Source organism: Chelonia mydas, chromosome 6 (genome assembly GCF_015237465.2).
Source record: "Chelonia mydas isolate rCheMyd1 chromosome 6, rCheMyd1.pri.v2, whole genome shotgun sequence".
In the NCBI taxonomy this organism is placed as follows: Eukaryota; Metazoa; Chordata; order Testudines; family Cheloniidae; genus Chelonia; species Chelonia mydas.
The window spans coordinates 30,615,401-30,759,579 of record NC_051246.2 but is presented as its reverse complement, the minus strand read 5'-3'; the positions used below and the strand labels follow the sequence as shown (position 1 = coordinate 30,759,579).

Here is a 144,179-nt window from a genome sequence, read left to right as displayed (position 1 = left end):
TTGAAAATAACAAATACACCTTATCCACATTCTCCTGAATATGCAAACAGGCTTTGTATTGCATTCTGATGGCCACAGGCCTGGGCTCTATTTACCTAGTGGCTGAAGCGAATTCTGGAGTCAATACCCTCCCAATAAACTGAAAACATTTTACCTCAGTTTGCAGGGACTAAGCGTGAGGAGATCAGTTGATCCAGCTGCCACATTTGTAGGTGGGAAGGAAGGTGATTAGTCAGAGATGACTAGATGACCAGGAGTCAAGGCAAGGGACTTTATAGATCAAAGTCAAAATCCTGAGTTTATTTTACATCTGATTCCCATTGAGGGTCCACAACAATATGGTACTAAATTGTATCTTTCAGAGTAACAGCTGTGTTAGTCTGTATTCACAAAAAGAAAAGGAGTACTTGTGGCACCTTAGAGACTAACCAATTTATTTGAGCTTACTGCTCAAATAAATTGGTTAGTCTCTAAGGTGCCACAAGTACTCCTTTTCTAAATTGTATCTGTAACTCTCCTTCCTTCTGACATAAAAGCATTAAATATTAAAAATATTTAATAGAACATGCAATTAATCGAATGCACCACCGTACACAAAGGGGCCCCAAAAGATGGCAAACAATGACCAAATCAGGGTGAAGATGGTCAGAAACAGAAATGCTGCACTAATTAGCAAAGAACATCCCTAGCACACATGCACAAGGTGAAAAAATTCCAAAGACAGAGCTTCCAGAAGGCCAGACCATACTCCAGAGCATGGAGCAGCAGTACCAGCCAATCAGGGTGTTGCCAATTTTTTATTATTATTATTATTATTTTTTTACAGTCACATTTATTTTAAAATATATTTGCATCCTTGGCATTGCCACACCCTGGTTGTTAGTGCAAGCACCAGCCAGCTGCTTAGTACATATGGATGTGGTAGACTGTATGTAAAGCTAAATAAAGAGAAATCTTACCATCAACTGGATTTCAGATTTCTTTATTTATATACTGATCCTGGAATTTACCTCCTAAGAGGAGCTGAGCGCCCTCAACTCCCATTGTCTTGGCTAGAAATGTGGGCACTCACTCCTGGGCAGGATCGGAATCTATACAACTTGTTTTCTTTACATTTGTTCTTTTTCTCTTAGGAGTCAGATGTTCTATTTCCCTTGGGGAACAGTCACACTCATGTTATTAAGCAAGATTTATCATGGCTTGCAAAGCAACATGGCTACATTGAACTTGTTCAGTGGGATCTGGATAAAGGCACAGGGGACTGGGATTCAATGACCTCTGAGTTCTAGTACTAGATGTACCACTGACTCACTGTATATCCCTGAGGAAGCAGCAACGGTTCTGTGCCTCAGTTTCCCCGTCAGAAAACCAAGGGCAACAAGAATACTTAATTATCTAGAAGGGTGGGGAGAGAGTTACTTAATATTGTGAAATGCCTTGAAGAATGTAAGTGTAACCTTGGGCAAGACATCTTGCCTCATTGTGCATCTGTTTCCCTCTTACCCATTGTCTTATTGAGATTTTAAGCTCTTTGAGGTGGAGTCTTTCTTTTGCTATATATTTGTACAGTGCCTAGCACAGTGCCACCTTGATCTCAGTTGGGGCTTCTAGGCCCTACAGTAAACAAAAAATGATAGGTGCCAAGTATCAGTATCCTAGTACCTGTGATGCAAGCTCAGCTAGCTAGTACCTGTCACCTGCTTACAGTTTGTTACTGTTTTCAGCTGTGCTGCATGATGAGCCTGAACCAGCAGACTGTTTCATATAGGACACCATCAATCGTGCCTCACCTCAAGCTCCCTGCTCTGTCCAGTGCCGTTTTCCTCGTTTGAAGGCTGCCGCCAGGTTAAATGACGGGATTGTACACAATATCCAGAGCCATACAGACAGATCTGTGCCTCATCCTAATGAAAAGTAGGGGGGAGGCTGTAAAAAACACCCCTTTGTTGAGATGGGCCAAAACCACCACTCCTAGACCTAAGCTGCCCCAAACTCTGGGCACAGCTGGCTGGGGATCCACATCTGAACTCTGTGGCTAACCTCTAGGTTTACAATGGGCAGAACCAGATCTCTAACTCCAAACCCCTGCCTCCCCCAGGCCATTGGGAGAGTTCAGACCCCATGGCCTGCCCACCTCAAACCCATACTGATAGTTTATATCATACAGCAGCTAATTAACTTAAAGCCAATGTGTCTCTGTGTAGACTAGCACAAAACCTCATCTCTAATTATTTACATAAAGCAACACTAGGTAGAGGCAGCAGAAAACCAAGGGGGCTTGACCAGTAAGCAGAAGGCTTGCTTACTATCTCCTTGTCTGGCTGGTTCTCACGCGAAGACAGCAGAGCTACTGAAGAGATAGGGAAACCTTCCCCTTGAAAATGGCTCCATTTCGACTCGAGGCACTTTTTTTTGCCAAGAATATATGTGCTAGGATTGATATTTAGCTACCCCCCCCCCCCTTTTTTTTTTTTTTTGGTTAGTTCCTTAAGGCAGGGACTGCCTGCGTTCTATGCTCACACAGAGCCTAGTACAATGGGGTCCTAGTCCATGTTTAGGATCCTTACGCACTAACAGTCCAAATAAATAATAAGTGACCTTTGCATACTGTTTCCCCAGAGCAGAGCCTTTAACTATACCTTAAAAAGGTTCTGTTACCTGATGAAGAACCAGCCAGCCTACTTCTCCCAGCTTGATGTTGAAAGAGCCTGGCTCTGTGAAACAATCAGCCGCTCCCTGACTATTACTGCTGCTAGGGCTGAGCCAGCTCAGCTGCAGCACTTTTAAAGCACCTCAGGTGTGGCACTGAGCTCTGGAAATGAGGCCAGGATAACACAGGTCCTACAATGATTTAGTTCTGTAACTATATCTCTGATAAAGAGAACACTTTGATCAGATATGGATAAAAGCTATGGAGAAGTTACTGATTATCTCTATCTTGTCTCTCATTTATTTTTGTATCAGACTTGGCCACCTGCCCGGTGTCATGAAAAAGGGTTTATAAATCCTATAATCATCTTCACTATCTTTTAAATGCTAATTTCTAGGTGATTGTTACCACTGGCACTAATATTCTGCACCACAGGGAACAAATATTAGAACCATTGCATGCACTGTGCCCAAAATGGCCTAAGTGGATTGTTAATCTCTTTGCGGGACTCAGTGCACTGCCTCCCACTATAGATATATATATATTTTTTAAAACACTGTGATTTCATTAACCAATCTAAGTTATTAACCAATCAGGATGCTTTTACTATATTAACCAATTGCAGTTGATAAAAATACTTGGTCAGTCATTTTGCTGTGAGAATAATCTATAAAAACTAAATATTTCCCCATCATACTGTTTAAATATGACTAGTACAATAGTAAATGGAACGATGAATTCACACAACTGTGGCTCTTTTGGGTACCCCTGATCACTAATCTGGCTCCTCACCCACTGAGGCCTGAGTATCACTCTGGTAGAGATAAGGGCAAGCTTGAGTCCCGGCAGGTGAACGTGTAGTGCTGGGGAAAGGCAGCACCCTGCCAGCCTCTCCTCCCAGTCCCAGGGCTGCTGTTCTGAAGCAGCCAGCAGCAAAATCCTGTGGCCTCTTGGTGGGGACTGTGAACAATCCAGCCCCATGGCTGCACTGGGCAGGGGGCCACAGTACCTCCCCGCCAGGTGGCTTGCGCCACCCGTGAAGAGCCAGAGCCGTTCCCAGAATAAAGACTTCCTTGGGTCAGTGCTGGAGCCACCCCGACGCCGCACAGTGCAGGGAGGAGCTGAAGCCCTTGAGCGAGTTGTACTCAGGGGGGTTTGCCCAAAATTATGGGGTTTAAGCATTTTTCTACTCTGCCGATCTGTAAATTTTGATTACTATTGATGGAAATATTTGTTTGTCGGTTTGTGTGTGTTGTGAAATAAATGTTTACCAACATTTACCAATAACCTTTCACTACTTTTACATTTATCATCTAATCTTTCACTACTGAAGCAGTGGCAGGGATCTGCAGTATTCCTCTGGTATCACTGTAGAATCAACCTTACTATCATTTATGGAAAGTCTTACTTCTTGAAATCTTCAGGGTTCTTAATTTCAAGACACTAGTTAGTAAAGGGGTAATACGAATATTTAGCTCCTGTAGCAGGTTTAGGACTAAGACCTAAAAGCAGATTTTTTTCATTAGGCTCGCACTGAAAGTCAGGTGCCAAACTCCCTAGGCTTCTTTGAAATCCTAGCCTAAATGAGTTGGCCAAAGTCACTCAGCAGATCAGAAAGTGCCCTGTCACTACATAAGGCTGCCTCCCCATCTCTTATCTGTCTGTATGCTCCACACTTATCCTCTGGTATCTGTACAGAAACAAAGACTATGGAGAACAGCATGAAAAAGGGATATTTTGGATAAAGCTCACTACTCAGGACTCAGTAGAGTTCTACATAATGGCTAATGCCTGCATGGATAATTTTATTCTCCTCGTAAAGTAAGGCAAGTCCAGGGCTTTTGCTCAGCTCTAATTACGCAGTGGTGCATTAAACCTAAAATAATTAAAATTGTGATTTAGGAAGCCATTGTTAGCAATATAGTTTTAGCTATGTAGCATCATAATAATATGACAACACCTCGCTTAAGTAGAACTTTTCAGCCATAGAGCTCATGGCACTCTCCAACTGAGGTATGCATCATTAGCCTCGTACTACAGAGGGGGAAACTGAAGTGAAGTGACTTGCTTAAGCTTATCCAGCAGGCCAGTGGCCAAGGCAGGAACAGAATCTAGGTCTCCTGAGTCCCACTTCAGTGCTCTATCCTCTAGGGCACACTGCACCAGTGAACAAATCCTCCATGACTGTATAATTGGGAAGCACATAGAACTTTTTTGGTGGGGGAAAAGTCAACGTACTTAGAAGTTTTGAGTATTGAAGCGTGTAAACTAGGAAATAAAAATAATTCGTAACCAGCTGGAGAGCCTGTTAGGCCATCCCAATAAACACCTATGGCGATATAATGAAAAGTTCCCCCAGAAGGTGTAGGATTTTCAGATTTTGTCAGTTATGTATAAAATCACCACTTATATTTCAGTTACATTTCCCTGATGTTTATTTTTTTACCTTAGTAAGATTTCAAAATGTGTGGAAATTTCCAGAAATGAGAATTGCATCAGCTAACCCCACCCAATGACAATGCAAACCCCCTCCCTCCCCCCAAAACAGTGTTAAGACTTCAGCCAGCACCTCCTTCTAATAAGTAGCAAGAGCTCTAGGTCTTTGTAATTCCAGTTAGCTCTGCCCCAAGGATATTTGCATGTGTGGGAACAGATAAAGAGCGAGACAAAATTGTGAAGATTATTTATTTTGGTAAATCAGTTGGGTGCATAGAAATCTGTTAGTGCAAGCTAAGAGGGGATCCATTTTTGAGCCTTCGGTTCTCTATAGGTTAGTACAAACCTTTGAAGTGGGAATACTACAGACGACTGAAGAGCACAGGGACATGTATAAACATGATTATTTTATGCACTGTACAATGTATTTCACCCTGCTACATATGTAACAATCACTAAAGTTCTCGCTCAACCATACTTTGTTATTTCTGGTTTTGGGAACACAGGACTGGAAGGGACATTTTGGGACATCAAGTCCACTCCCTGCCGTCGCATAATCAACTGAATGCCGTCGCATAATCAACTGAATGACAATAAAAGACACACCTCAATCCTTTTTATCTGATTTCACTCAGTCCATTTTAGGGTCTGGTCTAGTCTAATCAACTTAAGGTATGTCTAAAGCACCTAGCAGCATGGCATCTAAGTGCCAATCCTGAACCCCTTGATTATAATAATTAGCAATTTTACAGGTTTACATGTTTGAACTATTTTATCACTGTTAATTAGCTAATACTCAGAATATCACTATGAGGGGGTAGTTAAATATTATCATTTTACAGATGGAAAAACTGAGGCAGAAAGATGAAGGGACTCATCCCAGGGTGCAGAGCAAATTAATGGGTAAACCAGGATTTAGATTAATAGATTCCTAGGCCAGAAGGGACCACTGTGATCATCTCATTTGGATCTCCTGTATCACACAGGCCACGGAACTTCTTCGAAATAATTCCTAGAAAAGATCTTTTAGAAAACCATTCCCATTTGAACTCAGAACATCCTGATGCTCAGTCCCCCGATCTTTTCTTCAGAACACACTGCCTGCTTCTGCAGACAAAACCCAATGGAGTTCATTGGGAGTGCAGCCTGAGCAAGAACTTCAGAATTGAACCCCAAAAATGACCCCGTGCATGTTGTAGCTTCATGTCTTCTCATCTTCGGAGTGGTCAGTATCAGCTTTGAGTTGGTTTTCCAGAGAAAAAGGACACATGCAACTGACAAGAGACACCAAGATTGAACAATACTTTAAACCCTACAGCAAAGTATCAAAATGGAGATAAAACCTCTTAATGCTGTAGATTTTTCCCCCCCAGAATATTGGAAACATCTGATGTGATGGATAATCTAAACCCATGTTCTTCCATATGGTAGTGAGCCTTAGTTTACAATTAAAGCTACCTCATATCACTCAGCTGAAAAAAAAAAAAAAATCCAGACTGAAGAGAATGTGGTATAGGTAATTTCTGTTACTTAATCAGGGCCTAATTCTATGTCCATCGAAATAAATGGAAAGACTCCCATTGTTTTCAGTGGGCACTGGATGTGCTCCTAGCCCAGGGTTGGGCAAACTACGGCCTGGGGGCAACATCCGACCCTTCAGACATTTTAATCTGGCCCTCGAGCTCCTGCCAACCGGGAGCGGGGCTGGGGTCTGGCCCCGCTCTGCGCAGCTCCCAGAAGCAGCGGCAGCATGTCCCCCCTCTGGCTCCTATGCGTAGGGGCAGCCAGGGGGTTCCACACTGCCCCCACCCCAAGAGCCACCCCCGCAGCTCCCATTGGCCAGGGACCATGGCCATTGGGAGCTACAGGGACGGCACCTGCCAACGGGGCAGCATGCCGAGCCACCTGGCTGCATCTCTGAATGGGAGCCGGAAGGGGGACATGCTGCTGTTTCCGGGAGCTGCTTGAGGTAAGCACTGCCTGGAGCCTGCACCCCTGATGCCCTCCCACCCCCCAAACCCTTTGGTCCCAGCCTGGAGCACCCTCCTTCACCCCCAACCCCACCCCAGAGCCCATATCCCCAGCTGGAGCCCTCCCCCCCACAACCCAACTCCCCAATTTCATGAGCATTCATGGCCCACCATACAATTTCCATACCCAGATGTGGCCCTCAGGCCAAAAAGTTTGCCCACTCCTGTCCTAGCCTAACAATTTCAGCTGCCCCATTTTTATTTTAACTCAAGGGGGTGATTTTTGAAGCCTGTGAAAATGGAGAGAGAAGGCCAGTCATGTTATAGAGAGGACAAGATTCCCCACAGAGATTTGAAGGATTTGAAAACATTTTAGTAACTTTATATATACACACCTCACCCATTGCCATTGCAATGGAGGCAGTAGCTAGGCAGGTAAGGTATGGGGGCTGGGAGGGGAAATGCAGGCCTACATCCGCATAAGCAAAGTCAGCCATTTAAAAGGAGGACTAAAAGAGATTTGGTCTCCTGTCCTTGGAAGGGAGAAGGGGAGAGAGACTATCCAAGTGCAGGAACAGTGCCCTTCATCAGCATATTCCATGCTGCTTGCATTGGCATGGGCCTCCTTTGGTTAAATCTCTGAGACAGAAAATCAACGTCAGTCATGCCTGAAGATTTCTCTCCTCTCGCGTGTGCCTCGGCCCCACAATACACACAAGAAAAATGTTGGCATTTGCCATCCTATTTTCCACCAAATAATTCGGGTGAATTAAATGCAAACATCATAAAACCAGACAGGTTTCAACATGTCAGGGTGCTCAATCTGCTGTATCGCCACCTTGGGATTGTCTAGACTAGGATAAAAACAATATATATTTTAAAACATGTTAGCTCACCTACGTTAATTAAACTCCAGTGCAGACAGGGCAAGTTGTTTTTTAACCTGTGTTGGCTGGTTGAGGTGAACCCTAGAAGGAGTTATTAGCAATAGAGATGATTTTGGTCTTTGTGGCAAACACAGATTCCATGCAGATGCACAGAGCTGATATCACTGCAATGGAGGCCCCGTGATACACTGGAAACTATGCCTGTTTTTAATTTTGCTTGGCTTACAGGATGAAAAGTGTACAAATAAGAACCTTTTCTCTTTTGGGAGCCTGGAGTTCACCTCAGCCCATTAAAGTGTTAAACAACAGCTTGCCCTCTCTGCTCTAGAGTTTTAAAATCATATAACCAAAGGGTTTTTTAAAAATACCCCTTTTAGCTTAGTGTCGACAGGCCCCTTGTCCTACTGCCAAAAACTTCAACAGTGTATATGAGAAAAAATATTCTTTCCTGACCAACTCTCCTCCAGATGATCATTTTGTACCCTGAAGCATGATGTTTAACTACCTGTATGTTTTAGACCCTGGTGTCTGGCACCCAACTCCATTTTGGTATGTGAAAAAATGCCAAGTCAGCAATGAGCTACTCAGATGAATACAAAGTTGTTGAAAGTGAGGATTCAGGGAAGCGTAACTAAACTTCCTGACCCCTCCTTCCAAGTCTTTTGCTCAGGATGTTCTGTGAACCAGGAATAATGTAAAATGACAGCACTGGAGTAAGTCACTTTGTTTTTTCTACATTCATTCCACAGCAGATTTACTCCTTCCTTCACCAGCGCTTCCCCTTCCACATCTGCCACAATTATTGCAATTCCTTTCCTCCCCCAGGCCACATGTCACAAGCACCTGCCAATCCTGATGCAGCAGCACCGCACAAAGCATGTCTAGTGTTACAGCCTGCAGGTTTTAGTATCTAATCTGACAGCTGTATTTAGAAAGCGAATGGACAATATTTAGTTGCTCTTCTGTCTCTGGATTTCACAATGGTGCAGGCAATACTCTTTCCTCCAATAGTGTATGTTTGTGATCTTTTTCCTCACCTGTGATTTTTCTCTAAGGCTCTATTACCATTCACAGCCATACCAGTTTGGGCTGCACTTCTCATCAGCTCTCGAGAGCAGGACTAGGCCATGTCAGCAGCTGCACGAGGATCTTAAAGGAACCCCTTATTTGAGGAAATGTTGTTGGTGAGCGTAAAAGCCATGATGGGTGGTTCCTCCACCGACAGTACAGAATTTAGGAGAAGAGCATGAGTTTTGCTTAGAACAAGGTAAACTTGAATCTATAGAGACTGGCAGACTGCCACAGTCAGGAACAGTTGAGAGTTACGCTTAAAGAGAATGCAGATGCTGCACATATGGGGAGAAATTAAAATAGCAGTACAGCTTCTCTTAATTTGTGAAACTAACTGCAGCAACCAAAGAGGCAAACCACATGAAGTGAAATTATGAAGTGGGATTCAATGGCATCACTATCAAAAGTGGGACGATGTGGTTAGGAAATGTGTTAGCTACCACTTGTGAGCATGCTTTTAACACCTGGTTTAAACAGAGACATCATTTAAAAACACTATCTGGTGGTGGGGCCAACCATTGAGCCAGTAATCACACATTTTTAAAGGTGTTAAGTCTGTCTATATTAGGTGCTAGCAACACACATTTTAAACAGCACTTAATACCTGCTAGCTAACGTGTCTTAAAAAATATATTTTTCCTAGTCTAGACAAGGAAAATGTATATCCTGGCCTCACACAGCTTAATGAAAAAGGGAGGGTCCGGGAAGGTATGAGAAAGTGGTCTTTTCTCCAGAATGCTAATTAATCACTGACATTAAATAGCTATTCACAAAAACAGACAAATTCCCCTTCCCATCTCAATTACTCAGGTTTCAGGCTTCTGTGATAGCCTAATTTCACTAATTCTTCAATTATCATAGATCTTTCCAAGGGCAGCCAAGGCCTACATTTCAATGCTTAAAAAAAAAAAATCCAAAAGTCAACCTAAAAATCCTTCCAAGTCTCCTTATTCCTCATATAGAAACCCTCCACCCCCTTATGCAAGGGACCTTTAACGTGGTCGGCGATAACGTTTGTAAATATTCCGTGCCTCAGTTTCCCCAACTGTAAAATGGGGCTCAGGCGCCTCACTTAGCTCCCAGGTAATCTTTAAAAACCAACTCCCCTGCACGGCACGTCCTGACCTCTGCATCGAGCCAAGGCCCCTTCGCAAACAGCCTGGTTTCCACGCAAGGCTGCAGAGAGCCCGCAGCTGCCTGAGCAAACGGCGCCGGGGTTCCCTCATCCCCACACGCCTCGGCGGGACCCTGCACCCGGCTAGGGTCCCCTCCTGCCGCATCAGCGCGCGCTGCCCCCAGGCGGCCCCGCACGCGCTGCGTCCGTGCAGACTCGCCCGCCGAGCCAGGGCCGGCCCAGCCCCCGCGCCCACCGTGCAGGCGGGCACGTCCCCACTCGGGCTCTGGCCCAGCGCGCTCCGCCCTGCCGGCCGCACGTCAGCCGCGGAGCCCTATTTATATCCCCCGCCCCTCCCCCCGGCCGCGGCACTGCAGTGGCGGCGGGGCGCGGGCCGGAGCAGCGGGAGGGCCGTGCAGTCTTTGCGAGTCCAGCTCCCAGGTAAGCCGCAGGCGGGAGTGCGGCGCTGCAGTATCTCCCAGCCCGGCCGCTTGGAGCAAGGGCAGCTCTGTGCACAGACGCTGCTAGAGCCCGGGGGGGCCGCTAGGATGGATGGGGGGGGGTGTTAGTTGCATAATCCGCCGAGTCACTTGTATTTATTTATTTTTTTGGGGGGGGGGAAATTATTTAAACCTGTGGCTCGTCGGTTGGGTTTGAGGGAGGGGTAGGAGGGCTCTGTGCTGCGATCCCTGGCCACACGGGGGGTGCGGGTTACATAAGCCCCTGGGTCACTGTTTTGTGCGGGAGCGCTGGCTGGGTTCTGCTTCTGTGCTCCCTGCGCTGTGGGTGTGGGGTACACAGAAGGGCTACGTAGCCTCTAGTAACTGAATTGCTTTTAGGGACAGATGAGTTACAGGGATCGGATCCCTGGGCCACTGTAACTCTGGGGGGGATGGAAGGGTTAGTTATACAACCCCTGCGCACTGGGAGGGTTATGACAGCCCTAGGTAACAGTACTTTGGGGGACGTGGTGGTGATTCTGGCTGCAGTCTCTGGGTCACAGATTTTGCAGGTGGACTGGGGCAGTAGGCACCGTGGCTACGTGCGGTGTGTTCTGAGTTCTTCCCCAAGCTGCAACATCCGCTTTAATCATCGATTGAGTCACTGCTGAGGAGCTGTTACATGCAATTATCCTTTTACTGTTGCTGACCTTGGAGCCCAGTCAGGGTGCTTCCTTGCTGTGTGATGGGCAAGCCCCTGGGGATGATGAGGGTGCCGCACTCAGATTGCAGGCTCCTGTTTAGCTGATCCCCCTTTACAGGGGTTGCTTAGGGTCGCTGGGCTGCAAAGGACCTGATCCTGTCTGAATTGGGTGGAGGGGAGAATCTTGCGGTTGCTGGTGGCTTGGCTGCTTAGCGTGGAGGGTTGCAACGTGTGCAGTGAACTTTGTTACTTCTCTCCCGATTACTGCACCCAGACACACCCGAGCACTTTCCCTTGGGCAACACGGCATGATGAATTCTGGGGGGTGAAGGCGGGGCTAGCCTGTGGCTGGAGAGGGGAAGTGAAATTCGTGTCCAGAGTGGGAGTTAGCTTGGCTGGCCCCTGCAGTTCTTCCTGGCACAGGGCATAGGAGGCGACTGGGCAGATTGGGCATGCGAATGAAAAGAGGGTGACTCTTGCATGGGGTAGCAGACCCTGACCCCTAGTCAGGCAGAGTCAGAACTCAGCTGCCCCTTTAACACACTGTGAGGACTAATCTTCCGCTAGCCCCTTTGGCTGGAGCAGGACTGAGCACACAGAGGAGCTGAAACAGCACTGAGCTGCTTGAGGTGGTGCTTGGGCTGATCTTCCCTAGATGAAACCAGGGAGCCCCCACCTTGATCAAGCAAAACTTGCTGCAGGCAATAACACTGCAAGGGCTTGTAGGGAGCAGCCAGGGGGTGGGTGGATGGTGGTGTGTGCCTACTCCTAAAATGTCAGAGACGTGTCCAACCTCTGAGCCTGTGCTGGGTGAATTCGGGGACTCCCGCCATCCCTAGGTCTGCCTCTGCTCATGAAGCTGAGCATGGCAAAGGGCTCTAACAGCCTTGGCTGGCATTCCAGTTATTGCCCCTTGGCAGCGGTGTGGAACCCAGCCCCAGCCATTTGCATTTGGGTCTGGCAAGACATTAGGGTTGGCAAGCTGACAGCCCCTGGTCTGTGTTGGATTCCAGCTACGATACAACATCCCACTGTGTTAATCTGATGCTCTGTGAGGAAGAAGTACAGCTACGCAAACATGACACAGTGCAGGGGAAAAAATAGCCCAATTAATATTTGTGGTCCCATTTGTTTTAACAAACTTTGTGAAAAACAAAACAAAATCCCAACCAACTAGTGTGTTTTGGGTCCGTATCTGCTGTCTTAGATAGCTATTTAATTTGATCAGTGAGGAATGGAGCCAATGCTGTTAGTGAAGTCTGAGTCATGGGAGTCCTAGGTTAGTTCTCTAGAGGTGGGCATTTTTATAAATTACCAGTGCTTTCTTACTACATGGCATTGCTTTCTGTAATTTTTTTTAAACCTTATGGTGATAGTGCATATTTAGGAGCTAAAAGTAGAGCTAACTTAGAATTAATGATTTTCCTCATCCTTAAGGAGACCCTTTGTAAAGCAAAAGTCATAAAACACAACATAGGCACAGAGTCACATATTAAATAGATGCAATCAAGTATTGATTTCACCTGACAATGGATCTATGCAGTAGCTTTCATGCTGTGTACAGATGCTTGATTCTTCATGACTATCCCTGAGCTCTAACTCCTTGGGGGGAATAATATCCCACAAACGTATATTTTACAGTTGATATACTTCTATTAGCCCTTGATCCAAACAGGATGTATCATTTCCTGTCTAAATTTTATCTCATGGAGGACTTGGCACATGTGGATATGCTTTAGAGCAGCAGTTCCCAATCTTTACTGGTTCACGTACCACCTTTTAAAAAATGTGTTGGACAAATCTGGCCTGTGGAGAACATGTGAGTATCTCATGTTATACAGTGCTCTGGGAAGCAGAAATGTTCCATGTCAAAGCCCGTGACTCTGGTCTCTTTGCTAGGGGCGATACATAGGAAAACTGATGTTAACTTGTCTTGTACTGCATAGAGGCCCTGGTGAGGGGCCTTTCATGCCAGACCCTGTACCACATGAACTAAAGACAGCCTGGCAGAGCTTACACTTATCATTTATCCAATATGCCATAACTGTAACCTACTTTACAGACAGAGGAGAGGGTGTGACCCTGCTGCTTGGGAGATGCAATGTGATAGGAAGATGAAGTGACTCCTAGTCCCTGTGTATATTTCCTACTCTAAAACACTTAAGTGATGGAGTCTGCTGTTGGCTTAAAAGAAAGCCCCCCCCCCCGCCCCCCCCCAGAGCTTTACCTCTGTCCCTAGATTTCATTGGGCAAAACCTGTCCCACAGGCATAACACAGCAAGTCCTATTCTCCCCCCTCCCCCCTGGCCACATCTGGGCAGCTATTTTTACTCACTCCCCTGGCTGCACTGAACTTGGCTAAGGGGGCAAATGGCAACAGTGGCTCTCCTGGGACTTAGATCCCGAAGAGGAAGGCTGTTGGGCCACAGGGTGCCATTTCTTGAGTCTGCTGGCTGGGTGGTTCCTCGCTCCCACTGGTAACTGCAGACTGCCTCTATTAGAAGAGCAGCAGGAGTCTACCACACGGTTGGAGTAACTGGGAGCTGGAGTCAGTCCTTGCATCAACACCAGCAAGATTGGATGGGGTCTGAATGAGGGGAAAAAACACTAAGGTGACTCCAGGCTGGAGTCTGAAGACCAGGACTCCCCACTGGGGTGCCTTCCTCCACAAAGACCAGTTATATTGACACCCAGTGGAAGGGGAGAATTTCCGGTGCCAGTCTGTACATACTTAGAACCAGTGAAGTGCCTTCCACTTCCCAGGGGTGGTCAGGATTTTCTTTCCTGCTTTTTCTTCCCCTTGGTGGGAAAGAAGCAGTTTATTTTGAAATGTATGTAAGTGCCTCTGAAAGGGGCCAGAATCAGCCCCTAGCTACTGAATCCCTTCATCCACAGGACCAACAGAGCAGTAGCAGTGCAAACTTGCACCTCTCAGTGCTGACCCTGAGGGACATGCTGGAGCAGGGGGTTCATTGTTCTGGCCTATTCTCTGTCCTGTCTTTGAGGAACGATAGTGGCTTTGTACAGCTCTTCAAAAGAAGCGGCACGTGTCTCACAAATACCCATGAATAAACCTGGGGGAGGGGAACAGTTTCAGAAGTTTGTAGGTCACTTAAATGCTTTTGGAAAGGTTACCCTATATGTTACTGCTTATGTCAGTGGAATTTGAAATTGTGTCCTAAGCCTCTCCTCGATTGACTTCCCACATCCCAGCCAAAGATATCCCCCATAGCCTTAAACTACTAGCAATCTGCCAGATTGGATTAAAAGTAATGATAAACATTAAGGCTGTTTCCCAGTGGGAATGTCTGACGCTTAAATAAAGGAACCAGCCCCCTAAGCTGTGGCTCAAATTAAGTAATATTTTAAAGACTTCCCCACCAAACTACTGACCATCTTTGTCAATCAGATGACATACATGGACCATATAGTACCAGATACCTAACGAGCAGGTATGTGACTGAAGAACTAGATACATTACTAATGGCATATTTAAAACTATGCTCATGAATATTCATGTTGCCTTACCAGACCCTCACTCCTATCTTCCTTGTGATGTAACATGCAGCTGAAATAGTTGTGAATGCAGAACCCATAGGAGAAATTATTCTGCTGGCACAGCCAGAGATGCAGTGTACTCCTCTTGTAAGAATATTCCACCCGGGGGGGAAAAGTTAACTGGCTCATTAATGGAAATTCCTCAAATGCACCTTAAAACTAATTAACAAGAGAATTTAGGGAATCTGGTCACCCACTCCCACTTACATGGCTGGGAAGTCTGAAGTGAACTTGACGAGGTCTTTTCTGCCCGTATCCTAGAACTTAAGATACAGAAAGGCCCTAGTAAGTCATTTAGGCTAGGTCTACACTACAGCAGCTGCACCGATGCAAGTGTGCCATTGTAGCACTCTAAGCTGCTGGGAGAGAGCTCTCCTGTCGGCTTAACTCCTGCCTTTGCGAGCAGCAGTAGCTGCGGCCACAGGAGAAGCTCTCCCACTGACTTAAGCGCCGGCGTGGGCAGCGTTAGGTTGTATACTTGCCTCACTCAGGGGTGCAGATCATTCACACCCAAGTGATGTAAGTTACACCAAAGTAACTTGTAGCGTAGACGTAGCCTGAGTCTAGCTCTAGTACTAGGCCTGATCTACACTAGACAATTAGGTCAGCATGACTACATTGCTCATGGGTGGGGAAAAATCCACGAGTGGCATAGTTAAGATCTCTTCTGTCAACCTAGCTACTGCCTTGTGGGGAGGTGGATTAGCTATGCCCCCCCCCCCCATCTGCATAGGTAGTGGCTACATGGACCTGCTATTGCTGCACAGCTGTAGGAATTTAAGCGAAGATAAGCCCCTTGCTGTTGGTGCAGTAGAATACCCTTTGCCAGACAGTGCTGTACTCTGAAACCCAGAGAAGTGGCTTTATTTAACTAAAAAATTCTCGGACCGTAATGCAAAGCCTTCTGTGCTAATATTGAAACATGTTACTAGAGCGCTACACCAACTATAATCATTGCCCATAACACCTTATTGGGGGGCAAATTATAATCGGCTTGCTTAGTATATTTAAATCAATTTCTAGGTATTAGTGACCCACAGGTTCTCAACCAGAATGTACACTTTGGGCCTGTCTCCTGCAAGCAGCATCGCCAGCTGTCTTCGTTATGTGGTCACTCCTAACTTTCTTGCTTGTGCTACATCTAGTAACAGGGTCCATGATTGTAGCCACATTGAGTTTGCTTCAAAGCGACAGTAATAACTCGGATGTTCGGAGAAATTACATGACACTTCCGTTCTTTTCAGCACTACAAGATGTCTGTTAAGGAACTTCTCATTCAAAACGTTCACAAAGAGGAGCACAGTCATGCTCACAACAAGATCACTGTGGTTGGGGTTGGCGCAGTCGGCATGGCTTGTGCAATCAGCATCCTGATGAAGGTGAGTGTCAAGGTTTACCCATCCTCCATCTGGAGCCAAAGAAAGCTATGGAGAATAGCTAGAACCATTGATTTATCTGGCTGTTCTTGCACCTTGTAAATGCCAGTTTTACCCTGTATGCCAGATGGAATATAGGTATTCACTTCATATCTTTGCTATACATGAGCTAACAAATAACATGTACTATTAGAATGTTTCCCCAACAATTGCCAGCTTTCTGACTTTCATGTACAGAACCCCATATATCTTATCTGATCTACGTGGGACAGGAGCCAGATCGGATAACGAAAAAAATATGATAATATGGAGAATGGGAAAGTGAGGCTGCAGTGCCGTCTAGTGGCCACAAGAGAGATCACCTGCTTCTGGACCTGTGTGTGTGCTGGTTGTTTGGTTAATACCGAGCCAGATAATGGAAGGTCTGATAAATGGGGTTCTTCTGTAACTATCCACCCTGGGCAGATAACTAAAATAGTTACAGAATAAAATATATCTGGATTCCAAACCTTTATTTGTACTGCTAGAATGCCTAAAGTGGTTTCCTTTTAAGCAAGGAGAAAACTGAGCTGTTGAATTGTTTATTCCACTGTGTACTAGAAGTAATTCCATCTTAGATATGAGAAATGCTGGATTGAACATAAATGTGTGTATTGCACAGAGTATGCAATGTCACTTCTAGAAAGTAATCTTTTCCTGGAGCTTTTGGGTGTGGAAGACCGTGGTCTGTTCTAAATGTGAACTGCGTTCTCCACACTGAAATACCAAACTATGTATTGATCATACCACAGATTACACAATGCTTGCTTTTCATTATTATAATATAGTCATGGTTTATAAACCACTAGCTGTTGGATTATGCTTCATAAGCCATTTGTCTTGTTCAGGTTAACATGCATGGAACTGTGTGCACTCCACAGTCTAGTGATGCTGTGTGAGGTGCAGTACAGATAGGAAAATTACTGCAAATGTCAATACTTTTTTTTCCCCCCCTAAAAGCTAGCACCTTGATAGAAGTTCCAGCTAACTAAAATATTTGGCTTAGAATGACCATTTTCTGATCCTGACCAGCAACAGTTGGCTAACTACACTTAATTTATGCTGTTGCCATCTTTCTAAAGGCTGACTTCACAGATTACAGTGAAACATTTTAATTCAGAAATCCAGCACACTGACTTGGTCTCTAATTGTGCTTCTGGCCTCCTGTAGGATTTGGCGGATGAACTTGCCCTTGTTGATGTCATAGAGGACAAGCTGAGAGGAGAGATGCTGGATCTCCAGCACGGCAGTCTCTTCCTTAGAACACCAAAAATTGTCTCTGGCAAAGGTTAGTGTGTGGTGGTGGTTTTTTAATAAATATAGTTTCTAAATGGAGACCATCACTTCAGATACACATTTATTTGAGCATAAGCTTTCATGAGCTACAGCTCACTTCATTGGATACACCGTTGCTCATCCAAGTGTTACACTTGATTTTTAGTCCTAGTATTGAACAGCAGGTGTTAATCTGTCTCTGTTCATATAGAACAGGAGAATGGCCATACTGGGTCGTGCCAGCTGCTTTAGAGGGAATGAACAGAACAGGGCAACTTCAAGTGATCCGTTGTCTCCCCCAGTCCCAGTTTCTGGCGGCTGAAGGCTTAGGCATACCCAGAGCATGGGGTAGTATCCCTGACCATCTCGGCTAATAGCCTCTGACTGACCCATTGTCTGTGAACTTATCTAGTTTGTTGTGTGTTTTTGTTTTTTTAAACCTAATTATATTTTGGCCTTCAACATCACACAACGCAGAGTCAACCTCTGGAACCCATTTTCATGAAGTACTTCCTTATATATGTTAACTTGCTGCTTATTAATTATATCAGGTGACCCCTTAGTGTTTGTCATGTGAAGTGGATAAACAACACTTCCCTATTCACTTTCTGTACACTGTAATGCTGCCTGTACTGACTCCAGTGTGAGTACCGACCTCAGGGCAGACTGTTAGGAAACAGGGCACAAACACCAAATTGGTTGGTGAAATCTAAGTATAGAACTCACAACCAAGTGTAAACTCCTCCAGCACCAGAACAGCCTAAACATGGAGTCTCGGTCCCCTTGGGTTCTCCAATCTATTTTCCCATCCAGGTGAGCAAGGTCCCTTACACCAAGAATCACAGCAATATTCAGGTTACTCCTGGTATCAAAAGCCCAGTAACTTACCCCAGGTCAGTTGTACCTTAGATCTGACACCAAAGACTATGCCTGTAGCCAATCCTAAAATAAACAGTATAAAGTCCTTTTAAATAGGAAAAGGAAACTGAGTTATTTACAAAGCTAAAGCACATTGTAACTCATCTATGTCTATCTTAAGTTTCAAAAGGTGATAGAATAGTCTGATAAGCAAGCTCTGTATGTCCTTGAGAGCTAACCCAGGCTAAGCAGATGGGGATTTCTTGCTTATGCCTAGAAAACCCATGTCCATTTTCAGGGACAATGCAAGCAGTGTAGAGATCCTTAGTTCCTTTTGTTTAGGGTTTTTGTCCTCAACCTTGTTCTGTGCTACAAGCTTAATGGGAGGAGTTCACTTGCATGGCTCATCTTCTGGGGGGAGAGCAGAACAAGAAATCTCTCTTCTCCTCTTGTTGAGAGTATGTAGGTGCCTTAGAGGCTCACAATACAACCACTCCAATATTACCTTACAATATGGACTACATATCTTTAAAGTAAGCTACTTGCTGCATGCATTCTCAATCCTTTAATAAAAGCTAAACAAACATATTCTTGTAATTCTAATACCTATTGTAACCACACTGGTGAGCCAGATTGACAAATGCATAGCTGGAATCAGTATTCTGTTGACATGGGGACCTTGACACAAGTTAACACCTGGTCTGTCAGCATCTCACACACCAGTCATACTTTTATAAACCTCTCCTATCCCCCTGCCCTTAGTTGTCTCTCTTCTTAGCTGAACAGTCCATCTTCTTAATTTCTCCTCATAGGGAAGTTGTTCCATATCACCGATCAATTTGTTGCCCTTAGCTGTAGCTTCTCTGGGGAAAAAATAAAAAATGGTTCATAGCTGCCAGATTAGAATTTGTAACTTCTCATTACAGCTCGTGGAGGTGAGCACTCCTGTGTTCTAGAATTACCTGTATGATCCTCCTAGATCACTTTACTCTGCAGCTGGCTAATCACCAGCATGAGGTGTGTTCTTGTCTACCACTCCTATTGGCTATCAACAGCTCAGGCCATGCCAGTTTAAATTCCACAGTGAAATTATAGCAAGTGTTAGTGCATAGTTTACTTATTTCTCTGCCAAGGAGTAACTCCTTCATCCATAGGCAGTCCCTATCAGAACAGAGGCTTTTTTTTTTTTTTTTTAAATTGTAAGACATGTCACCCCAGGCTTACAGTAGCCAGAAAAGCATACACCACCACTACCTATACCTCAGCTATTGTCCAGATTGGCTTCTCTCTAGGGCTACCATCAGTAGCCGTGCACCCAGTATTTCCTTAAACAAAACACACATTCCATGAAAGGTAACACTTGGGGCTTTCTTCTCCCTCCTTCCATTGTTGGAGTCTCCTGTTGTAGCTGACATTAGTCTTTCAGTGAGTGCTCTCAGGTGAACGTAACCCAATTAAGGGATCTGCAGATATAGCTGCATGGCAGGCAGATTTGGCCATGTGTTTTTTGCCACAGCGTGCTTTCTTCACTCACGCTTCTTTGGCAGCTTCTCATGTGTTAGGGTTGACTTGAAGAGCTTTCAGATGAGCTTTGGTAGTGCCTTTAATTTTTTTGTTGGCCTCCCAGTGTACATGCTCCCATTTTCAACTGTCCATAAAACATGGCTGAGAGGAGTTGTGTGTCATCCATATGGATGAGGTGACCTGCCAAGCACAGTTGTACATGTATTATCAGGGATTCAACGCTAGTCATGCAGCACTGGTCCAGGACCTTGTTTGGTATCTTTCTGCCCACTTGATGTTACATGGGAGACAGACAGCGCATGTGAAAATGCTCTAGTTTCTTCAGGTGTCTGTTACAGAGTGTCCACGTTTCATAGCTGTAGATAAGAGTGCTTAACACCGTCCACACTCAAAGAGCTAGTCCTATCATACTCATTTAGCCCCCATTACTATAGTATCAGAGAAACTTGTGCAGCAACAAAATGAAGCTGATGGAATTTTCTCTGTGTAGCAGAGAACAACTGACTAGCAGGAGAGCACTGTATCCACTAACTACTGCCTCTCGGCACTTTCAGACAGTGAGCTCTAACTTGAGGATGGTAGGAACTCTAGGCTTGTTCTGAGCTATCTGTGGAAAGAATTAATGTTTGACACTTTCTTTGTAGACTACAGTGTGACCGCACACTCCAAGCTGGTTATCATCACAGCTGGCGCGCGCCAGCAAGAAGGAGAGAGTCGTCTTAACTTGGTCCAGCGCAATGTAAACATCTTCAAATTCATCATTCCCAACATTGTCAAGTACAGCCCTGACTGCAAGCTGCTCGTCGTATCAAATCCAGGTCAGGCTTGTTAGGACTGCTTAATAAAGCCCTCATCGTTCCCTGGTTCTTATGGAATAGGGAAGCATGTTTCAGAGAGGGGAAAACTAACCTAGTTTAATGGGCTAGGGATTTGAGGTAACACTTGTCTCAAGTTCCCAGTTCAGAACTGAATTTAGGAAGAGCATGATGCAGTCACCTCCCTTCTTCCCCCCGCAAAATAAAAAAAAAAAAAAATTTTCACATTGCCTATTTGAGAATTAAGCGTCACCCTCCAGTTTAAACTTACCTGTAACTACTTCTGTAAAGCTCTTGAAGCAGGACTGTGTGTAACGGAGGCTGCCATGTCTTATAGATAGTGTAATTTAAACCTCTGCCATGCAGCTAAAAAGGTGGCTTTGCTAAGAGGCAACTAGATATTTATTGGGAAGGTGTGTATCAATTCTGTGCTCGATTCAGCATATTTAGTAAAAATCTTCTCCGCTTACAGATAAAACCCTCACAAGAATCAGTTGAAATAAACTGTCTTTGTCAAACAAGGCATTAGAATTTTTCATTGATTAAAGACTCAGTCCTTTTATTGTATTAATAGTTGATATTTTGACCTACGTGGCCTGGAAAATCAGCGGCTTTCCTAAACACCGTGTTATTGGTAGCGGCTGCAATCTGGATTCTGCCCGTTTCCGCTACCTCATGGGAGAAAGACTGGGTATCCATTCTCTAAGCTGCCATGGGTGGATAATTGGAGAGCATGGAGATTCTAGTGGTACGTATGAAGCCCTATTTATCTTCAGTGTTTGTGATTTTTTAAAAAAAAAACCAGAATAAGGCTAATGTACTAGGAGCTCAAGACTAAAACTCTACCAGGGTCCCAGGAAACACCAATATTCAATCTTTTGCAAAGAATTGCTCATTAGGACCTTAACATGAGGCAAGTTAAGAGAACAAGCATTGCCTTCCTTAACTTAGCTGTGGCATGTAGTAACAGTAGATGATCTATATTTGACTTAACCTGTTCTGTTACAAAAGGTCATTACTGTAACCCAAGGAGGGCCAAAATCTGCAGATTAAATTCTCCCGAGAACTCTCCAGTAGGGAGCTGAAGGAGTGGGAGGGTGAAGCTCTTCCTTGCAAGGGACTCTTGAAAAACGCTGTTGTCATCAGACCGGCACTAGACAAGATTTTTAATTTTAGTCACTCAGTCTTAATGCTTTTTTTTTTTTTTTTTTTTTGGCCTCTCTCTCCAAACTTATTTGGAGGAACTGAATTGCAGGCCTAGGCCAGGAGTACCTAGGAGTGTTGTTTTTGTTCAACACACCTTCAAGTGATTGTTGAAACAGCATTGTCTGGGAAGGGGAGACTTCAAAATTGCTTTCCCTTCTCACCTCCCCAGCCCCTCATGAAACTATCTAAATAGTCCCTTATTGACAATTCATTTCTTGACCAATAAAAAACCCAAACTGACCACCTTTTAACCTTGAGATGCCAAATAAAGAAACCGGCTCAGACACTCAAACAGGACTAGGTTCACAAGACTTATTTTAATCCTGTAAGAGATACAAACATTTAAAAAAAAAAATTTAGTGTTACATTCAGACATCGAAACCACAATGGCATTTGTATGGCAACAGATTCACTCTACCAGGTGTTACGCTAATTGTCAGTATATATTTGGGTGGAGTGAAATTAGGATTTGTCTGGTGGATGGATAACTGCTCTACTGTGAAGTAACTCGTTAATTTTGTGTATTTATCTTAGTACCTGTCTGGAGTGGGGTTAATGTTGCTGGTGTCTCCCTGAAGGCTCTGCACCCAGACCTAGGAACTGATAAAGACAAAGAGCACTGGAAAGAAGTCCACAAACAGGTGGTGGACAGGTAAAGAGCAATTTTACACTAGAACAAGTTGCTTTACCCTTAAATGGCACAGACCTATATAGTGCATAATGTCAAATGGAGCAGATATGTTGTCTCTAACCGGCTGTGCTCAGTTATGGTATTGTAAGTATCTGCTGCAGTATCAGCAGAACAGAAACAAGATGCAGAAGTGGTACAACTTAAAATAGGGATGCCTTGGTAGCTAACATTCTCCAGTCTAATGGAGAAAACATGTTGTTAATTTCTGGTGAGCTGCAATCTTGTATGCCAAGAACTCTTACATAGATGGGCATAATAATGCACCTCTAATTTTTTTTCGGTGCAGAGAACCCAATACTTTAAATCTGGTTAATAGGTACCTTTGTGCTTGACTGTTAAACAGACTGGGTGGAATTTTCAGAAGTGCTTAATCCTGTAGAAGGGCACAAGTCCTGCTGAAGGTCAGTGGGACTGGTGCCACTGAGTTAGGTGATTTTTGGAAATCATACCCATTGTTTTAAGATTTCATAATCCAAGTTATAACAAACTTCAGTTTAACCATTTTGCTTTTAGAAAATGTAAAGCAGGTTCTTTACCTTTGCAGTGCCTATGAGGTGATCAAGTTGAAGGGATACACATCATGGGCTATTGGTCTCTCTGTGGCAGATCTAGCTGAAACTATTATGAAGAACCTAAAGAGGGTTCACCCAATTTCTACTATGGTTAAGGTAAGCAGCAGCTTGTTAAAGCAGAGAAACGTCCACCATTCTTGTGTTAAGAGGTAAACTAATTTACAGTTGTAAATATTAATATCCAGAGCTGCCTAATTTCCTGTGAAATTTGGCTAACAATTTAGACCACTGGCTTAAAGGAAGTGGTGACATGATGGGCTAATACTTGAAAATAAAGTAAACCAAGGTTGTAAAAGAACCATGTAATATCCTTCTATTTCCTTTTCAGGGCATGTATGGAATACATGATGATGTCTTCCTAAGTGTTCCTTGTGTGTTGGGATATGGTGGCATTACGGATGTAGTAAAGATGACTCTGAAGAGTGAGGAGGAAGAAAAGCTAAGGAAGAGTGCAGATACACTTTGGGGAATCCAGAAGGAACTGCAGTTTTAATTCTTATGTCCTAGAACTTCACTTCACTATACAACAGTATAGTGGATTTGTCTGTTGCACTTTTCAAGTAGGTCATGTCCTTTGATGTAGGTACAGACTAGAAACATGTAAAGCTAAAATCTATGAACAACTCAGTTTCCTGAAATTAGAGTAGGAAACTATTCCTAGTCACCAAAACCTGTATTTGTAGCCAGAGGTGGATCACAACCTAGTAATTTACGGTTAAGTGGTGTAAAGTAGATCTAGCACTCCTTGTAAAACAGCACTGCCTAGCAAAATCCTCTGCCTTTTTCTCAGTTTAATGTCAGTTCAGAAGAATATAATTGGTTTCACAACTGTGTAATAAATGTAGAGACCAAAGTATTTCTTGTATTACAAAAAGGATGGGGGCAAACCAACGCTGACCAACTTTCTCTGACTGATAGATTAAAGATCTCAACTTGTTGCAGGTCCAAATGTATTTTCCTAACTGCTTTGGAATCTCTGTGCATACCTTTTCCGGAGAACTTAATTGTTGTGTACGATACTGGAATAGCTGTAAATCTGGTTCCTAAAAATGTAAACCAGGACTGCTGTATACAACAAGTAAAGGCCACTGCAAGCATTCAACTGTACCAGCCCTAACACCAAATAAACCATGAACTGCTACTTCTGTTTCCTTGTCTAATTTTACCTTTAGGCCTCAAACATGGCTTTTGGAAAGGGGATGGATCACGTGACATTGCTCTGTTCAGAGTTGTCCCTTTGAAGCATGGCACTGGCCACTTTCAGAGGCAGGACACTAGGCTAGACTGAAGTCAGCCTGATGCAGAGAGGAGTACAGCTCCACAAAAGCTTGATATTTAAATCCAGATTCTCAATATGAACCAGTCCTCTCTACTATTCCTATAGCCCCCTTATCTCAAACCTCAGTAAAAAAAAAAAAGAGACCCCCCCCCTTTAAATATTAAAAAGCTAACTCATTAGTTATTACACAAAAATCCCAGTAAATAGATGAGAGCAGAGACTACAGGGGCTTAGTACTCTTGAATAACATGTCTTCTATATTTTGACACGTAAAACATGGATTTACAAGCTTAACTTTTGGCACTTGAGGCTAAGCTTAATCGCAAAGATACACTTCAAAAAGTTGACCTAAATAAACCAAGGCAAACTACATGCCAAAGAAAAACAAGGATTTTTTTCCTTACCTGTAAAATGGAATTGAGAGTAACTCAGCAATCTGTGCTAATGGGATCCATCCTCCTCTCTCCACAGGTGGTTAACAGGCAAATGAATCAGAACTAAGGTATACCATAATAGGAGTCTCTGCTGCTAGTGCATACATGAAAGCAGGCTAACAGCTTCCCTAAAATCTAATGCACTAACAGAAGCAGTTAACAAACCATACAGAACACAATAAGAGTGGGGGAATGGATTACTGTAGATACACACTGAAAACCTTGGGGGGGGGGAGGAGGGAAATCACCTTTTTGTAGGGAATATCTCCAAGTACTCTACTAATAAGGGCCCTAAATTGTAGTAGTGAGCTGACTTAAGGAGGAAGGAAGATACATCTTGACTTTGAGGAAAAAATAAATTGGATTGAGTTACAGCCCTCTGTAATTTAAAGAAATAGACCACAAGTGCAGGATCCTTTTTGTCCCACTCTAAGTCCAGAAAGAAAGTAGGGAGGGATACACAGCTCCTGATTAATGTGAAAGCTGGGCATGTTTCTCAGGACCAGTTAGTTGGAGGAAAAATAATTACTGGAGATTTGGAAGGGGGGGGGGGGAAACAAAACCGTTTCTTGTACTCATCTGACAGAGTAAAAAAATTGAACCAAAACTGCCATCTTGAATGAAAGGAAAACCTAAAGGAATAGTGGCCATACATCCAGCTCTAGAATAAGCGGCTCATGTCATCTGCATTAAAACTCCTCAGAGGTGTCTTCAGAGTCAGACTCCAACAAGGATGAGGAAATTTCCCTTCAGACTCTTTTGGGAGATATACATGGATTTCTTTGGCCTCTTATGGGAGGAAGGTCATTGCATTTAGCATGAAAATGGGGCAGTTTGCATACGGAAGTGTGAATGCTGCTTGTTTTGGGCCCTTTACAGTATTTGACTTCTGCACTTCATCTTGAAGGGGAAAAGGACATGAAAATTTGGTTTCCATGAAGGATTTGTTGAGGTAGCCCACACCAGCCCTAATCTAAGGAAGCAAATGACATCAAGTTGCTGAGGAGATGGTGGTAATTAGTCACCTGGGAAAAGAGCAGGATCCATTAGTGTGGATTATAGAAAGCAATTTGCAGCATAAACAATTTGTTAAGGAAATGGAAGCTTGAAACAAATCTATGAGGTGATTACAAGTAAAAGTGTTATACACCTCAGCATAATTAAGGTCAACATTTCCTATTTTGTCTAGCTGTTTTTACAAATTGCAATACTACCAGTGGGTGATATTTGCTTGTAATATCTAAATAGAATGGGGGAAAAAATCACCACCGTTTTTGCTATGGTCACCCTGCAAGAAATCACATTTCCTGGGTGACACGATCTAGCACAGAAGACAAGCCTTTACTTTGGGCACCCTGCTTTCATTAGTTTATAATAAACTTAAAAATGACATAACAGCCATACTTAAAGCAACTGTGTTTATTCTTCCTAGTTCTGGACGCTGAAGAAAAGATGTTTCCAGGTCTCAGCAATCTATTAATGATATGTATGTTTGTTAGTTAAATAAAAAGTTGCACAAACTAGGAAGACGTATCTGTTTGCAAAGGAAGTATATTCTAAACAAAAACATAGGAAGAAAAAAATTATGCAATAAGTTTTATTTAGCATTAATCCACCAACACAAAAAAGGTTACAGGGAATAGAAAGTGCATTAATAAAAGCTAGTCTTTACCAAAAAGAAAAAGAAAATATATTATTGATTCAAAATATCTTACACTTGAATGATGTAATAACTTATTCTGGGCACCTACTGATTAAAAGAGAGTGACTGTTTCTTAAGGAGCCCTACTTCCCAGTTAAAGTCAGAGAGGTCAGTACAGATCACTGAGTCCAGCAGTTTTTCTTGCCTTCTGCATTAGTGCTCTCAGCTGGAATTGCTTGCGCGACAGAAGACGTACATGCTGGGGAAAGAGAAGATACAATTTAGTATGGTCTTCATTACAATCTGAGATTATCTGCGATCCAAAATTTTAATACTTTGCATAATCTGAGTCAAATGTGATGTTTATTTCTGGAAATGGATATTTACACTGTCAGGACCAAATCCTGATTTAAGTAAACACAGAGTAAGTACCTCAAGATATGTCCCAAAGTAAAATACTTTACACTTTCTGCAAACTGCAACACATAGTTCACAGCACTTTCTCTGCTAAGAAATAGCAATCAAATTCAAAAAAGTATCATTCACTATGGTTTATTTTTAGTGAATTAAGTATCTGGTAAAAACATTTAATTTTATGGAGCGTATAACAAATTAAATTGAATTGCTGTAGATTACTATTGTGCCGCCAAGAGAGACAACGATACTGGTTGGAAGCTGGGGTGAAGACCACATTGGTGAATGCAACAGCCAAGCTGCTTAAGGACCAGATGGTAAGCCATTATCTGGCCTCTCCATGCATGGGATGCTAAAGCTGAACCCCAGATTTGAAGGCTCACCCCAAATTGGAATGTCAGTGAACTTCCATCATTAGAAAAAAGAACCGATAGTACTGATTGCCTAGGTGCAGACTACTAGACTTTTGAGTCCTTTAGGCATTGTATTTGAGAAATATAAAAGGAGTGAGTATTAACTAAGATGGGCACACAACAATGAGCTTTAAAAGTTAAATAGTTTTTTTGAATCAGTTTAATTTTAAGCATTTTTAATACTTTGTTTCAAAGTCGCTGTGGATTTATTCACCTGCAAAATACAGGTGGGGTATCTTTTAGCCCACTGCATGGCATTTTTTATCCTGATCCTTAATTAAACATTTAGCCTATCAACCTCTCTTGAAATGATTTGACCTATAAGTGAAGTTAAGACAAGACTACAATCAGCATCCCCAAACCCTTTGCTTTTCCTTCCTGGACCCCAAGACAGTCATTAAGTGGGTTGGCAAAATGTCTGGTTGCTCAGTTAACTGGTCAAAATCAAGTCACTCAATATCTGCTATATGCTTCCCATCTAATTTGAAGGATTTCGTATGCACAGGGCCAAAAGATGTTTGAAATACTTGTGAATCATCATTCCAAAAAGTATGGATAAATATTTCCACACTACCTGTTTGGTTATAAATGAAAACAGACTCATAGGGATGAGGCCTTTTATTGCACTAGCCATTAAAAAAAAATCTATACTACCATTCCATGTTGGAGATAAGTTTTTTAAAGTGAATCTATGTGGTGTTTGCTACCTTTTTATGGAATGTAAAGCTGGTCAGATTTAAGTTACAATTCCTGTTTCTAAGTTGAGTGAAAGCTTAAAGGCATACCAATTTAGTGTGCCTTTACACCACTGGAAAGCAGAGAGATACTAAAAAAGAGAAGTGACTTCAGTAAACTATTTCCTAGACACCGGCCTCCCCAAGTATGCAACTGGCTCCGCATAGGTGGACCCCTGCATCCTTCACAACTTCACCCCACCCTTCCTAACTTAATAACTTTCTGTGACATACATCACTGCCTTTGCTCTGCCAATGACCCACGCCCTCACTGCCCGCCTGTCAGCTTCTCTTGTAAAAAGCCTCCAGGCTTTCTCCCACATGCACCTTGTCTTCCTGCAAATGCCTCCCTTAAGAGACACCTTTGCTGTAATGCCTATAAAACCCAGCCTGATAACCACAGCTAAACAGGTGACAAGCTGCGACTGTCCTCTTCCCCTTCTTTCCCTTTTCTATACCCACCTATAAAAATAGATCACTGCCACATTTAGCTAATAAGCTGTGTCAAATCTTCACCATACTCATAAATAAACAAATCCATAGGCAAGCAGTGGTAATGAGCGGATTCTCTTTTATAGAAGTGGCTTCTGTGTATCTTTTTGTCTGTCCATACATACGGTTTGCTTGCCTCAGAATCAGACAACCTGCAATAGCCAACTGAAGTCAATGCCTAAAACAGTGTTTTTCATTCTGTCCTCTTACTCATCTTTCAGTATCTGGCTATGTCTTGATCCAAAGCCACTCAAGCATTTGAAACTCTGCTTGGAATAGAAAAATCTGATGTAAGGAAGAAAAAGATGAACATGGTGGAGCATTAGGCTATGGGAAATGAGTTGGTGGTCTGCGTTCATTTCTGTATCTACACTACCACAAACTTAGTTAGCTGTTTCAGCAAAGCCACCAAGGATAGAATGAGGGTAGAGACTGACTAACTGCTCACCTTTACACTTAGTTTCTCCACAATCAGGGTGAAGGTACAGTGATAAAGCAAGGTGGGCACACTGCCCTGCCACCATTACACCTGGCCTAGTAACACAGGACTTTCGTCTACAATGCTGTTAACTAGGGACTTTTCACAACCACGGACATTCCTTTTATTAACTGAAGTTCTCTTTTTAAAAAATGCAGACATTTTTAAACCTACTGGTTCCCGTTTGGCAAAAAAACCAACAACCCAGCAACACAATCTTGGGACAGACACACAGGAATTTTCAGTGCCAAAACGTTAGTCAAATACGTAACTTTCAATGCACATTCAAAAGTGTCTTGCGAAACCTACCTTTAGAAAGACATCTAGGTCAATAACCCCACGTCTCAATGCTTCTCCCAAGTAAAAGATGGTGTCTTCAATGGCATTTTCCTCTGCATATAAGTTCAGGATCTGTTTGTAAAGTGGTGCTGTTGGAATGATAACTTCATCTATGTCATTATTTTCGGACTGATTTTCCATTTTCTCCAGTGCAGAACTAAGTTCTTCATCTTTCTTCTTCAGAAGTTCAATGTTCTTATCGACTTCAGCCTAAAAAAAATATTTAAAATACTTGCTCTGTTGAAGTTCTTGAGATCCAGATGACCTCTTAAATTTTACTTTGATATGCATTTGACTAGATAAAATAATTCTGAGAACTCTAGTTGGCTCTCAGTTTCTTTGCTCACTTGTATCAGGGTTTTACTATGCTAAATTCTACCACCACATAGACTCTAGATATTTCCTCTAATGTAAAACTGAATGCTATTTTAAAATGTATAAATAGGAATAAGAGTGAGGTACTTATTTTATACTATTCTGGCTATGATTATGCCATGATTGATTTGCCAGTTCTCTGGCTGGTTCCCACTATCTATCACAGAGGTGGCTAACATTTCAGTGTTGTACATACTGTATCACATTTGTGACTGCCTATGGTCTCCTTTGGGATGAAAAGTGATATATAAATGAAAAATTATGGAAGACCTGATAGCAACCCCCTAGTTAAGACTGTGTTTGATTCGTACTTAAACATGACAGAAATTCCTCCATTTTGCCCTTTAATGATTGAATTTAGTTTAAAATTTTTGTACAATAATCCTTCAGAGGACAACTGAATTTTTCATATACTTTTTAAAGTTAATATATTAACTATTACAAAGAAAACACTGAAAAATGCTCCTTCCTTTCTGTAATTTTGTCCTGCTTTCCTCACTTTTTCTTAGGTCCCTCTAGTTAAAGAAGCAAAATCCCCACAAGTTTCAAAATAGGGATTACACATATATCTGGATAATATCTTGGACATAAGATACTTTTGATCTTGTAAAGTTAACCCACAATAATAGTTATCCCCCTTCATTCAAGACAACCTACCGTTAAGTTTTGCCAAGATTAGCCTATAATTGTCCAGTTCTAACAGCTACTCCCATTCTCCAGTGCTGCAAGGCTGTCTTGCAGACTCATTGGCTCTGGCTCAACACAGAGACCCTGTGGAGCCAGATGGCAAGCAGGGGTTTGGGAAGGTGATGGCTCCAGGGGAAGAGATGTAGTTCAGAAGCCATGAGAGGATGAGCAAAAATGTGGGAGGCCAGAGTGAGTGCTGCGTATGGAGGCATAATGAGATATTAGCAAGTTCTGATGACTAGTTTAACAGGGATCTGTGGGCATGAGGGATGGAAGAGGCGTTTTGTTGTGGGGGATGGGGGCCCTTGGCTTGAGGGTCCAGGGCTATGCAGGGAGACTGAGGTAGGGATGGAGTCCAGTGCCTCTATGCCATGGCACTGGAGACTGAAGTGCTCCCCAGCGCTGTTGCCCCAGTGCACCAAAGAGCTGACACAGTGGCAAGGATTGGGAATGGACTGTTTCTGTGCTGAGGCACTGGCACACGAATGGCTCCTTTTGGTGCTGCTGCCCAGCTTCCTGCTATACCAAGGCAGCAGTACCAAGAGAAGCCTCTGATGTGCACAAGTCTCAATGCAGGGCCCTGTCCCCCACCAGACAGCTCTAATCCCCTCCCCTCCTGAAACTCCTGTTCAATCTCCCGCAGTGCACCAGGGATGAGCACCACAGACAGTTGAAGGAAGGTGAGCAGCCACACACAGTGAGGGGCATAGCGTGAGTGAGGTTCAGAGCACAGGAACAGCCATACTGGGTCAGACCAAGGGTCCATCTAGCCCAGTAGCCTGTCTTCCGACAGCAGCCAATGCCAGGTGCTTCAAAGGGAGTGAACAGAACAGGCAACTGAGTGATCCATCCCCTGTTGTGCACTCCCAGCTTCTGGCAGTCAAAGACTAGGCACACACAGAGCATGTGGTTGCATATCTGACCATCTTGGCGAACAGCCATCGATGGACCTATCCTTCATGAACTTACTGAATTCTTCTTTGATCCCACTTGTACTTTTGGCCTTCACAACATCACTGGCAATGAGTTCCACAGTTGACTGTGCATTGTGTGAAGAAATACTTCCTTTTGTTTGTTTTAAACTTGCTGCCTATTTGTTTCATTGGGTGGCCCCTGCTTCTTGTGTTATGTGAAGGAGTAAATAACACTTCCTTACTCACTTTCTCCACACCAGCCATGATTTTATAGACTCCCCTTAGTTCTCACTTTTCCAAGCAGTGAAGTCCCAGGTTTTTTAATCTTTCCTCACACAGAAGCTGTCCCATACTCCTAATCATTTTTGTTGCCCATCTCTGTACCTTTTCCAATTCTAACGTATCTTTTTGAGATGGGGCAACCAGAACGATATGCAGTATTTCAGGTGTGGGTGTACCATGGATTTTTATAGTGGCATTATGATATTTTTCTGTCTTTTCTATCCTTTTCCTAATGGTTCTTAACACTGTTAGCTTTTTTGACTGCTGCCATACATTGAGTGGATGTTTTCAGAGAACTATCCACAATGACTCCATGAGCTCTTTCTTGCATGGTAACAGCTAATTTAGATTCCATTATTTTGTATGTATAGTTGGGATTATATGTTCCAATGCACATTACTTTGCATTTATTAACATTGAACGTGATCTGCCATTTTATTGCCCAGTCACCCAGTTTTGTGAAATCCCTTTGTAACTCTTCACAGTCGGCTTTGGACTTAACTATCTGGAAAAATTTTGTCTCATCTAAAATTTTGCCACCTCACTGTGTACCCCTTTTTCCATATCATTTATGTGGGGGAAGAGAGGGGACATAGGATCAGAGAGATGGAGGCAGAAAGTTATACACATCCCTACATCAGCATCATCTTCAGGAGTATATATCCTTCAATAAAATGTATTACAGTTTCCCTACTGCTAAATAAAATGATAAAGTGGATATTCTGGACAGTGAGTTGAATAGTCTTAACTCCATTTCCATCCACTTTCCTTGCTCGCGCGCTCTCTCTCACACACACACCCCTCAACTAAAAAAAGGGGACACATTTTAAAACTGACATACTGGAAGCCTGGGAATCTCCATTATACTCAAAACAGACTGTACACATACACGGTTCACTTCACTACTGAAAATCAAGACATATGGCATTGCTTTCTCAATCAGCTTACCACTTCGTGGTCTAAGCGAGTTACCATCTCTTCCAGCTTTTGGTGACCTTTTTTCAGGTCCTCTTCTGTCCGCTTCAAGGCATTGAGCTCAGCTTGTGCACGATCCATTTCCTCTTTCATCCGCCATCTCAGTTTATCACTCACTGCTGAAATGAGAGACGCTCGAATGGTATCCTCGCTGATGGTACCATCTCTGCTGGGACCTGCAGAATAGAATTCACAGGCACAAAATTATCTCTCACTCTTTTGGATAGCTTTGTTACAGGGCCATTTGACAGAAAGTGGTTAAATCCCTGCACCTAGCTTTAAGAATATAAGATAGGAACATAAAATGAATTTTTCCGTGTTAGTTAATTTTCAGAAGCAATGCAGAGGCCACAATGAAATGCAGAAAACCATACATGAACTAAATTTAAAGGTGTATCCATGCACTCAGCACACATTAAAATCTGACCGTGCTTTCAACCCTAATTTTAAAAAGGGGCTGCCCATCTCATCACCAAGAAGTGCAGTTGAGATCCACAGTTAGTTTCAGTCTCTAACAGAAGGCTGAATTTATGGCAAACTCCAGAGGAGCTTAGTATAAAAGATAACATTCAAATATGTAACTATTATGATTGTTTAACAGCTGGCCTATGAATGTAAATTGGTCTTCAGATACTCTGTAGTTTGAAACTTTCTACCAACAAGGATGGATAAACCTAGTAAACAGCCAGAAGTAAATGGATACACCCCACATGTGATATTTTAAACTTAATTCTGAACAACACAGCAGATGCTTTTCTATCGGAATATAACCTTTGATTGGTGCTTTCAACACTGAAATAAGGGGGAAAGACTGAATGAGCAATAACAGAATCACATCCAAGACAAATGCTGGTTTATTTTTGATACCTCAAATTATACACAGATCATTTCTTGAAACCTTTACGATTCTGTATCAGTACTTTTAAATTTCCTATATCTGATTACATAGTAGATTCTCATCTCATTCGAATATAAATCCAAATGTAACATTTCATTTATGCACAAAAATGTTCCCAATTGAAAAGTCTCTTTCCTTATAGGTAGGTAAAAAGCAGTCCTTAAAACATTATAGTCACAAACTCCCAAAGTGCTTTCTAATCTGCAATTTTCCCCATTGTCTTCATGCAGATTAGACGGTCTTGCACATGTCCTTTTGATTTAACATGAAATCTTTATACATACAAATTCTCACACTTGATTTAACTCAAACATTATTTCCATTAACACTACTAAAAATGTTGTTTTCTTAAATATTTGTATGCCTTTAGCACCAATTATTCATGTCACACTAACATCAAAACCAACAAAAATTAGTAATAGCACTTTAGTATGAAAATTGTATTTTACCTTAAACATCAACTCAAAGTGCCCCACAGCTTTCATACGCAGCCATCCATCCTTTTTCTTTCTCCCTTGATCTTTAAAATTAAAACTCTTCTTTTTGAATTACAATCTTTTCCTGGTTACTAGTCTTTTTTTTTCTCTTTAAGATGATCTGTGTATGAGTAACCTATCTGGGTGACAGAGAGCATCCATAAAAGACATCATGACATTGGTGTGATTGGTCCATTCCCAAATTCGGCTGTTTTTATAATCTCCGGTCCACTGAACAACAAAGTAAACTGTTGTAAATTTCTGGCTACTCTTCCTAAAGTCTCTGGGGCTGCTTTGTTCTATCAGTTGCTGTTTTATTCACTGGTTAGGGTACCCAGTTCCACAATGTCCCTTTGGAACACAGTCTCTGGTCCAAGCCTCTCCTTCGAGTTTCCTCAGATTTCACTTTCTGGTTTCGTCATCTCTTGTGAGGACATGACTATTTATTTTCTGTAGTGATATATTCATTTTTCAGGAGTTTTGCATCCCACCTTCCATATTTCTTTACTTGTTCTAGTGGCTAAATCTGACTAAAGGCAGGTGCACACAAGCTTCTTTACTTCAAAACTTGACTGTCAGGTACTGATTCATTCTTTCTCCTCCAGATGATGGAAAAGTCCAGTATCACTCTTAGACTTGTTTAAGTTTCCTGTTCACTACTGAAGCGAATTTCTTACGAAGTTAAAATTAACAGTCCAACATAACATTCGCTATGTTCACAGCTCCTCTGCCAAGAGTCTCTCCTCTTCTCTCTAAAAACGTATAGCTGAGCACATTTAAGGAAGATTGGGTAACTACCAACCAGAGTATTCCCTCTGCATAATGAACTACATGTCAGTTAAAACTCTGATCGATTCTTAACACGCACTGGCATATACACACTTTTCACAAAAGTCTGCACAGCACTGAGTTTTAAAAGTTTTCACAGTTCATTTTGTTGATCACTCAAGTATACATCTGAACCAAACTTCCCAAACATTGGCTATATTTAGTTTTTCAAATGTCTTAAAAGAAAGCTCTTGAAAATGAAAAAAACTTAATAAAGCAATAATGATTGAGACAGTGTGTTTCTTTGGGATTACTGACCAATTGGGAGAGAAGCTGAGGCACATTTTAACCCATTGATCTTAGAGGTCAATCTCTAGGAAATGCCCTGCATTCACATCATTGCTGTTATTTTATTTGTATTCTTTTCATTAACAATGTTTGTAAACTTAAGCACAAACATATCACAAAAGAGAAAAGCAAAAGCATAACTATATACAATTGTTTGGATTTGAATATAGTGCAAGACAAAAGTTTGTATGTTGCCCCTTCATATTCACCCCAAGCAAAAAGATCAGAACTATTTAAAGTAAATTCTAGAAAGCTACAAAGGGATAGTGAGAGTCAAAACAACATCAAGCAGGAACAAGATCCATAGCCTATGGGATATAAAATAAGCAGTAGCCTTTCATAAACTATTAAGTTACTCAGACATACAGAAGAAGAGGTACAATAGTTGCCTATTTACATAATGTAAAAAGGATTAAATCTTTCCATAAAATGTGAATATATAGCTTGAAGTTTATACTGTATTCATTCAAAAGTTGCTATAATCGGAAAAGGATGAAAACAACTGGGCCTGGGATGTTACCTTTCTAACTGCAGGCAACAAATGTAAGATATTGCATTAATGCTAGGACCCAAGATTAGACTATTGTTTTCTGTTATTACTGAATACAATTTGTGTGTGGGAGGAGGGGAATTGTCCAAGATTTCCTTTACACCCTACAGAAATGTTGAGCATATGATGTACTTGCATTGTGCAACTGCCTTTCCAGACAATTAATGCTTAGTACGTGTTCCAGATTGTAGGAAAGCTTCCAGTCATCTTAATTAAAAATATAGCTGATTAAAAAAGCCTGTGTTAATTCAGGATTTTGTTATTTAATAATCTCATGGAAGGACTGCTGCTCAGTCATAAGAAAAATTCATTTTCCAACTTCAGAAGACTCTACGAAAATGGGAAATGCAAAATGTCAGTAGATCTTAGATGAGCGTATTTTGCAAACAACAACTCCCAAAATCCTCAAAATCAAAAAACATCATATGAAGCACAACTGTACTTTTCAGAGTTTCCTCTCATTTAAGTAACAAAAATGAGATGTTGACTGGCCTATCTTGTGTATTTGCAAACAAACATATATGTGAACCTAGAAACATGGCATTTGCTGAGGACTAATTACTGGATGGGGTTAAGGGCCTAAAGTTTTCTCTGAGGTCCTACTCTTCCCAATTGATTTCATGATTATTACCATCATTCAGCCAAAAATGCGGGGGGGAAAGCCTTGCGTCACAGAGGATGCATTTTTAGTTACAACTCTCCTTTGAAAAACAGCAATTCTTAATTAACTGTTGTATATCAGGAGTAATGTTAATCTTATATTTCAGTAGACTAAGAGTATGTAGCAGTGTTATAATAAGAAGTAACCATTCAGGGTCACACTAGGTATCTAACATTAGGCATTTACTTATAATAAAATTACTTAATATCTAGGGAAAGTTTTCAGAAGTTTTTCTCCTGGCTAAATTATTTTATCTGGCTTTAGCGGATAACCACATTTGCTTTATTCACCCATTTAGAGCGATAAAGTTAGCCAACTGTAAGAAGATTCTGTATAAGTGAATTATACAATTAACTTCTATTGTAATTCAGTTAAAGCGGCCTAATTAATCTGGGCAAACAAAAGAATATGGCTAGCTGCAGCTTGGCTGCAGTTACTCTAACTCAGGGGTGGCCAACCTGTAGCTCCAGAGTCACATGCGGCTCTTCAGAAGTTAATATGCGACTCCTTGCATAGGCACCGACTCCGCGGCTGAAGCTACAGGCGCCAACTTTCCAATGTGCCAGGGAGTGCTCACTGCTCAACCCCTGGCTCTGCCACAGCCCTGCTCCCACTCCACCCCTTCCCGTCCTCTCCCTTGAGCCTGCCGTGCCCTCACTCCTCCCCCTCCCGAGCCTCCTGCACGCCACAAAACAGCTGATCGGAAGGTGCAGCGAGGGAGGGAGAGGCACTGATTGGCAGGAGGGACTGGGAACAGGGGGAAGCTGATGGGGGGCTACTGACGTATTACTGTGGCTCTTTGGCAATGTACTTCGGTAAATTCCAGCTCCTTCTCAGGCTCAGGTTGGCCACCCCTGCTCTAACTCATAGGTTTCACCTGGTACATAAAATGTAAGAAACATTTATAGACTCCTACAGATTACTGGGTAAGTACACTCAATTAGATCCAAAACCAATTTCCATATACTCTGCAAAAAGGTTAGATGGTATTACGTAAAAGATATTTTCCTTTGTAACAAACTTGTAAGTGCTATGTAATAATCATGATAATTAACTTGGGATGAATAATCAACGTTGTTATTATTAAACAATATAAAATGAGATTACCACAGTAAAGTGGTTACTAGGTATGTGTGACCTGTAATTTACAGTTACTAAGCAAATACTATTTTCACATGGGATTCAATACTAGCAAGTGCGAGAGAAAAAAAGTAAACAATCATGTAAATCAACTCTCTGCCAAGATTTTCTTAGTCACTTTCTTTGAACGTAACATTAAATGCATTAGCCTTTAGGTGGATTAATACAATTTTTTCTGCAGATCACACTTTCAGAGCAAGTAGCTATATGTCCTCCGCTAGACTAATTACTGTACATATTAAAAAGATAAAGTAAACCTTTCAATTTGTTGCAGAAAAATGTTGCATGTATACAATGCAGAAAACTTCAGTCTCTCCAATTTCATGTTGATATCCCTGCACTGAAAAAGTAATCATTCCAGTCTCCATTACAAATCACTTTAACTGTTATCTATTAAAGAATAATACACAGCTTTGCAATTTCTCTTATACTTCTGGTTTACACGTAATTACTTTGAGATACACTAAATCTCAACTGCAGCAACAGGAATCACTGTAGTAACCTGCGTGACCGGACTGTGCAACCTTTATATTGCTGAACTTTGTATAGTTTTGAAGCCCTGTTGCTGCAAGGGAAACTTCAGAAAAGAGAAAACACCCAAGAAAGCCATTTACACAGGGATAAAGTCAAGTTGTCGAAATACAGACGTTGTCATAACATCACGCATATCATACTCTCAGTGTATAGCCAAACCAAAATCTCTCAAAATTACGCAAATCACAAAGCGGAAAGAGTTTTATGAATTAGGCTAATTCCCTCAAGAGTCACATACCTCTAAAGACTAAAACTGAGAATATGTTTGGGAAAAAAAGTTATATCTTCAAGATCACTTCCTTTACTTTTTCACTACGGGCCTCTTGACTGATGACTGTATATCCTTTCAGATTCAGTCAAGGGATTCCCATATCATCTGAAATTCATCTCAGGATAGCAGTGCAAGGCACATACCTCTCCCTCCTCAGCATTCCCTGCCCTACTGGCCAAAGTGAGCTAAAGTAACTAAGACCTAAAATTAAGCCTACTTTTCCAACACAGTGGTCCAGAGGGGAAAACACTCTTCTGAACCCACAAACCGTAAGAAAAACAATTAAATCTAGAGTAAATCAAACTATAAGAAAAATATTAGTAATTTTAATTTGGGGTTAGTGCATATCAAGTTACACCAAAGAAGTTACTGGATTAGCCAACTATAAAATAATTCTTAAATAAGTAAAAGGTGAACAGACTGCAAAAATTTCCATACTAAAATGTCTCAGAAAATTTCTTCCTAATTAAGTGTGCAACACTTTCAATCCTGAATACTCTGTTGTACAGTAACTGCCCCACTCAGTATTTCCTTACAGACATTTATTTTGAAAGGCAGAAGTGAAGAGAACATGCGTTCTCTGTGGATGGGCCTAAACTCTGGAATTCATTCTCAACTGTTCTGACAGAGCCAAGATTGCTGACCTTGAAGGCACACAGCAAAGCCCATCTCAAGTTTCAGGCTTTTGCCTAAGGAGAGGGTAGATACATCTGTGGTAGTTTCTTTGAAATTTGATCTATTTTGTATAAATAGTAATTTTTAAAAATTAAATGTGTGATTGTAGTCATGTAATTAAATACATTTTGGGAATCAAAACATAAAAAGTATAACAGAGAGAGGACTGGGAGAACAAAGAATGCCTGAACTGAAAGGAAAGGAACTGACCCACTATAACATTTCCAGGTGTTTGAGGAAGAACTGGAGTCCAGGATCCTGGACCTACACTGGCAGCACAAAACAGCCACAATGCCATCTAAATGGATTGGTGAAGGATTCTTCCAACATATATATTGGTACGTATATTGGAGAAGGATTCTCCCAACATCCCCCACTGACGTGGAGTCACTGTGGAGTGTCCAACGCCACACATCCCCAGCCTCTGCTGCAGTAGGTGTGGGTTAGGGAAAAGGGGGAGTAGCCAGGGTATATCTACGCCCCAGAGATCCCCAGCTGCCAGAATAACTGATTAGGGTCACAAGCAGCTAAGACATAAATTAGAGCAGTCTTAAGGCTGCTCTAATGTATAAGAGGGAATAGCCTGGTCCCTGACTGACCTCAGGTTCAGAGGAGTTGTAAAGGTGACATAAAACCAACTTTATCCCCAAGCTGTAACGATGGCTAAGTGCATCCTCTTGATTAACACATTAAATTAATCAAAATGTTCCAAACAAAGTTTTACAAGCAACTAAATGGGCTTTCTCTCATACCAGTTTCTAATCTTGACTCTTTCTCAGAAGCCTAAGCCCCCCATACAAAAACATCCAATTCTTCCAGTCAAGAATGCCATTATACTTTATGCAAATCAGCATGCAGGTTGTGTGGCAAAAGGAGCACGATACAATTATCTGATCTACTTTATGAGCAAATCCTTTTTCTAAATAATCAGTCTTTGAACTAGTACTTTGCGCTGAACCTTTTAAAATCAGTACACTCAAACCTTTCTTTCATTTGTCAGCATCTCAGACATAATAAAATCATCAAGGTAGTGCACATCTTTGTTGCGCAACAGAACAGATCTGTTTCTGAACACATCATGGGTTCAGACTTATTTATTTTTAAAATAGTTGGGTTTTTATAGCATTGTTTTACTTGAAACTGTTTTGGCTATCTTCTCTGAGATAGCCTACGACAGTACCAGAAGAAAGTATAAAAGCAGAAAATAGACCACATAATCACAAGCTAATAGTCAATGGGCCGATACTTCAAGCAAAGACTTCTGCTATCAACCATGTACTCCAGATAACACAAGAACCGGAAAGACTGACCAGATGCAAGATCAAATCTAATCTGAGATTTTGAACTCTGAAATCAAGAGCATCAGAAAATACTCTAAGATGGGTATATGCAGATATTATTTACATCAGGAATCAAATATATTTTTCACATTGGATTTTGCAGTGCTATAAAGCTGTCTATGTTAACTCCAAATAAGAAGAGACCTGTGTTTAGACCAGCATTGATCTCTACAGCGTCTGTGTCTTAAAGTTACAGATTAATATCCAGAATGTTGCAGGTAAAGGCAATGCCACAAGTAATGGGCCAAGAACACTTACTCTGCACCACACTGAATATACCTTGGCCAAGAATTCAGTGTATCGCTTACCTTTTTGATGCACAAAGGAGTTTTATAAGAGAATAACTATAAAAGAAAGAGTCCTCTTCTGGGATGCATATATTATTTAAACTTTTCCAAAAGGTTAAGACTGAGCTGCTATATCTGAAAATAATAAAGATCTACTCTAAAAATGATATGAACTATTAAAATTTAAGCCAACAGAAGTTGGAAGGCTGTTACTACAGACTCTAGCCTTAACAGTGTATGTATTAGCTATGCTTTAAATCAGTATTTGCATCTTTGTGCCTGTGTTAGCTAGATTCATTTGGTTTATGACAATACATTTTCCATAACTATACTCTAGCACACTTACTTTGAACTTTCTGGTTTTTCTAGTAAAAAGAATGCTATTTTAAAGCAGAAATTACAAGTACTCTGATGTTACTGATCAGTAAATTTCTGGGGGCGTAAATCAAGTTTACCTAAATTATTAGGTATTGGAAATTGTTTGTTTTTAGAATGTTTCCCAAGGGTTACTCCATGAAAGTCTACATGGAATTTAGGAGCTCTTCATTAGTCTATGTTGGGCTTAGAAACTATACATTAGGCCTCTGCTTGTCCCCCATTCTACTGCTATCCCTGCTCCCACAGATCTTAGAAGCTATATTCCAAAGCCCATGGCTCTCCCCTCATCCTTTCCTTTCTCCTGCTCCCAACACAAAGGCTTCTCCCATCCAGTTATTTCAAAGCCTGAAGCCACCCAACTGAAACAAGGATAATAGTAAAAAAAAAAAAAAACCAACTCATGCAATACCTATATTATCAACTCACCAAACTCTGCTAAATGAGCCAAAGGTACACACCCTCATCCAGGTCAACAGAATAAAGATGAATCAGGTGTTTTTAAGCCAAGTCATTTTTAGTCACAACAAGCAACAAACGAGAATGTAGAAAACTTTTCAAGAAATAAAAACTTCTCTTCAATGAGTTACCTTATCTACCCCATAAATACTAGAAAGACGTACGGCATATTGTGATAAATCTGTTTTACAATCCCACACGTTCAGAAAGTCGTTTAAAACTACTGAAAAACGTACCTTAAAAATCTATCATCAATATTTCTGATCATTAATTTTTCATGATAGAAAAATTATAACAAAGCAATGCCAGCTTTATATTTTTCACCAAGTAGTAATGGACTCATTTAGCATGTGTTGCATGTTAATGGTTCTATGCAGGAGATGCAGCACAAAGTTCTAAACCTAATGGCACCTATTCAGAGCCAGTAGGCATTACTGTTTTATTTTATATATAAAACTTATACAAGCTTCTTGTACAATTCATCTATTAATAGACTAAATACCCCTCGTGTAGAAGCTGATTTATAGATTAAAAAGATGATGTTGTCTGGTTCATAAAAATGTATATACAGTACATTTCATTTAGGTGTCATTTCTAGCTCATGTCACTCAGGCACTTTACTGGTCAATAAAGACATCTACAATATTTTGTTAAAAGTTGTAAACACCTATCACATGTGGCAATGAAAGTATGTGAAACGGCACATAAACCAAAAGCAATTTCTCAAGGATGCTTCAATGCTGAGGAGACAGGACTAGCACTTTCTACAGGAACACCATAGAGGGGAACCAAACCCTTTAATTTACAGTAACTGAATATAAATCTTATTATTTACTGAAGTAATGAGTTATATACATTGTTTTATTATATTGCAAAGATTTTACCATCACTTTTATATGAAATTATTTGTGAGGTAAGGGATGGGCAGAAGGGGAAAAGAGAAAGCAGTGGGTTATGGTAGCCAGGAGAGGTTTAAACATTCTTAGCCCTGTAAAGTTTCCCAAAGGAACAAGAGAGTATACTCACTACCAGACAACTGTAATTATGAGAAGAAGTGAATTGTAACCATCCAGACATTCAGATCATGAATGTGAGAGTTCACAAGATTCTAGTCACTCCTTTTAAATATAATATACATTTATAAAGCAAAACCAAAGTCAATGATCAATACTAGCTGTTTTCTGAAAATCCCTTATTTAGGACACTTTTGTACAAGACATTTTAATAATAAGCCAGGAGGGAAATATTAGGGAAGACATCTTAATCTTAAAAATGGAAATTCAGATGACAAAAAACGTTAATGAAACAGGAAATGGTGGATTTCTACTAACTCCTTGCACATGTAAGGTTTCATTTTGAAACAATCTCAATGTGGCTCCTTACAGAGCATGAACCCTTAGCATTTTCTGTCACTTCCATAATTAGCCCAGCTTTGGGAAGATTTTTATGGCACATAGCCATTAATCCCTAGGAGCACTCAGACACTTAACCTTTACTACGCAGAGTCTGGTTTCACAAGTGACCTTACAGCAACTTCAGACCCGTAACAGAATCAGAAGGATAATGAATGGGACAAGACTGAAAAAAACTGCTTTGAAGAAACTGAAATTAAGCTCACTAATCAAAAAGCCTATTTAAATGTCACAGTATAACAAATAAAATGCTGTACACTTGATCCCTAATGACATACTGCGTGTTATGCTTATAAGTGTGACCTAACAGGACATTTTAATAGTCCTTCATCTATACAAGCCACAACACTGTAGCAGCAAGAAACAAACATTTTTATGTAAAAAATTAAGATCCGCAGTTGAGAAGAATACCAGTTCCTTCCTAAAAATGACTTGGGACTACTTACTTGAGAGGCCGCCTCTGTTCCCCTGCCATTTGGCACAACTGTCCCCTCCAGCCTGTGAGAATGTGCTGAGTTGAGTGCTGCTTTGGATGATATCCCAGCCAAGAGGGGGAAACAGGATGAGTTTAGCAGGGAGGAGCAGGCTACGCTCCCTGCCCTGGCAGCTGTGTTCCAAACAGAGCTGCAGCCTGATCCCTCCTTAGAGAAGGTGAGGGCTGTTGTGGCCAGTCCAAGTTCTGAAAGCCCTCTTATCTGAGGAATGCAGGGAGAGATTCCCATGGAATAAGCAACTCCTTTACAGGGAATGGTTTCCCCCAGGGGAGACAGAGACTTGGAGTACCAGGAGACAGTTAGTGGTGTCCCAGAAGTATCATCTTAAGACGTTAAACTTCTCCGATGACATCCCTTTTTCAGGACATGGGGAGATCCAGCACACAAAACACAGGCTGTTGCATAATTTTTACTGGCCTAGAGTTTTTGAGACAGTCAAAGAATACTCAAAACATGTGATTCCTACCAGAAGTGTAAAAAGCTCAAGAAAGTGTAAAGCAGTCAAGAGGCCACTACGATAATAGAGGAACCTTTTTTGAGGCTGGACCATGGATACTGTGGGACCCCGTAGTAAGATTGACACCATCAGCTCAGGACTAAACAAAGACTGTGAATGGCTAGCCAACTACAAAAGCAGTTTCTCCTCCTTTAGTGGGCACACCTTAATTGCTAGAAGAGGGCCTCATCCCCCCTGATTGAATTAACCTCGTTATCCCTAGCCTGATTCTTGCTTGCATATTTATACCTGCCTCTGGAAATTTCCACTACATGCATCCGACGAAGTGGGTATTACCCACAAAAGCTTATGCTCCAATACGTCAGTTAGTTAGTTAGGACTCTTTGCCGCTTTTCCAGACTGGAAAGAAATTCGTACTAGGGGTGATAGATTATGCTACTTGCTATCCTGCAGGACTGCAACTCTGTCCTCCGTAGAGGCAGGCACAGATGCTGATGCTCTCTTGTCAATTTTCAGCAAGATGGGCTTCCCCCCCAGCAAGTTCCTCAGGGGCTCATTTTCATATCAACCCTTCACAAGGGCTTACGGGAGAAACATGGGGTCAGACACTTGTGGGCCTCTGCATATCACCCTCAAGCCAAAGGACTGGTGGAAAGATTTAATAGGACACTTAAAATGATGCTGGAAACTTTTGTAGAACAGCAGTCGCATGATTGGGACAAGTGTTTACTGTATCTACTGTCTGCCTATAGAGAAATTCACTAAGAAACCAGTTTTCCCCTTTTGCATTGCTCTTTGGAAGGAGGGTGTGGAACCCTAGAACCAAGTGAGGGATGAGTGGGAGCTTAAGACCTCTCCTGAGGGGGAAGCAGTAGAGTATATATTGTCCTTCAGGGAAAGGCTCACAGAACTCCTGGATTTTGCTTAGGAGAACCTAGTTAAAGCCTGAGAGAGAGACTGTTTGGTATGACCACAAGGCACAGGCCAGGTCACATGGAACAGGGAATAAAGTTATGGCACTCATTCCAAAGTGGCAGAATAAACTCCAAGCTGCCTGGGAGGGGCCCTTTAAAATCATCAAGCAGCTCAGTGAGATAAATCATGTTGTCAAGCTGGTTTAAGGCAGGATGCATGCAAGTGATCTGACAGCTCAAAAAATCCTACCTCATGAAATGGTGATGCATGTACATCTACAAGTAACCAATGTAAGTAGTTGTCAGTTTATGCATAATCAAACATGCAATAAATCAAGCAAGCATAACATTATTCCCATCTCTACTGGCATGAAACAGGCAGATTAACTGTGTATCTACTCAAATTTAACTATAGTGGAGCTGGCACTCCACTATAAAACAGATGCTACGTAGAGAGTCTGAAAACAGAGCCTTAAAATGAAGTGCTTTTCCAGCCATAACTATAATGCAGTTAGTACACTGCAGTGAAGAGCAAAAATCAAGTGTGATTACTTTGAAGAGCAATGTGAACTAAACTTTTGAACCCTGCCAAGAAATATGATAAGATAAAGGGGAGGGCTCAAGGAACCTTTCCTGCCGTGGCAAATCTTGCACAAGTATCAGGGCAATCTCAGTTCCCATGCTTGGGGAAGCTAAGGGATTGTTCCTTCCCTGCACCCTTGAGAGTGCTTATGGCTCCAGAGAAGGTGGAAGTCAATGCAACACCCCCTCTTTGCCATGTACTCCAATGGGGAACTTCCCCTTCCTCCCATTTATGCTTATCCCCAAGTAGAAAAAAACATTGTTTCATTCGGGAGGGCCATGTGGGCCACAGGCTGGGAGAGGAAAACTGGTCATATCATCCTGTTGGATAGTACACCCTCTGCACTCCTCCCTCTCTGCACCAAGAAGAAACTCTGCATGCCTGAGGCACAATCCCTTCCTAAGCTCTCCCTAGGATGGGACAGCAATGCACTCTCCCCTGCTAGGGTTTGTGGCTAAATGCCAGAATCTAGCTAGAAGGATGCTGTTATGAAGAAACTATTTGATCACCCTTGGATAGAAACATCTCCCAAGCAACAAAGGCTAATGCAAATCAAATGCAAAATTGCAAATACATGTTCAGCATGTACATGTCAGCAAATTTCCAATGACTATCTTCTAGCCCCAGATCAGCTTCAAGGGTACAAATTTACGCAAAGAATATATCAGAAAACAGATACACTTGTTGAGACAACTACGCATTTTCATTAACATGAACAGAAAACTCAGACCACCTATTTTTGATAAAACCAACGAAAATAAGAACAGATGCTAAAGAACCTAATCCCAACAATCAATATATTTGCACCATCTTTTGAGATATTGTCTCCGTTGATTAGATAAAAGGATTACTTACCTACAGACCAGAACAGGAACTCCAACAGAATTCTGCAAACTAAAACAGACCCCGCAGAAGATGTTTACATGCGCCGTGTGCATACAAGCACTCACAGGCAAACTTGAGCAAAAACACCCAACAAGACAATGGTTTCTGCAAACCAATCTCAGTAACTCCAAGAATACCACCAAATGGAGAGAATACGAAAGAAATCTTGACAACATACATTCGCCACTGCTATCGCTTAACAGCAAACAACAACATTTACACAATTAATGCTATGCACCTTAAGTACTACATTTTGACCAAAGGTTGAAAGATATAAACCAACAGATACTCAACCGCAGTGATTACTAAATACTGTCTGCCTTAACAAGATCTATAGCAACAAAGTCATACTCAGTCACAAATACGTGTTGATCAGGCTGAACTATTTGTATTATGACCTATTGCCTTTTTTTTTTTTTTAACGTCTTAACTGAGGTATTTAACTTTGATGTGCATTTAAACTTTTTGAAATATACAGACTAAGTTAGAAACTGTTATGAAAGTATTTTTAGTATGTTTTAGTACCGAGTAACATTTCAACAGGCTGGAGTTAATAGCCACAAAGGCACTTTATCTCAAAAACGAATTTGTAAACTCACATCCTTCCATGTCATGTGTTCATTAAAACACCACAAGATCACTAAAAAGTAAAGGCTACAACTTTATTTGTAAAACACAATCACCAAGTTATACAAATTAAATGCATTAATCATCAACATCGTTCAACATCAAAAAGGTATAAATATGACTGTAGACCTCGCCAGAGTGTAGGTAACTTCCATCGGGGAACATTCTATTCCAAGTGTAGGGTGCAACACGTACCCATGCCATATGTGGCGGAAGTGCTTCTAAGTCCTTGATATGTACGTATTGAGCAGAACCTTTCCCAGTGTGTGAGGGAGTCAGCCCCAGTTCCTCTAAAGGCTACAAATTTTCCCTGTACAGCAGGGAAACCTTCAGAGGTATTCAAGAACAGAGATTAATACTCAAATAAATCTTTTCCAATATCCCTACTGCAAGCTTCACCAAACTAACTTTTAGCCTGCACAGTGTCCTATATTCTATTACTTTTGCCTTAGAGTCCTGTATACAGACTTTGGTGTTTTCTACTAAACTGTGGCTTCCTTATTCCTCCTCCAAAAAGGTTGGCAAGGCTGGGAATTTGAGTAATGTAAGACCAGAATAGTAGAGAATAAACACTCCTCCACTCCTAGTACTCACCTCTCCCCTGCCTCTGACAAGTGTCCTTTTGCAGGCAATTCCCTGCATAACCAGTATGTTTCTGGATGAAGACTTGATTAAAGAGAAAATGGGGAGAAGGGGCACCTGGTAAGGTTAAAGCAATTCCTTTCTCAAGTCCTGTCATAAAGGGATTTCCAAATGCAAATTGCTGCATCAAGGAGCTATCAAAATACTGACAGGAGTCTTCATTTAAGAAAATAAAATGGGTTCCTTGACCAAAACTACTTTAAATACAAATTAACAAATGTTATGTAACACATATCTGAGACAGGAGAGAAGATGGAGATTTTTGAAATATTAAAATTCTTTTCTACAAAATTTAATTTTTTAAATCTTAACTATATGGAATAATATATTTGCTAATACGTTTCACAATATTTTGTTTTGTAGTAGCTCAGCACTCCCAACTAACAAAATTAAATTTTAGTGCTGGTTGGCTATATGCAAAAAATAAATTGTAAACCAGGCCCAAAGCTTTTTCCCTACAACAAACATATAAATATACTGCAACAATTACTGGAAGGAAAATGCTGCAGTTTTCTACATGATCGCTAAATTAAAGAGACACTGTCAAGCAGTTTATAGCAATTTCAAGACAGAAAAAACCTGAGTTTCAAGTGAATCAGTCAGGCAGTTTCAAAGAAAAAGAAAATACACAATATAAGAAAGTTTTAAACGGCTTCAATTCTGAAGAAGCAAAATAAAAGCAAGAATGTTTCTTACTGTTCTGGAGCATCAGACACTTTTGCCAGGGCTACACTGCAAACATCAAAGATATTGGGCGCAAGCACAAAATTGTTAATTTTATGCTTTTTTAGAAAGAGGAAAACTGCTGGAAAGATGGAAAAGGACAAAACTGGTAAGAAAAGAATCTGTTTTCAACCATCTTTAAAAGAACCAAAAATACTATACTTTAACAAATTCAAGTCTATAAAAATAGTTGGTTATTTTAAAAGGACATTATGTCAAGAGTCTATACCTTCACAGCAACAAGACTGAACTTCTACAGTAACTGTCATCTGAACTGTCAAATGCCCCTCTGAGGTAATTATTATGTATTTTACAGACAGGTAAACAGAGGCATGGAGAAGTTAACTGACTTATTTCCATAATAAAATAGTGGCAGAACTAGGAATAGAACCCAGAAGTCTCAACTCACAGTGTCCTGCTCTGTCAGACAACCTACCTTCCGATTTTACATTTTTTTAAAGTTGCATATTGTGTCAGAAAATGTCATCATGAATATGTCCCTACAGTTCGTATTACTGTATCTCTAATAATGAAATGCTTCAAAAAGTTCACTTATTATACCTTAGCTCCTATCACAAAGCTACCTACTACTGAATGATTTTGCACACAGAAGATAGTGTATTAAAAAAAGGGGTAAAAACTATTTGGCAGTGTCCCTTTAAACAAATTACATAAATTAATCATATGAAGCTCAAAATAAAGTGTTAAATAGACCTTGCAGAACAACAAAGTTTAGCGTCTGGGAATAACATTTCATTTTAATAGTGGGGTAACAAATATTATGTGCCACAAACACTATTATCAAACTTCGAAATGTATTCAGCAACCAGTACTGTTTCTCCCACATGAGCGATGGCAACTCCAAACACTACCAAAGTATCCCCATATCATTGGGAATCCTCCTATAGTGTATTCCCTACCCCTGGTGAGGTTCCTACGTCAAAACATGGCCAATAACGTCAAACTTCCTCCAAAGTCATATCAAAGTCTCCAAAACACTCAGTAAATCCAGGTTGAAGACATCAGTACCACTTTGAGATAAGAGAACACCATCTAGATGGAATAAACCCGGAGACTCTGGTACAAGGGAATCGTGTCGGATCACACACCCTCCAATAAACTTCATAAAGTTGCCAATTTCCCTATTGACTTTTTTTCTGTTCTTATCCATGAATCTATAGGTCTCTTCTTGGTTCCATGCCTTTCGGGGCACAATGTTTGACCAGACCAGAATGACATTCTTGAATGTGTGCTTGATAAATCCTAAATCTTTCTTAATTCGGATTATAAGATCCACAAATTTTGTTGTCCCCAGATCATTTCCTCCCAGGTGTATCACCAGCACATCAGGATCTGGCAGACGCCTTCGTGCATGAAACAGAGTGGGTATTAACTGATCCCACATCATGCCGCTCTTTCCTATCCAGTGCAATTTGGCATCCTCCACTCGAATGCCCAGCTGTGGACCAAAGCTTCTTACGAGTGCCCGTTTTTCTGCCCAGAAAACATACGAATGACCACAAATCCATACCTGCTTCTGCTTTCTTCTGGCATCTGCTATTAAGAGAACACAAACAAATATTAATGCTTTCGTCTGGACTCCACCTTTATAAATTGTATGTGGCCTAACAGCCCCTCAACTCCCTTAAACGTGGCTCACTCTGCCATACTCCATACTTTGGAAAAGCCAAGACCACAAGTGAGGCACATGCATAAATCCTAAATGTGTCATATTTAACCATAATCTGGGAGACCAAGTCTTCTTCCAGTATCTGTTTAGACAAACGTGTCCCCTCACGTACATGAAGAAAAATTTACCTTCCTTCAGACGTCTTTGCTGGTAATTAGTGCCTGTACTGGATATAAAAATCTACAGAAGGCAATCCATGTTCATGTCCCTTTGGAATGGTCCCACAATGGCAAATATATATTCTTTATCTCCTATCGTGATGAAGGTCCTGAAATACACTAGGTCAGAGGTTCTCAAACTGTGCTCCGTGGACCACCAGTGGTCCGCAAGCTCCATTCAGGTGGTCCGTGGATAGTTCCCTCTAAGATGCGCGCCTGGGTGGCCGCACATGAAAGAATGAAGGGCCACCCACCTAATTAGTGGAGCCGTGCAGGCATGGCTCCACTAATTAGGTGCCTGGACCCTGGAGAAGACGCACATGTAAGGTGAGGTGGTGGCCTTGAAGGGGACTAAGGGGTAGGTAGGAGGGGGCAGTGGGATGAGAAGAGGGGGTGGTGGGGGAATTTGAGATGTGCAGGGCTGCGGCAGCCAGAGAAAGAGGCGACTTTCCCCAGCTCCAGGGCTGCGGCTGCTGGGGAGAAATGGCCCTCCTTCCCATCCCAAGCTTGGGGGCTGCTGCGGCGGGGGGAGAGAGGGCACATCCACTGCATTAGAAAAGTAAAACTACGGAGATGAAAATATGAGTTGTGAGCTTTTATTTGTAGAACAAAAAAAGTTAATAATTAAGTTTTTTTTAATATAGCACTTTTATCCAAAGTGCTTTACAATAGTTAGTTAATGGTACAAACAACATTTGGAAAGATCATTAAGTGGTCCGCCGAGACCCTCAGCAATTTTCAAGTGGTCTGAGAAAAAAAAAAAGTTTGAGAACCACTGCACTAGGTCTTGCCAGAGCTTGAGAACTTCACAGACTTACTCAACCCCAAAACACCCTCCACCCCAACCATCAGAATAAATGCTAGCTTCATTGTTATTTTGGGAATACTGTTGCAAACCTTCCCCACAACTAACAGGGGGCCCAAAACAACAGATGTAAGGAGACCACTCCTATTAGACGGCTGTCTTTTTCATGCAACTCATCCCCTCTTGCTAATCTAGGAGACTAATATCAAATACTGGAAGTCACCCAGCTTTTCAAAGAATAGTAGTCCAGACCGCTGAGGAAGTACAAACATATAAGCATAAGAGCCAGCCTCCTGGGTACTGCTGCTCAAAAGGTTCAGTGCAAGAAAAGACGATCAAATAGCCCGTGCATTAAATCCCATGCCGACTTGTACATATCAACCCAACTCCCATCTCTCTCTTCATTCATTTGGCTGGTGGACTGCATTACCTTCAGTTGCCACATCATCCCATAGTTTTTGAGTCTCCTGGTAACCAAAGTGAGTGCTTTTGGTGCTGCCAATACAGTCTGGCATTTAAAGCGGCAATTGCTATAGCCACTTCAGAGGCCAGCAATACTGCAACAAGGACGTAGATTGGCATATCGTGCCTTCGGAAAGAGATACAGTTTGAGCCCTCCATTTAAATGAAATATGCCCCCCTCCTCCCAGGATAGCACTGCTGATTCTCAAAAAGTAGGACTCAAAAACACCACAGTCCCAATCCTTCACCATGACCCATATAGTTCCCAAAACAAAGTGAAGACCACAAAGGATTTTACAGTGCAAACAAATATACATCTTGTGTTGCAAGAAAATAAAGTCAACTGCTTACCCTGAGTTGTCAGATTAGATTTACATTTTCCTCAGGCACCTCATTCAAACCAGTTTCAAGATATAATTTTGTTTGCCCAATACATAATTACTATACAAGGGATATAATAAAAGATACTGCATTTCTAAATAAGAAAGAGCACATACACACTTAAAACTTGTTTGTGTTTTCTTGTTTTTACTTATGGTACTTATTTTGCAGGAGACAAAGGCTGTAAACATATTACAAGTGATTGCTACTTCACACACAACATTTGGAAGGAACTGCTATCAAACTAGAGTTATAGCTCTGTATCTCTACTTACGAGATGGTTCTCTTGGATCAAATCAAATGAATCCAATAGATAACTAAAATAAGGGCAACAGTTTTTTAAAACAAACAACAAATACACAGAGCAGTGCACGTGCAATAAAAATGTCACAATTTATCAAATGGGGAAAGAAAAATGTAGGGTGGCTATATGCATTGTGCTTCAGAAAGTCCACAAATCAGAGACTATGGATAGAAGGAAGACAATTTACCAAGTTCCTGACTGGAGGAAACAAAACACAATGGATATTTTTCAATACATGTTAAATGGTATCTCTGCTTAAAAGTTCAGGTTTTAACTACCATACAAGTACAATGCAATTTATGTCTGCTTCATAAAGGTGATATTCCCCCCCCCCCCCCGGTCTACTTACGTCTGGAACCTTCGCTTTCTCTAGAACTCAGAAAGAGAGATACTTTCAAAGTTACTCACCAACAGTAGTCACAGGAGGCTGAGAAGTGTAGTGCTGACCACTTGTTGTCGCTGGAAATGGACCACCAGGTGGATAAGGGTAGCCCGCGTAGCCACTTGGTAAAGAAAGTTATATTAACGTTACGCAAGAATTTGCAGAACATCCACGTACATCAACTTTACATTAAGTTTTCCAGTGCTAAACTTTTGATTCCAAAACTTTTTACAAAGTTATCATACTAAAAGAAAGAGCAAGTTTCCTTTTCAAATATAATAAGCCACTTTTACAAGTAAAGGTAATAAACTGCTTCAAACTACAGGCCAGTAAAGACTTTACTTTCTTCTTCTTCTTCACAGGATACGCGACTAATACAGCTTAAAGATGTTTTTCACAATTTCTTGTATAATTTAAAATGATATCATTATACTTGTGTCTCTGACAAGTTATTTGCTGGTCATATGTTCTGAATGTTTCAAGTTTCCTTCAATTTGATTAATTTATTTTACCATCCTGAAGAACCACTTGGAACCATAAATATTTAAAGAGAAAGTATTTACATACTAAATTGTATTAGAGTTTTGATTGGCACAATGATAGTAAGTAACTGTTGTACAGCTGTTAAACTAACTTTTTATTTTTTTTTTGTTGTGTAAAAAGCAAGTGTTAAAAGTTCATTTATCATCATGTAATAAAAATATTAGAGTAAGGTAAAAAGTCTTCTGTCACAGTACCATTAAGAATTTTTGTGGAAGGAGAGGGAGACAATAAATACACAGATATTAACAACAAATTCATTCATCAAGGCAGGTGACAGTTTGGGCAGATGACATTTAATCTGTCTTCATTTATCCTCAAAATTGAAACTATCATCATAGGAAGTGTAAATCTTATGCACTAACTGCCAGGATTAGGCCTTACTGATCTGTACCTATCACTTACTTGTAGTAAATAGTCTTTTAATTATAATTTAAAAAATAGTATTAGAGACTATTTCCCCAAAATATGATAATTTATGGCTGTTGACCAAGAGGGATTTTTAAAACTGAGTAATAAATGAAAACTTAATAAAAAGAGGCACAAAAGATCTTCATGATGATGTATTACACGAGGAATTTAGCACATTTATTTTTTGAGACTGTATTATCTTTTAGGTCTTTTTAACATGCATGAAGCGCTCACGGGAGAAGAGCATTGTATCAGTCAGAAAAATAAATGCAAGTCTGCCAGAAGTAGTGACAGGTCTGCCGCTCCTCCTAACAAGACACTACTCTCCGAAGCACAATTTTGTTCATACAGCAATTCTATACTAGACGAGCATAGCAATAATAAAAATAACCACGGATTCCAGCCCAAACAGATGCAAGATAAATGACTGCATGGCATACTTACCAAAAGGTTTACATTCAGTGCCACCCCATGCTCCAAAAGGGAGTGAATGAAAGCCCTTTGAAGTCAAAGTGAGTCTCAAATTTACTTCAGTGGGCTTTGGATCATACCCAAAGTGCAGATTTTATATCAATACAATAAACTATTTCCTAATCCCTGCATTTAATTTAAATATTTAAATATTTTAAAATGTATTGCGTAACAATGAATAATTAACAAAAAGAAAGTTCCATTCTGTGACAGTTTGGGATACAGAAAGCACAACCCTGCATATGAAATTATAAGAAAAGCACGAGACTTTCAAAATTGTAAGGCTAGACTGTTAATTGTTTATAAAATATTTAAGTATTAGATTACGAATTTCAAACAATAAAATGGACTTTACAACAACTATGAAAGCCTCCTGTCTGTGTCATACCCTCATAATACTGAAATGCATTTACTGGGTCAAACTTGACTTTCTACATTAAGTTTATTAACACCAGCACCATTCTCAATTTGGGACATATAGAAACACTGACATATTTCTTACAATGAATTTTTAAAACTATTTTAACACATACATTAACTAGCTTAATATTTACTCTTTGGGTTAACAGAAGTAATCACTTCAATTTTCTTTTAAAATTCAGTAACCAAATCCCTCTGGTATCAAGTTTACTTATACTGGGCAGCAACATAACAAGAAAAAGGCACCATAAGATAGCCAGAGACCTCTGACAGCAGAACTTTTAGAGTATAGATTATGACAAAGGTGACGTTAAATAGACTTACTTGAAAATTGGAATTTGACTGGTTACCACATATTCAGAAGACTGAATTGATGTGTAAACTATTTTTTCCTCCAACACTTACGAGTCATTAAAACATTACAGATATTTCTTATTTGGAACCATGTTATTCATGGCTCATTTTGATTTTATATTGTTTGTGGATTGAGGGGAAGGGGAAGAGAACAAGGGGTGTTCTATATTTGCCTAGAAGAAAGGTTTAAACAAAAAATGATTTCTTACTTCAGCAGTCAATTGCATGAATTGAAATTGGACAATACCTTTAAAAAGAAATAGGGGGACCTACCCCATAAAAACTGATCTTTTATATAGTGTAACAAGAGGAGCAATAATCCAGCAAGGAACACTTTACAGTAAGCAAATTTTTCTAACCAAAATCCAACAATTGTATATTGGCATCAATTAGCACTAAAGGGCTTAGCCCTATTCAAACTTTCCCTCTGCTATTGACAAGAATTGAATCCTCGATTTTTGAATAATTCACTACCATAATAATTTAAAAATAAATCCAAGAACTCAACCTCCATCAAAAGAAGATACAAACGGGGTGTGAGATTCTCAGAAGCAGCAATATCACAGCAGATCCTCTTCAGTGACTGGATTTAAACCATAACTTACCTTGGGTTAGGAGGGTGTCCTGGTGGATAGGGAGAGATTCCACTTGGCATGCCTGGCATGTAGGATGCTAAACAAAATAACAATTTTGTACAGTTTTACTTTTCAAGATTTTGTTAAATGAGGTAGACATATTTATGCTATGATGAAAGATATTTCAATACACTGTTCATCCATGAACACAGTACAATGCCAGAATCAAATGTCAGTAACAAAGAAAAAAATGTGACAGTTTTTTTTTATGTTTATTCAACATTTATAGATCATGGCTTAAAACAATTCATTGAAAAAAGCCAGAAAATTTTATGCAAATTCATTATTTAATAAAACAAAGCCTGGCCAGGTTATCTAGTGGCAATGCAACCTACTGTTGGGGGGAACCCTCTCAGAATCAGCAGGGGCTGGGAGGCCTGAAAACACAGTCTCACATACCACTCTGGCAATTTCCTTTAGCTGATGTTCAAAGCTGTGGTGGCAGAATCTAGAGGCAGTCATATACAACTCTCCTCAGTCAATGAAACCTGAGGAACCATTTTTCTTTCCATCGTTTAGTCATACTTTGATTTAATACTAACCAGGTAAATACTCATCCCTGTGCTTTTTTGCTTATACAAAACTCCAACACTGCAAATTAGGATATAAACCAATTTAAGTACATTCTTATACTGTATTTGTTTAAAAAAATCATTAACTCATTTCTACAAGTCTACTTATAATATGAGCTATTATACGGATGATAAAGAGTTTGTGCCTTCAGATGGTCTCCAGACAGGCTCCCTCGAGTAATTATATTCATACAATTAGGCATTAAGATACCCAAATACACTTTTCTCTTTAAATTAGGGATGATCTTGCACCACTACTATTTTAATTCTGCAGACACCTCTTTAGTACTGAGAAAACCTTCAGCACAGAATTATTCTGTAGCCTTTGCTACTATCATAAAGTCTGTCAGCCACCATTTCCATTATAAATCCCTATTTTCAAATTCATCCAACTATGCCATAAAGAAATTGAAAAACACTGCATAAGGTGTGTCATTTGTTTTCACCTCATTTCACCAAGTGGGAATCAACAGTGGTCTAAGGAAAATGATGTTATGCTTCCGAGATGAGTTATGAAAATTTGTAGTCTGTTATTTGTACTCATATTTCACTAGTGACAAACAGATAACATAATAGATAAAAATGTCTATTTTAGTTCCAACCTGTTCATTTTAGCTATGCTTAGTACTTTCCTTTCCTAATAATCATTACATGATTGCAAGTTAAGCAACTATTTATGTTATGAAATGATGCACTTCTCACTGTTTGTTCCTGAGAACGTTCAGAATCATTGCACTAAATAGCTTACTACTAAATAACACAAGATTAGAAGTGTATTGCCAACCTAAACGTTTTGAAATTGTCCATTTTCAAAAACTCTGGTGCTGAAACAGCACCTCTCAAATAACATGTCCAGATTTTTAAAAAGTTTTATGAAGTTTCTCACAGTCCCCTGGTGAGAAACTGACTGGCTGCCCCAGTGAAACAGATGATAACAAAGTGGCTGTTAAAAGCACACAAAAAACAAACCTGAAAAATACATTTTGCTAATTTATTAAATTATAGTAGCCTGAGGTATTATTTGCAAATATAACAGGTACAAAGTTTTCAGCGAAATTTGACTTTCAAGTTACCAATTGCCCCTTTAAGCATAGTACAGTTCGTACTCCTCAGTAACTCTACACTTGCACTGACACCTACTGTTAAAAATTAAAATAGTTCATGCTGTTTGCCGAGTTATTGAACATTTTTACTACATGTCAGAGTAATGCTGCCAACTGACCTAGGAGAAATCCAATCTCTCAGCTAAAAAAACCTCAAAACTTTTGCAGAAGGAAGGATGGGAAGGGGGTGTAGGGAATGACTGATTTATGCCATCTTGAAGGCAGATTTCTAATTCTTAACAGATTTAGCAGTGTCTGATTTAAGGCATGGAGAAACAGGAAAGAAGTAAATATATTGTATTCTCGACTCTTATCTCAAATACCTTTAGTGAAGTTTTATATTTATGCAAAAATCAGAACTGAATGTGTTACATTTTGCATTTTTGGAGTATTTTTACCATTGATAAAGTCTATTCTTGTCGAAGTCAGACACTATGAATACAACAAAACATTAAAAATATGCTCTTGAATCAACATAGCTTCACTTATTCACACTTGAGAACGCATCTTTAACTGTGTGTTAAAATATCTATTGTCAAGTTACATTTAAGAGAAACATTCTGTTTTTAACTGCATCGGGGGATGTCCTACTGAAGCTAAATCATAAACTCAGACCTGCATTGTTGCTAAGTTGTGAAGCTGAGGAAAGATTCAGAGCAAGAGATACAGTTGGGATGGAATGAGATAAAGAACAGAGAAATCAGTTCATTAATTCATCTAATTTCATTAATATCTTCCCTGCTACTTGTGTCTGATCTGGAACAGACGTACCCACAGAAGAGAAACTGCCAAGGAATTCAGGTCCCCCAAATGCAGTATTTTCAAGGAGTCTCCTAATCTTAGTAGTGCTACTATAACTCTCACTTCAAGCTAGGGGAGCTCATCTATACATTCACATTCCTTCATTAAGTTGATGGCACAAAGGGATAATTTCCAGTATGACTTTCTGTCAGTTGCACGGGAGTTGTACATGCAACTGGTGATAAGATAATTAGGCCCCTTGCAATTAGAATGACAATATGAATAACTTTAATGTCCTATGATAATTGTCTCCACAGGGGTGGAGCTCAGCAATGACCTGTGCTACCTAGATCCTATCTAAACATGAAAACTTAATTCCCGAAATTCAAATGTTGGAAAACCAAGAAATGCAGAATGAGAGTTTGGGGAATTAATCTCTTGCACCCAGGAAGGGTATAAGCAGCACAAAACACTACGGAGTGCCTGCAACCTTATGTTAACAAAAGTTTATACATTTTAATTTTTCAGACGATGGTGCCAATGAGGGAAAGGTAGTCTAAGTGGGATGGCAAGGGGAAAAGGACGTTACCGGATGCATGAGTGGCAAAGTGAAGGCCAAGCACATGAGGGCAGGTCTGTGAAAAGGCACCCTTCCTCCATTAAACAATCTCAAAATACTGCCCCAACAACATACTCCCAACTGCTCCCCTTTCATGCCCCTACCACAGGCCTTTTACAGCAGCAGTCCAACAACAATGGAGACTATGATCTCTGCTGATTTGAACCTTGTCAGAAAGAGGGAGAAGCTGATTCAGGGTTGCAGCTTCTAGCTCCAATCCTAAACCGGCAGTGTCAGTCTCTTCCTTTCTCCTGTAGCAGGCAGCAGGTAGGGGGCAGATGATGGGAAATGGCAAGGAGTGGAGCACAGCAGAGCAGCAGATGAAGCTGGTCCAGTAGAAGTTTGGTCCCTGAAGCAGCTGCCCTTTCTGGTGAAGATCATGGTCTTTGAGAGAGTGGATGCTTTGCAGGCAGATACTGTTAACCTTAAAATACTTATATGACCCCATTATCATAGTATCCTGAGTGCCTGACAGTCTTTAAGGTATTTATCTTAGCACCACCCTTGTGAAGTAAGGAACTGCTATTATCCTCACATTAGAGATGGGACACAGGCAGAGAGAGACTAAGTGACTTGCTCAAGGTCACACAGGAAGTCTGACAGAGCAGGGAGACCTGGGTTCAATTTCCAAGCTAATGTCCTAGCCACTGTAACATCCCCTCTCTCTAATAACACCAACCAGCTGCTGGAGAAGAACACTTTTCCTAGGGCATGGTGAGGAGGGAATTGGGTTTCCTTTGAGCAGGCTGGGACAGGGAAGGCATTTAGAGCAAGGCTAATTGCCACATTGGGCTATCCTGAAATGCTGTCACTACCCCCACCCCATCTGTAATGCTCCTATTGTATTCCCTCTGCACTAGAAATGTCCTTCCCCAGTTATGTTCACAGCAAGCCTGGTCCCACAAACCAGGAATATGACCTGTTAAACTGCAGATGGTTTGTTGGTTGGGGCAGCTGCAAGCGGAAGGGACCTGATCACTGTACTTCCTCCTGGCAGTGCTTCAACTACCAGTTCCCCAGTTAGGTGTGGAGGGGAGCTGGTTCCTTAGAGGCTGTGAGGAATGTAGCTCCATGCTTTCTTTGCTTATCTGACAATAGTCCAAGCGGGTGAACTCCCTGGTTGACCAACTAAGAGTCCCAGTCTGGTGAACCAGAAGGTTCTTCACACAAGGGCCCACCGCAGAGGACCTGCAAGCAAGCAACCATAGAGGCTGGTGGAGTAATGGAGATTGATGGTAGAGACAGACCCCATACCCTAACAATAATCTCTCCCAGATCACCTGCACATCCCTTTCCTCCTCTGGTCACACAAAGTTCTGCACAACCTCCCTACAGCCCACTACATCAGACCTATGAACATGATCATCCTTCTGACACAATGTAACAAAACACTTGAGAAAGCCTTTTTTTTTTTTTTTTGTATAGACAATGCTTAAGGTAAGAGCTTAAAAGGAGGTTGCAAAAGGAAAAAAAAATTGGTATGTGAAAGGAAAAGAACTCAAAATTGAAGAGGAAAATCAATAGTCTAAAAACCTACAAGGCAATTCTGAATTTGATTAACCAATGATTAAGAAGCCAACAAATAGAGAAAGGACACAGGTACTGTTGTCCTGGATCCTGGAGAAAAAGATTTTAGAAAAATTCTAACAAAAAGAATTTCAATTTTCAAGACATAAAATGAGTAAGGCACAAATAAGATTATCAGAGGAAGTCAGTATAAGGTAAGAATGAATTCTGGCAATGTCTAGGGATGGCAATAAGCAGTCAAACTTAATAGTTTAATATGATAATACATTTCCTTCTATTAAAATATTATGAGAGCCAAAAGCCAAATGGTATTATGGCATAATTCAAAAAGCTACAAGTACTACAGAAACTGGGCCATCAGTTTTCAACACTATAGAGTATAATAAATCATTTGTCAAAATATTGCACAGGGCAGCCAAAACGCTTGATAATGAATTGAAGATACTGTAAAATGTGTGTGTGCACATCACTTACTATTTGGTGGTCCTGTTGCTTGGTATGGTTGGAAGGATGTTGAAATGGTAGGCCGAGAAAAGACTGGAGGTTCCTCTCCGAACACCACGATCATAATTTGAATCAATCCTATCAAGTCTGACTGGGGCTATGAGGGAAAGCAGATCAAAAGCTGTTGATTTTTTTTTTTGTACTAAAGACAGCATAGTTGACTACTAACAATAATGACTTAGTACCATCTCATCACATACCACTGGTCAGCTGAATATTTTTTCTCCTCCTATTTATAGACCCAATCTAGTAGATTCCAACTTAGTCAGCTTGTGCGACTAGCATGATGTTAAATAATCAAGAGGGAACACACAGCGGGAATAGTGCTGATACAGAGCTACACTCTGGACAATGCACGGTTCCATGTGAATTACAGTACTGCAACCGAAGGACTAAAACTACTATAAAAGTTTAGTTATTTTAAAAACCTAACCAACACTGAGTCATGAAAATTAAGTACAGAAGACTAAACATTCTAATGGTTCCAACCCACATAAGGTGCAGGCTTTCCTCGTTTGACACACAGCACAATAGTTAGATTGTTGCAGGTCATTAATGAAGCCAATAAAGATCACTCTTGTGTCCTGTACTCAACAGCCTGATTTTCACTGCAAACAGTATAAAAAGATGATCAATTACATTCCATTTACAGCTCAGTGTCAGGCAAACTTCAAATCCAGAGTTACCATAATGTGATTTGGAGGTAAAATTGTATCTTATTCCTAAAAGTATGCTTGCCCTTATTGTTTCAATGGCAGTATAAAAAGCAGTGTTTATTCACATTATAGAACAGAGAGACCAGCTAAAAGTTTCAATATTAAGTGAAAAGTTCTCCCTAATGGGGGCAGAATACCAAATAGCAGAGAGCGAAAATACTCACAGGAGGTATCAGAGGAACGAGCAGAGATGTGAGGAAATGCTAAATTTTGCCCTCCTTTTTACACATAAAGAAGGAAGTTCCCAGAGTGCCTTTGCTGCTGTTTCTTAAATTAAAACTTTCAACATGAAAATACACTCTTTGCTTTTCAAGCCATGTCTATAAAACAGTGAGTGCTCTCTGAAGGAGAGTTCAGAATATAAACAAGTTACAGAAACAAAGCCATTTCAAGTGCCATTTTTTATCATCCTTTCAGTAGGTTTTGCTAAGGTTTAAAAATTTCAACTGTTCTATAAACAGTTCATCTTCATAGTTTCACCTTAAGTTTGTCACAGTACTATAATTTTGTCCCAGGGACATCCCTGAAAATCCCTAAATTGCTTTCAATAACTACACTCTCCCTACTGCTCTCTTAAGGACCTATATCCAATCAAACCTGTCAGGAAAGGGAGCTTACATGGAGTTCCCTCTTGAAACCACCAATGCTGTGCTCCTTCACTAGCCAGAAGAGTTGTCATTAGGCATAGCTAGCTGGCCAACAGTGAAAGTGATATACTGAATTTATTAATTTAAGGCAGTAAAAGTGACATTCAGACAACAGTTTTTGATTAAAAGTCCCAATCCAATGTCCATCCAGTGTCAATTATCTTTCTGGTAAAGTGGTGTTTGATGAAAAGATCATCACTGTTTTATTGCTCAAAGCCAAAATGACCAGAATTAGTTAAGAAACTTGATATAATAATCTAATGGAATTCAAGAGTAATCAGTTTGAAGGATTTCAGATTAATTATACTTACATGTTTCCACTCATGCAGATAAGGAAGATATATCTTTCCATTTGCATCAACATGCTTCCCAGTTTTAATGGTCATTGAACTAGTTGGTTTAACAAAACAGATTGGGGGATTGAAAGGGTAGGTATCCAGTAGCCACAGACATATTGGGATATTGTATGTGTTACCTAAAGAAAAGTTAAAAAAGGTCTGAATTTATTCTTCCTCCTCAACTCATTCTGATCTGAGATTTTTAAAATAAACTACTATTAATTACCCATGACTAGATTATACCATTATCTTGAGATCACAAAATTAATGCATGAACCAAGATTTGAATCACACTGAAGTATAGGTTTCTAGAGTAAACTGAACTTCACCAAATACATACTTAATGAAGAGCTCCTGGTTTAGCCATAAACTCCATGACTATAATTTACCACTAATAAGGTGTTTTACACAAATGCCCCTCCTCCCCCCGCAACATGAAACACAGAATCCCTATCTCTAAATTATCCTTAGTCCCACTTGTGAGTTGTTTGCAGTCCTCCCCCTCAGTTGGCTGACAGGTCTGGAAAGCAAAAAAACTTTTTTAAAAATAAAAACGTTGTCAAGTATTGACAATAGCACTACTGTGAAATAATGATGTTGCATCCCACACTATCAGATAGGTAGAGGCTGCCTGGAATAATCAAACAGCCACGAGACAAATACAGCTTGTACGCTATGTTGGAATTCCATAACAGAGCAGAACAAACAAATCTTTTAAAATGTTATATAACATAGTCAAGTTTTTTTTAAAGAGAATAGTGATTATTAAAACTGAACAATCTACAAGCCGAAATCTTCCAAATGATTTGAAAACAAAGGAAAGATATGATGCATACCTCTATAAGGCACAGGAATGGTTCCAGTGAGGCTCATCAGGTCCCTGGATGAGCCATCATTAAAAACTGAAATACAGTACACAGTATTAAATAATTTTTGCTGAGTTAGCTTTGTGTTCAAATTACCTAAACTTTTTTCAGCCTGTGTGACCTAGACAAATATTTATGCTGTTCTTAAAGAGTGTCTCTTTCTTGACTATTACCTAACTATAAATTGGTAAGTATTTATCCACAGCTGATTAACACCTAAAAATAAAGTATTCTTAGAGATGGGGAAGACAGATTAGAAAATTAGATCTCTTTTCCCTACAAATGTAGGACTGTCTCCTATAGTCAAAGCCCCATGTAAAGATGCAGCCACATAAATTACCACATAACCCTGTTCTGAATCTAAACTCTCATTTGAGGGGAAAAAAACCCACACTAGTTCTTATAGTTGCAAAGATGCCCTTCAAAATATGAACTGAATGCAAATTCAATGCACTGTTGTATGCATGCGTCTACAGACATCCTGAAACAACAGTTCTGAAAGACAAACTGCTTATGTATCTCAGTAGGGTGGTAAATCTGAAGCACACTGAGGATACCTAATATGTTAACACTGTTAAAATTACCCACAGTGAAATAGTTAACAGAAATATCAAGCTAATGTACTTAATCATGGTTGGACATAGTGGCTGATATTGGCATGGTGAAGAGGAGCAAAAACAGCGGAACAGTTAGCTGGTGTCCAGGTTTCCTGGGGAGTGAGGAATTCAGCCCCTCCTCCCCCTTTCAAATTTAAAGTCACTTTCACACCTGCCCAAAAGGTGTGGAGGGAGATGCGTCTTCCCCCCCAGTCAAAAGCTTCAACTGTGCCCTGACTGCCAAAAAACTAAATTGGCTCGCATGCCTTCCCATGTGCCCAAAGTGACAAATGCCTCCGTCCCAAGCTTTCCCCCTGAAAACTTCTACAATACACATATACTTTTTCAATATATAAACCTGCAGCAGACTGAAAATTTGGGGACAGCATACATTTAAAGTGCTATACAACCAACAAGGGATACTATACCACTTATATGGAGGAGGGAGTATGGAGAGAGGTATCGGGCAAAGCAGTACTGAGTAATTCTTGGGTTGCTACCACATAATTTAGCCTTAACTCTCAACGTAGACAGAAGCCTTGGCTACACTGTGTCTTCACCCTTTATATGTTATCAAAAATGAATCTCTCCAATGTCAATTAGCTTACTGGTAAAGTGATGTTTAGAATTGAACACAAGAAATTTCACAGGTGCAGTCTCACCAGAGCAGTTTAGAAAGGAACAAGTACATTTATGCTGCAGGATATAAGCCTTTCCATTTGCAGCTCAAAATGGAATTGACATTTTGAGCACCATACCACAATACAAAATCATGTCTAGAGTTCTGTCCACTATTCTCCTTTCAGTCTCTTTCAGGGTTATTTCAGGTTCTCTCTCAATTTAAACGTTTTAGATTACTTCTCCCCAGCTGTTGGTTTGCATTTTTTTCAATTTAAAACTCAGTTATTTTCTACCTGTTTTTAATTGCTCTAGGTCTCTCTGAATATTTCTCCCAAATTAGAGTTATCTGTGAATCCGTTTACTCCCTCATTTGGATCTTGGGAAAGAAGTTAACTAAACCCAAACATAAAACTAGTTCCTGAAGTGCTCCCTGGAACTCTCACACTTAATACATTGCCATTTATTGCTACAATTTAAAAAACAAACAAAACAAAACAAAGGTTAAGGTGACAGCAGTTAAACCACCGATATGTTAAGCAATTAAAAAAATATTTATAACGTGCATTACAAAAACTCAAATTACTTTCCTACACACATGAATGTAGAACATTATTCCTACCCTAACAAATGTCAAGATGTTTCACTGTTAACAAGACACTTTTGGGAGGGGGGTCGATTTACTGTTCTTTATAAATAAATATAACAATCAGAATATCTTATACTACAATGCAGCTGAATTTTCCATCTTCCCATAGATTCCAATAGGGCAACAGACTGACTACTGAGCAATACGCAACAGTACAACCTGCAGGATCAAACAAAAACTGAGCTGTGAGGAACAAAGCACTTATTGACAACATTGAAGGGGAAAAAATTCCCCATGTACATTTCTTTTTGAATAAGTGTTCTCTATTGGCATGTTTTTTCCCCAAGGAAGATGAGATCCCGTCAACAGAATTTATTTAACAGAACCTCAAATTCTATACTCTAGTTTCAGTCCTCTCTCATAAAAAGCTATTCAACAGAGTATAAAACAATAAAAATAAATACTTATTACCAGATATAGGCACCAGTTGCCAACTAAATTTTACTAATTGCAAACTTTAAAGCTGAGGAAATGCCATGAAAATACACTACACATTTAAATCAGAAACAAGAGAGTAGAAGATTTTCTTATGCACAAACTCACCATATGCATCCATTACGGGTTTGAGGTCTTTGTATTGGGTAATAACACTGGTGGTTTCCTGCACCGTCAGATCTCTATACTTATACTGAAAAACAAAAGCATTTAATGCCTGGGCAGCCTTTAAGATGCAAAGCCAGACGTTTTATAAAGTTCTGTCTTGCATTGCTTTTCTTGGAGACAAGCAAATTGGTCAAAAATTGCATTTGCAAGGCTCTAAGTGAAGCACTTATCTACAAAAGTCAAACCCTTAAAAAAAATCAAATATCACTTTTTTAGTTTGCAAAAATCATGTATGTAATCTTATGGTTAAAGTTCAGACTAGTTGTAAATCAGAAGAGTAGAATCAAAGCTGTCCGACGTGGAAAAGACCAAGCGAGTTATTAAATCTATTTTCCCATTATATGATGTAACCATACAAAAGTTTACAACATTTCTTCCCATTAGGCCTTTTTATTTGTAGTACAAATCCAAACAGAACAAAAGCAAAGGAAAATTAATGGGAAAAAAAATGCTAAAAAGCATCTTTGGGGCTGGTGGTATTTGAGGTTTAAAGAAATCTCTCTCAACCTGCATAACAAGTATGATGGATATAGCAATCCCTTGCAGTGTCTCTGGGGCCCATACTGTTCTAAATGTTTTGTATTACAGTGGGCTAGGGGGATCGTATGCTACTCCTGAGGGAATTCTGGGCCAAAAAATTAAAAATTCTGTACACAATATTTTAAAATTCTGCATATTTTATTTGTTAAAACAACACAATGTAATTATGCCAGCTTCAATTATTTTGGTAATTTATTTCAAAGTACCGAGCAGCAATTATGTCTGTAACAATACAGACAACAAAAAAATTCAGAAAATGTTTTTTGACAAATAGATTTCTTACTAGGAATATTAATACAGAACTCTGAATAATAATTCATTTAAACTACAACACAGAAAGGTATTTCCTGCACCGCACAGAAGCAGTGCAAAGGAAGTCAGGGGTAACGGAGGAGCTGAGCAAGAGGGAAATAATTTTTGGGAAGGAGCCTGAGTGTGAACTTGGAGGGTTGTTGGGTGTGGGAAAAGTATGGAACAGGGTTTTTGGTTTGTTTTTTGAGAGGGAGGATTGTTAGGGAGCCTCCCCATGCAGACCCTGGCTGACTCCTAGCTTCTCTCATTCAGTCAGGCACATCTACCCCATCCCTATGTGCCCCGGCACCCCCACTCAGCTACTCCCTCCCCTATCCCCATGTGTCTTTGGTCTACTAGGTTACCATAAGACAGATAGGTGACCTTTGGTAAATTTTTAGCATGTGTATAGTAACTTTTATTGTTTTTTATATTATCATCATCTCTGTGGTGCTGTTATTTTAAAGGTGCTTGCTTAAAAATGGCTGTGTGTTAACTTCTAACTTCTGGCAATACACTCTTCATGGCCCTCGGAGAGAAAGCAATTCACAGACACTGGGCTTTAGGTGGACTGTCTTTATGGCGATACCACAGTGTAAGGCAGGGAGATGTGCAGCCTTAAAACCCTCAGTCAGACAGGAGTGGGAACAGGGCCCCTACCCAAGAGAGATCATGTTTGGGAGCTGGAAACATTAAGTGGGTGCCCTCGAGGAAACAGGCAACAGGAATACAGGATGCAGTTACCCTGAAACCACAACAAGTACTTCAACTTTTTTGATACACAGCTATATAATATTTGTAACTCATAAAATATGTAAATGAAGCTCAACAGCATGATGTGAAATATTTGTTCAACATACAAACTTATGTAGAAAGTAACAATATTCACAGCTCCTACTGGGAAAGCAGATGCTCTTCGCTGCTATAACAGAAGTGGGCAAACTACGGCCCACAGGCTGGACTGTCCTGCCCAGCCCAGTCCCTGAGCTCCCGGCCGGGGAGGCAAGCCCCCGGCCCCTCCCCCACAGCTTCAGCTCACTGTGCCACCAGCGCTCTGGCCCGCCACTCCTGCCAGGCAGAGCGGTGGTGTGGCTGGCTCCGGCATGGTAAGGGGCAGGGAGCGGGGGGTTCCAGGGGGCAATCAGGGGACAGGGAGCAGTTGGATGGGGCGGAGGTCCTGGGGGGGCAGTCAGGGGACAGGGAGCGGTTGGATAGGTGTTGGAGTCCCAGGGGGCAGGGAGCAGAGGGGGTTGGATGGGGCAGAGGTTCTGGGGGGGGCAGTCAGAGGACAGAGGGTGGTTGGATAGGCATGGGAGTGTCAGGGGGTGGGGGAGGTGGACAGGCGTCGGGGTAGTCAGGGGACAGGGAGAAGCGGGGGTTGGATGGGGGTGGGGTCCCCAGGGGGTGGTCAGGGGACAAGGAGCAGGGGGGATTGGATGGGTCGGGGATTATGATGGGGGCAGTCAGAGGGCAGGAAGTGGGAGGGGGCCAAACTGTTTGGGGAGGCACAGCCTTCCTTACCCAGCCCCTCATATAGTTTTGCAACCTCGATGAGGCCCTCAGGCCAAAAAGTTTGCCCACCCCTGTGCTATAACATACATATGTGCAGGAACACAGTGGTGAAGGCAGCAGTGCTACTGTAAAAGCCACAAGATGCATGTTGCCACCCCCATCCCATTTCAGGCTGTGCCAGTGAGAGCACGATTTTCAACCAGTGCCAGGGTGCACGGATTCAGGAGCGCTGCTTATACTGAAGGTTCAAACTGAGCTAGAGGCAAGTATTTTTACGTTAAAGTTCAATTTTTATTTGAAGTGTGTAAGTGCATTTGTGAGGAATGCCCCTTTAGAGAGGGAATAATGTGGAGACAGGGTGACCTCACTCTAACGGTAAGCGGAGGCAGGGGTGTCTTCTCCTCATAAAAAAGTCAAACAGAAGAGATGGCTACAAAGCGTTGTGGGCCTGGAAAGGGTACAGGTAGTCCCAGGCTCCAGGAGCACACCAACTCAGCATAAGAGCAGCGGTACTGTTGTCTCATGGCCCACCCCTTTTGTATGGTGTGGACCTACTCCCATAGCAGCAGGGAGAAGCTGATGTCACGGAGATCTGTAAAAATAGGCAGTCTACCATATAATTCAATGGTTCTCAAACTGGGGTTCATGAATCACCAACTGTCCACAAACCATCTGCTCATGGGCAGCAGAAAGCTAGCTTGGCATATTATCATGTCTCGTCTCTAACTGCTAATCTACACCAAGACAGGTAAAACACACTACTTTTCTAATATTCTTCCATGTGAACAATTACAGTAATTGGTGTTCATATAACATCGCTGTTAACTCACACAATTAACTCAAAAAAATTAATCACGATTAACTGCAGTTTTAATTGCACTGTTAAACAATAGAAAACCAACTGAAAATTATTAAATATTTTGGATGTTTTTCTACATTTTCAAATATATTGATTTCAATGATAACAGAATACAAAAGTGTACAGTACTCACTTTATATTATTTTTATTACAAATTTGCACTGTAAAAATTAACAAAAGAAACAGTATTTTCCAATTCACTTCAGACAAGCACCTTAGTGCAATCTCTTTATCATGAAAGCGCAACTTACAAATGTAGATTTTTTTTGTTACATAACTACACTCAAAAACAAAGTGAAGTCCATTCAGTACTACTACTTGTTCAGCCAATTGCTAAGAGAAACCAGTTTGTTTACATTTACGGGAGATAATGCTGCCCGCTTCTTATTTACAACGTCACCTGAAAGTGAAAACAGACGTTCGCACGGCACTTTTGTAGCCAGCATTGCAAGGTATTTGGATTCCAGATATGCTAAACATTTGTATGCCCCTTCATGCTTTGACCACCATTCCACAGGACATGCTTCCACGCTGATGACGCTCATTAAAAAAATAATGTGTTAATTAAACTTGTGACTGAAATTCTCGGGGGAGAACTGTATGTCTCCTGCTCTGTTTTACAGGCATTCTGCCATATAGTTCATGTTATTGCAGTCTCGGATGATGAGCCAGCATGTTGTTCGTTTTAAGAACACTTTCACTGAAGATTTGACAAAACGCAAAGAAGGTACCAATATGAGATTTCTAAAGATAGCTACAGCACTTGACTCAAGGTTTAAGCATCTGAAGTGCCTTCCAAAATCTGATCAGGACAGGGTGTGGCGCATGCTTTCAGAAGTCTTAAAAGAGCAACACTTCGATGTGGAAACTATAGAACCCGAACCACGAAAAATAAAATCAACCTTCTGCTGGTGGCATCTGACTCAGATGATGCAAAAGAACATGCATTGGTCCGCACTGCTTTGGATCCTTATCGAGCAGAACCCATCATGAGCATGGATGCATGTCCTCTGGAATGGTGGCTGAAGCATGAAGGGACATACGAATCTTTAGCGTACCTGGCACATAAATATCTTGCCACGCCGGCTACAACAGTGCCATGTGAATGCCTGTTCTCACTTTCAGGTGAGATTGTTAACAAGAAGTGGGCAGCATTATTTCCTGCAAATGTAAACAAACTTGTCTGTCTGAACAACTGGCTGAACAAGAAGTAGGACTGAGTGGACTCGCAGGCGCTAAAGTTTTACATTGCTTTATTTTTGAATGCAGTTATTTTTTGTAATTCTACATTTGTAAGTTCAACTTTCATGATAAAGAGATTGCACTACAGTACTCATATTAAGTGAATTGAAAAATACTATTTCTTTTATTTTTACAGTGCAAATATTTAAAATAAAAATAAAGTAAGCACTGTACACTTTGTATGCTGTGAGGTAATTTAAATCATATTTGAAAATGTGGAAAACACCCAACAATATTTATATAAATAGTATTCTATTATTGTTTAGCAGTGCAATTAATCACGTGATTCATTTTTTTAATTGCTTGACAGCCCTAGTTATGCTTGTCAGATAAACATGAATGTTGCGAGACTTGTGTTTGCAGAGTGCTGAAAGATGTTGTATGCGTACAGTATTATTTCAATCCTAGTTTTTTCTATGGAGACAGAAGAAAGCATTTATTATCAGGAATAAATCTAAAACATCTTAATGACAGCTTAGCTGACTTGGAACGATGCATTTAAAACTATGAAGTCTGATTGAAGATTTATAATTTAATTCAGAGTGTTACATCACTCCTATATATATTGCTCTTTATAGTAATTTCAAATTTCTGGATTGACATTTTCAGATACTTCGGGGGAAAATTTTCTTCTTTTTTAAGCAGCACACAGAAAAGCGAGCTTTGGCAATAGTTTGATTTTCCCCCCCTTCGATTTAAAAAAATATTGTTGCAGTGACTGCTTTATTATCCTGGTTGTTCAATAATTTATCATCCCTTACTTTCAATAGACATGCTAATGAGTTTGGCTACTGATGCTGCTATAAACAGAGCAAATGCTGCAACAGTCATTCTCATGTGATTTTTAAGATTATTCAGACAACTATGGAATACTGAGAGACTGAAAAATATTGCATACAAGAATGATATTTGAGGGAATATTTTTTCTTATTTCTGAAATGATGGACTTTCTCCAACTTTGAGTTATTTTCAACTACACTATCAAATTTCAAATAACTCCTTTCAGCTACATCTGCAATTATGTAATATGTTTGTGCTCTTTATTTTCCTTTTCACTCCAATTTGTATTAAATAAGCAAAGTTTTTGATCTAATATTTTATGCCCTTTGAATAATGGTTCAAAATATAAACTGTCAGTTTGAATAAGGGTTCAGAGAGAGTCTCCAAAATCTCTGTGAGAAAATAAGCAGCTATAGACTTCTAAATGTATTAATCTGAGCAAATATTTAGCTCTTACATATAGTGCTTTTTCAGTCACAGATCTCAAGCCACTTTACAAACAACAGTAAGTACTTCCATTTTATAGATCAGGAAACAGAGGCACAGAGCCTAAGTGATTTGCCCAAGCTCACACAGTAAGTCAGTGACAGCAGTAAATACTTGCAGAACTCTTTACATTCACTTAAATTAGAAGTCATTTACAGTTAGTTTTTGAATATTTCCCATTAGAAATACCTAAAAGTCTCCTTACAGCCACACATTTAAGAAGTATAATCTCTTTTCTGTGAAAGCAAGTTCAAAGAAGTGGAGAGAGATTAAAGAAGCCTCTGTTTTCATCTGCTAGTAGGTGAACAGCAGTTTTCACTGAGGTCATATGCAGCAAATCAGGATGAATTTCTTTATATATAAATATGATCTGATTAACATTCTTCCAATCATCTGCATGGACCTCCAAAGTGAAAAACAGAAACTCACTACCTCATCAATCACAATTTCTTTCTCAGAAAGTAAAACAGATTACTTTCCTGTTTTTTTATACAGTCAAATTAGATCTAATTTTTTAGAAAGTTCATAAGCGTAACTTCAAAGATGAAACCCTGCCCATACCCCTCTGAAATGTGAAGTAATCAATACTGTACACCCAATATGAAAAGCCTTTAAATATTACAATACAGTGCAACTTTCTGATGACAGTAGCTGGTGGCAGGGATTAGCTCAGTAGGATTTTAGCATGGGCCTCAGCTTCAACATTTAGGTGAAGCAGCTTTTCTTGCAGACTCTTCAGTACATTTACTTCACTGTTACTGAAGGCACCAAGCAAGTCCTTGTGTGGCTGCTAATGTGTTTGTCAGGTGACCACTGAAATGTTTTAAGTTAACATAGGAAAACAATCTCAGAGATTGAGTTTTCATCTGTCAATTTGATTGACCATGACTAGTAAGTGACCACAAATAAAGGTTTACTACCTGAGAATTAATAAAGGTTGTCTCACACATCTAAAAAAATACTCTGAATGTTAATTACTGGCAGTCTCTGGTTTCTAAAAATTTACAACCGCTAAGTTTATTAGCGCTATTTTCTCAATTTTGTACAGCCGAAGGATGTGCACAACTATTACAACCTATTAATTTTTGGTTCAATCATAATTGCAAAATCAATTTCTAAACATAAATGTTTTATTTTTTGCTAAATATCGATGGTACAGGGGAAACCTACAACAGTAACCAATATAATACAGAAATAAGTGAGTATTTTAATGTTAACATGGAAAGTGCTAACACTGCCATGCAAATACCCCACTCAGTACAATTTTGTTCCTTTTTTTGTGTAACGGCAGCATCTGCTGTACAAGTGGTTTTTGCTGATCCCTAGCGTGGTGGTTTAAATACCAGTTTGAGACACAATAAGTAACCACAAGGCAAGTACTGTCTTTTTTCTTTGTATTTGTACAGCGCTTAGCATAATGAAGGTTCACAAGTAGGGCTCCTAGGCACTTCAGTAAATACCACCACACTTACTAGACTTGTTACTAGAATACTTTATATTTATATAAAATCTTTCAGTCAAGGAACAAAATCAAACACTTCAATGCATTATGGGGAAATGGAAGCACAAATGTAAAACCGATGTGCTCAAGATCACAAAGAAAGTTAGTCAGCACCAGTTTAAGCCGATGGCTTGTTCAGCAGGTTAACAGGAGGGCAGCTTCCGGACCGATGTCAAACTGAAGTGCTCAGAGCCAGCGAAGCACGACGGGGACCTACAATTATTTTCTCGCAATAACTCCGAGATCAGGTTTCCTTGAGCCACAAGCAAAAGGGGTGGTTTTTCCAGCTACCGGCGAGGGAAGAAGGCAGCCAAAGCAGCTAAATTCTGCTGACTCCTGCATCACCCCCGCTCCAGGAGCGAAGACCAAGTAGGGCCAGCTCCTGTCCCAGAGACACCTATGCGGTCCCTTAGCCCACCGTGGAGTGGCGGCGGCAGAGGCAAGACGCAGCGCTGCCTCTCCGCACGGGGCGGGGGGGGAGACTCGCTGCAGGCGCCTGGAGACGAGGCCCCCCACCCCCAGCAGGAGTCCGTGCACCGCCCCCCGGCTCAGGGCTCCCTACACAATAACCTCCCACGGGCGGGGGCGGGTCTCGCCTGGCTGCTCCGGCCCCACCCCAGCGAGACGTCCAGGACGGGAACCCCCGGGGAAAGGGCAGGACGGGGACGGACCCCAGCTTGGAGGCGGGGCGGGAAAAGCAGCCGGCTCTACGAGATATTGCGGGGCGGGGGGAGCAGAACAGACCAGGCCGCCCGATGCCGGGGGTGTGGCGGAGCCGACAGGGTGTGTGTGTGTGAGGGGGGTGGAGCGGCCTCTTCCCGGGCGGCCGCGTCTCGGGAGCGGCCGCTTACCTTGGCGAGCATCTTCTTCAGCTGGCTCTCGGACAGCGCCATGGCAGCCTCGCCCCCCTGACTGGCCGCCGTCACCGGCGCCGCCGCGCAGACGAGAGAGCGGCCTAGCGCGCGCCTCCGGCTCCTCCTCCTGCATAAACAGGAAGCTCACTGCGGACTCGCTTCCGGCAGGACCCATTTCCGCCGGCCGATACGTCACTTCCGAACTCGGCGGCGCTTGCCCTCGTCACGTGACAGTGGGGCGTTCAGGCAATACTGGGCCTCGGCCAGCGGCTGAGAGCGTCAGAAAGGCCATGTGACAATGGGGGGGGGGGGGAGGAGAGAGAGAGACAGGAGCGAACGCACCTTGACGCCTGGGGGGGTGGCAGGGCCGTGGCAGCTGCGCCTGAGCCTGGAAGAAGTGGGAAGTGGCTCATGGACAGCATGTCTACACAGCAGCACCGACCACCTTAAAGTGGTTTAGCTGAACCGGTTCTGAACGTTTCCCTTGCAGGAACCTTGCCTTCAAAAGTGTTTCTACCCTTCCGCTGAAGCAGACTGGGCCTCACCCACAGGGGCAGCAACACACAGGCTGCAAGGGGAATAATGACACCAGCAAGTCCAGTTCTTCACATGCACCTCTGAGAACAAGAGGGCCCCCCAGGGTAGTACTCACAAGCCATTGCCAGCCACAGGCCACAGCCCTACTACATGACAGCAGAGTATAAACTAGGCCTTGCTATGACTAGGGTAGTCTATTTTTTGTCAGGGTCCAAATTTCTTGAACAAGAAAAGAAAAATTTATTTTTTAAAAAAGATACTTTTTAACAGACCCTAAAATCTTTGTTAATAGTTGCTGGTGGACTAGATTTGGCCTACAGTTTGCCTCTTGACTAACCCCGCTTTAAGCCACAGGGGCAAACCAGGAGAGTGGCCCCTTCTGTAAGCACATGAGTGCATAGTAAATTTTACACATAAATGAGTCCATAAGATAGAAGAGACTAATATATAGACAGCATAGGTATTGCGTTCTGCATCCTTTACTACTACCACTTCTTAACAGCGTACGGATGAAGCTTATTGCTGACAGCCGTAATGTAAGCAACAAGACATTTCTTGCATTCACTACAAAGGTAGTTACAAATGGCATTTTGTTTGATTCATGATTAATATTTTAATACAAGAGCATACTTACCATAACATAATATTAGAGTTAATGAGCATCTCCTATTATCTTGGTGCCTGATGTGTTTCTTTAGTTGAGACCCTTCAGAATGGTACCTTGGACAGCGCATGATCACTATTAAAGTCCTCCTATTGTCTACTGCAGTTTTGATTAATTTTTCCAAGAACAGCCTTCGCGTAAGTAATTCATTTAGAGGCATAACAAGAATCATTAGATCTTGAGAACCACAAGACATGAGAACCATGATTTAAAACAGAATTGAATGAAAGCACAGTATATAGATTACAACGACTCGATACTTCGTGACACCATCAACGCATAAGAACCATAAGTTAAAAACAGAATAGCAGGAAAACAGTGCAATATACAAATTACATGAATTCAGCATATCTGAACCTAGATATCAACATTAAGAGTTTTGCAGCAACACACCAGCTGTTTAGGATACTGGAAATGGCTGGCCAACTAAAATCCTCATTTTAGAGGCCCTTAATAGCAGGCCACGTCTTACAAGTACTTTGTGCATCTAAAACACTATTTTTCCCCACTGTTTCTGAACAAGAATAAGTGTCATACAACAGATGCCTTTTAGTGCCATTAGTCTAAAAGTGACTTTAGACAATTTCCTTCCTACAACAACGTAAAGTGCCATGTAATGTATTTTTAAAGCTGCAATCCCTTCTTTTTAAATAAAAATTGGAAATGTCTGAACAATGGCATTTAATATATTTAAAAATTAGATCAGATTTCTGAATTATGAGTGCTAAATACAATTTATCCTAAAAAGTGACAAATTATAAGAGGACTGCAGCTTTTAACAAAATAAGATACAACATTCAGGTACAAAGATGATCTATTCTAGCTAAGTGTAGCCCTCTTTCTGAACAATTTTAAATGCACCACACTTTAAGGAAAAGTTAGTTATTGCTCATTCATGAAGATATTAAGTTACAAAGAAAACCAGTCCAGCTAGAGACTAGTGCTCAATTATGTTTAAACAACCAGCTCAATTGTTCTATCATAATAACAACTATTTACAAACCATCACTGATTAAATCATTAAAAAAATGCTCGGGCAATATGAATGGTGGTCCCATTAAGGAAAATGTAGTTTTCCTATTTTTGGTCTCAATCCTGAGATCACTCAGAAGATCACAACTCCCAATGATGTCAATGGGCTAGATCGTGCCCCCATCTATCACAATGGAAACTGGACTTGTAAGTGATACATATCAGGCCCAAAAGGTTGTTGAGGGTACTAAGCCTCTTTAAGACTGGGCCCTTTCTGAGGTATAAGTGTAAGGCACAAGCAAGTGTATCATCACTCTAATTCATTCATATATTGTGTCTTTACCAACATAAAGCTGCACTGGTATTTTAAGAAATACATACCAGCACTTTTAAGAGTTGGGTCCACATTTTCTCCTTTACTGTATTTGGTATCATTAGTATTCAACTGAATACTAAAGTCTACTCACAAGATGAATTATACTACTTTTCTTTTAGGAGTGTAACATAATGAACAAGCAAAGATTATTTAAGAAGTCGATAAAACCACTTGTACCAACATGCATTCTTTTTTGGTTTATTTTAAACACTAGTATCCTGCTTTTTCTGTACACCCCTCACCCTTGTCAGCCAGGAGTGTCTCCCTACTCAGATTCAGTTGCCTTTCCCAGTCACTTTATTCCTTATGAACCTGATCCAAAGCCCACTGACATCAATGGGCTTTGAATCATATATTTCCATGAATTAATTATGCCTCCAAGTCTTATTTACTTCTATATTACTCAACTGTAAGATTGTCCTTTATTCCCACCTCCCCCCACATAAACACCTCACCACTGTGTACAGTATCTGTACCAATGGTGTATTTGTTGGCATACCTCTAGTGTTTAAAACAAAAAAGTTATTTCTAAAACATATAGCATAAAAGCACCTAAAGTGCTGTAAAACATACAAAACAATTAGAATAGAGAAAAATTCTAGGAAAAAAGCTCAGACAATTAAATGAACATACAACAGCATTCGTACACAATGCCCAAAAGCTCAAGCTCAAAGGTGTATCATTAAAAAAATATTTCCCATTTTTCCTAGCAGTGTTCTAGTGTCAAGTTCAATTACATGAAAACAATTAAAGTGCTTTATCGTGTTTGCTAAGCATGAGGATCATTTTAGTCAATCCTTTACTGCACTGAAAAGCTGGAGTGCAATGGTGTTCTAGTCATGCCCCCTACACTGAAGGTTACAAGGGAGGTGACATACTGCTTCTGTAGTGGCTCTACACCACCCAAGGATTCTCCCTACACTAGACACACTTCCAGATAGACTGCTAAGTCAGCTCTACAACCTATTTGTCCCAGCAGAGGGCACAACGGAAACATAGTGAATGTGAAAATCAGGCCTACATAGTGCATAGCTTAGTAACAAAGAATGCAGGCAAAGTTACATAAATTTTGACAAAACACAGTTGTAGATTATCTCTTCATTTTGACTACAAAAGCTACAGCTTTTTTAAAAAAAGAAAAAAGCTTTCCATTTTGTGATGTTCTCTGTTACATAGTTTAACTAATGGTTTGAAGGAGTGAGGCAGTTTTGAAAGGAAATGATAATTCTTCTGTTTGCAGAAACCTATATCTACCAGGGAAACATTTTCCCTTAGCAAACCCAGCATTTTCATGAGCAGATATGGCATGATTCCATTGTGTTTACAGTTTCAATTGCTGTTGAAGGTCATGAATTGATGCTGCACTGCTTTGCAGTTTCTTTGCCACCAACTTATCCTCCTTCAGTGGTTTGATAATTTCAGTCACCCCATTGGTTCCAAGAATACATGGCATACTTAAAAATACTTCACTGTTTATATTGCAACACCCCTGAAATAGACAAAAAGAATGTACATAAAAACAACTTTAATCTCCATTCCCCATGCCCACTATAAAATACAAAATTATGTACTTTAACAATTTTATATAAGCAAGGATAATTAAATCACAAGACATGCTTTGTTTAGCTGACAAGCATAGCTTAGTTTGTTATTTATAATACTGTATAGTAGATTAAAAATTCTACTTTTTTAAAAAATCTTAGTAATAGATCATCAACATTCTGCAACTAAAATTAGTTGAAATTTTATAAGTCTTGTTCAAAATAAAATTAGATTTTTGTTCGAATCTTGCATAGTGTCTGTACAATTTATGTTCATCTCAAGACACTATTAGTCACTCCCATACCTGAATAGCTATTTCACATAACAAGTGCTAAAATGTTCACATGATGAGAAGAAGAAATTAAGTTTATGTACATAATGAAACACAAACAAGCCTTTGCAATCTCAAGCACAAAATGGATCAGTCACCAACATAGGAAGTTCACAGACCTTGTCACTAAAGAAAAATGTTTCCACAGTGTGTTCTAATATAAACAACATATTGCTTTAATTAAGTCCTTTAGAATGAAGTTTAATTAAAATCTAGTCTGAGATTCTGTTTTTGTCAAATACAAGCATATCCTCTCTTCCCTAATTAGAAAATGAGAAACTAGAAAAGTTTGTCTCCTGATTTGACAAATATAGAAGTGAGAAAATCTGCATCGGATTCTTGTAAATGGAGTTGAAGATGTTTGGCCTTTGGGGAGATTTGCATTCAACATTAAGCACTTTGAACAATGACGCGTCTGCCTGTTATTTTGCCAAAACTAACTGTGTTAATAGCCTTGATCAGTGATGAGCTGGACACCAGCACTGCACATGTTGCATCTCTCAACTCCTATAATTTGAAAGTCCACTATAGTAATTGCAGTAATTGATTTTTGCTCATTTTCAGATGGATCCTAAAAGCTGGGTGCCTGTTGTAAGAATAAAGTAACTAAAATAGTGTGTCTATAGAATGGCTGGTCAAGACTAAAGTCTATATACGGCTACAATTAACATGAGTAATAGGATTAAAGGCACAATAGAAAAATATATGAAATTAATACCATATTTACCTTTGCCAGAGTTGATATGGAATGAATCTTTCTTTTATTTTTCAGTATACTTTCAATCAGATCAGCTATTGACAGCCCAACAGACCAGGACTTTTGACCTTTTCCCTTAAGAACTTCCATGGCTCTACATAACAGAGAAAAATGTGGTTTTAGAAATTTCTTCAGTTACCATGTTTTGTTTGACATACAGTATTCCATAAACACACAAAAAGTATTGCATAGCATATGAAGACCGCTGTCTACTTCTCTAAAAATTGCATTCTAAAGCAATGCTTTATTTCCCAATTCTACAAAGATCACAATTTTTTAATTTCTCCATGCAAATGGTAAAATTTTGCTAAATTAATAAAAGTTATCATGGCAGACATTTTCCTAATTTCTATGAAAAGCAATGTTAAATATATACCCTGTTCACTGCAGTGTATTCTTGATTAAGAAGTGCTTTAAGAACCTCAGAGGGAAGGTACTAAATAAGTGTCATGTATTAGGATTATGAACAGCCTAGTTTACTGCATCAAATAAATGCTGATGCAACGCATTTTAGTGTAAGTGTTGCAAACAGTTTAGAGGAGCACACACTTATTCTATTAACATTATCACTTAACTATATTTAGCTACTGGAAAAACAAAATTCAGAACTAAAAAAAAATAGTCTTTTCCTATATACTCAAGGTATACCAATGACCTGAAAGTTTCAAAGCAGACTTGCTCATAGTAGTAAAGGAAAGTCATATTATTCAGAGATTCTGAACTCTGCGGATTGGGAAAAAAACACCTCTACTATTCTGGTAACAGGTTGGTGTGAATTTAAGTTTACTATTGTAACAGTATTGTTACCTGTTTGCCAACTGCTCCTGAGAGTTATCATTCACTATTCCTTCAGTTTGATGACATGTTACTAAATTAGAACCACTCCATGCAGGCACTAAATCAAATTAAAAACAAACTTTCGTCAATGTTATAAAATATTGGAATGATAAAGTTTTAAACTGGATTTTCTGAAGTGTATACTGGTACAGGCCCTGAGGGCAGTCTGGCGTCTTTCTGAGGTTCTAAATTCTATGGCAGAACTGGCCTGGAGAAACTTGTTCAAAAAAAGGCTTCACATAAGGGTTTAACAGAATTTGTTGTTATGCATTAGTAAGTACACTATGTAGACTGTGGCTTCTATTGTCAATGTTAAGACACATATGGTAAAAGACAGGTTTCAGAGTAGCAGCCGTGTTAGTCTGTATCCGCAAAAAGAACAGGAGTACTTGTGGCACCTTAGAGACTAACACATTTATTAGAGCATAAGCTTTCATGGGCTACAGCTCACTTCATCGGATGCACAGAATGGAACGTATAGTAAGAAGATATATATATATATATACACACACATACACACACACACACACACACACACAGAGAGAACATGAAAGGGGCTCGTTCACCTGCACATCTACCAATGTGATATATGCCATCATGTGCCAGCAATGCCCCTGTGCCATGTACATTGGCCAAACCGGACAGTCTCTACGCAAAAGAATAAATGGATACAAATCTGACATCAGGAATCATAACATTCAAAAACCGGTAGGAGAACACTCCAACCTCTCTGGCCACTCAGTAACAGATTTAAAGGCGGCAATTTTGCAACAGAAAAGCTTCAAAAACAGACTCGTACGAGAAACTGCTGAGCTTGAATTAATATGCAAACTAGATACCATTAACTTGGGTATGAATAGAGACTGGGAGTGGCTGGGTCATTACACATATTGAATCTATTTCCCCATGTTAAATATCCTCACACCTTCTTGTCAACTGTCTAAATGGGCCATCTTGATTATCACTACAAAAGTTTTTTTCTCCTGCTGATAATAACTCATCTTAATTAGCCTCTTACTCCATCTTTTCACTTTCTCTGTATGTGTATCTCTCTCTCTCTATATCTTCTTACGATATGTTCCATTCTATGCATCCGATGAAGTGGGCTGTAGCCCACGAAAGCTTATGCTCAAATAAATTTGTTAGTCTCATATGGTAAAAGACTGTCTCACAAGTGTTGGTGCAAAGAGAGAAGGGATACAGGTAAAAAACTATAAGTTTTATCTTAAAATTTCTCAGCATTCCTGTTTTTTTTAAAACAGCTTCAGTAGTCTTATTTTTTCACTCCCATCTCCTTTATTAAATTTTAATACGCTTTTATAACCTTACCTACAACTTAAACTTTTGGATTTCATGTCTTTCCCCAAGCCCTTAATGCATGATGCTGCTACCAGGGTGGGTGGGTATGCGCATCCACAAGGCTGATGAATATTATTGGGATGACAGCCTTACATAGCACAGAAAATAGCTATGCAAGCTTGCTCACACTGTCCTGCCAGCATGTCTAAACCCTCTAAAGGGACTAACTTTAAGGGCAAGAGGCTAGTTCAGTCTCCATTTCCATTTAATCTCTGTTTAAACCACACACAAGGGGGACGATAAGTGTCACAAAAAAAGATCACATTTGGTATGGAAACTTATCTACGAAGAATAGGACTGAACCTACCCATTCATTTTACATATGCCCCCAGACAGCTGTCAGGTGGTAGTTTTCTGTCAACTCAAGTTGGATCTGAAGTAACCTAGAGGTGAAAGGTCCGTACTCTATTACTAATTCCCTTAAATCAACCAGTCCCCACTATCATAATTTCAAATAGGAATATTGCCAAAAGAAAAATAAATTTTTGGGTAAAACCTTTCTGTTCAGTCCAATTATTGCAGAATTTGGGTTAAATATTTTCCCCTCAGACTTTTCTGTAAAGTAACTGGAAAATACATCCTACACAGTAGCGTGCATTTGATTTAGCAAGCATGATGAAAGGTAATCCTAAACTTGAGATCTGAGTATCAGGTTCTTAGCAGACAGTTATCCAAACTAAAAAATATCATCACAAAAACTACTATATTCACTTTCAGCAGAGACCCTCAGGAATAAATGGACCATGGAGACCAAGCTATTCTCTCATCCTTAGTTGTGTCCTGTAGATCAGGATTGGCAGAGAATAGAGGGAGCCAATGTGCCTCAATGTGTAATGCATCTGATGTGGTATAATGTTTTCAGTTCTTTTGAACTCAAAGACAAATATATTATTGTTTAGCCTAACATATGGAAGGAAAGCTGGCAATGACAAGTCAGTTGAAAAGCCACCTACTACAATAAGCTATCAAGGATACTTTGAAGTGTGACAGAGACCAGATTCATGAAGACTGACAAACCTACTGTACAAATTAAATCTATGATTGATTCCTTATAAATCAGTCTTTTGTATTTCAATTGGAAGTCATGACTTAAAGGAGCCATACAATGAAAACACTGATAGAACAACTTTCACTATGAGTCAGAAAGGTATACTAGTAAAGTGTTACTGACATTTTTAAACAGACTTCTCATTAAAAATTACTCTAAAAACAGTACATTGTTTTCTATCTCCTGTCCATGAAACACCATGGCCTATCAATGTCTAACATCCAGGCAGCCTAGTTTACCCCAAAGTTTAGCTGCCATTTCCATTCTTCACATATACTCATATCTCCATTACAGAATGCTTCACAGTTTACATTTCTGATATGCCCATATTAGTTTTTTGGTTTTTTAACCTAACTGCTTTTTCAAAAATTTGATTTCATTATTTTGAGGACAACTTTTGGAAGGAGAAAGGGAGATAACCCTCCTCTGAAGAAATTACCACCTCTGCATGGCTTTCAATTTAAGAGGAAAAAAACCCTGACACTTAACAGAAAGGTAGCAGTAGCTGCATTGTGTAGGAGCAGATGCCGCACAATCGTGAATTAAAGTTTGACGTTTCTATGTGGAGTAGCAGTTTAAGCAGATGTGATAAAGAGCCTAGTTTGTTTGGTTTTTTAATTACTTTATCCTTCATACATCACTTTTTTTAAACGTAGGGAGAAGCTAAATCTCACTGTATCCAGTTCTGTAAAGAGCTCTCAACTCAATTCTACCTTCCTCTAGACCAGAGGTGGGCAAACTACAGCCCATGGGCCAGATCCAGCCCCTCAGGGCTTTGGATCCAGCCCGCAGGACTCCCCCCCACCGTGGTGCCAGGGGCCCCGCACCGCTCTCAGAAGCAGCCGGCACCACATCCTTGGGGGGGGGCGGTGGGGGCAGAGGGCTCGGTGCATTGCCCTTGTCTCCAGGCACTGCCCCCCGCAGCTCCCATTGGTTGGGAACAGGGAACTGCGGCCAATGGGAGCTTCGGGGGAGGTACCCGGAGGCGTCGCAAGCGCAGCACATGGAGCCCTGTGCCCCACCCCATCCTCCAGGGGCCGCGCAGGGATGTGGTTCCGGCTGCTTCCCGGAGCAGCGTGGCATGGGGCCAGGGCAGGCAGGCAGGGAGCCTGCCCTGGCCCCGGTGCGCACCACTGCCACCCTGGAGCCACTTTAGGTAAGCGGCGCCGAGCCAGAGCCTGAACCCCCCCTGCACCCCATCCCCCAACTCCCTGCCCTAAGCCCCCTGCCTGCACCTCGCACCCCAACTCCCTGTCCTGAGCCCCCTGCCACATCCTGCACACCTGTGCACCCCAACTCCCTGCTCTGAGCCCCCACCACACCCCTCCTGCACCCCAACTCCCTGCCCTGAGCCCTGTCGCACCCTATACCCCTCCTGCACCCCAACCCCCTGCCCTGAGCTCCCTCCCGCAGTCTGCACCCCTCCTGCACTCTGCACCCCAACCCCCTTCCCTGAGACCCCTCATATACCCCACACCCCTCCTCTGCCCCAATCCCTTGCCCTGGGCCCATTCCTGCACACCACACCCCCTCCCATACCCCACACTCCCTCCCACACCCCAACCCTGCATACAATTTCCCCACCCAGATGTGGCCCTCGGCCCAAAAACTTTGCCCACCCCTGCTTTAGACCCAAAACTCCTGGGTTCCATTCTTGTCACTGCTGTGCACTTTGGGAAATCAACTACAGCCAGTTTGCAAAGGTATTGAGCAACCACAGCTACTGTGAACATCCATATGAGTCAGGGATCAGCACCTCTGAAAACATGGTATTCTCTGAAGTACTGACAGCCCTCCACATACTTTTACCCCCATGCATTCCCTTCCCTGAAAAAGAGTCCTCCCTCTTCAATATCTTTAATGTAATTTAGTGTTATACCAAATAAACAATCAAGGCTGTACTTCTGTACATTTCTCCCCATTTGGGGACACACAGAGAGCATCTTTGTTTGCTCCCATCCTGCTCTAGAATCTTGGGGGACACCCTGTAAACCAGGGGTGGGCAAACTTTTTGGCCCGAGGGCCACATCTGGGTATGGAAATTGTATGGCGGGCCATGAAAACTCACAAAATTGGGAGTTGGGGGCAGGAGGGTGGGGCGGCTCTGGCTGGCGGTTTGGGCTCTGGGGTGGGGATGAGGGGCTGGGGATGCAGGAGGGTGCTCTGGGCTGGGACTGAGGGTGGGAGGGAGGATCAGGGCTGGGGCAGGGATTTGGGGTGCAAGGGAGAGTCAGGGATGCAGGCTCTCGGCGGCGCTTACTTTAAGCAGCTCCCAGAAGGAAGCTCTGCATGCTGCCCTGTCCGTAGGCGCTGCCCCTGCAGCTCCCATTGGCTGGGGCTGCCGGCTAATGAGAGCTGCAGGGGCAGTGTGCAGAGCCCCTTGGCTGCCCCTACACGTAGGAGCCGGAGAGGGGACATGCCACTGCTTCTGGGAGCCGCGTGTAGTGGGGCAAGCTCCGGACCCCACTCCCCAGCTAGAGCGCCAGAGCAAGGCAAGCCCCAAACCCCACTCCCTGGCGGGAGCTCGAGGGCCATATTAAAACATCTGGAGGGCCGGATACGGCCGCTGAGGCGCAGTTTGCCCCCCCGCTGTAAACACTAACACTCTCCATAGGATGTGTCTTTCCCCCCCTTTCTAGAACAGTTTAAATTCAAAGTCATAATCATGTATCAGTTTACCTTTATCTTCCCCTCGTTCGCCGATAATCCAAGCCTCTTTTCCTACAGTCTGTGCTTTCAACAAGTTTGTGATAATATATTGGAATCTCTCAGTGTCTAGATTACAACCAATTCCGATAACTCTGCTTTTAGGAAATGCACTCAGCTTCCATGATACATAAGTCATTATTTCCACTAAACATGGGACAAAAGTATGTTGAAAACATACAGAATTACTCCCAAATTCAACACAACAGCAAATTATAATTCACACTCAAGAAACAAAAGCAGGAACATTTTATAACTCAAAGTATAAGCATACAGGACACTATCAGCAGCTTACTCATTTCTAAAACAATGAGTCAGGCTTTGAAAATAATCATGTCATAGCTCAAATAAAATATTAAGAAAAGATGTCAGAAACTCAAATAATTTCTCTCACCACCACCACCCCAAAAAACTTAGCCCCCACCTTAAAGTTTAGTTCTCTTTCCATTTCACAAATGTCTCCTCCTCGTTCCGTTTTGAATAGAGCAAAAGGTAATCTTTCGAATTGCTCTAATATGTTATAGTAACATGTTTTAAGTGTGTGGGGATGGGTAGGTTCATGTCTACTTCTTCCTTCCCAACTTACTTAGAGTTCTGACACAAGATCATGGAATCATGATAGTTTTATGATCATGAATGTGTTTCCAAACAAACAAGGGGCTAAGTATTTAACATAAGGTAACATAACGGGCTATCAAACAGAAGTTTTGATCATATTGTGTTTATATATCCTTACAGCATAGGGGAAAAGAGAGAGAGATCTTGTCACTAACACATTTGCAAGGTGCTACAGTAGATGGACATACCATAAGACTACAGTAGATAGACATATCATAAGACTCTAGATAAAATGAGGACATATCATAAGACTCTAGATAAAATGAGGTTTAAACAATAGACAAAAACAAAACATATGCAAGAAGACTTTTGATATACAAAATAATATCATTTCCCCCCCTTTATCTCAACTATGCTTAAGACAACATCTTACCAACTGCCTCTCCATATAGAGAAACACACGGATATAGTGGTTTGCCCAAGTCTGAAGAGGGAGTCCATCTCAGAACTGGGATTAGAATTTAGGAGTGCTGGCTCCCTGCTCAGCAGAGTATATCAGGCAAAAGGATATTCCTTAAATAGATTAGAACAAAAAACCAGATACATGTAAAATACCAACAAACCTGGATGAGATGCGACAAGCAGCACACTATTGCGACTATAATGTGCTACTGCTGGGACAATTCCTCTGAATAGATCCACATTGCTCTGTATGACACCAAGATACGACTGAGCATTACCCAGAGAATTAACGGTGAGCACTACCACTTTTGAATTAGCAGAAGCAGAAAAATCTGATAAACATAAAAAAAAAATTTGAGGGTTTTTTTTTAAAGTCTCATTTTATCAAATTATAGATATGTCAAGATAGACTTGGCACAAAAATGTTTTAAATGACCCATACTAAAACCAGTACATATAGGTTCAATTCAACACACAACTATTTCGTTTACCTTTCCGCAAGAGCCTTTAAGTTAACAGCTTTTTTCCTACAGTAGAATTGAACTAGAAAGATATACAAGGATATTTTTATGTATCACCATCCCCGATCTATTGTGTTGAAAGTGTATACAGAGCTTTGTTTTGGAACTGCTTTGCCTATAATATGAGTGTACTTTGCCCCCTTCTACAGTACCTTTAATCCAAGGATCTCAAAGTATTTTACAACTAGTTACGCCTCATAGAACCATGCAAGGTTGACATTATTCCCATTTATAGATGGAAACCTGAGGCTTCAATTTGCCCATGATCATACAGAGCTTGATGCACAGCTTGGAAGACTACCCAGGAATCTGGACTCCCAGGCTCCTGCTCTAACAACTGGGCATTGGTAGCATATATTACATTAGCTTTTTGATATTTATTTCTTTATACCTTGCTAAGAAACTAAGAAGTAAAAACTAGCATCCTTCTCCTGACATTATTATTTGGATCTCTAAAAAAGAAGTTCTCTCCTTTTTCCAACCCCCATCTAGCTAGGTATTTATACTGGGGCCATCACTATAGAATCTGAACACTGCATCCTGATAATCCTGGATTCTTGGTGAAGATCTTTATCCTCATTTCTTTCTTTCACATAGGGGCTTCTGTTCTTTTTGTCCTTCTAGCTCAGAGTCAAGGATGCTGACACTGTATCAAAGAGTCTGTTCTGGTGGCTTGGCATGAGGTGGAACATGGACTAAAAAAGAACCAATGTATCTTACAAAATATATCTAGTAAATGAACTGAATGCAGCTAGAAGGTGCCTGATTGATAGCACAAGAGATCTAAGCCTCTAAAAACAGAGCAGATTAGAGTATTGGACAAGAGCATTACCAGCTTCCCTGGACCATGCCACCAGCATTTCACAGTCTTAATCTGCACACACCACTTCAGGAGGTGAGAAACTATCTGAAGATAATGGGTGTTTAAAGACCCAGAATGAATTTAAATTAATGACCAGAGATGAAAGATTCTATCACTCCCTAGGGTGATCTAGTTCCCATAAAGTAAATAAATATATAAGTATACAGCAAAATAAAAATACAGAACATACAGTAATATGTTCCACTACAATATAAAAATGAGTACCTTTGCTGATCTCTACATTTGGCAGAGCAAAGATATCCAGGTCCATTGTTCCTCCTTTTGTTGCTCCTTCTGAGAGGTCTAAGAGAACCACCTGGTCTGCAGCACCCTGTACAAATAAATATATTTCAGCTCTGCAACAGAATAAAATGCAGTTTATTCTGATAAAAAGATGCTTCTGAGATTTGATCTCACTTTAAAAAGAATTTTAATTGTATCACAAAACCCCCCCAAAACAGCCCACACCCAAATCACCAATGATTGTGTAATGTTAAATGGAAAACTGGACATCTGTGTTGGTAGTTCCATTACCAAATAGTATATTAAACCACATACACAAAACCCACCTTAGGAGGGTTACACTCAGACACTCAAAGTTAAGGCCAAAACTCTGACTCTTGTGCTCAAATACTGAGCACATACAGAAATACCACACACTGTGAGAACTCCACAATATCTAGGGCACAACCTTGACAATATCCCTTAACTACAAATTTATATAGTTTGAAGAATCTGTGCTCAACAGTAAGATGTTTTATAACAAACAGCTGACTGTCGGACCCCATAAAGGATGATTAAATTTGAAATGTGTACATGTTATCTTTTTAGTTTAATATATTTAAATAGGAAAAAGGTAAACTAAAGAAGCAACATCACAAATTATTAAAAGCACTTAAAATGAAGTCATTGTTTTTGTATTTTAAATACACTAAGAACTAGGTTGGAGATCATTATAGGAACAGCACTAGACAATATTAATAGCTATTCTATTAAAAATGAGTAAGTACCTTTGCTGCAATTGCTAGTACACAAGCAATGCCAAGATCTCCTGCTCCAATCACAGTAACTTTGTTAAAGCCTCCATCTTTTTTCTGTCCACCCACCCTCGTCTTTGAATTCATGTCAGTTTCACCTAAAATTTAAAAAAACCAATCAATCACAGCTGGTGGTTTTATAAGACAGTGTAAACACATGTACTGAATGTGAAAGATAATGCCTGGGTCCGACCAATCAAATTACTTTGTTTTTTCCAATATGCTGATCACACTATGGAAACTAATTTTTCAAGGCTTCCATTGAGTAAGACATTTTTTCCACAGAATTATATTCTTACAATTTACATTTAAATTAAGTTTATCAGCAAGGAAAAAAATTCAAATAGACGCCTTTTCTATTAACCACGCTCCCCCAGCTCTGTACTCAGCTCTGCCACTGAAATGCAGTGTGACCCTGGGCAACGCATTTAATTTCTGTACACCTTCCATTTCCCCTGCTACTCTTTGTCCATCTTGTTTGTTTAGATTAAGATATTTGGGACAAAAACTCTGAACTGCTTTGTACACTGTCTGGCCTTGAATTCATGGAGTAGTAATGTGGACTACAGTGGAGGGTGATTTCTAAAGCACACTAAAGTGTTGCACATTAATTGGTCCACGTAGACCTCTGGTGGTGTGTACTAGGATTCCCTAGTACTATGTTTGCACTGTTTGAAACAGTACTAACATTAAAGCTCACTAAGCAGTATTTAGTGAACACCAGCAGGGGTCTATATGAACCAATTAATGTGCAACACTTTAGTGTGCTTTAGAAATCACACCGCACTGCTGCTCCATATAGGTAAGCCCTCTAGTACAGGGGTGGACAACCTGCGGCTCCTTGTATAGGCACTGACTCCGGGGTTGGAGCTACAAGTGCCAACTTTCCAATGTGCCAGGGGGTGCTCACTGCTCAACCCCTGGCTCTGCCACAAGCCCTGCTCCCACTCCACCCCTTCCCGCCCCCTCCCCTAAGCCTTCCATGCCCTCGCTCCTCCCCCCCACCCCTGAGCACACAGATGATCAGCAGATGTGGGAAAGGGTGGAGAGGCATTGATCGGCAGCCGGTGGGCGGGAGGCGCTGGGTGGAGAGCTGGTTGGGGGGCTGCTGACGTATTACTGTGGCTCTTTGGCAACGTACAGTGGTAAATTCTGGCTCCTTCTCAGGCTCAGGTTGGCCACCCCTGCTCTAGTACAATCTTGGTTGGCAACTGTAGGCATTACCACAATACAAATAATAGTAATCCCTTTAATACTACTATATGCACCAATGTATACTACTGCAGAAAGTGTTTTTAAAATATTGAAAGACGGTTTTAAATTGCATTATCCATAAGAGAACATGTAAATCAGCTATGCCGTCAGAAAGTAATTTAAGGTAAAGGAAAAATAATGAGCTTTAGGAAAATGTAACTACTACAAGTTTAAGTAATATTTATTGTCCACCTTGAAAAGATAAAATAAAAATAACTAAAAGCATAGATAAAACTGATATTGATTCAGATCTCCTGAAAAATTACACACCTGTAGTTATCTTTGCAATATAGGATAGCAGTTCTAACTGCTTGGCTTCATCGGAAGATGATACTGAATACAGAGGTAGCTCTTCCTCAAACTTTTCAATCATTTCTTTGATTAATCCAATGATAATTGACTTTGGCTGGAACACATACATATAGGAGAAGACTTACAATCTTTACTAGCTATCATGATAAAACAGCATGCCCTTAAATTGCAGTAATTTATCACAAGGTGTCAAGAGTCACTGTATAAATTTAGCCAAACTATAAATATCAACCTTACACACCCAAACCAACTTTTAAGATAGAGGAAAAGTAGCACTGCCCATGAGTATATTTCTATTTTATTTTTAATACCTTATTAATACAAATATAAATGTGTGACTATGGGAGTATGGATTAGAAAAGTGGAGAATATAGAGACTGAATTAAAGATACCAAACACCAACTCAATTGGTTGTTTGAAGCATTATTGGACATAAGAAAGCCTCTGATAAAGTAGCATATATTACTAAATACAGGCTAAGGCTATATCTACACGGAGCACTTTATCGGTATAGGCATAACCTTACTGCCAAAGCACTCCCAGTGTGGACACAGTAAACCAGCAAAGCCTTTGTACCAGTATAGTAAAACTAACCCCCACAAGCAAAACAAGCTATACCATTAAAGAGTTTTGTCAGTGTAATTGTGCCTACAGTAGGGACTTCTGCTGGCACAGCTCTGTCGGTCACAAATCATGGATCTTCACACCCATACCAGCAGAAGCCTGTAGAAAAAACATAGCCTACTTTGCAGCAAGAAGAAAAACAAAACTCATTAGAGAAGCTTCAGGCCAGCTGCATCAGAGCCCGATCTTGCGGTCTTTATTTGGACAAAGCTCTCATTGAGGTCAATGGACCTTTTAGCTAAGTAAGGACTGGGCATGAATCAGTAATTACCAGGTACAGATTCCCAAAGAAATTTCCTCATTAAGTAGGAAAATGACACCCCTCACCCCCACTCTTCCCCCTCCAAAAACCCTCAACAGCTTTGTTTTATTTATCTTAAAAAGCTAGCTGAAAAAACAAAACAGATTTCATTAAATTATTTTTTATGGCTTGACAGCCACATGTTTAAAGTAACCTATGTACTGCATTTCATAAAAGAAATCCACTTGGCAACTAAAGTTGCTTTTGGACCTTCTATACAAGTCATCCCCAGAAAAACAATCAATTTCGATTTTGCAATAATATCTATACCAGACATAAGGCTATTATATCAGTTACTATAATTTTACTGAAAAACTGCACTTGCTAAATATAACCTCAGCTTACCCAGTTACTGGACATTGTTCACAACACTAAAAGAAAATGTGTCAAACATCTCTATTTGGTTTATCCTTCTCTCTAACAGAAACAAGTTTAATCCCCTTTTTTCCTCAATTTAAAAGTAGGAAAATTTTCTACTGCTACTGAAGGCTACTGCTTAAAGGGAAACAATCTTCTGCTTCTGTCTGCATAGTCACTGACTGTACATTTTAAGATTAACAAATGTAGGAGAAGAGAAAAAAATGAGTGTTAATTTGTATGTAATATAACGTATTCTTCCTGGAATTTATTTTTCCTTACATGGCTCCAGTTTTGTAAATAGGGCAAGTATATCCTGCCACGTGCATCTACGTGTTTTCCCACAGAGATTTCCATGTTTATAGTTGGTTTCAGCAAGCAAATGGGAGGAGCAAAAGGATGAGAATCCAAAATCCACAAACAAATTGGTATGTTATAGGAATTACCTGTTAGACACAAAACAAAAAGAGTTATGACCTCCGCATTTTGAAGGTATACTGAAATCATGATTGTGTGTTCGGTTTTCCTTAAAATATAGCACTTTATTTACTTTGATTATTTATGCTATTGATTTATACTATCCCTACCAAACCTGGTATATTAAGTATCATTGATTGAAATCCTGTCAAATATAAAGCACTTCTTTTACAGAGCTCTACCAGCAAATGAGTCTGACTTTCAGAACAAAGGAACTTCTTAGAGCAATCTATTTACTTTTATAGGGTTTATATAACCTTGGAAACAGAGAGCTAATGGAGAGGAGACTCTATTAAGTGCTTTATATTTAGACTTCAAAGACTGCAAGTTGAAGGAAGAGTCCTAATTATCTGAGGACACTGCATATCCAAGCACAGGGCATGAAGACTTTACCCAACACCCACCAGCCTGAGGACTAAGGGCTTATCTACACAGTCTTTCACCTAGTTAACTAAATCAGTTCTCTAATATGTAGTTAGTTATTTCAGGGCAAGTGTATGTGAGGGCACTCTTATTTTGGAATAGAAGTGGCTACTGTTGATTTAGGTAAACTGAGCGCTTGTCTACATGGTTAGTGTGTGGCAAGCTAAGGTATGAAACTGGGAGTATGTCAACTTTTAGGGCATCTACACTGCCCCGCAGTTTGGACTACAAAGGTTGTAACTCCTCTATGTAGATGTTCCAGGCACAAACTAAAAGGTTCCTGGTTCACATTAATGTAATCCTGTTTGAAGGTGGCCACGAGACCATCCCCACTACTAAAGCCAATCTGCGCAATTTAACCCCAGAAATTTAAATGAAAAAACATTGGTGTACAGAATTTAACTGTCAATCAACTTTACTTAAAAGTATTTTTAGAAGTGAGCTCACACTCCAATCCTTTGGCTGATCATAAGGAGAAGAGCACTCTTACTTTCCATTTTCTCCCCTCTCGGCCTCCTGGCTACTGCAAGAGTGAGGAGAGATCTCCGCTAAGCTATTCTTTCCTCAGCCTTTGTGCAAGTTGTTCCCTCCAACCCAGACAATGGTTCTAGTGCCAGCCACTGCTTTTCCTCATAGTTTCTTCCTTCCCCCAAGACTCTGAACCAGAGGTAGTCTATTTTTTGTCAAGGTCCAAATTTCTTGGTCAAAGTATAGTCCAGACTGCAGAGAAAATTAAAAAAATATAATGATGATGATAATAAGTAAATAAAAAGATTTTGGGGTCTGTTCAAAAGAGTCTGGCGGTCCATTTTTGACCCAGGGTCTGCCAGTTGACTACCCCTGCTTTGGTGATTAGTGATTGCTGCAGCAAGCTGCAGAGGCACTGGAGCTGTCTATCTGCAGATTTAGGAAGATAGCACTGGATCATTTTACACTATGTTCATATATGGAAATTATCTTTAAAAAAACAAAACAAAACAAAAATTATAGCTTTGACCCCAGACACTGATGACCAAAGCAAGTGGATTTTTCAAGCCCAGTCCAAGTTATCCAGAAAGAGATCTTAATCCAACTCTTATGTGGCACATGGAGACTCTCCAGGTCACCCATCTTAGAAAAGGAAACAATGATATCTCTGCCTTCTTGGCAGTACTAAATTAGAAGCCTTTTCCAAGACTCTATGTGACTAATCAGGAAGATATACTGTTAAATGTACACAATGTCTTACCATTGTATTTGACTTTGGTATAGAAAATACAGTCTATCAGTTGTTAACCTTACCCTGATATTTCACTGGAATAGTGCCACTGAAATTCAAGAGGTCTTTAAGGGATCCGTCTTTGAAAGCTGAAATTGAGAACAAGTTTTTTCTTTTTTAGTGGTTAGAGGATTTTTTTTTTAAATACAAAATTCTAAGTATTACCCATACTGCTTCATTCCACATTTAAATAACTACTGATTTCAACATCTCAGATGTATGCTGAAAATGAACATTTACCAGTGAAATGTGACTGCAAAGATTATTTCCTTGTACTTAGATACTACACCTAGTAATTAAACACACACAGGTGACCTTCCCCCCCTCCCTTTCTTTTTTTAAAACAGAATGTTACTTTATTTATTCCTTTGGTATCACTCTTTATTGGAAGCTTAATGACAGTTGCACAACTAAGGAAACTTTATGTGCATCTTGTTGACCTTCTCCATTGTGGTCTCAAGTTACAGTGCTTTATCAGCTTGCATATCCCTCCAAAAAGGGGCCTCTGCTCTTCTTCCTTCTCTGTAAGGCTTGTGTCAATAGGACTTTTCTTCTTGCTGGGGGTGGGGGGATTCAGGAATTTACTTTTAACAATGTAAATCCATCAAATTATGTTTAAATTTGCTTAAGTGAACTGGAACAATAAGATGGAATCCATGAAATTACCAATTTGTATAATCACTGATGTGTTACAATTTATATATTTTTTTAAAAAAATATACTGATTAGTTTGTTGAAGGTAACTTACAACAAGTACTGTAGGAAATGAACTCCTGAAAAAAAAAAATCACATGATATCACATGATACAAAGTGAGGAAGACAAACTGAAAATGACAGTAATTTAGATATATTTCATTGTAGATAGAGAACCTATGAAAAGTCAGAGTTCCAAACAATCATTAACTGTCGAAAAAAAACCAATCAAAGTAACTAGATCAGATTCTTACTGTATGTGTCCATGGAGAATCTGAAGTTTGGATAGATCTTAACAACATTTTTCAGTTCTTCTATGGTCAGGTCCCGGAATTTATACTGTATACAAAACAAAAAAGAATGTTTCAACTTGAAAGGACTACTTCTTTGGTTGCACAGGATAGGTAGGGAAGAATAAGAGAAGAGAAGGCAGAAGGAGGCAGCTAATAATTACCTATAACTAACAGTTTTGCCATTAAATTAATTCTTAAACAGATTGCTCCATGGCAAGCATAATCTTATGAGCATACTAACATCTGCAATTATATATTTATACAATATATTTGAAAAAGTTGAAGCCAAATAATTACGTTGTTTGCTAACAGCAAAGTCTATAATGGTTTTCACATTTTAAAGGGTTTTCATAACCAGTTTCTCACAAACATATTAAAGTATCTGAAAAATTCACCTTTTGGATTGAAATTTTATGTGCTTAGTCTCTGTCCATAAGTGAATTATTTTGGAGAGGTGGAGCAAAATCCATATAGTGGTTGTGTTGGGTGAGGGTAGAGGAAAAACCCAAACATTTCTTAAAAAAAAAAAAAGCTAGCCACATTTTAAGGTAGACTTACAGCAGGAACTGCTGAAGTTTGAAATGTGGTATGAATATAATTATCGGTGAGGGTTAATGCCTTTGCAAAACCAGACTTCAGCTACTTCCTTTGGACCACACCCTCTCCATAGGCTGCCTTATAGATTCTTTATCCTCCCCAACAATTTTGCGGATCTGAGACTGTTCACACTTCCAGGATTTAGATATGGTGCTTCAGATCATGTGAAATTTGAACTGACACCCCAACACAGGCACCTAAGCGACAAGCATCATACAACAGCAGCCCCACTTTGGTTCAATGAACTAGCAGCTACATTGGGAAAATAAGCAGAAAATAGTACACTTGGGCATCTGAGTGGGGGGTCACATATGGACGGGGGAGCTGGGTGGAGGGTGCACTTATGTAGGGGTGAGCAGGGGTGCAGTTGCACTAGCTCAGTGGTTCTCAAACTTTTGTACTGGTGATCCCTTTCACATAGCAAGCCTCTGCGTGTGACCCCCGCCTTGTAAATTAAAAACACATTTTTATATATTTAACACCATTACAAATGCTGGAAGCAAAGCAGGGTTTGGGGTGGAGGCTGACAGCTCGCGCCCCCCATGGAATAACCTCACGACCCCCTGAGGGGTCCCGACCCCCAGTCTGAGAACCCCTGCACTAGGGGGACTGGGAGATGGATGCACGGGGGGAGGAGGGGAGCCGGCGGTGCGCGTGCACTCGGCGGGGGGGTGAGCCGGGGTTCCCTGCCCACTGATGCCCGCTCCCTCCCAGGCCTTTACCCCTTCGCCTCCCACGCGCCCCCACCCAGCCCGACGGGGGGGGGGGGGAGGCGGGAGCCCGGCGCGCGCGCGCGCACCTTAACCAGCTGCGTCCTCAACGTCTCCTCGGAGAACTCCATCGCGGCGGGGGCACCTCCCCGCGCTTCCTGCGGCGGCTGCGCGCGGCCTGGACAGCAACCGCCGGGAACCAACGCCCCCTCCTTCTACCCCCCCTGGGAGGCGCGCGCGCGCCGCGGCGCCGGCTGCTCACCTCATGTCTCCGGGCGGGAGCGACCAGCTGTTTCCGGGCCCGCGGTCCCGCCCCTGCCCGGGCCGGCCCCTGCCAGGCTACCGCGGCCCTTGCTACGCAGGCGGAGCCAGGCCCACCCGAACCCCCCGTGCCAGGCCACCCCGCCTGGTGGACTCTGCCATGCTCGGGCTGGACACGTGCTGCCCAGGCCGCATGCTGAGGGCCCGGCGCTGCCTGCTCTCCGGGTTCCCTCGCTGCTGCTCAGTGGGTTGAACTCTGCCCACGCTAGGCTCCTGGACACGCAGCTTAACCGTACCACGAGAACGGTACCTGGCCCCCTGAAGCCAGCCTAATAGTCCTCCACCTGAGGGCTGGTGTCAGCCTGCAGCCAACAGACTGATCACCAAAGGACAGCTAGTGCCGCCTTTGCCAGTGTTCAGGGATAGATAGCAGGGGTGGGCAAACTACGGCCAATATCACGGGCCCGCCAGCTGTTTTAATCCGGCCCTCGAGCTCCCTGTGCGGTGTGGGGCTTGCCTCGCTCTGGTGCTCCAGCCAGGGAGCAGGGTCAGGGACCACTCCACGCAGCTCCCAGAAGCAGCAGCGTGGACCCCCTACAGCTCCTATGCTGTAGGGACAGCCAGGGGCCTCTGCTCTGCATGCTGCCTCAGCAGCTCCCATTGGCTGGGAACCAAAGCCAATGGAAGCTGCAGGGGCGGTGCCTGCGGATGGGGCAGTGTGCAGAGCCGCTGGGCTGCACCTCACATAGGAGCCGGAGAAAGGGTAAGCGCTGCCCAGAGCCTTCAACCCCTTGCCCCAGCCCTGATCCCCCTCCCGCTCTCTGAACCCAGCCCAGAACGCTCTCCTGCACCCCAAGCCCCTCAGCCCCACTCCATGCACCCTGAACTCATTTCTGGCCCCAGCCTCGCACCCTTAACCAGAGCCCTCACCCCCTCCTGCACCAATTCTGTAAGCATTCATGGCCCACCATACAATTTCTATTCCCAGATGTGGCCATCGGGCCAAAAAGTTTGCCCACCCGTGATATATAGGATGCACACCCTGCAAGCCGCCAACTGCATAGCAGAAATCCTGTCTGGATAGTGGTGAACACTCCCTACCCAGTTAATCCCATTAGCTCACTGTAAAGACAGGAGAGAGTCTCTGCCATTATCAAGAACTCCCACATAATCATCAGGCTGGAGGAATGGCTAGATGCCTTTAGGCTCCCTCATCATCTTGGGAGCCAGCTTAATAGATTCAGGTGTGGTGTGGTTTCCTGCACCAAAACTGACCATGCCTGGGGCATCCAGGACAGGGCAGGCCACTGTGCATCTGTGGAGGATTCTGCACACAAGCTGGATGGTTGTTCCCTTTGTGTTGGGCTCCTCAAAGATCTTTCCCAAGCTGAATGCTGACTCAGAGACTACTGACTGGCTCAAGACCATTTAGCTGTGTTTAAAAAAACAAAAAAACAACCTTGCCTTGCTTGTCTTGCTCACATGCGATTAATTTTTTTGTTACTTTGGCTGGTGAGAAACAGATAACCAAGCAAGTACTATTTATCTATCAAAGAAGATACAAGTATTGTGGGTTTGAGCATTCCAGTTTGATTTTTAAATGTATGCTTAGGCCCCATGCTCTTGAGAAGTATCCAGTGCAGCCTCAGTGTTACCAAGTTTGTGCACTCCTCAGATAACCACTGGAGAAGGGGTCATTCTGGAAGTCGTAGGGCTCACCATGTGAAATTTATTAAAGGGGAACAACGAAGGGCAGCTCTCAGGGGTTGTTAACTTTCTGCTCCAGGGAATAATCCAGAATATACACTCTGCACTCATACCTCTCTTTCATCAGCACTGCAGCCAGGAGTCTGATTATGGGGACAAAGTACATTCCCTCTCTCCAATAATATCATGATTCTGTAGGGTATAAAATAGGAATATTGCAAACCTTACAGAAGTTACTAAATGAAACTGGTGTGGGGTATGTGGAATTCACTAGGTAGAAGTCCTGACTGCAGCAGTAGATGCACCCCAGCCCTGGAATCTCTCTGCTGCTTATGAAATTTGTATCCAGAGACCTTGCAGATTTTATAAACGTCACTAAAGAATCTGTGGAATAATCAGAGGTTCAAATATTCATAGTGAAATTCTCCAGATTAACATCCAACTTTCCTATTCCATCCTCCCGCCAAAGTATTCAAGGCTGTAATAGTCACTGAGGCCAAATGAATAAAACTGTATTTGGAGTTTTTAGACCAAGCTGTATTTCATGTTAAAAAGAGAAGACTTTTCATAGACTTCAGACTTGCATATCTCAAAAATGTCTTGACCCAATTAACATCAAACTGTCCAGAAAGTATTATCCTCTATCTAGAGCCCACATGATCGACATTTCAGATTAAAAGGGGTTTGGGTTATTTGGTTTTTGTAGAATTTATAGGGGGATCTCAGAGTTGTAACTACAATGGAACACAAACATCCCCAAAACAAACAAACAAAACCAAACACTACCAGAAAATACACTGCTGCATACACATCTCCCCCTGGGGACAGGGAAAGAGAACAAACAATTAACGATAGATGCTAGTCATGTCCCTTAATGCAATATTGGAAGATACTCAGATATGATGCTACCAAGAATGTGGAATAAGAACCTATCCGGAATAGAATAATGATTGTGGTATTAAAGCACTCAAAAGAGCAACAGTCTCAAATCTTTTCCCAGTGCTTGTTTTCCCCTATAATAATATTAACTGTAGAGATGCTAACATGGATCCATAATATCATCCTAATCCATCTATTCCTCCCTGTCACCACTGTTAAATGAATCCAAAGGCCGGTCAAGTCTTGCATTGACTATTGCTACTTTGTCCTTTCTGGTGCCGGAGCGTATCCTAAATTCTATTCCTAACCTCATCATCTTCACCATCTGCTTCAACCATGTTACTTTTTCCTTGTATCTCTTCACTATTATTCTTCTCTTACTGCTTTAAATTCAAGTCCCTTACATTCAAGACCCTGCAAAAATGCAGGCCATTTTACCAGACATAGCTACTAATTTTTTCCTCCTCTCCTTTATGCTTATCGTTCCATTCATCTCTTTCTCAAGCCACACCTCCCATGTTCTATGCTTTGAACAGGCTCCCACTTCCTTATTTGCTAAGCAACCTGTCATTTCTCGTTCATATCTTTACATAAAACCTACTTTCTTCTTCCAGGAACCCTTTCTAGTGGTAAAGTGTTTTGTTCTGCCTGTGTTAGAGTAAGCTTTTGGAGGAAAGGACAGTGATATTGTCTTTAGAGCACTGTATAACAGCCCTACGTAAGTTACAATAATGCCCTTTTGGCATCCCTACTACCATCAGTAGAAAACATATCATTCCTAGCAGGTGCAGAATCTGCATCTCTCACAATGAGTAAGCACAGGCATTTGTTAGAAGGGTCAAATGCTTTAGGGACTAGTCAGAGATTAGTAGAAGAGGAATATATCTTAAAATAACTTGAGGGAGTTCTTGATATGAATAGCCTAGGGCAGAATCAAATAATTTAGATGTCTCAGGACGCAATCAGGATGAAGATCTCTCTCTCTTTTTGGATTTTTTTTTTCAAAATGTTTCTTCTGGTGCCTTCCTGTTTAGTGATAAAACTAATTTCTGGATCAGAGTTGCTGTACCCCTGCACCTGAAACTGAACTCTACTTCCTTCTTATTGCTGTCTGAGCTGTTACCAAGAGTGCTACTTATCAGACTGTTTTATCTCTAAGTAATGCTCTTTTTAATGCTGACAGAAGCCATTTCATAGAATCATAAAAACATAGATGGATTGAATGTATTGGATCTTTTAGTTCATCTCCCTGCCAATGCATTTTGCCAACTGGACAGAAGTTCAAGGTCCAGTGTGTTTGCAACCAAAATAAATCCAGTTATCAGGAATTTGAAGGAAAGTAAATATAAACATCTCTGAATAGGTATTTCCCACCTCCCCATTTATTTTCTACAGTTGCCACTTTTCTGTGTTGTAGACTATCTTGGAGGCAGGACTATAGGCCTGATTCAATGGAAGGACTCTCACTGACTTTAAGTTCCTAGTGAAACTCTCCCTAATAGTCTGCATAATAGACTCCTTGCAATTTCCAGCAAAGAATATGTTGCATAGGAAGCACTTTGTATACATAACCCAGATACCATAGATAGGTGTTAGGGGGCCCACAGATCATGTAAGCTACACAGAACCCATGTTTGGACACCTGCTGGCTGATAACAGATGCATCCAAGAATAGCAAATGCTTACTTCTAAGCATACACTGCTGTTTCCTATGCTGAAAATCAAAGAGCAAACTTGAGGAAGATCATCAGTCCTCAGGATGAAAGAATGTTCTACCCCAAAAGACAGGCCCTGACAAAATTAATACTTCTTTTGCTGCTCTTCTGCTTTCCAGTCCTTAGACATGCTGCTAGACCAGGGGTCTCAAACACGCAGCCCGCCATAGACACCGACTCCATGGGTGCTCTGGGGCTGGAGCACCCACAGGGAAAAATTAGTGGGTGCTCTGCACCTACCAGCAGCCAAGCTCCCCTCCTCCCCCCTTGCCCCCTCAGCATGCTGCGTCCTGCTCCTCCGTCTACCTCCCAGCACTTGGCAGCACTTAGAACTTTCCAGGAGGGAGGGAGGAGGAGCAGGGATGCGGCGCGCTCAGGGGAGGAGGCGGAGAAGAGGTGGGGCCGGGGTGGGGAGTTGGGGAAGGGATTGGAATAGGGGCAGGGAGGGGGCGGAGTTGGGGCAGGGAGTTTGGGGAAGGGGTGGGAAGAGGCAGGGCAGGCGTGGCGCCTCATGAAGGGGTGGAGTGGGGGTTTTGCAGTCTGTTACCAACCAATTTTGAAGTTCTCGGCTTCTGTGACTTGACAATTGGTGTACAACTACAGAAAGGTGTGTATCTGTGCTGTGCCAAGAGTACTAGACCATTGTGATATCAGAGAACTCAACCAATCACCACCCTTACTCAGTAGCTAATTCGCATGCTAGTGTTTCATTGGTTGTATGAGGGAGACTTCACAGATGGTGGATTATTTGGCCCAACTGCCACACCCTTGTGCCTAGCTGCCACCTCACATATCAGTGCAACCACCTACACAACACAACCAGCAAGTCCAAATACAGATAGCCCCTCACCCCAGCACACACCCCTTCTTTGCCACCAACAAAAACCAACCAAAATCTCCCAGCACAACACAACCCAGGCACTAATCAACACAGCTTTCCATCACAACGCACATTTGCCCACCCTCACTCATACTTACCATAAACTTGAGTGGCTAAGTGGCAAGTCCTTTGCTAGTAAGCACATATTGGGCTACTGTGACAACGCAATAGAAGTCAGTAGAAAAATCACTGTAAGATGCGATACCATTTAAGGATGTAGAAAAAAGGCATAGATTATATGAGAAACAGTACGTGACCCTGTCATTAAAAGATTACACAACACAGTTTCAAAGGGGCAGAGAAAAAGTGGTGTGTGCAATCCTAATTTTGGCACGTGTGCTTAACTGTGCAGTCTTAACGTTCGTTTTGTGTAGTTTTTTTGTTCGGGATGTGGTACAATTTGCAAGCAATACTGAGATTGGTTTCGTATCAGGATATCAAACCTAATATTGATGCTCTGGTTGATGCAAAACGCTGCCAGCTAAGTGGCCGAAAATGAAATGACTGTCAAAATTAGCACTGACTTTTCACATTACAGTTTTTAAGAAGTTAATACGTTGACTTTTAATAGCATACTATATTCCTTTTTCATTGTTGACTATACTTTTGTATCGTTGTATGAAAAGATGTCAGTGATGCGGCCCTCAGGCCAATGTACTAGTCCTCATGTGGCCCTCGTGGTGATTTGAGTTTGAGATCCCTGTGCTATACTAAGCCTTTCAGTTACATCCGACTGTGTAATGAAAACAAAGCATGGAATAACAGATACTAGGCCACATTTAAAAAAGACTTGCAGTTTAGGAAGTTCTTTCCTTTTGCGTGCATGGTACCATAGCATATAATGGGTTTTTAAACAAATATACAATATTATTGGGGTTACAAATATGTAAATAAAAATGAATGGACTCCTTTCCAAGTATTGATCTGCCTCTTTTGTTCTAAGCCTTTGATTGATAGTACACCACCATGGATCTTTTAGCTATTAGAGGAGCATGCCTTTTAGAAAGCCAGTCCCTTGAGTCTGAGCACAAAGTACAGACTAAAAGCCAGTTTGGGGAATTTGCCTGGAATCCTGCAATATAAATGCCAACAAATTCCATTCCCTGTTTGATGGCATATACACCCCCCATTATCTACTAGTAAACAGCAAGATGGATCAGAGTGCAACAATGAATCAAACTAAGGGTATGTCTATACCACCCACTGGATTGGAGGGCAGTGATCTATCCAGCAATGATCGATTTATCGCGTCTAGTCTAGACGTGATAAATCGACCCCTGAGCGCTCTCCCGTCCCCACGAGAGGCGCAGGCGGAGTCAACAGTGGAGCAGCAGTAGTCAACTCACCGTGGTGAAGACCCCACAGTAAGTTGATCAAAGTACATCAACTTCAGCTACGTTATTCACATAGCTGAAGTTGCTTAACTTAGATCGATCCCCTCCCCTAGTGTAGACCAGGGCTAAGTAATTTCATAGTAACACATTTCTACAGGGAACAGAATCTCCTTGCAAATCAGACATTTTGTGCATGGCAGTTGGGAAGGGCAGTAGCGAAGATCAAAGGAAATGAGGAAAAAGGACCAATTTAGTTTGACAGCATATACAAAATGAGCCATCACAGCTGTTATTTTGCTGATGTCATTCTGTTTTCATGATCTTTGGGCAATTGTTATGTAATGAATGATGTCACAATTTACTTCAGTGTGAAGTCCACAACTGTACAGCCCCCAAGTAAAACTCAACATGCTGGACTGCATAAAGTCAGTTCTCTGAGAACTGGCATTTCAGCTTCAACCACTTGGCACATAACACTTGTCTGGCAAAAGCAGTGCATTTTTAGTAGGGAACCCCTGTGAGGAATTGTACAATGATTGTAGTTTTCTGGATGGTTTTTGTTTTGGGAATATCACTGAAGGAGAAGTTGCACCTGGCATCAGGTTGGGTGAGTATAAAACCAAGTGTGAACCTGTAGTGAAATGTTCGCCATCCATACTAAAACAGATCACAGTGGTGCTAACAGCATTCCATATTTTCAGATAGTAAGCATTTCTGGCCCATTTCACTAGATGACAATTCAAGCCCTGGTTTTGGCAGACCAGGAAGCAGATCTCTTCAGCTAGTATAAATTTTCATAGTTCCATTGAGCAATGATAACTTACACCTGCTGAAGATCTGCTTCTTGGTCCCTCCAATTTTCTCTGTGAATCAATGGCCAAGATCAGATGGAAAGGAGAAGTAATAATCCATTCTTGAATGTGGAGCTTATTCTTGAATAGGACCCAGCAGCTTTGAACATCTGCCCCTCGTACATAATGCAGCAATGAATTAAAGGAGTTACTTGTACATAGTAGTTGGTATTTCAGGCATGTCAGGGGAATTAATGTAACAGTTTGATTAGTTTCTAACATGGGTTTGAAGAATGGTGGCATTTGGCTAGCCCCCAAGTCTTTGTTGGGGAGTTGCTTCAGAAGCATAGTGTGGTTCAGAGAGCCTCAGATAGCTTTTACTCAGTGACTAATATCAGCAGATATGTAGCAGTTGGTGAGTAGAGCAGATCAGACCAGTCTGCAGCCATCTCTCTCTCTCAGGTACTGTTCTGATGACCATGAGGCCTTTGTGACATTGATGTTAGATTGCGTCAAAGCATTCCATTGTGGGGGCAACAAAAAAAACTAGTGCAGAATAGCAGCTTGATTGTGATTGTCAGTGGCTGATGGCATTCTGTCTGTGTTAGTTTCACTGTCTGTCTACGTGGACACTTACTGAGTTTAGGATTCTGGTTTTAATGTTTAAGGCATTTAGCAGCTCGACTCCCAGCTATTTTAGTTTCCAGCTCTCTCAATTCCACACCACTCTCTAAGGTCCAAGAGCTGAAGCACAGCTGCATTTAAAAAACAGGTACTGTCTGTACCTTTGTCCCAATAGCTAGTGTTATGGAATGCCTCATTTTTGACTTGAGAAGGACTACGAAATTAGTTCCTTTAAAGGAAGGTTTCAAAACCTTTTGTTTCAGAAGGACCCTTAGCTCAGAGCAATAGCATATTGATTTTATTGTTTCCTACTGATTGTTTTAATCTTGTACAATTTAAATAATGTAATCTTTGCTTCACAATAAAAGTGGCCAGGAAGCTTTGGTAGATATAAATACCCTTATTACTGTGTTAGCAGGCGTTGAAATACCCATTTTTGAGTTTATATGCATAGGCGTCCAGGACATTCTGAACTTAAGTGATCACAGAGAAGAGTAGTAATACTATAGACTACTATTTGCACAGTTTATTTCCTGAAAAGGCAGCATATGAATGAAAGGAAAGATCCTGTTCTGGACAAGGCTGCTAGACTATCATTGAATAAATCTGTATTGAAACTTCAATTTGTATTGACTTTGAAGTCCAGCCAAACCTTCCTTGAACTTTGGGGATGTTCAAAACCGACCTGAGCTTTTTGGCTCAAGACTTTATCTAGATATCATTGATAAGCAGTATCCTAATACTTACTCAACAGGTCATAATCCCATCTAAACTCTTTTATCCACTCCTCAATATAGATTATCTTGCAAGCAGACTAACATTGTTCTTCAAATATGACATGAGGATCCTCATCTTTTCTACTACAGTCGAAATACTTGGTTGATGATTCATTTATTTGTATTTCTCACATCATCTCATCGGCTAGCTATCGTTGCTAATAGCCCCTTTCTGGCAATTAGAGCAGATGCAGATTTAGAGAGAGGAGCTCCTTTGGAGCAAATGCCAGAAACATTTTGCTTTCTGAAATAACCATTTTAGGGAGAGGGCAAATTAAAATGATAGGCTTGACCCTCAACCCATATAAATATGTGCAGCACTGTTGAAATCAACAGAGCAATGCCAATTTGCCCCATCTGACGATGTGGCTGTTCCTTTGTGGCAAAAATTTTCGTTCGCATTCTATATTCTATAGTCTCTGAAGCTGGTTCCAGGTTAGTTTTACGGATCCAGCGTTCCCCCTGTATTAAGCAAAATAACTCCTAGTACAGTGGTTTTCAACCTGGGATCTGCACACTCTTGGGGGTCCATGAAAGCTTGTCATTACCATAGAACAGTGGTTTTCAACCTGTGGTCCACCGACCCCTGGGGAATCTGCAGACTATGTAGACTAAGATTTTCAAAGGGGTCCGCACCTCCATCTGAGATTTTTTAGTGGTCCATCAATGTAAAAAGGTTGAAAACCATTGTCCTAATAGAATATATGACTATTAATTTCTGAGGGCATTCACTGTTTTGTATGTGTTTGTTTATAGATTGGCTGCAAAAAGAAAAATGATTCACGCAAGAAGTAATGGATGCAGTCCTGCAACTGACACAACTACATGCAGAGTTATTATTGGTATCAAGAGTGACAAGGGTGTTCCACTACAAATGCAGCACTGCAGCTAAACACACACCGATGTACAACACCTGTTGGTGGTTTAAAGAAAAACTATCCATGCCATGTCCAGTGACTAGCACCTAACAGTCCTCAACATGGTCAAACATATTGTTCATGTTGTTGGTTTCACATAAAGCAATTGAATGCCACAGTGTCATCATTTATGTAAAAGTTGCTCAGGTCCTTAGATTTACACCCCAGCACTCCTTGACCCACAGAGCCTGGGAGATTTGGACCTCCATACTAACTGGGCATATTCAGAGGGTATAGCCAACTGTAACCTGCTATAAAAAGGAGAGTGGAAAAGATTTCTCTCTCATATCCAATTTCTGGGGGAATATTTAGTTTTGTATTTGTACGAACTATGATAGCAAGTGAAAGTTCATATATGGTTTGTAAATGTAGCAAATAGAATGGGGTCGGGAAAACTTACTCGGCAGCATAGAATCCTAAGCTACCAAACACACTGGTCCCAGTCCAGCAAAGCATTTAAGCAGGAGTAGTCCTGATGAAGTTAATAGAACTATTTGTGCTTAAATGCTATGCTGAATAGAGGCCAGAGTTTACAGCACTTTGAGGGTACAAGTTCCTGATGAACAAACTGCAGGAGACGCCAAAACTTAGAAAATGTTTCAGACACCTGGGGATTCTTTTAAATATGCATGACTGATATTTACTGGGAAGGCTCCCAGGCCTTCAACTCCTTTTGGCCTTTTTTTTTTTATTGCAACTACCTTTTCAACAAATGCAAGTCCCAGCCTGTGCAGAACACCATTGCATGCACAAAAGTGAGACTGGAAGGTACATAAGAACATTGTAAGACAAAATTTAGTAGATTAGTAATTTTGTGAGGGAGATTTTTTTTGGAAGCATTACAGCCCAGTTCATAGTGAACATTTGTTAAAGCTGGGTGTTATAAGTCTTGATGCAATAACCTCTATCTGCTTTTGATGATACTCTGAGTCTGCACAGATTCAGGACAACTGAAGATCAGGTTTGAATTTTAACCAGTTCTTTGTAGTTCAGAAGTGTTTTCTGTGAAAGGAATACGTCCTGGATCAGGTACTGGTAGAGGTACTTTCTTTGCGGCCTCATACAAAAGTGTAAGGCATCCTATTACATGAAACATGAGTTACAATTTCTCAGACACCTAGGAAGCAGCAAAATCAGGCTGAAGAAACTGCCTACAACTCTAGAACACATTATCTACAGCAACTAGCAGTCTTGAAACTCATTCAGTTTAACTACATACTGTGAAAAAAGAAGAAAAGGTGAAATCTTCACCATATTTTAATTTTGTTCTCACAATATTAATCTCAAACCTCTACTGAAATCTGCATATCTGCAAAACCTCTAGCCATGTTAATCCATCTTAATGCATGAAATTTGTGCTTGTGAAAGGTGCCCGATTGACAGCCTCAGAGAATGAAGTCTTGGGGATAAATGAAGACCAGGTTCATACAAGCAGAAGCAGCAGAAGCAGCACCGGCTTCTCCAAAGAAGGGGTAGGTCAGTCTCTGTGCCCATCCTGTCCTTGACCTCTCTGTCCTGGGCATTCAGCAAGGTGGCAACTGATGTTGTTTAGTTATAGTGCAGGTCACAAAAAACACATTTTACCGCCTCAGAGCCATCATTCAAAAACTACTTTTGCTCCTACCAACCAAGGCTGGATTTAAACCAACAATCTCAAGATGATGCTGTGTGTCCCAGTGCCAGTCCCATGACACACCGAGTCCCTTCCATAAAATGTTAAAATAAAACCTACCCCATCAAGACTCAATGTGCTAAACGCACCAACTAAATAGGTTAAGTTGTCCCCCATGGACACTACACTGCTGACATCACAATCATGGAATCCCAGCTGGTGCATAAAGATAGGAAATAGGAATTAGGTAAGTAAACATTTTCTGCAAAGATGCTTTATTCTATACAGTTTCCTATTCATTTTTTTTTAAATTACAAACCACACATTCCTGCACTTACCAAACCCCTCAAGTAGCTAATTTCATGCCCTAACAGGTTGTGATGACAGCAGCATAGTGCATGCTGAGACATCAGTTGAAATGCAAACCAGCTCTTATTCTGCTTACTCTGAACATTCAGCACATGCTTCTGACCTTGGCAGGCTTCCAATACCACATTTAAAAAGTCTGGTAACATAGGAGTGCTGAAAAAGACTGCTTTTTATTACCTGGCCTCAGCCATATAGACTCATAGACTTTAAGGTCAGAAAGGACCATCATGATCATTTAATCCAAATCTCACCACTCCTGTAATAGACCCCTAACCTCTGTCTGAGTTACTGAAGTCCTTAAATCATGGTTTAAAGACTTCAAGGTGCAGAAAATTCACCATTTATACTAGTTTAAACCTGCAAGTGACTCGTGCCCCATGCTGCAGAGGAAGGTGAAAAACCCACAGGGTCTCTGCCAATCTGACCTGAGGGAAAATTCCTTCCCGACCTCGAATATGGCTATCAGTTAGCCCCTGAGCATGCGGGCAAGACCCCCCAGGCATAACTCAAGCAACTCAAGAGCCCCAGTGTCCATAGGACACTAAACCACTGGAACCCAAGATCCTTTGTCTGATGTATATAAAATGGGCAGAAGTACGGTGGCACCAAATGTCAGAAACTAGAACATTGCCACCAAATTTGAGGAATTAGAAGGCTTCAAACCCTAGCTTGAGGAATGCAAATAAATTCAGAAGTGGGCCCTTGTGCTTAACATAAAAAAAAAATAATCAAAGCTCTTATTCTCTCTACAATAAGAATCTGCTGTGAACATGCAAGTATGCAGAACATTTTGAAATGAACTTGGCTACCAGTCTCACTGCACATGGAGCCAAGTCTGCTGAACCATTCACCAGCACCACAGCAAGCAACACGGCAGCCTTCAACAAACTTAATCCAAAGGACAAGTCCATCAGGAGGGGGAAATAAGTGCTAGTGGCCTGCTTTTCACCAAAAGAGGAAAATGGAGGAGTTGAGCACAAACAGCACCTGAAATGCATGGGCTGACCTGAAAAACTTACCAATCTGGAGGAAATGGGGGAGGTGGAGGGAGGGAGTCAGTTGGGAGAGGATGGAAACAGTTCAGCTGACACCAGTGCAGAGAGCTGTGAATGAAGTTTCCAAAGGCAACCTAAGAACCAGATCTGTTCTGGGGAAAGCCGCTGACTGTAGCCATAAAAAGCCAGACACAGGCAGGGAAGGCTTGACATTAATAGGCCCAGTTACCCTAGGAAACTAATTACATCCCGCACAAAGACAAAATTACAATGTAATATGCTCAGTGTATCCAAGAATCTAGTGATCAAGAAATCTGACAAATTATTTTAAATAAATTAAGTTGCAGTTAAGAAGCAGAAAAGGAAACAAAACCTGGAAAAACCACAGCTTCAAAGCAAAACAAGGTATTAATATTAAAATATGATCGCCCCTGGAATAAGTTTCTGCTTCTAAGTGTACCCCAAAAGCACTAACCCATTCTGTTCTCCCAAAAAAGGGAAGCAGATGGCCTGATTTCCACTACCTTGCACCCTGTGTATTCATTTACCCTCATGCAAGGAATGCAAATTGCTACCAAATCAGAATGGTACTGATTTACACCCAATTTTCATAGAAGAGAACAACCATGAGGGATGAGGCAACGGAGAAACAGGCTCCAAATCTTTTCTATTTCAGAAGCAGGTCAGTAACAGGACAAAAAGTTTGTCATAATCAGACCTGAAACTGTGCATGGCACACTGTTCCTACAATTCCCCCTGTGGGCCCCATTCTTGTCAGCAAAACGAAGCAAAAAGTCTCATAATAAATATGTTGGGCATAAGGATGGAGTCAGCACTGAGTGGAGGGATGGCCTGTCACTGTGCAGTCTCAAAATCTGCTTTCCTGAATGGCTGAGTTACCCTGCTAGATTTTCATACATTGAGGTTGGCTATATGAGCACTTGTGATCACTTTTTTCTTCCCCTTCAGGGCAACTGAGGCTCACCTAGTATCCTGTAAGGAGTCTGGGAGGAAAAAAAATAGTATAAATCTTATATAAATTAACGCAAACCAATGACAAATATAAATAAAATGTTTAATACCTGTAATTTATTATATACATATGCAAAACTTATCTGCACTCTGCATGTGCAAAAGTATACACTTTCTTGCCAGCACCCAGAAAACAGTTAAGCTATGTAAGTTTTTACCTGATTTGTCACATCGTGTAAAAAGACATTGTGCACAAATGAAACCCCCAAAGAAAATCAGAGGCTAAAACAGAAAGCATTCAATTACACACTGACAATTCAATATTGCATCACACTCACCAGAATAAATAAAAGTCAAGTATATTCATCACAATTTAAACACCAGTCTCTCTCCATATATTTTCTCTCTCTGTTTTGGTCTCCTGCTGTATTGGGAAATATGCTTCAGATACTAATTAAGTTTCAAAATGAAAAAAAAAGTTTTCCTGCACAATTTTGGGGTTTACACAAAAATAATTCCAGACTCCAGTGAGGAGATTTCATATACTTTGAAAGATTTCTACTTTAAAGCACAGGACAGAATTGCACACTAAGGCTTCCCGTGATATGCACTACCCTGACCTCCGGACAGTGCTGTGATGTGTAAGCACAGCTGAATTGTAAATACAAAACATTTTCAAAAAGTCGAATACAAAGTGCCTTTAATTTCTTTTAGTAATACAGGTAAAGAAATAGCTACTGTAACTGTGCAGTTGAAGCCTGACCTGGAAGGGTTTTATGAAAACTAATCATTTCAGACTATCAAGTTGAAAGGATCTGTCATCCGTGATAGCAGAAACAGACTAACCTTTACTTTTTTATACTCCTACATTCATGAATAGATTTTTTACACCCAATTTAGTTAAAAAAAAGGCACATCTTCAAACACTGAATTAAAAATCTAAAAACCAAAAAAAACCCTAAACATTTAATTACGATGAACGTCACTGGCTTAACATGTAATCCTTATAAACAGGAATAGGCAGTGTTTTGTTGTTGTTGTTTGTTTTTTACTTGAAAGTCTTTTGAAGAGTCATCAGATATTGACGACATTAACAAAATAAAATTAATTATCTGGTAGAGAGTAAACAGATTTTTGGATATAAAATATTTTTAGTACTTTCCTAGCTGATTTACAAGCAGTAAGAATGCAGTAAATGTACAAAGACATGTTAATTAAAATATAGTACCTGTACAAAGTTTGAAAAATCATTAGTAACCCATACTAGCTATGAGAAAGTATTTCCTGACTGCAAAGATGAATTAAATTTCTATATGAAATATCAAAAAAAATTTAAACAATTATTATTTTATGAGGAAACAAATACAGCACAAGGTGTACTGTGTTTGAGGAAGGTTGGCAATGGAGATGATATTCCAGTCATATTGTACAAGATAAATGACAACACAGTGCTTTCAAGATTAAAGAGTTGAACTAATCTTGTAATAGTGGTTAATTACAGCATATCTCTGCCAAGTACATAAGTAAAAAAAGGATAATCAGGGCTTTATTTCACCTATTTTATCTGAAATGCAGATTTAGCTCTAAACTGAATATTTTAGAAGTGTCATTTTCTAATATACACTTTTGAAAATGTCAGTGGATCAAACAGTGAATACGTTTTCATTTCCGAAGTTTTTTTCAACAATTCAGATTGTTTGGGGCTAATATAGTAATCTGGGCTGAGAAAGACCTAGAGGTTCAATTCAGTTTAAAAAAATGAACAGCAACTTGGTCATGGTCCCAACATTCAGTCATTGTCTTGAGTGGATAATTCTAGAACAAACAATTCAGTTGGTCCCATTAAGCAGAGCAAACATACAATGACATGTAAATAATCAACCAATCAGGTTACAGTATCTTGCATCATCTCAAATAAATATATATATATATATATATATGTATATTGAGCAGGTACAATAGAGATGGACCAATTTTTATGTTATTCAATATACACAGTTTTTAAAAAAATACAGAGGCGCACTGGTAATTACCTTCATTTGGGTATCTGTCAATTACTGCTACACAAACCTGTAACAACTATTCAAAGGGTTCATTCATTTTAGCAATGTATTGAAAAGATGGAATGCTACACCACTGCCAAAAGAGTTTATAATAGGGACAATGCCCCCTTTTTCCTTACGAGTCAGGTCACCTGCTGCCAATATTGGTCCTTCCACTTTGATGCCAGAATTGGTGTTTCTGGAGGCAGCAATGACATGAAATGCTCTCTGAGAGGCTACGTTCCCTCCTTCCTTGTGTATCTACTCATTTTGCATGCAATTTCTCTTCCCCTACCTCTTCCTTATTCCTTGGCCAGTCTCTTCCACTTACCCCCAATAACCTTGTAACACTTTGCCAAATGCTTCTAGCATTAGAGGTTAGCAACAGTTTAAGTATCGAATGGTAGAAGTACTACTAATGGAGAGCTAACGCTTGAAGCAGAGTAGAGTAGTGATACAGGCTTTTTGATGAGACCACACACTGTGGTAGCGTGGGGGGATAAAAAGTAATGCATCATTAGATTAGGGCTGTGAACCTAGAGTGCAATCTCTGCAGATTTAGATGAACCCTGTGCGTATTGTTTACATGCTTATTTTCTGAGAGGAAACTTATCTTTGTAGTGCATAGCTTGACATAAAGGTGCAATATCGGCATCAAAATAGAGGGCAGAACTCTCTTGATACTCATTACATTTAAATTTTTGGTTCGCTAAAATTAAATCAGAAGTATTCACTAGTTAAATTCAGGATGACAACTGCAAAGTTATTTGATATCACAGAAGAATTGCAAATGCATCTTGGCTTGATCATAAAAAAAATCTGAAAATTCTGTATTTCACACAACTTAATTCTAATGTACTCTTCCAGACTTTGGAACTGCTTGCATAAATAACTGATTCATATTTTAAAAACCTGATTTTTAATGCAAGAAAAAACATAAAAGTGTACTGTACACTCAATATGTAAAAACAGATGAAACTGTAAAACCAATTTTAAGATTTACAGGGCAGAAAAATATTCCTTAGCATTTGCTTGAGCCAAAAAGCACTAGTTATATACAAACGCTGCAAATTCCTATTTTCCAGGAAAAAGGTTTATTATTTGTGTTTTACTGAAATCGGTTGGCATGGACATTCCAGACATAAAAAACGCCAATGTAATCTTGGTCACACTGCTAAATGCAAGGTATAATGAATGACAAGCATTTTTTTTAGAAATCGAAGGTTCTTCTGTTTAATTACTATTTTTGTTAAGACACAAGGTTCTCAAATCAGAAAAACATCATTTTATTGCTTTAAACAATGGCTGAAATTTACAACCAAGCTATTTTGAACAGAAGATGATATTTCAATATTTTGAGGGATCCTAACTCAGGAGATTTAAGACACAAAGCAGTACTTTTATCTCTCAAAAATAACTAAGGAACATAAATGTCATTCATCTTTTTTTTTTTCCACATGTCAAATGAAGAATGCAAGTCTGATTTACTGGTGTATGGCCCACATAAATCTTGCAAGCCAGTGCATAGTTAGTCAATATTTCTGCTGGCATTTTGAACTAATTTAGTCAATGGAAACTAATTAATAGCTTTTATTCCAAAAATCTGCATTAGTTTCTTTTTGTAAAAAATTAACCCTGGCAAGTATTAAAAATAAATATTTTAGGGTCAAACTAAAGCCTTGTTTTTCTAGGCCCTTTCCTCCCTTTACATATTTTCTTGCTCACCAATAAGCAAATAAAAACTAAAGTTGTACTATATGAGGAGCTGAAATATGGAGGCAAAGGGGTGACCAGGATAGTAGAAAAACAGAACAAAACCACTGTAAATCAGTTAACATGTCCTCAGCTTCTTTGCCTGCCTTTTACGTTTCAATTCCTCCTCTTCACGTCTCAGCTCTTCTAGGTCCTCTTGGACACCAAGTCTCAAACTGCCAAATAAGAGAAGATATCAAATCCTTTATACTACTACTACCCAGGAGACATTAACGTGTACAACTCCTGCTCTCCTATTCATGCAGAAAAAGTAACTAACCCAAATTTAGAGTTTAAATTAAAGTAATAAATACACCAAGTATTCAAATATTTGAAGTTTGGCTTAAGACATTATTTTTCTTTTTAAATGAAAGCTGCAAGGTACCCAGAATTTTAGGTTTGTTGGGTTACAAAGATCTCTCTCCACTTCAAGGATGCACAACAAGCCTAGGATATTTGGTTAAAAGCATTTTGGGGTAGAGAGAAAGATATTTTGTGCAGGTGCTTTACAATTAATACCACTCTTTCCTTAGACTTTTAAGGGGAGCATCTAAAACTTTCAAAAACAGGTTTTTCAATTAAACAGGGAGCCAGATGATCAACACTGAAAAACCCTCGTTTCAGGGTCCCAATCACACAGCCTGGTGAACAGCAACTGCTGTGTAGCATTCAAGTAATTGATTGGACAGTTGGTCCCCGTAACTCCATATTGCAGGCTGACTAACTTTGTGAGAAGATTTCAGAGTAACAGCTGTGTTAGTCTGTATTCGCAAAAAGAAAAGGAGTACTTGTGGCACCTTAGAGACTAACCAATTTATTTGAGCATAAGCTTTCGTGAGCTACAGCTCAAGTAGCTGTACCTGGAAAAGCAATCAAGACCTACTGGCCAACCTTGGTGAGAAGCTGCGAGTATGCAATACATAACACACCTTTTAAAGGACAATGTAAAGGCCCAATAATGGAAACAGGAAACTTCTGTAAATGTCTCTATATTTGAGTCCTGGTACTCAGTAGCTGGGGTAAAACACTGAGTAGATTTTATAACTGCACCACATTCCTCTTCAAACTGTGCAGAAAATAAAAATCTACTACAGACTGTTGGTCTGTGTCATATTGCCACTGAAGAGAGGCCCCAGATATGCATGACTGAAATTCAAAAATCTGCTTTATTTTTCACTGTTTTATTATTACTATACTTGCATCTCTGTGCCTGGACACTGTATATATATGCATTTACTAGTCAATTCCCTTTTCCAGCTCTCAAGAATTAGCAAAATTCTACAATATTTAAGTGATAAACCACAAGATTTGTTATCATTTTTTGACTGGAACTATAAGACACTTAGGGAAGATATTTGGCCTTAAGTTGTATGTAAGCCTGTTTTCACAAAGCTTATATTTAGGACCAGATTTCACCTGACAAATGTCCATTTTAACTCAGCTGCATGACTTAAAGATTCTAGTACAGTAGTAAGGAGAAGAAAATTCTTGCTACCAAAACTTAAATCTAATTCATACCTCCTGGCTTCCTCTTTCTGTTGCTCTTTCCAGCTGCTCTCCATGTAACGTAAGGCATAATCACTTTCATCTTTATATCTGAAAGCAAATACTTATATTTAATCCAATATAATGAGAAACAAAAATTAGAGCTAGTCAATACTAATATATATGGCTGAATTATGAATAGGCATTTTTTTAAAAAAGATTATCCTGATATATACCCAATTACATTTCTCCAAAAAATTAAAATCAAGTTTTAACCCACTGAATAATAAACATTTTAACTTACTTAACCGAGTATTTATTAACCCATGTTCAATAGTGAATTACAGAAAGCGTGTCCTGTCCTATGCAGCACATCTGACACTTGACATGGCCCATTCCATTTAGTTTCTGTTGCAGTGCTAACTATATCAGACCTGCTGTTGAAGGTCCAGGTGTCCGTAACAGCATAATATGGAAAAGACTGAAATCCTTCCTAGTATTCTTCATTAAAAACTAACAAATGTATCCGTATGATTTAGTCTTTGAGCCACAAGACCAACATTGTAAAAGAAAAGCACTTGACAGTATGCCAGGTTTTTTTAGTCTCTTATTTGAATAGTTTTGCTCTTTTTCTTACCTAGGACTTTGGACTGTTTAGTTGCCCACCTTCCTTCTCATCCACCAAAAAAAGACAAATGGAAGTCAAGTAGAAACCAAGTAGGCAACTGCTTCCTCCTTCACACAATTCAACAGTTTGAGGGGGGTCACCTCTTGTGGTTGAATAGTCATGATATTTTAATGACAGCCATACTGATTGGTAAGACAGCTGTGGAAGAACAATTGCAAGCAGAAGAGGATAATACTTCTGCTTCACAAATCTTCAGGTCAAAAGTGTTCGCCTGATACTATTCAAACTAATTAATTCATACGGTGGGTTATGCTTACATGGCAACTCTATTAGGGTTGCCACACTGTGCCAAAGACAATATTGTTTTATCAAGAAAAACTAAGGTTTTTGAAATATCATTACGTTTAAAAATATACCTTAAGAAAGGAGGCAGAGTACGAAACGAGGAAAATAAAAGGTTTCATTTCTTGGTCAGTGTGTACATATGTTTATTGCTCTATGCAACAAATATATCAGAGGTTTGACCATCTGACAGAACAGTTAACACAAACTGAAGAGCTAGCTACAGAGCTTTACCCTTAGGCAAAAAGATACTATAATGTTGAATATAGCATAAATATTTAGCAGAGAGACTTACAGGCTTCCATAGAAGGCATTAAATACCACAGGGCTGGAAATACATATTGTCAGGTATCACATACGGCAACGTGAAGAATTGATAATTTCGTCATTTATGTTCTATTACCACAAAATTTTATATCATTCTAGTTTTTAATCAAAACATCACGCAGTACTTCATCAAACGCCTTACAGAAGTCTGAATATATTATGCAAAACTATTACTTTTATCAACCAAACTTGTAATCTCATGAAAAAAAGAGATATCAAGTCAGTTTGATAGGCTCTATTTGCCATAAAGCCATGTTGATTTGCATTAATTACATTACCCTCCTTTAAGTGTTTATTAATCAAGACCCATATCAGCCACTCCACTATCTTGCCTGGGACCCACATCAGGCTGCCAGGCCTATAATTACCCAGGACATCCCATTTATCCTTTTTAAAACTTGACAGATCATCAGCTTTCTCCTCATCTTCCGGACCTTCACCAATGCCCCAAGACTTATTGAAAATCAACATTAATAATCCAGTGAGCTCCTCAGCCAGCTTTTTTAAAAGTCTTGGATGGCAGTTATCTGGCCCTGCTGATTTAATAATGTTTAACTTTAGTAGCTTCTGTTTAACACTCTCCAAAAATACTTGTGGAATGGAAAGCACGTAATCACTATGTGATTAGACGATAACATCCGTTTTACCCCCAAATACAGAACAAGAATATTTATTGAACCCTTCTGTCTTTTCTGATTATTGATAATTCTACCATTTCCATCTAGTATTAAACCAATAACATTGTCAGGGGATTCTTTTTGTTTCCAACATATTTTTAAAAGTCCTTCTTATTGTCCTTAATTATGCTGGCTATAGATTTTTCCTTGTGTCCCTTTACTTCCATTATCAATTTTCTCAAAAAGAAAAGGAGTACTTGTGGCACCTTAGAGACTAACCAATTTATTTGAGCATAAGCTTTCATGAGCTGTAGCTCACTTCATCAGATGCACGAAAGCTTATGCTCAAATAAACTGGTTAGTCTCTAAGGTGTCACAAGTACTCCTTTTCTTTTTGCGAATACAGACTAACACGGCTGCTATTCTGAAACCTATCAATTTTCTACAATTCCTAACTTTCAATTTATATTCATCACTGTCAACATCTCCTTTCTTCCATTTGTTATATATTTTTTTTTTTATTGTTGCCTTCACTTCCCCTCTAAATCAGATTGTTTTTTTTTAACCAGCATGACCTTCCACCTCAGTTGTTGAATTGTGGATATTGGAGCATTTAGTAAGACGTTTTTAAATGATCCTCAATTATCATTCACATTTTTTCTGATTAAATTCTTCCTTCCAGCTGATTTGGCTCATAATTGTTTTCAGCTTTGTAAAGTTGGCTCTGTTAAAGCATCAAGTATATATATGGATATAAGTATACACACACACACTCACTCTACTGGTTGGACTTTCTTTTGCTTGCACATTATAAATGTGATCAAGTCATGATCACTTGTAACTAAGCTACCATTAATTTTTAGTTCTGTGATCAGTTCTTGCCTGTTAGAACAAGGTCTAATAAAGAATTCCCCTATGTTGGGTGCAACACTAAGTGTTTAACAATTTACAGTTTCAGAAGAAAAGAGCTGGTCAAACAAAATTAATGTAGGACATGAAAATATTGTTACATCTTAATCTCTCTTACTTATTCCGATCATAGCCAAATATTTCTCGAATATGTTTTGATATTTCTTCCTGGGGTTGCCCTTCATCATCAATGAAATCATCCATTTCAGAATCGTATTCCTCATCATCTTCTATTTGTCTTTTATAACTTATAGGTGGAAGAGAAGGCCTTGGAAGACCTAAAGAGAAAGAGTAAAAATATTTACGACTTCTGTAACTCATGTGTTACAAAATAATCTTCACTACTGAAATGATTTTTATTATTTTTCTATTTATGCTTTTCCCCATTACTTCTCTCCCCTCTTCTTCTTCTTGATAAATAAATGATTTCACTGGACTCCGTGCAGATATATCTATTATTTGAGGTACAATTTGCAGCTCTGGGCTGCAAGGCTGAGTTTTTTAAAAAAACCAACTGACTTGGACATTCCAAGAGTCTCAGCAAGAGGAAATATTTCCTCTAAGCTACATGTACAAGACAAGTTTCCCATCGTTACAGTCAACTGCATCCCAGAGGAACTGCCAGAATGAAAGGTAAATTTATGCCTGCATACTTGCTCAACCATGGAATTTCAAATACACTGGTTTACAAAAGTGCTATCCCATTTACAACTGCAAAGATTTTTTTTAAAACTTCACTTCCCCATGCCAACAAGGTGGAATAAATCCAGACAACACTTACTAAGCATACTTCACAGGTTTGTTGTGGGGCCTAATGTTTATGAAGTACTTTGAGATCTTTGAACAGAAGGCACTATTAAAATTTAATTAATTCTTCATATTTTAAATGACACCTGGCCTCAGGAATCCTTCATTTCTCTCCCCTTTGGCCACTCACCCACCTACCCTTAAAAAGTAGCTTGTGGTTATAAAAGTTACCTGAAAAGACCTAAATACATTTTTTTTGGCTAGTTGGACTCCTCCCTCCTTCCTTTCTATTTATTAATTTTGTTCTTTTTCCCTGGAAAAGACCTCACCTACCTAAGGATCTTATTTTCTTGTGTGTAAGTGTTAGGTGAAGAGGAAAGAAATATTGCAATGAGCAGCAAGGGGAGGGGAAAAGTCATACTGCTATTTAGTGGCACTCTTCAGAATGCCATTCTGGCTATCAGATACACTTAGAAAAATCTGTCTACAACCTCACTGGCAATTCTGATCAACTTCAACCTCAGAAGTGTGGAACAAGTAATGCATGAAACTTATTTATAACACAAAACATTATTTGCTGAAAACAGCATACCTTGTGGATGAAACACTGGTCTATGCCCTGGAGGAGGTCTCGTTCCATTCATTTGTGCATTACTTGGTCTGGAGACTAGATTTTTAGATGAAATTGTTTCTGATACAACAGTGCACTTAGGTTTTGGAGGTGCAACTGAGCCACTGCCTGGTCGCCCAGGTCCCATGCTTGAATTGACTGATTTTCCAGGTCCTGTACCCACACTGCTCCCCAGCCGCCCGGGCCCGCCCATCCCCGCACTGCTCCCCGTCCCCGCACTATTCCCCGGCCTGCCCGTCCCCGCACTGCTCCCTGGCCGCCCCGGCCCACCTTTTCCCGCATTGCTGGGCAGCCGCCCAGGCCCGCCTGTTCCCGCACTGCTCCCCGGCCTGCCTAATCCCGCACTGCTCCCCGGCCTGCCAGGCCCCGCACTGCTCCCCGGCCTGCCAGGCCCCGCACTGCTCCCCGGCCTGCCAGGCCCCGCACTGCTCCCCGGCCTGCCAGGCCCCGCACTGCTCCCCGGCCTGCCAGGCCCGCCCATCCCTGCCCTGCTCCCCGGCCGCCCGGGCCCGCCCGTCCCTGCACTGCTGGGCAGCTGCCCGGGCCTGCCCGTTCCTGCACTGCTCCCTGGCCTATCCATCCCCGCACTGCTCCCCAGCCACCCAGGACCACCCGTCCCTGCACTGCTGGGCGGCCTGCCCATCCCTGGACTGCTCCCCGGCCGCCTGGTCCCCGCACTGCTCCCCGGCCGCCCGGTCCCGCCCGTCCCCGCACTGCTCCCTGGCCTCCCAGAGCTGGAATTTTTAACAATTTCATGCTGAGGGGGTGCTGCACTACCCAGTTTTGTATGGACAGAAGTAGATTTTTTCAGACTAAGTTCTTTAGCAGACTGTAGTTTCTGAGCCCCATTAGCAGGTGCTTTTGAGCTTGGTGTATGAGAGCTTGACCCAAATTTTCCTACTCCATTGACTGAAGATTTACTATGGATGCCACTCGACCTTTTTAAAGATCCATTTTGTGTAACTTTTGCTTTTTCCACTTGACTGGATTTGGAGGAAGATGATGACCTTGCATGTTTGTTGCTAAACACAGGCCCACTGGATTTCTTATCAGCGCCACACTGAGAGGGGAAGCTGCCTTTTGAAGAGGAATGTTTATCCACTGCGTTTTTACTGAGCTTTGTGTTTATAAACTCTTTATGAGAAAACACTTTATTTGAAGAACTTGATGCAGTTACATTCTTAATCTCTTTTTCAGGTTTTTTTTTCTCTTTTTGGGTTTCCCCTTTTTTGTTTTTCCGGTCCAAAAATTCTCTCTCTCTCAATTCTTCTGCTGTTCTTGGCCTCTCTTCTATCTTTTTCACTACTTTTATTTCTACTGGTTCATACTGTTTTTTTTCAGCGAGCCTCAGAAGATCTACAAAGTTCATAGGGGTAGGAGCACTTTTGGGAAGTGCCTTTGGTTTCACTGCAGCTTTGGATGGTTTCTCTTCATATTCTTCTGGTTCATGCTCAGATTCAGTCTGACTGTATTCAAATTGCTCTGCCTCATCTTCTGTCATATATTCTGCATCTGTGCATCGATCAACACTTTCACAAGTCTGCCTCTTTTTAGGCTTCTCTTCAATAGGAATGCCATTATAGCCATAAAAGTTGTCCTTAGTCCGTGAAGCCATAGCTCTTGCTTTTCGGTCATGTTTCAGTTCAATACGCTTAGCTAGAAGTTCCTCCTTCTTCCTTTTTGCCTCTAGTTCTGTAAAAGAATATCAGGAAAAGATTTTTCGGTCATGTCTAATCTAAATTTCTGGAGATAAAGAATTCCAGAGGGGGTAAGTAAATATTATGAAGAACATGGCTACAGTTCAGTCTGCATAACAACAACTATAGGGAACATACACACAACTTAAAAACACCAATGGTCTGAATAAAGTCTATAGCCAAAAGATTTAAAATTAATCCAGACGGGGTTAGCGTATCTAATTTTTAAAGGCACAATGTTCTGGCGTAAAGACAGGAATCCTGGCTTTTTGTCACTTTCAGACACTGTTAAATACAGTTTTTTCAATATTAAAAGCTGTACAAAAGTTCAGAACAATTCCTTGTGCCCTCTCCTGGTTCATGCTATTAGTCCATTGTGGCTGCTTTGACAACGAGTGCAGAAGTGCTGTTGAGCAAACATTTGGATTCACAAAGGAGAACATGCGCAGCCCTGCTCTACAGTGGTTCTGACTCTGCAGGAATTATGAAAGGACATTCCAAAGCGTGGGGATCTATAACAATAATATTCAAAGGCACGTAAGGAGTAGGGTAAAAATGTCCCAAACAGAGTCACTGAAGAAGTTGTTCTCCAGTAGGGAATACTCTGAACAACTTTAACAGGTACCTTTTCCCCTATTTTCTTCTTCTTTCCGTCTCAGAAAAGCTTGCACTGCTGCAGAATGGACACCTTTGACTTTTGGATCTTTTTTGGGAGGGCCTACTGCCAAACTGTATCTTTTCTGCAAAGAGAAAGCAAATTGATCAGAAGAAAACAAAGGTCTTAATATTTATAGCTGTTTTTACTAAGTGGGAAAATCACAGTCAATGAGAAGCTTAGGCTAGCTACACTACGGACTTTATAGCAGCACAGCTGTACCACTGCACCTGCGCAGCTGTGAAGTCTCCTGTGCAGCCTCTCTATGCCAGCAGGAGAGAGCTCTTCTGCCGGCATAATTAAACCACCCCCAATGAACGGCGGTAGCTATGTCGGCAGGAGACGCTCTCCTGCCAACATCGCGCAGGTCACACTGGTGCTTTTGTCGATGAAATTTATGTCAGTCAGGGGTGTGTTTTTTCAGACCCCTGACCAACAAAAGTTTTGCTGACAAAAGTGCTAGTGTAGACAAAGCCTCAGTAACAGGGATTTATCTGGCTTTAAATAGGTTAACAATGAAAGGCAATATTCATTAAGCAACAGACTAACAAGAAATGAGGCGGCTCTGCATTGCACAGGAACAGGCCCTATGTACAAAAGTCATAGCAAAGGAGCCATTCTGGGCATAAAAAGGACAAGGAACCAGAAAGGAGGAAATGGACCCAAAGAGAGGACAGAAGAGAATCAGAAGGGATGAAGAGGAAAAGGAGGGGAGATTGAAAACGTGTGCAATAGCCACACCAGTGGTCTAGTAGAAACAGCCATTAGAATGGACCCAAATGCAGCTCTACACTCCCCGGCCCAGTAGGGGAAAGGAGTACCACAAACATCACACAAGCCTTTGTCTGGAGAGTGAGGTAATACACCTCACTCTTGCATGACTACCCCCTTTGCAGATGGGAAGAGTTTACAGGCTTCATCCAGCTTTCCTTGTCTGCCTGCATACAAACTAGAATCAATATAACTACATTGGCTCTATTTTATGTGATTAGTTATTTTTGATGCAAATCTGTGTGTGAACCCTAATGTCAGATTAAGCATAATTTTTTTGGATGTAATTTAATTTGGTAAAAAAAATCAATTTACATTACATCCAAATAGGATACTCTTAATCCAAAATATGTGTCCACACAAAGATTTCCTCTGACATAATTAAAGGTGTGAAACTGATGTAGTTATTTCAGTTCCAGTGTGACAGCAGTCAAGCCCTTTGACTTAAGTGGTTACTATCACACAGAACTTTCAAGGAGTGGAAGAAGTAAAAAGGAGAGAACTGGGGATTACTGGAACTTCTTCCCTCATATAAAAGAGGCTTCAAACTAAAAAGGGTTAGAGAAGGAAGCAAAGGTGACAACGGATAAGATAATGGAAATAGGGGAAATTAGTTAAATCCAAAAGCAGCTGGGAGAACCCTAAGAAAGGTAATTTTAGAACATGTATATCTTCCTTTCTGCTAATAAGCAAAAGCCTTTAGCTAATTGGACAGCTGGGTGAAACAAAATTGCTCTAAAATTTTGAGATTCCCCCCCATTTGAAAGAATTGCCTGGGGAAATGAGCTGAAATTCTGCCATATATGAAACCATAAGTATTCCTACAGCTGGTAGTGTGCTGAAACACACCATCACTGGCTAGTCTCATTCAACAAATATCACCACCAAGACACTTAATTTAAGAAATAATTTTACTGGATAACATCTGGAAAAAGAAATCTATGCCCAAATACCTTGGAGGTAGAAAAACTGGTTAGCAGTGTAATTTTACACATACTTAAGTATATGTCCAACTGGAGTTTTTCAGCTTTAATTTCTGATGAAGAGTGCCACATACCAACACAAATGCTTTGCGTGTTTTATATAAAAATACAAGCTTGTGTTAAAACAAATATGTATATACTAAGATTCAAGGTTCAGAAGATCATTTCTACTAAGCACTAAGCCAAAACTGGTTCTTAGAACACCAGCTGCAAGGCTCCTGTAGCAGCTGTTTAAAAGTTGCCTTTTAGTCATTCTTGAAATTGCTAAAGCAAAACTAGAAAAACCACAATCTCATTTCAGTAGCAAAACTTGACATTCAGCATCAAATTAAAGAGCTTTCCACAACCTGAATGTATCTACTGATAGATATGTCTACACATAAAACGTATCTTCACAATCTGAGGACTTCTTGCAAACCCCTTACTCCTTTGAGTAGTTAACTCACACAAACAACAATCCTTTGCACTTGCAATTGAAATCCGTGGGACTAATCATATTAGTAAGGACTAGAGAGAGTAAAGATTTCCAGGGTTGGGCCCTTCATTCGAAAGGCACCAACAGCAGTTTTGTTAGTTGTTCAGCTTTGCTATTAGGTACAAAATAAACTGTCCGGGGAACTAAACAGTTCAGGGGATCTGAACTGGGATATGAAGTTTTTCACATCTGGGTTTTTGGTTGAAATCCAGCCCATGTTTGTAGTGGGTGAAAATATTGCCATATAACAATTCTTCAGAGGTCTATGGGAAATGAGTTGGCACCTTCAGTCCACTGCTTATTGGACAGATATTTATACATCATCAAGACTGATCTTTCTGTTGACAGTTTCAGACGTTAGACCTAAAACTGAAAAGACAAAGACTGAACTACCCTCTCGTTCTTAGAGGCAATCCTTCCAGAACAAGGTTGACGCACCCTGGTGAGCAGTTTAGAGAACCCTGCACTGCTACTACCGGGTTATAGTCTTGCTCTGTGGATGATTTCATTCCTAAAGCTGATAACACATTTCACCAACAGAAAATTTACATTTGAAAATTTATCATTCGATTTCTACAAATGATTTTAAAAAATGAATGTACAAAAAGGAAATTTTGTTTAAGAGTTTTGTACAAGAGGACCTCTTGGCAAAAAATGCTTCACATATAGCAGGGCCAAATGCAGAATGATCCATCACATTAGAAAGGCTTATAAAGAAATTAAGCGTTACAGAAGCATTTTTGAGCACTGTATTATAATACAGCAAAATACACTGCTTTCTGGTGAATAAGCAGCTCTACAAGCAACCCCTCTCAACACCATTTGTGTGTGAACTTGTAACAAGAGTAAACAGTAATATTTTTTAAAATTAGTCTTTCCCAGTCAAGGAAGCTTTCGAAATGTCATTTCTATCTGATCTTGAAGATGCAGCTACCAAACACTGCTCAAATTATTTACAGTATTTCTCACGTTACGAATCACTAGTTCTGTTCCAAAAAGTATTTTCTTCAAACTGCTTGTAAGCATCATTAAATGAATAACCAGAACAGATTTATAAGTTTAGCTCTGTTTAAAAAATGAATGGTTGGTCTGAAGCACAAAGCTGTTCCAGAACCATCATTCAATGATTAGTCTAAACTGTGAGCTACTCCAACATCAGTTTCCTGGAATGACAGACAAGATAAGCTTGAACATTTTACTTTTTAATCTAATAAGCAGCAGCTACACCAATCAAGTTTCACACAGTTATCAGCAAGTTTGTCAAAGGAATGGAGAAACAGCCTTTAGAAAAGAGCAGGTCAAGCTATTCTGGAACCGTGTGCTTCTCAAACTGTAAACACTGATTATCTCTCAGGGTAGCAACTGATAGCAGCTCCATGGCTCAATATTGCTAAAATGTACCACATTGGCTTTGCTTTCTCACAAAATATAAGATACATTATCAAGGCTCATCCTCTGGGCGTTCGAAGCACCTGTTCTCAACTGTACACTGTGTGCCTTAAAATATTGAAAAAATTACTCATCCCATCAATGAGCTCTATTGGTAGAAGATATTCGCTCCCCCACCATCCTCCTCCATGCTCAGAGGATGCTCATTTTTACCTCATCCTTCCTGAATTCTGCCCACAGCCAACCAACCCCTACCAGCCACAAGCAAGCTGGATGTGGCTCCCTCTGAAATTAGCTTACTGTGCCCCAGAACGAAGTGGAGGAGCTGTTTGAGGACTAAGTGTTTTCAGACCTTGTTTGTCCACGAATGAGACTGCACTGGAGTCCCACAGTTAAGCACTCTACATAGCATTCTGAGCTACAACTAGACCATCAAACCAGCAGAATTTTCTCTATGCTGGAAAAATCCCCATGATTCATTTAAAAAGCTAAAGATCTGGGATCTACTGGGCTTAACCTGGTAGATGACAAGTAATAAATGTTAGACTACCATATGGGTGATTTCGGTGCAAATATTAAAATGCCTTGGCTAGCAGGAGCTAGAAGTGTCAAAGTTGCAGCTCATAAATATGGCTGCTTAATGATTATGGCCAAAACTTTTTTTGGTTTTAAATTTCCTTCGTAACATAACACCTTTTCTCTACAAAAGAAACTATAAGGTCTTGATTCAGGGACAGGTCTTCTGGTGCTCATACTAAAGAGTCAGGTAGTTCAGGCTGAAAATTTAGCTTTAGTATAGTTATTACAAAATCCAATATTAATAGAAATGTTTCATAACTTGAAAAAATTAGAATGAATGGTTTGTTTCTTTTTAACCATTCCCTTGCACTGTCTCCAACTCAACAATGGCATTCTGAAACCAGAAAAAGTCTATTTTGGCTGAACAAGATGAATGAAATGCAAAAGGTAAACAAGGTAGAAGAAGAGAGAAAAATTTCAAAAATTACTCCTAGTTATTAATTTGAGGTGTTAGTAGCACAAGTTTATTAATTTTTAAAAATAGTTGTAATCTCTCAACCATAATCTCAGAAAACATGAAGGATAAAATACAATTCGAATAGCTAAAAACAATTTTTAAAACTGAAAAAAACAAAAGCAATCTGAGCACTACTCAAACCAATAAGGTAAACCAGTTGCTCTCAACCTTTCCAGACTACTGTATCTCTTCCAGGAGTCTGACTTGTTTTGCGAACTCCCAAGTTTCACCTCACTTAAAATCTACTTGTTTACAAAATCAGAAATAAAAATACAAAAGTGACAGCACACTATTACCAAAAAACTGCTCTCTTTCTAATTTTTACCATATAATTATAAAATAAATCAACTGGAATATAAATATTGTACTTACATTTCAGTGTATAGTATACAGAGCAGTATAAACAAGTCATTGTCTGCATGAAATTTTAGTTTGTACTGACTTTGCTAGTGTTTTTTTTTATGTAGCCTGTTGTAGAACTAGACAAATATCTAGATCAGTGGTTTTCAAACCGTGGGTTGCGACCCAGAACTGGGTCGCAGACGGAAGGGACTGGGTGGCGGTGGCTCTGGTCAGCATTGCTGACCAGGCTATTAAAAGTCTGGTTGGCGGAGCTGCCCAGCTAAGGCAGGCTAGTCCCTACGTGCTCCGACACTGCGCTGTGCCCCGGAAGCAGCCAGCAGCAGGTCCGGCTCCTAAGCGTGGGGGAGGAGACGGGGTGCCCAAGGGACTCCATGCGCTACCCCCGCCCCAAGCACTGGCTCCGCACTCCCACTGGCCGGGAACTGGCCAATAGGAGCGGAGCTGGGGGGGAGCAGTGCCTGCAGGCAAGAAGTAAGGAGAGCCCTGCAGCCCCCCTGCCCAGGAGAAGGACCTGCTGCTGGCCGCTTCCAGAGCACAGTGCAGTCACTGGACAGACAGGAAGCCTGCCTTAGCACCCCCCCTGCGCCGCTGACCACGAGCCGCTGGGGGTAAGCCCACGCCCCAATCCTCTGCCCTGAGCTCCCTGCAAACCCGGAGCACCTTCCTGCATCCCAAACCCCTCATTCCTGGCCCCATCCCAGAGCCTGCATCCCCAGGGCAGAGCAGTGACCCCCTACTGCACCCCAAACCCCTGCCACAGTCCTGAGCCCCCCCCTCAAACCTAGAACCCCCTCCTGCGCCCCAAACTCCTCATCCCCTTCCCACACCCCAACCTCCTGCCCCAGCCCAGGGTCCCCTTCCCACACCTCAAACCCCTCATTCCCAGCTCCGCTGGGTCATGGGCATCAGCAATTTTCTTCAACTGGGTGGCCAGAAAAAAAGTTTAAAAACCACTGATCTAAATGAGTTGATGTACCCCCTGGAAAACCTGTGTGTACCCCCAGGGCTGAGAACCACTGAAGTAAACTATTCAAAAACCTCGAAGTTGATGTTGATTTGGAAAATTTCCTTGACCAGAGTCTTGAATGTCTTTGCTTACAGGGACAACTAAAAAAAAAATCAGTCTGAACATTTTATACATGTTATTTTCATAAAACTTATTATGGTAGCTAAAAATGATCACAGAAAAAATATTTTCCTGCTTACTCTATGCGTTTGACTACATTTATCAATAGCAAGTTTCACTGTTCCCTCCATATAGTTATTTCCCCTTGATTGTGTTGGTCTTTTCCATAGCAAGAGATTAATACAAAAAAATTAAAAGTCAGATCCCTACATACACATTTTTGTCACAGACTCTGCAGGACCCTAGAGCTCAGTTATGAAAGAAAATCAAGCTCAGAGTTTAAAAAAAACAAACAAAAAAAACCTTCAGTCCAGACCAGCATTTTGTACCACATCCTATGGCTTGCCCATTATCATATGGAAGTTGGTCTAATAGAATGGTATATCTAGGCTCTGGTTTATGAGGTGAGACGCAGTTACATGAAATCATGTATGTGTGGAATAACTGTGGATAGGTGTGTCATGTTTTTACTCTACATCATGTCCAATCTTCATATTTCATATGCAGAAATGACATGCCCAAAGTTTCCACTGCCCATTAGAGGAGTTAATACACATTCCAATGAGCACCAGTAGATCTTGTGAGTCTTCAACTGCTCATAGCCTTTTTCAAGGATACACTTTGGGTTATAAGCTCTGTTGGCTAGATCTGTTCATAGCTGTTCGTGCATTGGTGCTACTTCTCAGCCACAGAAAGAAATTTTATAGGGACGGGGCTTTTATAATGGTGCAATATAAACCACGTTACTGACAGCCGTGTGTCTGCAAATTCCGCCGGAGGCTACTTCTTCAACATTCAATTTGCACTACACCCATTTAGATCCATCAGCATTAGTCCACACGGTTCAATTTACTCACTTATCATATACCTAAGTCTGGTTTACCATAAAATAACATCTCTTCAATTAGTGCAGGTCTGGAGGAAAGTTATTTCAGTTTTGAGTGACCTCCACGAGATTTAAGTGCTATTCTCTTTCAGGTTTCTAACTGCTGTGTTTTATAAATTCTCTATAATAAGAGATCTCCTTTGTCAGTGGATTTCAACCTGGGGTCTGCAGACTATCCCTAAGGAGTCTGTGAAAGGTTTTCATTACCAGAGAACAATGGTTTTCAACCTGGGGGTTGACAGACTCTGTCTAAGATTTCCAAAGGGGTCCACACCTCCATTTGAAATTTTTAGAGGTCCACAAATGAAAAAAGGTTGAAAAGCACTGTCTTATGTGAAAGCATTACAGTTACTGATGAGAGGTTCCTGGCAGCAGTCAGAGTACAGAACTAGATAAAGGGGTGATTTTAGTTGTAACTATTCTCAAAGTGCGTGTTAAAATGTTTGTAATTTTATTTTGCATATTCAATATTTTGCACTTTTGTAGTACCTTCCATCCAAATATCTCAAAGTACTTGATCTCCATTAAGCCAAAGAACACCCCTGTGAAGTAGAGAAGTCTCCACTTATCACAAATGGGGAAATGGAGACAAGAGTTTAATCCTGCACCCACTGAAGTCAATGGTAAAACTCCCATCGATTAATATGGTGCACAATCAAGGTACTAATGCCCAAATCCTGAAAAGTATTTAGGTTCCAAAATTCCATTGGCATAGATGGAAGTTAAGCGCTTAAATACTTTCGAGGATCTGGGCCTAAGTGACCTGCCCAAGGTCACGCTAGAAACCTGTGCTGGAGCAGAATACTGAATATATAGTACTGAAACCACTGTACAGCATCATATCTACAAGACAGGTAAAAATGTGCTTGCAGCTGCACCACAAGGGGCATATCACTTTTCTGCAGCTCTTATGGAAACTTTTGGCAACATCTGCCTAATAAGCTCATTAGCCAGGTGGATATACCCATGGTTGTATTTACTGATAACTTTACAAGGCGTTTTCTTTAAAAAAAAAGAAAAAAAGCCAACATATCCCTTACCTTGTAATGGGAACACTCTCTGAATTAAATCACTACTTACAACATTTTTTATTATTTCTGACTTGGTTTTCTATGGGGAAATGAACAGATCTACAATTTTACTGGGACATGATGCAATACTATCATTCCCCATCATCAATGCAAATTCCAAAGGGACACAGCCTCCGTGCAGCTCAAGCACCACACCAATTATCTTTAGCTAAGTCCTTAAGACAGTCTGGCTGGATGTTCAGTCTATGACTCTCTTTGGCAATCTTATTGTGCCACTGAAGCTTTTGATGACTGCCTAATCACCAGCCATGTAGCACCATTAGTTGGCAAACAGGATTTGTAATTTGTTATACTGTCACTGTTTTTAACTAAACATATTTTTCTTTTGATAACGACAAATTTAGTGAACTTTCACACAGATAACCTTTTATATAAATAAGTGATAGAGAACATCACTTTGGCTTCTAGCAAAGGGCAACTCCTTAGAAACTTAATAGGATGAAGCAATTATAAACCTTTTCTACTAAAATCACATTTAAATTCAAACATATATGTAGAACCAATACCAGTTATGCACCCAGAAAAGGATGTTGAATGACTGATCAAATGTTCTGGCTGACGAACCAGAAAGTAGTGTTTTTGTTCCAGTTTCAAGGCAGGCTGCCCACCCAACCTCAGCATTCCAACTCCACCTTAATTGCTCCTCTTAAAATAACAATTTATGGCCCAGATCGGAGCCAAGCTGTCTCTATGCTAGACCCAATTACAGCCCCTCCTCTCTGAATTGTTGCATAGAGTTCAAAAGCCTGGGACTCAGAGGCTCTAGATCAGAAGTGGGCAAACTACGGCCCGCAGGCCACATCCGGCCCATCAAACCATTTAATCCGGCCCTCAACTCCTGCCAGGGAGCAGTGTCGGGGGTTCGCCCTGCTCCTGTGCTCCAGCCAGGGAGCTGGGTCAGAGGCTTGCCCTGCTCCGCGCGGCTCCCAGGAAGCAGCCAGCATGACCCCCCCTCCGGCTCCTATGTAGTACGCAGAGGTGTGGCCAGGCAGCTCTGCGCACCGTCCCATCCACAGGCACTGCCCCCACAGCTCCCATTGGCCGCAGTTCCCTGCCAATGGGAGCTGCAGGGGTGGCACCTGCAGACAGGGCAGCACACAGAGCTGCCTGGCAGCGCCTTGGAGCTGGAGGGGGGACATGCTTCCGGGAGCTGCTCGCAGTAGGCGCCACCTGGAGCCTGCCCGAGTTTTCCCCTCCCCCCACCCCAGTACCCCAATCCCCTGCCAGAGCCCTGATCTTCCTCCTGCCCTCTGAACCCCTCAATCCCAGCCCAGAGCCCCCTCTTGTACCCCAAGCCCCTCATCCCCAGCCCCACCTTAGAGACCTCACCCCCCCCGTGCCCCAACAGCCTGCCCCATCCCTGATCCCCCTCACTCTTCTGCACCCAAAACCCCTCATCCCTGGCCCGGCCTCATCCCAGAGCCCTCACCCCACACTCCCCAACCTGGAGCCCCCTCCTAAACCCTGAACTCCTCATTTCTGGCCCCACCACAGAGCCCGCACCCCCAGCCGGAGCCCTCACCCCCTCCTGCAATTTCATGAGCACTCATGGCCGGCCATACAATTTCCATACCCCGATGTCGCCCCCGGGCCAAAAAGTTTGCCTATCCCTGCTCTAGATTCCATTGGGAAAGCATTCAATAATTTTAAGGGAAAACTGCAGCAAGACACTCAAATCGATATTCCAAATACAAGAAGGAGATTGGTAGGGAAACTCAGACGGATTCTGAAGTCTGGAAGCCAACGAATGATACATAGATGGGAAAGACTGCAGAGCAAGCTTTCCAGTGCCCTTAAATTGACAGTCTCAAATACCCAGCCTTTCTGCATTCCCTCAGGGATATTAAGCAACCTGTTTTGGTTTTCCAGTTTTAAAAATCTTGTTGCCAATGACTTTATTCCACTCAAAATACTATGTTGCAAGAACATTAAGGTTAAAGCAGCAGAAGTCAGGAAAAGGCTACAGTGAATCTATGACCCTAATGAGCATGCACTACAATACAGTCTAAGTTAAAGACCACATACTAGTTCTAAAAAATACAAATACACTTTTCTACAAATCAGATGAGTATGCACAGCATCCTGTTGTTTTTTTTTCCCATTGTCATAAAGTGGAACATTTTGTCCTTTACTGACGAAGACCTATAAGTCTTCATTAACACTCACATGCTAAAAACTTATTTATAGTAAATAAGCCTTCCTTGAGTAAAATTCAGGGAATAAGTCACTAAGAAAAAAGCTAATGTAGCTGTGAATTTGTGGCCTTTATATGCCAGGAAGTTTTGCTAATGACTCTGTATGGTACATTTAACGTGAAGTATGATGCATAAGTATGGTTTATTGTATACCTTTCATACAAATGGCTTTCATAAACTCAGGCATACACAAACATCTTGTATTACTGTGTATCTAAGGTTATAGAAAAATGTATTAAATTGCATACACCATATGTGATCATTAAAGATATTGCAGAGAATACACAGAAGGGGGAGAGTTACCTAGCATATGAAACCATAACTTAATTGACTTTCCATAGTGTGAGTCCTTAGTTGTACAACTTCAACATTCTTGTCACATAATTTCTTAAGGTTTTCTAAAAGAAAAAAATAAAACAAATTGTTCTTAACTGTCCTGGAGGTTTGCAAAGAACTCACAATAGCATGTGTAAATTCTATAATCCGGAATTATTCTGCTAGACCCCACTAAACCACATTGTCCCTTACATTGAAGTCAACAGGGGTGCCTTAGATATCTATCTTCAGAAGCCCCCAAGAAATAGCCTCTCCTATGAACCTTAGCAGCCGCACCTAAAAGGCCACACAGCAGAGTTCCCCCTGCACATCTCACTGAGAACAGCAACCCTTCCTAAGCCCCTCCGCACTACACAGATGGCCTTGCCTACAAGCAGAAGTTGCACTAATTTCACTTGTATCAGTGCAGGGAGACAGGGAAGCCTCAACTCCTGTAAACCTGAAATGCATTTTTTCACTCTACAATTAAGTTAATCATGCAAGTAAATCCTGCTGATCCGGCTTCCTTTGAAGACAATGGCTATGGCTAAACACGTATTAAAAGCAACAGAAGCAGGACTGGGCCCTTGAATAGTATAGACCCTCTGACATGGAACATGAGAGCCGTTTCAACAATGCATAGTAACAACATACAACTATTTAGGATAGGCAGCAAATACAAGTATTCCATTAAAACGGCAGGAGAAAACTGAGTAGACAATGTAATTTTAAAGGTGTAAGACATCTAACTACTACAAGACACAAACAGATCAAGTGTTAGGGATAGAATACAACATACAGGCAAATGAATTACTTGTCAAGACAAAAGTTAAAGGTTCTGTTTTTCCTGCAACTGCTGATTCCTCACTAATACCAAAAACAAATGCCTCCACCCCAAAATTTACACCAAGGTAAGTGAAGATATCAAATGTTACCAGGGAAACAGAACCCCAAAGCTCTGACTGAAGAATGGACAAGACCACTACAGTATTTAGCAATAGTAAATTTCCTTAGCTGGCTGGAGTGATCACTGCTGAAAAATGAGAAAGAAGTTCCTTGCCCTCTCCAAACAGGTACACTGTGTTAGAAGTAATTCCAGCCCCTGCCAGTTCAGGTAGCAGAGACAGGAGCAAGGGAATCCAAACCATCTAACACAGTACTACCACCAGGCCACTTGCCCCCTACCTGCGTTCAGATTTCACACGTACCCATTAATTGGCTCATTTTATCCACAAATCTACATTAATTCCACATAAAACTGATTTTATTCCGTTTGTTGTAAAAGTGAACAAAGGCTGGCATTCATTTTGTTTTAAGAAAAAGAAATTAACCCCAGCACACTGCAGTCCTCCACCGGCCACAGCTGCCGGCTTCATTTCACAGCAATCCAAGCTAGAAAAGCTCTCCGGGGCTGCCTCGGAAGGGCGCTGCTCCCGCACGGGCTTTCTTTCTGCATCGGTGTCCCACGTTGCAAATAAACGTCAACTGTATTTTAAACGCCAGCGAAAAGGAGGATCCAACCCGCACCCCAGTAACTGCGGCTCCCTGCGAAAATTTCACCTGAAGGAGCGTCTCATTTCGGGCAGCTGGGCAGAGTAGGAGGGGACAAGCCCCCTCCGCTCCCACAGCGCCGAGAGCCGTGGCTGGAAAGGCCCCCGCCGCGCGGCCCCCGGGAACGGACAACGGACTCTGGGCTGGCAGGGACATCCAAGCCCGACCCAGCCCGTGGCCTCCCCGCTCCCCCCCGACTCTCACCGGCGCCCCCCTCCCGACTCGCCCCACCGACCAGCTCAGGTCCCCCCAGCTCTCCCGAAAGCCCCCCCCCAGCGCCCCCTCCCCCCGAGCCCCCGCCGGCGCTCACCGACACGGCGCTCAGCCCCTGCTGCTCAGACGCCACCATCAGGATCTCCCGGAAATCCATGTCTGCCCGGGGCTGGCCCCGCTCTGCGGCTCCGGGAAGCGACGGGCCGGCGGCGAGACGGGCCCCAGACCTCCCAGCTGAGGAGGCCTCACTCCAGCTGCAGCCCCGCCCCGCCCCGCCCCGCCCCCCGACCACTTCCGGCCCCTCCACACTGACGGCTGCGCCGAGCCAACCTCTTATATGACCTCGTATACGCCAGCACCTTCATACGTCACTTCCTGGCCAACGTCACATTTCCCCCCTCTGCCTGGGACACGTGTAATCAACAACACGTGACTTGGGTTCTACTGGCTCCACCCCTTCCCCGCTGCAGGGAGGCAGAATCAGGGCCTTAGGCCGCGCCCCCAAGGTGCAGGGAGGGGACGGGATCAGAGCTCTGGCTCCACCCCACAAGGAGCGGGGAGGGTGGGGGAATAAGAGTTACCCATCAGGGTACAGGTAGGTGGAAATCAGCTAAACAGTCTTCCCACCTCCCCAACCCCTGCCCTTAGGATGCAAGGGAGGGGTATCAGAGCTACACTCCCTTGTCCAGGATACAGGGAATTGGGGAATCAGTGGTACCGGCTCCCCGCCCTTCCCAAAAAAATGCAGGGAGGAGAGAATCAGGCCTCTACACCCTCTCAGATGCAGTCCGGGATGGTGGTGGGATTCAGAGCTGCACAACAAGCCCAAATATTCCTAAACTAATTAAAAATTTAAATTCCAGGTACAAGTTCTAGAACATGCTGCAAACTACTCCCTTCTCTTCCTGGCATCACCAGTCTTGCTAACTTGCAGTTTCATGGCGACTTCTGTGATACTTGGTGTTTTTCTTAAAGCATCAGTTCCTGGAATCGTGATTGTAATGGATTCTCAGTTTTCATTTTTTAAAAAGTAATTTTTAGCTCCTCTGGTTGCAGAGAAAATGCAACCTCTAAAGACTCAAAAGCCAGACGGTTAATGAAAAGAACCCAATTTTTGTTATTTTTTTAAACTCTCATAATTTTAAGATGCTCTCACGATTTTAGGGAGGGGGGCTGATTCATGCCTTTTGAATGCTTGCAGTGGGCAATACTGCATCACAAAACTTCAAAAGGGCAAACATATACTTCAGGAAAGAGTGTGGTGGACTGTGTGTGCCATATACTTCCAAACCTCTCCTTCCTCCCCTGTACACACATAAATTGGACTCCTAAAATACTTGATAGCCTAACAGTACTCAGAATTCTATACAGGAGCAAAATCTGTAGCCCAACTCTAATTGCAAACTTCATGACTGGGACAAAATCCCAATAAAAATCCCATATCTGCAGTTCTGCAAAAATTAGAACTCTCATGAAGACTGTAAGGCAATTTCACTTTGGCTATCAAGATATGAAAAAGGGCACTCAGCTTCTGGTGCTGTGCCAACTAAAGCAGCAGGCACTCTGTGTACCAAAAATGGAAAACCTGATAACACATTCCATTCCCCATAGCAGCAGGTCTGAGCAATGCTCAGCTACAGAACAACAGAGTAAACATCTCAACACAAACTCAAATGATCCTCAAATCAGTGACAAAACCCAAAAAGACAACACAAACTACTGAAAAGAACAAATGAGAGGTAATATTAAGTCCCATCAATACTCTTAACTCTACCATCTCCTTCTCTTTCAACTCATTTGTTCCTACCAGATCCCAGCCCTGGCTTATACCTCAGATCCACTTCCTCTGGCCTGATTTGCCTCTCAAAGAAAAAAGGAGACCTAGAAGATTTTTTTGTGTATAAGATTGCCCTCTTCTCCTCCAATTCTGTCATCTTTTTCACCAAACAGTCCTATTTCTCCTACCTCAAAATCTCAACACTTGTTTGCCAGTTTTTACTCCCTCCTTAAACTCTCCACCACCACTCACCCTCTCCATCCAGGTTCTTGCTGACTGCAGGAAGATTGGCAAGATCAGACTTTCCCCATTCCTCCTCTCCTCATCCTTTCCTTTCCCACATCCCTTCTTTCCATTCACCAAGTGAGGGGGTGTTTTTTAGGATGGGGGAATAAATTCCTGTTTGTACATACAGGGAAAGCAGTAAGAGGACAGAGAGAGTTTCAAGGCGAGGGAATTGTGAGGGCAGGGGCAAGGAACGTGAACAACAGAAGAAGAGTGAGTCAAAGGGGAAAGTGGAGGAATTGAAAGTGGAGAATAGATGACCTGAGGTTAGTCATTTATTCTCCACTTCCAGTTCCTCCACTTTCCCCTCACAGTTCCCTCACCTCGAAACTCTCTCTGTCCTCTTTCTGCTTTCCCTGTATGTATAGACAGGCATTTATTCCTGCACCCTAAAAAACACCCCCTCACCTCATCCATCTCTCTCCTCCCCTTTACTTCTAATCTCAGTGGAAGTCTGGCTACAAGTGCTGCATCAACATCCTTTCCTTTGACTTGTTCCTAGATCCCCTCCACACTGTGTTCTAGCCCCTTCATTCTACTAAAGTCTCCAACAACCTCCTCAGCCAAATTTCAGGGCCTGTGCTCCTTCCTTGACTTTACCACTGGCTTTGATACAGTGGATCACTTATCTTCAACATTCTGTCTTGCCTCAGAATTTATTATACTGTTTTCTCCTGGTCCTCTTCCTACAGAATTCATCCAGGGTCTCTTTCACTAGAACTTCCCGGCTTATTTCCTCATTTGTCATGCCCCTGCCCTCCCTTTCTAGATAGGCCTCCTGGCTTTGATTATGACTCAGATTCCTGTGCAGTGGTCACCAACCGGTTGATCGTGATTGACTGGTCGGTCATGGAGCATCTGACAGTTGATCTCAGTCTAGGGTTGCCAATCTTCCTGCAGCCAAACCGGGAGATTGGCCGCTAACAGTCCAGTGGCACAGTGGGGCTAAGGCAGGCTCCCTGCCTGCCCTGGCCCCGTGCCGCTCCTGGAAGCGCACCCCAACCCCCTGCCTCAGTCCTGAGCCCCCCAGCACCCAAACGCCCTCCCAGAGCCTGCACCCTGACCTCTGGCCCCAGCCCTGAGCCCCCTCCCACACCCCAACCCGCTCCTAGAGCCTGCACCCCACACTTCCTCCTGCACCCCAACCTGTTGCCCGAGCCCCCACCCAGAGCCAGCACCCTGCAACCCATCCTGCACCCCAACCTCCTGCCCCAGCCCTAAGCCCCCTCCTTCACCCAAACTCCCTCCCAGAGCTGCACCCTGAACCCCCTCCTGCACCCCAACCCCCTGCCCCAAGCTGAGGCTGGAGCCCCTCCCACACTCCGAACCCCTCGGCCCCAGCCCAGAGCCTGCACCTCAACGCCCTGTCCCAGCCCAGTGAAAGTGAGTGAGGGTGAGGGAGAGTGAGTGATGGAGGGAGGGGGAATGGATTGAGTTGGGCGGGGCCTTGGAGAAGGGGCGGGGCAGGGGCATGGCCTCAGGGAAGGGGCAGGGCAGGGGGTGGGGCAAGGGGTTTGGGTTTGGGTGATTACTGTTATTTCTACATTTTCTTTGAGGTAGATCCTGGGTTGCACTTAAATTCAAAAAGTGATCTTGTGCTTAAAAAGGCTGGAGACCACTGCTGTATAGCAACAACAGTCCTTGGGGACAGATTTCAGAGTAGCAGCCATGTCAGTCTGTATCCGCAAAAAGAAAAGGAGTACTTGTGGCACCTTAGAGACTAACAAATTTATTTGAGCATAAGCTTTCGTGAGCTACAGCTCACTTCATCGGATGCATCCTAGGGGAGTAAGGCTATTAGTCTGGGGCTTCTGTGTTTGCTTAGTTTAATCTTTTTTGCATTTGATAATTACTTTTGGTCCCATACACTCTCTTTATTCTGCTGACTAATCCTGGGAATGAGTGCAGGAACTAGGGTAACCAGATAGCAAGTGTGAAAAATTGGGACAGCGGGTGGGGGGCTATAGGTGCCTATATAAGACAAAGCTCTGAATATTGGGACTGTCCCAATCAAGTTGAGACATCTGGTCACCCTAGTAGGAAACTGATCTTTTCCTAGATCTGACAGGATAACAAAGGCCAGTCTTGGATACAAGCACTATGATTCCTTAGAGTCCTGCATTTCTGTGACGCTCAGTACCCAGTTGCCACTTTTTCTTGTGCATCATAATAGAGTGACAACCCCGCCAACATTGTCTCTACACTAGTGGTGGTTAAAATGATGCTGTGTCTGTGTGTCATCAGGTTGTGTGGTGTATACATTTCGTGGGCCACTGATGAGTGACTTTGGGACATGTAAACATTCCCAGGCAGTGCCTGAGGGATGGATATCATTTCCATAAAATACGAGTGATTTCAGAAATTTGAGCACATTTACACATCATCTTGTAGCCTGGCATCACCCAGTCTCCTCTCTGGCAGTAATGTGACACAAGGGACTGGAAACTTGCTGCTGTTGCAGCTACAACCCTGTATCTTCAGCCAGCTCCAATACATCATTTAAGGAAGTCACTTCCTACATTTTGTCTAGTCCCATGAACTTCTCATATGTTTGACCACAATGTAAAGAATAATTCCAAAATAAACTCATCAGACTTTCCCAAAATAGTGATTCAACTCATGGAGGACAACACAGTATACCAACTCCAGAGTTTCGAAGCCTGATTTCCTGTTATGACCTGGCATAAAAAAGGTAGGAGATTTTTCTTCTGATTTTGTTTTTTTCCAAACTTTCTGATCTGACTGATCCATTGCCTAATTACCCTCAAACTTTCCACAACATAATTAAAAAAAAACTTACTGAAGATGAGAAATTTCAGTTAGATTGGTTCATTTTGGGTACAGCCACTTGACATTTTTCAAAGAAAATTTCACATTTTTTCTACTAGTTTATAGAGCTAGCTAATTGTTTTAAAAAATTATGCATCTCAGTACAAGTTTGGAGCAAAAAAAATGTGCCCATGTTACCACGATTTGCCAACCAGTTCTAGTTTTAGCAAAGTTAAAGGAAGTTTAAAAAAACAGCTTTATAGTGAGAAGCTACTTACAACTAGAACTGGTTGAAAAAATGGACTTATTTTTCACCAAATGTTTTTCCCCAAAAATGTTTTCAATGAAAGTTTGAACCAGCTATATTTATTACAGTGATAGGCCCCAATCATACTTTTTATGTGCTGCGAGTAGTCTCATTAACGTCAAGTTAAACATGTGTATAAATGTTTACAGGACTGACGACTTAATTTACAGGTCAGCTACAGTTATCAGATTTCAAAGAGATATGTCTATGTGGAACTTCAGTATTTTGCTTTTTTTCAGATAATATTTTGTATCAGTTATTCTGTCCCCATTTCATACAGCACACTTTGTGTATAAATTGAATGTTTATTCCAGAAAAATCATCCTAATGTCCAATGGTAAGTTCTCAAGATCATAAATCACCTTAGATATTAGCACAGCTGGTGACCTATGCTCAAGAGAAGCCCGAGACTTGAATAACATGGGTGTTGCAAATCAAGATTCAAGTAAGTAGGCAGAGAGTTTGCACAATGCCTGCCTGTTATGCTTGGCTCTAGCCCTTGATTTCTTGGGCACTAAAACTCAACTAAAATCTGTATTTAAAATGACATATTAAAATATAAACAGAAAAAGAGTAATTAGGGTGGCAATTGGCAGGAGATGGAGTGACGCGGCAGGTTGGCTCAAAGGTGTCCCAAGAAATGAGAATTACGGTATCAAAAATCACAAACTAGTGAAACAGTGAGAGGACAAAAGGTTTACAAATTAAAATGGAAACTGAAATGTAACTAAATAATTACAAAAGTATCTATGCTTGAAATAGATACCTATTCTTAATAGTATCTATTGCTTAAATGCCACAAAATAAAGGGGAGGGGAACCCTCAAGATTAAGATATTGAATAAAGGGGAAAGTGCCCAAAAATGGGGATAGGGTCAGTGGGAGAAGGACTGAAAACAGCATATATTGGAGAGGCTACAGAGCTATAAATATTTTCCTCCATGGCTAGGATGCTGCCTTCTTTGCACCCAAACCTCCCATTGACTTAGTTGCTCAAGGAATGCAAGCTTTTCAATAATAGTGTCCAAAAGTAAGTAATTTCTTGTCTGAGGCACTGGTCTCTCAATTCAGTAAATGATTCCCTTGGACCAATGAATTGATACTGTACAAGATCTCTACTAGAGACTGGCTGGAACCAAACCCACAAATCTATACATCAGATCTGGGCTCAGAACCCAGTGATGAGCAATTTGAATAGCATGTACATCCTGTTAGTTGAATTTGAACAAAATGGCACTACTGATGCAGCTGTAAACCCAGATGAATATAAGTCCTTTAAGTTGACAATGACATCACAATCACATCTCCCATCTGTGTCAGATAATAGGAACCCAGCATCATAAGGTTAAAAGCTGTGTCACTGTTCGATTCTGGTTGCTTGTCTGTATGTCATGCAAAGTGTTACAGCTCTGCCGTGCTTCTTCCCTGGTTGTAGTAAATAAATAAAAAGGTAAAATAAGTGAGAGTAAATCTTAAAACCTAGGCAAAGAAAGAAGAGAGGAACTAAGGACTGGATCCTAAGTCCAATCCTTTCAGCTAACTCAGGGGTTCTCAAACTTCACTGCATTTCAACCCCCTTCTGACAAGAAATATTAACACGACCCCAGGAAGGGAGACTGAAGCCTGAGCCTGCCCGAGTCCCACCACCCAGCGTGGAGGGGCCAAAGCCAAAGCGTGAGCCCCACCGCCTATGGCAGGGGGCCCATGGTGGGGGGCCTGTAACCTGAGTCCCACCACCCAGGGCTGAAGGCCTCGGGCTTCAGCTTTGGCCCCGGGTGGTGGGGATTGGGCTTCAGCCCCAGACCCCAGCAAGTCTAATATCAGCCCTGGCGACCCCATTAAAATGGGGTCATGACCCACTTTGGGGTCCCGGCCCACAGTTTGAGAACCGCTGAACTAACTCCAGTGGGCTTTGGATCAGGCACTTAAATTGCCAAGCTTTCCAATCTTGGTTTCACCTCTTTATAGTTTAATCCTGCCAGAGTACTAGTGCAAGAGCAGATGGCGCCAGTGTCCTTATTATGGCAGCAGCAGTAGAAAATAGTATGCTAAGAGATATTGCACAATCGCATGCCAAAAGAAGCATCTGTGAACCTTCTTTGGTGCCAGCCTGTTGTTCTTATTGGCTGCTTGTCAGACAAGTTTGTACATGATGTTTTTTCTCCCCTAAAAGTCTCAGCATTGCGTTACTGAGCTTTAAACCCCAGAGGGCCTCAGCGTACAAGACTTTTTCACATGCCGGCATTGAGACGAAGGTGAATAGCGAAAAGAGCATACGAAGGATTGTATTATTTAATGTGGAATTAAAATCTTTTCATGATCATACGTTTCTTATCCAACTGAGAAGTGTGAGTTTCCTGCATGCAATTGCAGATGGTTGTGGTGGCATCCGAAGCAAATCAGATGGATTGTACATTTTTACATATCACTCCTGAGCCAAAGTATATTCTTTCCAAACACATTTATCTAAGTGTTTGGATTTTGTTCCCAAACGGTGCTAGCAGCCTGGTTTTCAGAGCTACTCCCATTGCTTTGTGCTTAGCTCTTCTGGAGATCGGGCTCCCACTACTTTTACAAATCTTTAAAATAAATGAAAACAAAATACAGTAAGATGCCTATTCTTATTATTTATATTACTGTCATGCACTGCCCCAGTCCTAATAAAAGAAGTGCCGGAATGCGCTTCTGTTACATCCAGTAAGTGATAGTGGTGTAAGTAGTGCACCACCATTATTGCTCCCCCGAAAAGTGCCAGAACAGTAAAGCAACCCAATTAAACAAACTCCCCCCACCGTCATATGACTTTATTCTCAACCTGCCCCACTCAGACAATAGGTACACCCTGCAGCATGCTCTTCTAAAGATCAGCAGACCTGGGTTCTGCTAGAGCAGGGCACGAGTCAGTTCCAGAGTTGAGGACCCCTGACAAAAATTGCCTTGCCACCATCCTCTTTCATTTACATAGAAAGCAGTTAGTTCAAGAGCCTCCTTTGGTTGCAGCTGTGTCCATATCACACTAAAATAGAGAGGCTCTCTCAGGTAACCAAGTCCTAAACCATGTAGGGAATTATAAGACTAAACCAATGCTTTAAACTCCACCAGGAAACTAATTGAAAGCCAGAGCAGATAGTGGCGCACCTGTGTAATATGCTCTCTGTGTGAAGCGCTGCCTAATAAATGGGCTGCTACATTCTACACTAGCTTCATCTTCCGAACGTAGCCCCATGTTGAGTGTATTACAGGAGTGTAATCTCAAATGGAGTTTTCACCGCATGAGCCTTTACAGTGATAAATTGTTTTCAGTGCAGTCAACATAATAAAAACTAGAGAGTGTCATATTTAAAGCCAGTAGAATGAAATCTTGATTATCCGCAAGAAGGTCCTGATCTTGCAAAATGCTGAGCCTTTAAGTCAATGGAAGTTGAGGATGGTCAACACCTTGTGGGGTTGGGTCTGAAATGCAGAAGAGGCATTCATTTAGATAAATATGGTTTCAGTTAAGTGAGGGACTTGTAGTAGGTAGGGGGCATATTCATTTAGATACATTTATTAGGTAGTTCAGCTTTGTATGGTCAAGATTTTACTATCGTCAGATATTAGCTAAACTTTCTTCAACAGTAGATTCACCTCTGTTTGGATTTATCCTAAATTTCTTCAGAAACTTGTAATCTGCATCTCTTCATATTGCACGTTTGGTGTTGCTTTGAAAAATAGAAGACCTTCAGGATATTAGTAAACAATATGGTCTTTTCTGATTTTCCTTCTGCAAAACTGTTTTGTTATCAGTGATGGCCTTATGCTGTAATATTCTACCATTTTATCCCCAATATAAGATGTTTATAGGAGAAACTGTCCATTCTTTCTCAGTTTTGCTTTGATAAAGCTAATTCCATTTACATAAAATTAATACAGTATCTCCTCACTTAAAGTCCTCCTGGTTAATGTTCTTTCGTTGTTATGCTGCTGATCAATTAGGGAACATGCTCATTTAAAGCCGTGCAATGCTCCTTTATAACGTTGTTTGGCAGCCGCCTGCTTTGTCCACTGCTTGCAGGAAGAGCAGCCCATTGGAGCTAGCTGGTGGGGGCTTGGAACCAGCGTGGACTGACAGCTCCCCCATCAGCTCCCCACTCCCCTAAGTTCCCCCGCAGACTATCAATTGCCAGCAGTTCAGCTGTCCCTCCCCCCACTGCCATGTGTTGCTCCTGCCCTCTGCCTTGGAGCTGCTCCCGGGAGCCTCCTGCTTGCTGTGCAGGGGAGGGGGGAAGAGGGGAGCTAATGTCAGGGTGTCCCCTTCCCCCTACTCCTGCCCTCTACTCCTGCCCCCCGCTTACCCCTTCTCCATATAGAGCAGGGTGGGGACAGGACAGGGCTCAGGACAGAGAGCGCTTGCTGGCCGCAGCTGCTATCTCAGCTGCTATCTCAACTTCCTGATCTTTTTAAAGGCAATGTACTTAGAATGGTGTCAGCATACTTAAGGGGCAATGCGCATCTCTCTCCCCTCCCTCCATTCGTGCTGCCTTGTAGAGTATGAGGCTACATTAACAACAATGTGTTAACCCTTGAGGGCTCAGCCGAATGCTAGTTCGTCATTTAGCAGCAAGGCATTCCCTGGGAAATATCCCACCCTCTTCCACCTCCGACTTCACCATCTCAACCAAGCTTCACAATCATCATTGCTGTGTACAGTATTCAGTTGTTTGTTTAAAACTTATACTGTGTGTGTATATATACCTATAAAAATCTATATTTATATATATATATATTTTTTTTTTTTTGTCTGGTGAAAAAAATTTCCCTGGAACCTAACCCCCGCCTATTTACATTAATTCTTATGGGGAAATTGGATTCGCTTAACATCGTTTCGCTTAAAGTCGCATTTTTCAGGAACATAACTACAACGTTAAACGAGAAGTTACTGTAGTACAACGGAGGTCATAGATTACAGTGAAATACTAAGACGTCTTCAGCCAGATCCTCAGCTGCCATAAATCAGCATAGCTCCATTGACTTCAATGGATCTATGCCAATTTACAACAGATGAAGATCTAGCTCAGTACTGTGGCTACCATAGTCAATATAGCCATTATAGTGATGTCAGACTGGAATTTGAGCTTTAATTCAGATTTCCTTGCTTTTGTGAGTTTAAATATTATTTTGAAGAGCTTTTTATGAAGTGGGAAGTTGATCTGAAAGTTGGAGATATTCCCATCCTTGCGAGTGAGCTTTTTGAAGTAGGGTCTCTGCACTGTTAATATACAGCTGGAGCGAACTGGGCCCTTGTCAGCTTTTGCAATCCATACATTTCAACTTTTGAATTGCAGCCTTCAGGGCAACTCAGATGACAGGATCAATCTCTTCAGCGTCTAAGGCTGTAATGATGCGGTGGTGCCCAGTGAGAGATGATTGGGCTTTGTACATTAATTTTCCTATGAAATACTCATCCTCTGGCAGTACTAAACTTGTAAGACGTGAATATTTAAACAGAATACAGCATACACTATTTAAACAAAGTCCACTGCTGGGAGAAGCCAGCCAGAGACTGAAGCACAAGTGGTGCTGGATGTAGGCCTGGGATGCTGGAACCATTTGAATAGTAGGGGTGCTGAGAGCCATTGAACCAGACTGTGAACCCTGTACGTGATGGAAACCACTTCAAGCCAGGGGCTGTGGCAGCATCCCCAGTTAGGGTTGCCAACTTTCCAGGTGCAGAAAAACAAACACCCTTGCCCTGCCCCCTACCCCGCCCCTTCCCGAGGCTCTGCCCCCACCTCTT

At 41.2% G+C, this 144,179-nt stretch overlaps 4 protein-coding genes across 11 annotated transcripts; 1 reads left to right on the top strand and 3 right to left on the bottom strand.

Moving 5' to 3' along the window:
• Nucleotides 1-5,329: 5,329 nt before the first annotated feature.
• On the top strand, nucleotides 5,330-24,326 carry LDHA (lactate dehydrogenase A). The gene is made up of 8 exons (XM_037899674.2): nucleotides 5,330-10,569; nucleotides 16,074-16,208; nucleotides 17,415-17,532; nucleotides 20,546-20,719; nucleotides 21,291-21,464; nucleotides 22,457-22,574; nucleotides 23,158-23,281; nucleotides 23,514-24,326. The coding sequence occupies exons 2-8, from the start codon at nucleotides 16,083-16,085 to the stop codon at nucleotides 23,676-23,678; spliced, it is 999 nt and encodes a 332-aa protein (XP_037755602.1). The 5' UTR covers nucleotides 5,330-10,569; nucleotides 16,074-16,082; the 3' UTR covers nucleotides 23,679-24,326.
• Nucleotides 24,327-26,708: 2,382 nt separating this feature from the next.
• On the bottom strand, nucleotides 26,709-73,383 carry TSG101 (tumor susceptibility 101; the record flags this gene model as incomplete). Its single annotated transcript, NM_001290672.1, is given in 12 exon segments — nucleotides 26,709-26,799; nucleotides 29,381-29,620; nucleotides 32,617-32,819; nucleotides 52,371-52,465; nucleotides 55,146-55,212; nucleotides 60,212-60,338; nucleotides 61,916-62,079; nucleotides 62,779-62,844; nucleotides 65,215-65,299; nucleotides 73,337-73,357; nucleotides 73,359-73,373; nucleotides 73,376-73,383. Coding segments are annotated over 12 exon segments (1,176 nt in total).
• A 1,352-nt stretch (nucleotides 73,384-74,735) lies between these two features.
• On the bottom strand, nucleotides 74,736-95,520 carry UEVLD (UEV and lactate/malate dehyrogenase domains). Of its 5 annotated transcripts, none has more exons than XM_043549922.1 (12): nucleotides 95,471-95,520; nucleotides 93,863-93,947; nucleotides 92,938-93,003; nucleotides 91,039-91,202; nucleotides 89,433-89,568; nucleotides 87,882-88,006; nucleotides 87,097-87,202; nucleotides 85,650-85,820; nucleotides 84,442-84,615; nucleotides 79,326-79,413; nucleotides 78,489-78,612; nucleotides 74,736-77,377 (listed from the first exon to the last, which is right to left on the bottom strand). In XM_043549922.1, the coding sequence occupies exons 2-12, from the start codon at nucleotides 93,873-93,875 to the stop codon at nucleotides 77,210-77,212; spliced, it is 1,335 nt and encodes a 444-aa protein (XP_043405857.1). In that variant the 5' UTR covers nucleotides 93,876-93,947; nucleotides 95,471-95,520; the 3' UTR covers nucleotides 74,736-77,209. The 5 variants fall into 5 exon arrangements, with proteins under 5 accessions (XP_043405857.1, XP_037755599.1, XP_037755600.1 ...); XM_037899671.2 differs by having other exon boundaries at nucleotides 95,298-95,504; XM_037899672.2 differs by lacking the exon at nucleotides 95,471-95,520 and adding an exon at nucleotides 94,297-94,861.
• Nucleotides 95,521-109,129: 13,609 nt separating this feature from the next.
• SPTY2D1 (SPT2 chromatin protein domain containing 1) lies at nucleotides 109,130-133,652 on the bottom strand. Of its 4 annotated transcripts, none has more exons than XM_043548734.1 (7): nucleotides 133,364-133,582; nucleotides 120,843-120,957; nucleotides 119,009-120,212; nucleotides 118,482-118,720; nucleotides 117,261-117,420; nucleotides 114,353-114,430; nucleotides 109,130-113,010 (listed from the first exon to the last, which is right to left on the bottom strand). In XM_043548734.1, the coding sequence occupies exons 1-7, from the start codon at nucleotides 133,421-133,423 to the stop codon at nucleotides 112,914-112,916; spliced, it is 1,953 nt and encodes a 650-aa protein (XP_043404669.1). In that variant the 5' UTR covers nucleotides 133,424-133,582; the 3' UTR covers nucleotides 109,130-112,913. The 4 variants fall into 4 exon arrangements, with proteins under 4 accessions (XP_043404669.1, XP_043404670.1, XP_037755598.1 ...); XM_043548735.1 differs by having other exon boundaries at nucleotides 118,482-118,711; nucleotides 119,189-120,212; XM_037899670.2 differs by adding an exon at nucleotides 131,491-131,585 and having other exon boundaries at nucleotides 118,482-120,212; nucleotides 133,364-133,522.
• Nucleotides 133,653-144,179: the final 10,527 nt, after the last annotated feature.

Coding starts and splice junctions, on each gene's coding strand:
- LDHA (XM_037899674.2), top strand. CDS start 16,083: ATGTCTGTTAAGGAACTTCTCATTCAAAACGTTCACAAAGAGGAGCAC. Junction 16,209..17,414: donor CAATCAGCATCCTGATGAAG/GTGAGTGTCAAG, acceptor GGCCTCCTGTAG/GATTTGGCGGATGAACTTGC. Junction 23,282..23,513: donor CAATTTCTACTATGGTTAAG/GTAAGCAGCAGC, acceptor TTTCCTTTTCAG/GGCATGTATGGAATACATGA.
- UEVLD (XM_037899671.2), bottom strand. CDS start 95,339: ATGGAGTTCTCCGAGGAGACGTTGAGGACGCAGCTGGTTAAG. Junction 93,004..93,862: donor ATTCTCCATGGACACATACA/GTAAGAATCTGA, acceptor TCTCAATTTCAG/CTTTCAAAGACGGATCCCTT. Junction 87,203..87,881: donor TACTAGCAATTGCAGCAAAG/GTACTTACTCAT, acceptor TTATTTGTACAG/GGTGCTGCAGACCAGGTGGT.
- SPTY2D1 (XM_037899669.2), bottom strand. CDS start 133,423: ATGGATTTCCGGGAGATCCTGATGGTGGCGTCTGAGCAGCAGGGGCTG. Junction 120,213..120,842: donor AGAAGAAAATAGGGGAAAAG/GTACCTGTTAAA, acceptor ATTCTTTTACAG/AACTAGAGGCAAAAAGGAAG. Junction 113,011..114,352: donor CAGAAAGAGGAAGCCAGGAG/GTATGAATTAGA, acceptor CTTATTTGGCAG/TTTGAGACTTGGTGTCCAAG.